At 41.8% G+C, this 143,566-nt stretch overlaps 7 protein-coding genes and 1 pseudogene across 14 annotated transcripts; 6 read left to right on the top strand and 2 right to left on the bottom strand.

Annotated features, from left to right (window-relative positions):
• Positions 1-508: 508 nt before the first annotated feature.
• Positions 509-14,278, top strand: LOC139542290 (tubulin alpha-1B chain). Its single transcript, XM_071347535.1, has 4 exons — positions 509-622; positions 12,115-12,337; positions 12,867-13,015; positions 13,109-14,278. The coding sequence occupies exons 1-4, from the start codon at positions 620-622 to the stop codon at positions 14,087-14,089; spliced, it is 1,356 nt and encodes a 451-aa protein (XP_071203636.1). The 5' UTR covers positions 509-619; the 3' UTR covers positions 14,090-14,278.
• A 1,516-nt stretch (positions 14,279-15,794) lies between these two features.
• Positions 15,795-18,723, top strand: LOC139542292 (tubulin alpha-1C chain-like; annotated as a pseudogene).
• A 2,584-nt stretch (positions 18,724-21,307) lies between these two features.
• LOC139542291 (junctophilin-2-like) lies at positions 21,308-43,695 on the bottom strand. Its single transcript, XM_071347537.1, has 6 exons — positions 42,408-43,695; positions 37,660-38,491; positions 28,371-28,489; positions 23,523-24,424; positions 22,430-22,526; positions 21,308-22,133 (listed from the first exon to the last, which is right to left on the bottom strand). Exons 1-5 carry the CDS (start codon positions 42,784-42,786, stop codon positions 22,446-22,448), a joined length of 2,313 nt encoding a protein of 770 aa, XP_071203638.1. The 5' UTR covers positions 42,787-43,695; the 3' UTR covers positions 21,308-22,133; positions 22,430-22,445.
• A 561-nt stretch (positions 43,696-44,256) lies between these two features.
• On the top strand, positions 44,257-62,910 carry LOC139542293 (ganglioside-induced differentiation-associated protein 1-like 1). The gene is made up of 6 exons (XM_071347538.1): positions 44,257-44,795; positions 49,786-49,978; positions 54,140-54,313; positions 56,824-56,918; positions 57,978-58,092; positions 59,209-62,910. Exons 1-6 carry the CDS (start codon positions 44,361-44,363, stop codon positions 59,550-59,552), a joined length of 1,356 nt encoding a protein of 451 aa, XP_071203639.1. The 5' UTR covers positions 44,257-44,360; the 3' UTR covers positions 59,553-62,910.
• On the bottom strand, positions 62,776-65,464 carry LOC139542294 (acyl-coenzyme A diphosphatase FITM2-like). Its single transcript, XM_071347539.1, has 2 exons — positions 64,988-65,464; positions 62,776-64,347 (listed from the first exon to the last, which is right to left on the bottom strand). Exons 1-2 carry the CDS (start codon positions 65,230-65,232, stop codon positions 63,783-63,785), a joined length of 810 nt encoding a protein of 269 aa, XP_071203640.1. The 5' UTR covers positions 65,233-65,464; the 3' UTR covers positions 62,776-63,782.
• A 33,120-nt stretch (positions 65,465-98,584) lies between these two features.
• On the top strand, positions 98,585-101,306 carry LOC139542297 (peptidase inhibitor R3HDML-like). The gene is made up of 6 exons (XM_071347546.1): positions 98,585-98,697; positions 99,396-99,731; positions 100,100-100,218; positions 100,370-100,472; positions 100,697-100,812; positions 101,051-101,306. Exons 2-6 carry the CDS (start codon positions 99,411-99,413, stop codon positions 101,190-101,192), a joined length of 801 nt encoding a protein of 266 aa, XP_071203647.1. The 5' UTR covers positions 98,585-98,697; positions 99,396-99,410; the 3' UTR covers positions 101,193-101,306.
• A 2,213-nt stretch (positions 101,307-103,519) lies between these two features.
• On the top strand, positions 103,520-133,576 carry LOC139542296 (hepatocyte nuclear factor 4-alpha-like). 5 transcript variants are annotated; one of them, XM_071347542.1, is made up of 10 exons: positions 103,520-103,620; positions 127,444-127,618; positions 127,861-127,985; positions 128,638-128,744; positions 129,049-129,204; positions 130,952-131,039; positions 131,215-131,367; positions 131,531-131,767; positions 132,007-132,129; positions 132,616-132,894. In XM_071347542.1, the coding sequence occupies exons 1-10, from the start codon at positions 103,566-103,568 to the stop codon at positions 132,756-132,758; spliced, it is 1,362 nt and encodes a 453-aa protein (XP_071203643.1). In that variant the 5' UTR covers positions 103,520-103,565; the 3' UTR covers positions 132,759-132,894. The 5 variants fall into 5 exon arrangements, with proteins under 5 accessions (XP_071203643.1, XP_071203644.1, XP_071203642.1 ...); XM_071347543.1 differs by lacking the exon at positions 103,520-103,620 and adding an exon at positions 125,531-125,714 and having other exon boundaries at positions 132,652-133,576; XM_071347541.1 differs by lacking the exon at positions 103,520-103,620 and adding an exon at positions 125,531-125,714 and having other exon boundaries at positions 127,861-127,955; positions 132,616-133,576.
• A 1,457-nt stretch (positions 133,577-135,033) lies between these two features.
• On the top strand, positions 135,034-140,594 carry LOC139542318 (alpha-tocopherol transfer protein-like). 4 transcript variants are annotated; one of them, XM_071347592.1, is made up of 6 exons: positions 135,035-135,398; positions 135,698-135,986; positions 136,253-136,434; positions 137,037-137,230; positions 137,412-137,522; positions 138,066-140,594. In XM_071347592.1, the coding sequence occupies exons 2-6, from the start codon at positions 135,706-135,708 to the stop codon at positions 138,348-138,350; spliced, it is 1,053 nt and encodes a 350-aa protein (XP_071203693.1). In that variant the 5' UTR covers positions 135,035-135,398; positions 135,698-135,705; the 3' UTR covers positions 138,351-140,594. The 4 variants fall into 4 exon arrangements, with proteins under 4 accessions (XP_071203694.1, XP_071203693.1, XP_071203692.1 ...); XM_071347591.1 differs by having other exon boundaries at positions 135,035-135,231; XM_071347590.1 differs by having other exon boundaries at positions 135,036-135,329.
• Positions 140,595-143,566: the final 2,972 nt, after the last annotated feature.

The following is a 143,566-nucleotide window of genomic DNA, read 5'->3' on the forward strand; positions in this document are numbered from 1 at the left end:
GATTTTCTTTGTCATGAATCTTGTTCTGGAGGCAGCTCTGCAGTGTGGTCACTAGCTGGCACAGCCACAAATTCGTGAAATCTAATTTAAACCTAAACCAAACCCTAATCTTAAACCTAGCCGTAAGCACACCGCTAACCCTACTGCCTAACCCTAATCTTAAATTAAGACAAAAAGCTATATATATTTTTTTAAATAAATGTTTACAATAAAGCCATTTTTTTAAACGTTGCAGCTTGCATATCTAGTCTAAAGAGGAAATCGCTCAGGTTTGCCTCCAGGACAAGACTCATGACAATAAACGTCAACCTGTGAACGAATGGCAGCTGACCTGTTTTCCTGAAGTTTCAGGCTCGATACAGTTTAGGCTACAGCTTCAAAGGAGCATATACTGTTTAGTAAAAATAACCTATTCAAATAATAAATTACACTAGGAAAGAAAATGTGTGCATGAAGGCTAGAAGCTTTCCCCCAGACATAGCCTAATACTGAATAGTATTACGGTTGCGTCACTCATGGGATTATCTTCAGATATCGCACACCTCAAGTTGCAGGCTTCTGAAACGAGCTCATCGTTATTTGACTTTTTTCTCCTCATCCCCCGCACAAAAAAGCTATCATGGTGAGCATAGTCGACATATTTTCGGTGACATATTATGTAATGTGTAATTTCAACAATTTCAACCATTTTGTGAAGATGTTTTTTAGTAATTTATGTGTGGGACAGTCCTGATTTGAACCCATGGGCTCTATGACATTTGTCAAATAGAAACGATCGAAATAGCCTTAATTGATTTTTTTTTTTTAAACAAATATTGTGTAAATTTATGTCAAATTTTCTGAACTCAAAGCAGGTAAATATAATGGGGTTAATAGAGATGTAAACTTTGTGGGGACCGGTAATGAATGGATCTGCGCGGTAGCCTACTTCTCCAAAATCCTTTGGTCAGAGCAAACAGTAGGCTAAATCAGATTAGGCATGTTCAGCGCTGGTCAACGTGGACAGTAGTCTCACTGCCATTTGATTGACGAATCTATTTACTTTATTAGACTGTATGGCATGTATATTTTCCACCGTATTGTAGTAGGCTATCTATATTTTTGCCACTTGCTATGAGAGATTGCAAACCCAAAAAATGCTACCTGTATGTGTGTGGCTATATTTGCACATTTGGTTTCTCCTATTCACCTGCTGCAGCGGTTATTGAAATATATTTATTCAAGGGGGGAAAAAACTTATTATAACACTGGGAATGAATTTCAGTATAAATCTGGATGTGGTTTGACTAATCTCATAACGTTTTAAAGAGACAGCAGCACTAAAACTTGCTGACCTAGATAATCCCCTCCATATGCTGCGCAGTCAGAGGAAAACACAACAAGAAAACACATCCGTAGAACAGTAGGCTAGATCAAATCAGAACCTGTAGAATCTTAAAGAATATTTGATTATTCTAGGTTATACCATAGCATTGTTGAATACTTATTTCTGATTGAAGGGCATTTTAGAGTGTGTATAATTTCCCTATAATGAAGAGTATATTTTCACGGTAGAATTCAATGGCTATAGTTCATTCTTACATCTTCTATGTTTGAGCTGCTTTTGAAGCAAAAGTCAAATTGAAAACATTATTGGCATTGTTGAATTGGCTTTTCATAATGGCAAGCTAGGACTAATGGTTCGGGTTAGCTAAACTACCACTGCAACTACTGTAGCTGTCTAGTAAACTTATTAGCTACTTCAGTGGATGTTGAACACATTTCTACTGGCAAATGAACACATTTCTAGTGGTAAATGTGTTAAATTATAGCCATGGTATAAATGTGATAATCAACTCGGCGCTCTATGCGTTCTCTGGAAAATAATGCAAGTCCGTGGAAGGTCAGTTCCACTCCGCTAGCACGTCGTGTAACACACCTTCTACGTTTTTTCATAATTTTCAATAAAATGCATAGCCCCTCGTTGATTATCCCTTAGAATAAAATAATAGAATATAGAACAGCAATAAAGAAAGTTCCATATAAGAGCAATCTAACGTTTGGCTGAGATATCATCTTTGTTACTCCACACAGCAAATTCTCCAGTGTTAAATTTAACATTGAGTTTTTTTCTTTTTTTTCTTAGAGGTAGATCCGCTTAATATTGTAGAAAGATTTTTACTTCCACCGCTTAATATTGTAGAAAGATTTTTACTTCCACCAATGTAATTGTCTGCATCATTTCCAATCCCCCATATCTTTTTTTGGTAAATATATATATCCATATACATACACGTACATACTTTTTTTGTTGTTGAATATATTATATATTTATATTATATATTTAGAATATATAATATATTTTAATAGAATGAATACAAAATACAAAAAGAACAAGATAATCAAAATAAACCGAAACAGTCCCGAATGGTGAAAACACTGAAACGGAAACAACCACCCACAACACACAATGGAAAACAGGATACCTAAATATGGCTCCCAATCAGAGACAACGATAAACAGCTGCCTCTGATTGGGAACCACACCAGGCCAAACACATAGAAAACAAACAACATAGAAAAAAGAACATAGACTGCCCACCCCAACTCACGCCCTGACCAACCTAACACAAAGACATAAAAAAGAAACTAAGGTCAGAACGTGACATCTACCTTCAGTTTATACATCTTATACACATTTTACAGACACAATCTATTTTACAATAGTTATATTTTGTTTGTTTTAAGTACTTCCTCTATTTCTGATGTCCATCCAGTTGGATTTCTATTTGTAACTGTGCTCTTTCACAAATGTTCTGAACCCAAATACATTTTACAGACCCCGTATGTTTTACATTGGTTATCTTGTTATTCGTCCCACCCTTCAGCTCAATTCAACCCCTCCCATCTATCTCTTAACACCATCCATTTTGGATTTCTATTTGCCATATATTTTTCAACTGTGCTGTGATGCTTCATAAAAGTACTCAACCTTTCTATTCTCATAGCATCTACAGATTGTAAATGAAAACTTTTTTTTTGCTAAAATAATTATTATATTATTGATTGATTATGGATTTTCAAATCACCCAGTATTGCTATCTGCAGTGTTAGTTCTAGGAAAATGTTGCAATTCTTTAGCCATTCCTGGACCTGTGACCAAAAACTAGCTACATATGGACAATACCAAAATAAATGATCTAGTGACTCTGCCTCCTCACAGCAAAATCTGCAGAGCTGGGAAGATTGTATCCCCCATATACAGTTGAAGTCGGAAGTTTACATACACATAGGTTGGAGTCATTAAAACTTGTTTTTCAACCACTCCACAAATTTCTTGTTAACAAACTAAAGTTTTGGAAAGTCGGTTAGGACATCTATTTTGTGCATGACACAAGTAATTTTTCCAACAATTGTTTACAGACAGATTATTTAATTTATTATTCACTGTATCACAATTCCAGTGGGTCAGAGGTGTACATACACTAAGTTGACTGTGCCTTTAAACAGCTTGGAAAATCCTAGAAAATGATGTCATGTCTTTAGAAGCTTCTGGTAGGCTTATTGACATAATTTGAGTCAATTGGAGGTGTACCTGTGGATGTATTTCAAGGCCTACCTTCAAACTCAGTGCCTCTTTGCTTGACATCATGGGAAAATCAAAAGAAGTCAGCAGAGACCTCAGAAAGAAAATTGTGGACTTCCACAAGTCTGGTTCATCCTTGGGAGCAATTTCCAAATGCCTGAAGGTGTCACGTTCATCTGTATAAACAATAGTACACAAGTATAAACACAATGGGACCACGCAGCCATCATACCGCTCAGGAAGGAGACGCGTTTTTTCTCCTAGAGATGAACGTACTTTGGTGCGAAAAGTGCAAATCAATCCCAGAACAACAGCAAAGGACCTTGTGGAGATGCTGGAGGAAACAGGTACAAAAGCATCTATATCCACAGTAAAATGAGTCCTATATCGACATAACCTGAAAAGCCGCTCAGCAAGGAAGAAGCCACTTCTCCAAAACCGCCATAAAAAAGCCAGACTATGGTTTGCAACTGCACATGGGGACAAAGATCGTACTTTTTGGAGAAATGTCCTCTGGTCTGATGAAACAAAAATAGAACTGTTTGGCCATAATGACCATCGTTATGTTTGGAGGAAAAAGAGGGAGGCTTGCAAGCCAAAGAACACCATCCCAACCGTGAAGCACGGGGGTGGCAGCATCATGTTGTGGGGGTGCTTTGCTGCAGGAGTGACTGGTGCACTTCACATAATAGATGACATCATGAGGATGGAAAATTATGTGGATATATTGAAGCAACATCTCAAGACATCAGTCAGGAAGTTAAAGCTTGGTCGCAAATGGGTCTTCCAAATGGACAATGACCCCAAGCATGCTTCAAAGGTGTGGCAAAATGCCTTAAGGACAGGAAGCTTGTGGAAGGCTACCCTAAACGTTTGACCCAAGTTAAACAATTTAAAGGCAATGCTACCAAATACTAATTGAGTGCATGGAAACCTCTGACCGACTGGGAATGTGATGAAAGACATAAAAGCTGAAATAAATCATTCTCTCTGCTATTATTCTGACATTTCACATTCTTAAAATAAAGTGGTGATCTTAACTGACCTAAGACAGGGAATTTTTACTAGGATTAAATGTCAGGAATTGTGAAAAACTGAGTTTAATTGTATTTGGCCAAGGTGTATGTAAACTTCCGACTTCAACTGTATATGTCACGCCCTGACCTGAGATATCTCTGTTTTCTTTATATTTTGGTTAGGTCAGGGTGTGACTAGGGTGGGTACGTTAGTTTTTGTATTGTCTAGGGGTTTTTGTATGTCTAGGATTTTTGTAGGTCTAGGTGATTTGTATGTCTATGGTGGCCTGATATGGTTCCCAATCAGAGGCAGCTGTTTATCGTTGTCTCTGATTGGGGATCATATTTAGGTAGCCATTTTCCCTTTGGTGTTTGTGGGTTCTTGTCTGTGTAGTTGCCTGTCAGCACTCATTTGTATAGCTTCACGTTTCGTTTTGTTATTAAGTTCTTTTAATAAATAAGAATGTACGCATACCACGCTGCGCCTTGGTCCGATCCTTATAACGAACGTGACAGAAGAACCCACCACAAAAGGACCAAGCATCGTGTTCAGGAGGAATGGACCCTGGACGCAGGCAGGGGAGTATCGCCTTCCGAAGGAAAAAATAGAGGCAGCGAAAGCGGAACCGCGATATTACGAGGAGAAATACAAACGATGCAAGCACGAGAGGCAGCCCCAATAATGTTTTTTTTGGGGGGGGGGCACATGGAGCAGTCGGCGGAGCCAAGGAGCGAGTGAGTCGGATGAGGAGTTCGACGCAAGATTCCGGAGAGAGGTGCTAGCATTGAGAGCGCTGCAGAGCGGGCGTGCTGGGGAGCGTGTGACTGGTCAGACACCGTGTTACGCAGTGATGCGCACGGTGTCTCCAGTTCGCATTCATAGCCCAGTGCGCTCTATTCCAGCTCTTCGCACTTGCCGGGCTCAAGTGAGCATCCAGCCAGGACGCAGTGTGCCAGCTCTACGCTCCAGATCTCCAGTACGTCCTGTTTCTCCTCTCCGCACTCGCCCTGAGGTGCGTGTCCCCAGCCCGGTACCTCCAGTTCCGGCACCACGCATCAGGCCTCCAGTGCGCTTCCACAGTCCAGTACGGCCTGTGCCTCTTCCCCGCACTCGCCCTGAGGTGCGTGTCCTCAGCCCGGTACCACCAGTTCCGGCACCACGCATCAGGCTTCCAGTGCGCTTCCAGTCCGGAGCCTCCGGCGACGGTCCCCAGTCCGGGGCTGCCGGCGACGGTCCCCAGTCCGGGGCTGCCGGCGACGGTCCCCAGTCCGGGGCTGCCGGCGACGGTCCCCAGTCCGGGGCTGCCGGCGACGGTCCCCAGTCCGGGGCTGCCGGCGACGGTCCCCAGTCCGGGGCTGCCGGCGACGGTCCCCATTCCGGGGTCTCCGGCGACGGTCCCCATTCCGGGGTCTCCGGCGACGGTCCCCAGTCCGGGGTCTCCGGCGATGATCCACGGTCCGGTTCTACAAAGGCGGAGAGATCAGCGTAAAGAGGGGGGGCTGCGTCCAGAACCAGAGCCGCCACCGAGGGTAGATGCTCACCCGGACCCTCCCCTATAGGTTCAGGTTTGCGGCCGGGAGTCCGCACCTTGGGGGGGGGGGGGGGGGGGGTATGTTCGTTTTTGTATTGTCTAGGGTTTTTGTAGGTCTAGGTGATTTGTATGTCTATGGTGGCCTGATATGGTTCCCAATCAGAGGCAGCTGTTTATCGTTGTCTCTGATTGGGGATCATATTTAGGTAGCCATTTTCCCTTTGGTGTTTGTGGGTTCTTGTCTATGTGTAGCTGCCTGTCAGCACTCATTTGTATAGCTTCACGGTTCGTTTTGTTAGTTTGTTCAGTGTTTCATTCTTTTAATAAATAAGAATGTACGCATACCACGCTGGGCCTTGGTCCGATCCTTATAACGAACGTGACAGTATATAACATTCTATTGGTTGCAAGGATTTTGTATAATAATTTAAATTGAAAAATTCGAAGTTTTGAATCCGGCGTTGTTTTGCGTGTCAATTCATAAACCATGTGCCATGGAATCGATACATCGAAAATCTCTTCACAACTATTTTGCCATTTAAATGGCACAGCTGTCAGTTTTTCGGTCCTTAAATGAAATTGGTTTGTTTTTATTTATCACACTTTTCTTTAACCATTTATGTTCTTTAATACAGGGCCGACATACAAGTTCCTTACTTTTTTCCCCTTCTACTTGCCTCTTCCATTTTTGTGGTAATGCTTCAATTAGTTGGTTGTAATTTTGGGTAGAGCAGACATTTCCATATGTCTGTGTTAGCTGCATGTGTGACATAACTCCACCAGTCCTATTCATGATATCATTCACTAAAATTATACCTTTAAACATTTCTTTGAAAAATACGTTTAAAAAAAATCAATTAGTATATTTAAGTTTAACCACAATATTTGTTGTATTATTGGTTCTGTCTTTTCAGGTGGATTAAACTGAAATTGCAACCAACTTTCTAAGGCTTGTTTAAAAAAATAACGATATTTTGGAGATTATTTTCTTTTCAAACAACCGAAAGTGAGCAGTTGTGATTTGAATAAAGGGAAAAAGGCCATTCTTGAACATAAATTGGTAGCAATGTCTCATCCTAACAGAGAACCAGTTTGGATGTAAGTATAACTTTTGTATGACTGATGCCTTTAGTGAGAGGTCTAATGTTTTAATACTTAATCATTTCTGCCCTCTGAATTCATATTCGTTATATAAATAGGCCATTTTAGTTTTGTCTGGCTTGCCATTTTAAATCAAATTTAAAAAAAATGTTTACATATAATTTAAAAAGCAGGTCACTAGGTGTAGGCAAAACCATAGCAAATAGGTAAACTGTGATATGACTAAAGAGTTAAATCGGGGGATTTTTCCACAAATAGACAGGTATTTTCCTTTCCATGGTAGCAAGATCTTATCTATTTCTATAAAAATTGATTGGAGTGAGATCATTTCTTTCTTTTGGGATACCGAGTATGTCCACATCTCCGTCAGACCATTTAATTGGTAAACTACACGGTAATGTAAATGTTTTTTTTTTTTTGTGATCCAATACGTATGTATCATAATTTAGTTTTAATCCAGAGAGGATAGCAAAAGTATTTAGATCCTCTGTGATGCCGTGGAGAGATTCTAATTGTGGTTTTAAAAGAAAACATGAATCATCAGCGTACAATGACACGTTAGTTTTTAAGTCACGGATTTCTAATCCCTTAATTTTTATTGTTGGATCTAATTTTAACAGCTAACATTTCAATGGCAATAATTAATAGATATGCCGATAGTGGACAACCTTGTTTTACTCCTCTAGATAGTTTTAAACTTTCTGAGATGTAGCCATTATTCACTATTTTACACCTAGGGTTACTATACATAACATTAACCCATTGTATAAGAGATTGAAATATTCTAGGTATCTATATACAGTGGGGAGAACAAGTATTTGATACACTGCTGATTTTGCAGGTTTTCCTACTTACAAAGCATGTAGAGGTCTGTAATTTTTATCATAGGTACACTTCAGAGACGGAATCTAAAACAAAAATCCAGAAAATCACATTGTATGATTAAGTAATTCATTTGCATTTTATTGCATGACATAAGTATTTGATACATCAGAAAAGCAGAACTTAATATTTGGTACAGAAACCTTTGTTTGCAATTACAGAGATTATATTTTTCCTGTAGTTCTTGACCAGGTTTGCACACACTGCAGCAGGGATTTTGGCCCACTCCTCCATACAGACCTTCTCCAGATCCTTCAGGTTTCGGGGCTGTCGCTGGGCAATACGGACTTTCAGCTCCCTCCAAAGATTTTCTATTGGGTTCAGGTCTGGAGACTGGCTAGGCCACTCCAGGACCTTGAGATGCTTCTTACGGAGCCACTCCTTAGTTGCCCTGGCTGTGTGTTTCGGGTCGTTGTCATGCTGGAAGACCCAGCCACGACCCATCTTCAATGCTCTTACTGAGGGAAGGAGGTTGTTGGCCAAGATCTCGCGATACATGGCCCCATCCATCCTCCCCTCAATACGGTGCAGTCGTCCTGTCCCCTTTGCAGAAAAGCATCCCCAAAGAATAATGTTTCCACCTCCATGCTTCACAGTTGGGATGGTGTTCTTGGGGTTGTACTCATCCTTCTTCTTCCTCCAAACACGGCGAGTGGAGTTTAGACCAAAAAGCTCTATTTTTGTCTCATCAGACCACATGACCTTCTCCCATTCCTCCTCTGGATCATCCAGATGGTCATTGGCAAACTTCAGACGGACCTGGACATGCGCTGGCTTGAGCAGGGGGACCTTGCGTGCGCTGCAGGATTTTAATCCATGACGGTGTAGTGTGTTACTGATGGTTTTCTTTGAGACTGTGGTCCCAGCTCTCTTCAGGTCATTGACCAGGTCCTGCCGTGTAGTTCTGGGCTGATCCCTCACCTTCCTCATGATCATTGATGCCCCACTAGGTGAGATCTTGCATGGAGCCCCAGACCGAGAGTGATTGACTGTCATCTTGAACTTCTTCCATTTTCTAATAATTGCGTCAACAGTTGTTGCCTTCTCACCAAGCTGCTTGCCTATTGTCCTGTAGCCCATCCCAGCCTTGTGCAGGTCTACAATTTTATCCCTGATGTCCTTACACAGCTCTCTGGTCTTGGCCATTGTGGAGATGTTGGAGTCTGTTTGATTGAGTGTGTGGACAGGTGTCTTTTATACAGGTAACGAGTTCAAACAGGTGCAGTTAATACAGGTAATGAGTGGAGAACAGGAGGGCTTCTTAAAGAAAAACTAACAGGTCTGTAAGAGCCGGAATTCTTACTGGTTGGTAGGTGATCAAATACTTATGTCATACAATAAAATGCAAATGAATTACTTAAAAATCATACAATGTGATTTTCTGGATTTTTGTTTTAGATTCCGTCTCTCACAGTTGAAGTGTACCTATGATAAAAATGACAGACCTCTACATGCTTTGTAAGTAGGAAAACCTGCAAAATCGGCAGTGTATCAAATACTTGTTCTCCCCACGTGCTTTATCAAAAGCCTTTTCAAAATCAGCTATGAAAACCAGGCCTGGTGTCCCCGATATTTCATAGTATTCTATTGTTTCCTGTACTTGTCTTATTTTATCTCCAATGTATCATCCATTTAAAAAACCTGTCTGATTAGGATGAATAATATCAGACTTTTTTAATTCTATGAGCCAAGCATTTTGCTAGGATTTTTGCATCACAACACTGAAGTGTAAGAGGCCTCCAATTTTTTTAATGGACTGGATCTTTATATATACCATTTGGGTCCTGTTTCAGTAGTAATTATATCAGACCTTCTTGTTGTGTGTCCGATAATCTACCATTTATATAGGAGTGGTTAAAACATGCTAATAATGGTCCTCTGAGTATATAAAAAAAAGCTTGGTATACTTCCACTGGTATGCCATCCAGCCCTGGAGTCTTCCCAGCCTTAAAAGCTTTAATTGCATCAAGAAGTTCCTCCTCTGTAATTTGGCCTTCACATGAGTCTTTCTGTACAGATGTTAATTTTACATTATTATTAGGAAACAAAATCCATACAATTAGCTTTGGTTAGTGGAGATGGAGGAGACTGAAACAAAAACATATTCTTAAAGTACTTTACTTCCTCTTTCAAAATATAATTCGGTGAATCATACGTAACTCCATTATTTGTAACAAGTTTCAAAACATTTTGTTTGGTAGCATTTCTGTATTGAAGATTGAAAAATTATTTGGTGCATTTTCCCCCATATTCCATCCAGTTCGCTTTTATTTTTTATAATATATTACACTGGATCTTTCTTGAAATTGTTCAGCCATTACTGTTCGTTTTTCCTAGAACTTATTCTGTGCCTCTATGGTACAGTTGAGTGTGTTAAATGAACACTGAAAGTGTTGCCCAGTATAGACACTGGAACAGTGTTAAATTATCACACTGCTGTATTGCAGGTTGATTTGAATAATTCCTTGTTTCAATATCAATGTTTTTGAATTGGGGTTATCACTTTAGAATTTGCATAGGCTTTTAAGAAACTCATAAATTTCTGTAAGATTAATTAAAGTTACAAAAGAGTCCGTGTTCAACTGTAACATGTGATGACAATTAGAACAGAATAGATTAACCGGAATGACATTTACTCTCACGGGTGGCCAGAAATAACTTGACAAAGCCACAACCCTACTAAACCAAGCCTCCAGTCTTCTAATCTGACTTGCTGTGTCATATCTCAATAACCCAGCATCATCAAACCTTGCTCTAAAAAAAATAACTAAGGCCTAGATTCATTCAGATTAAGCGTTTAACCAGCAAGAGCAGACACCTGCAAAGTGGATGTTTTGGCGGAACTGCGTTGGAGCCGTCAAATCGGTGAGCAGCTGCTCTTGCAATCACGAAGCCACACCCACCCCACTCGCGTTAGAAGTTCAGAACGAGAACTTGTAGACTTTAAAGAAGTAATTACGCTCAAATAGAAAAATCATTACAGTAAATAATCATTAAACTAATCAAGATGTCGATTACATCTCACATTCCAGTATTCAAACTTGTAAACAAAGCTGCACAGGATTTCTGTTTTTGCAACTCGGTACAGGCAATGGTAATGTCCATTTCAGGTACAGTATAATGCCAGGAGCCGCATGTGGATTTGACATCTCTAACGCAGTTCCACCTCTGACATCGCCAAAACAACCGCTATGTGAATGTCAGCTAAAGCAGATCTGATTGAATAGAGCCCTATGTGACCCAATACCTGCAACCCAGCAGTTGGGTCATCCGAACAACTCAGTATGTTTTAGTGTATGCCCTCAAAATAAGGCCTTATGAAATACATAATGTATTAAATAATTACATTTTAATGATAAGATATTCACTTAGGATCTCACTTGGTGAAGTCCATGGGATTGAAAATTGATGAATGCAACAAGTATGTCACTGTGATTAACAAATTCAGTCATGGGTGGTAACCAAAGATTAGGGATATACTGACAAAGTACATATCTCTTCGCCCTGACAATGGGAAACAAAGAGGGAGACAGAATTTCTGCCAAGTGGAGCATCTCTCGTCCTCGTCCTCTCTGGTGGTAATTCTACAATTCATTTGAAAGGCAAGGCACTCTGGGAAATATGCAAATAAAGCATTACAATAAGCAGTGTGTTAATTCAACACTGTTCAGTGTCTATACAGGTCCACATTTTCAGTGTTAATTTAACACTGAGGAATTTGCTGTGTATTTTCACATGACATCTTTTATATTTTGACCGTATATTATGGTCTAGACACCTCCAACTTAACTCTGGACTACAAAGCCAGTTCCACTGCTTTTTTTCATTGTTCCCCTCTAATCACTGACTGAATTAGACCTGGGACACCAGGTGGGTGCAATTAAGTATCAGGTAGAACAGAAAACTAGCAGGCTCCGGACCTCGAAGGGTAAGAGTTGAATACCACTGCGCTAGACTATTTTATTTTGGGTTATTGCGGACCTCCTTTCAAATAAAAAATTTCTCCCTCTTCACCCTAGCGCGAGTGCATCTCTATCCACGTGGGTCAGGCTGGTGTCCAGATTGGCAATGCGTGCTGGGAGCTCTACTGTCTGGAGCATGGGATCCAGCCGGATGGACAGATGCCATCCGACAAAGCCATCGGAGGTGGAGACGACTCCTTCAACACCTTCTTCAGTGAGACTGGGGCTGGAAAGCATGTTCCCAGGGCTGTGTTTGTAGACCTGGAACCCACAGTCATAGGTAAGCTTTCCCTCTTAAGAAAAAAAGGTTATACATAGAACCATAAAGGGTTCTTTGGCTTGTCCCTGTAGAACAGGGGTATTGAAATCTTATACGAGGTCCAGAGTACTGCTGGTTAACTGTTACCTGATAATTAATTGCACCCATTTGGTGTCCCAGGTCTACATCTTCATTGCTTGCTGTCTGGGGTTTTAGGCTGGATTTCTGTATAGCACTTTGTGACATCTGCTGGTGTAAAAAGGGCTTCATAAATAAATGTGATTGATTGATATCAGTCCCTGATTAGAGGGGGAAGAAATAAAAAAAACTGTAGAACTGACTTCGAGGTTCGGATTTGAATTTGAGGGCTGTTAAAAAACCCTGGTTCCAGAACGTTTTCCAACAACAAAGAACCATTCTAGAACCCTGTCTTCCATAGTGAAGGTTGTCAGATGAAAAAGGTTTGATGCAGAACCGCTGTCCCTGTAGGAGAACCCTTTTAGAACTTCCCGTTCTGTTTTTCATAAGCTGCTGATTTTTTTCTCCTCAGATGAGGTGCGCACTGGGACCTACCGCCAGTTATTCCATCCTGAACAGCTCATCACTGGCAAAGAGGATGCTGCCAATAATTACGCCCGTGGACACTACACTATTGGCAAAGAGATCATTGACCTGGTGCTGGACAGGGTCCGCAAACTGGTGGGTACCACAGAATTAATCGATAAAATATTTGATCAACAATCTGATCAGAATGTAGACTCCTTTTATTGACATGTTCCTCTTTCTCCTCAGTCTGACCAGTGCACAGGCCTTCAGGGCTTCCTGGTTTTTCACAGCTTTGGAGGTGGCACCGGCTCTGGTTTCACCTCTCTGCTGATGGAGCGCCTGTCTGTTGACTACGGCAAGAAGTCCAAGCTGGAGTTCTCCATCTACCCAGCTCCCCAGGTGTCCACAGCTGTGGTGGAACCTTACAACTCCATCCTGACCACCCACACCACCCTAGAGCACTCTGACTGTGCTTTCATGGTGGATAATGAGGCTATATATGACATCTGCCGTAGGAACCTCGACATTGAGCGTCCCACCTACACCAACCTCAACAGGCTCATTAGCCAGATTGTTTCCTCCATTACTGCTTCCCTTCGATTTGATGGTGCTCTCAATGTTGATTTGACAGAGTTCCAGACCAACTTGGTGCCCTATCCCCGAATTCATTTTCCTCTGGCCACCTATGCCCCAGTTATCTCTGCAGAGAAGGCTTACCATGAGCAGCTCTCTGTGGCTGAAATCACCAATGCCTGCTTTGAGCCGGCCAATCAGATGGTGAAATGTGACCCTCGCCACGGCAAGTACATGGCATGTTGTCTTCTTTACCGTGGTGATGTGGTGCCAAAAGATGTCAATGCTGCTATTGCCACCATCAAGACCAAACGTTCTATTCAGTTTGTTGACTGGTGCCCAACTGGTTTCAAGGTTGGCATCAACTATCAGCCTCCCACTGTGGTCCCTGGTGGCGACCTGGCCAAAGTCCAGAGGGCTGTGTGCATGCTAAGCAACACCACTGCTATTGCAGAGGCCTGGGCTCGGCTTGATCACAAGTTTGATTTGATGTATGCTAAACGTGCCTTTGTGCACTGGTATGTGGGTGAGGGCATGGAGGAGGGAGAGTTCTCTGAAGCCAGAGAGGACATGGCAGCCCTGGAGAAGGATTACGAAGAGGTGGGGGTTGACACCGTCGAGGGTGATGGACAGGAGGAGGGAGAGGAGTACTGAGTGTTCATGCAAGGACGCCCTTGTCTCCCGTATCTTATAATAGCAGAATTTCAAAACAAATGCATTTCTTCTTACAGTTTGATATTTTCTTGCTTAGGTTGAAGCACAACTGGTTTGTTGTAGTGACAATCACAGATTTGTTTGTGTTTCATTAAAGATTCACCATTAAAAGTGTGTGTTTAAATTGAATCCCAAATGTTTTGTTGTATACTTTTCATCAATTACTTACCAATGTTTTTAAAACTCCAACATATTCATCAGAAGTAGAGGAATCTATATCTGGTAGACCTAGATTAAATAAATATTTGTAACGTTCGTCGTCTGAAGATGAGGAATCATCGGACCAAAGCGCAGCGTCGTAAGTGTTCATGTTAATTTATTAAAACAGACCACTAAACAAAATAACAAAAGAGAATGAACGAAAACATTCTGTCAGGTGCAGCAACAGAAAACAACTACCCACAAAACACAGGTGGGAAAAGGCTACTTAAGTATGGTTCTCAATCAGAGACAACGATAGACAGCTGCCTCTGATTGAGAACCACACCCGGCCAAACACACAGAAATAGAAAACATAGAATGCCCACCCCAACTCACGCCCTGACCAAACCAAAATAGAGACATAAAAAAGGAACTAAGGTCAGGGCGTGACAATACTGCAGTTACAATGTAGTGACATTTTTCTAATTTGTAAACATACTAACTGTAATTGTAATACTGCAGTTTTGGAAATGTAACTGCAGTTATACAGTGTTACTTCAACTTCCAAAAGTAGGTTCTGAAGATGCTTACTTAAACCACACACATATGGAAGAGATACTTTGACCTATTCTACTCTGATAACCAATTGGGAAAGGCATATAAGATCTTCCAATCAGTTTCGACAAAGTCTGTGTGGTAGAAATGTAATATTCGTTACATACTACTGTATACTGTTTAATTAGTTTAACTATGCTGTTTTTACTTCGAGAATTTTCCATTGTTATATGTTAGTATTTTTGCTGATACAGGCATGTCTTATGTGACTTAGTCATAAGTCTGGGCGTACAGATAAGAGCCATTTGGGTGCGACCGCAGTATGTGACATCCTGTTTTCACAATCTACAGGAACTTAGATGTGTGGAAACATGCAGGAAGGAACAGACAATGGTGGCAACGTCAACTATCTTAATCTGAACAGATAAGCTAAATCAGCTTTTACACACCATGTTCCGTCCCTGTATCCACCCATCTGCTAAACTGCCACATAGACAAAATAGGTTGTACTTTTTCTATAAGAGGAGAGAGACAACTCTGTTCGTTGGGCTTTCCTAACAATGCACTGATCGAGTGGTTGTTATTGATTGCTTCGTTTTTTCAAATCTTATAAAAATGTTGTTTGAAAGAATCTGCAGTCTCTCTTCCTGTAGAATTTCTCTGACATCTGTCCACTGTATCGTAGAAGTATAAATTGCTGCACCTTTCAAATTTTCTATCAGACTTCTTACTACAGTCTCCCAAAGATAAGCCTGTGAGAGTTAAAATTAAATAAAATAAAATTTCTCCGGAACCACATCTTGAAATTTCTCAACTTAAACATGGTGTCACGCCCTGACCTTAGCGATCCTTTTTATGTCTCTATTTTGTTTTGGTCAGGGTGTGATTTGGGTGGGCATTCTATGTTCTGTATTTCTAGGTTTTGTATTTCTTTGTTTCTGGCGGAGTGTGGTTCCCAATCAGAGGCAGCTGTCTATCGTTGTCTCTGATTGGGGATCATACTTAGGCTGCCCTTTTCCCTTTTTCTGTGTGGGATCTTGTTTATGTGTTTGTGTGCAGGGAGTTTGCACATCGAAGCTGTTCGGGCGGTGTAGTCGTTATTGTTTTATCTTGTTATAGTTTCACTTCGTGATTAAATTATGTGGAACTCTAAGAACGCTGCCCCTTGGTCTCTACCTTCCGATGACACCCGTTACACATGGTGAGTACACACAAATCATATTGTTAGTTTCAATAACTTCATATCTTCTTACAATAGTTAAATCAAAGCTGTTTCTATTCAATTTTTCAACACAATTTGTCAATTTGACTAAAACGTTTTAGTCGTCTTACAGATGTCGTTTTGTAACCCAAACGCAAATCAATCTCAATCATTTTGTTAACTTCAGCCAACTACTCTAACAACTTGACTTTGAACTGATGTCTCTTCTTAATGACATCTCTCTCCTGCTTTGCTGTCTGCATTGGAAGTGACCCAGGGATAATGACTCACTGTAGTAGCAAATGTAAACTTAGTCATTGGCACTCATAAGATATTCAAATAAATTGCCTTATTTATGAAGTAGACAAAGTAACAAGTAACCTGTAAAGTTTTTATTCATTTTGAACTTAAATATTTCATGAGATATTTCAGAATGTCTGACAATAACAAAGTTCAAACTGCTTTGCTGATATGCTATTAAATGTAAAAAACAATTGAGTGCCATAGTAAAAATACATTGATTTAACATTTCATATCAAAATAGATGTGGTTAACAGGTCTACTAAATTAGTTTGAAGTCAAATGCATTTGTTATTTGGAATGTGTTGATCAGATTATAATTGATTTGTCAAATTAGTCCCCCATGGTAGGCTATGATTGACATTTGGTCTAAAAAACACTGCCTGTTTGTCTGGTCAATAGCTGATCACTTGTTTCTTCAGTCAGGTGATGTGATGTGTACCGGTACCCTATCTTCTACAATGAAAGCACTTTCTGTCATGCCCCAAGCCCCCTCTCCTCTCCTACAGAGTTGCTAAGAATGAAACAAAACAAACTCTAGGCCATTTCTGTTTTGAAACTAATTAAATATTATTGTTACTATTGCATGTTTTAGATGAATGTTTTGGTCCAAGAATATATTTTGGCATAATAAACTAACTTTTTTCTTTCTGAAGATTGTAAAGTAGAATTTGAAGGTGATAATTTCCTCTGGATTATGATTTGTCCTATGTGTATTTACAGTTAATACTTGATTGATTTTCAAATTAAGTGTTTCTCTGAGAAAGTTGTATACAACTCTTTCCGCAGTGTGAGTGCATCTCCATCCACATGGGTCAGGCTGGAGTCCAGATTGGCAATGCCTGCTGCAAGCTGTACTGCCTGGAACATGGGATCCAGCCTGATGGACTGGACAGATGCCCAGTGACAAGAACATTGGCGGAGGAGATGACTCCTTTAACACCTTCTTCAGTGGGGCTGGAAAGCATGTCCCCAGGGCTGTGTTTTCTGGACCTGGAGCCCACAGTCATAGGTAAGCTTCCTGTTTACTACATTGGTATTGAGCTCCTCCTTGAGCTACTGATTTCTCCTCAGATGAGGTGTGCACTGGGACTTACCGCCAGTTATCCATGCTGAACAACTCATCACTGGCAAAGAGGATGCTACCAACAACTACGCCCGTGGACACTCCACTATTAGCAAAGAGATCATTGACCTGGTGCTGGACAGGATCCGCAAACTGGTGGCTCTCAAAATGAATGAATAAAATATTTGATCAACTATCTGATTAGAATGTGGACGTCTGTCCTCCTTTTATTGATGTGTTTCTCTTTCTCTGACCAGTGTTCAGGCCTTCCTGGTTTTCCACAGCTTTGGAGGTGGCACCGGCTCTGGTTTCACCTCTCTGCTGATGGAGCGCCTGTCTGTTGACTACGGCAAGAAGTCCAAGCTGGAGTTCTCCATCTACCCAGCTCCCCAGGTGTCCACAGCTGTGGTGGAACCTTACAACTCCATCCTGACCACCTACACCACCCTAGAATACTCTGACTGTGCTTTCATGGTGGATAATGAGGCTATATATGACATCTGTCGTAGGAACCCCGACATTGAGCGTCCCACCTACACCAACTTTCCTCCATTACTGCTTCCCTTCGATTCGATGGTGGCCTTAATGTTGATCTGACAGAGTTCCAGACCAACTTGGTGCCCTATCCACGTATTCATTTTCCTCTGGCTACCTATGCCCCAGTCACCTCTGCAGAGAAGGCTTACCATGAGCAGTTAACTGTCTCGGAAATCACCAATGCCTGCTTTGAGCCAGCCAACCAGATGGTGAAATGTGATCCTCGCCACGGCAAGTACATTTCATGCTGCCTTCTGTACCGTGGTGATGTGATGCCCAAAGATGTCAAGACCAAACGTTCTATTCAGTTTGTTGACTGGTGCCCAACTGGTTTTAAGGTTGGCATCAACCATCAGCCTCCCACTGTGGTCCCTGGTGGCGACCTGGCCAAAGTCCAGAGGGCTGTGTGCATGCTGAGCAACACCACTGCTGTGGCAGAGGCCTGGGCTCGTCTTGACCACAAGTTTGACCTGATGTACGCCAAACGTGCCCTTGTGCACTGGTATGTGGGTGAGGGCATGGAGGGAGTTCTCTGAGGACATGGCAGCCCTGGAGAATGATTATGAAGAGGTTGGACATGACAGAAGTAGAGGACAGAACAGTATTAGAAATGTCTGTCTTTCAAATTCTTTATCATAGATCCACCCTTTTCTTTTCACTCCCCCTTTCCATAGATCCACCCTTTCCTTTTCAGCCAGTATGCTCTTTCAACTCCTAACCTCAAACAAAATCACTTTCATGTTGACAATAAATTGACATTGTATGGAAAACAAATTTCAGTTTCCCATTTAGAGGTCTTTGTACCATTAGTTGCATAGACCTGTACATGAAGTCATACTGGTGGATTAGACAGATTCACTGGGTTCTAGGAACACTGAAGTTCCTAGAATCACACAATTTCGAAGTATGTGCTATTACGTTTATTACATATTTATACTAACCTGTAAACAAATAATTAGGTTTAAAAATGACTTAAACTACTTGAAGCTTAAATAATTGAAATATGAGAGCTTTTCTTTGAAAGAGCAGCTATGGTGGGGCTTGTGTGTTGGTTTTTCAAGACTAACTAGGATGAGCCTCTGCTCTGATACCTAAAAAATGTCTTGTCTAGAGGGCAGTGTTGTGCAATAAATTCTTGTCCTTGTCCTGCCGTGAACATGCAGAAACTACCAATAGACACTTACTGTAGTTGGTCGGTCAAATTCAATACTGAAAACTACAACATATCACAAGGGTAATATTAAATCAACACACTTAAAGTCCCTAAAAAATGTATCTGAAAAAATAACAGCCATAAGTGCATACAGGGTAGAGCTACACCAAATACACTTAATTTGTTCACCCTCAGAATGCAAACAAATAATACATGCTACAATACTACATTCTATGGTATCTACATTCATTGGGAAAAGTGATATGTACTCCAATTTACAAAAGTGAAAGCCAACTAGGCCTGAGAAGAGCCCAGTCCCAGTTCATAGCCCTGATCTAAAATAGGTCCTGGAATTCATATCTTGCCCAGTCATGGGGGGGGTCTGTCAAGCTGGCAGAGGACAGCTGGGGTTTAAAAATACTGTCTTTGTTCCCACTGCGTTTAGACTCAGCATGATATAGGCTCCTTTACAATTATCCAGCTCATTAAATGTATGGATTAGACATGGTTGCAATGGTATGACAAAAATATAAGCAACCATGTGCTGTATCTATGGAAAATTGATATACGAGCAAGGGGTTTGGCGTTGGTATGATGCCATGAGATCAGAAAGAATGCAAACAGTATATAGATTATTATGAGTCAATGTGTATGGGTCAGGTATTTACATGTGCCCAAGAAGCTTGGTTTACTCATTTACAAGGCCTTTGTACTCCTTGCAGCCTGGTTTGCATGTGTTTATTGTGCAAGTATCTTCCCCGTGAAGAAAATGACATATAACACAACATTGGAAGATATTTTTTATTTTAATTTTACAATTTAGAAGAGGACCAGCAATATTTCTGAATACAATGGGATCCATCCAGGATTGTCTTAAATAATCAGCTCCTGGATTAAACCAAAGTCACTTCTGATTTGAGGGTCTCTTGAGTGTTTTGTTGCAATGAAAATATGTTATAGAAAGTTTCGATGTTTTATGAAATAACGTCGAGAGTAAGGAGACTGTTAAAGAGTCTCATATCGCTATGAGCATGAGAAAAACATTACACATGCATTGTCCATAGGGGGGAGTTGGAGTAGTAAGGAAGTAGATCTGAGGCCTCTTTTACATAATGTACAAGAGTACCTTATCTTGAATATCTTTTCCCACTTATTTATCAATCGTCTTTGAGGGGAAGACAACTGTTTGGGACATAGGGAAAATAAAGTTATAAATAAGGATTTATACAGTGCAGAATCTCATACTGTAGTGCTCTCTAGTAAAGTAAGACCTGGAGTTTGTTTTAAATACACTACATTGGAGATGTGTACTTCAAAAAGGTACAAAAACACACCCAAACAGTGCCCACGTGCATACAAAAGTTGGGAGAAAAATCTTGATTGATTATGAAGCACAAACTGTTTGTTCTGAATGCAATGCATTTTAAATTGTGGGACCTATTCTGAAGCAGACAGACCAACAAAATTCCAAAACAACTGCTCACAATTACATCCTAACAATGCAAGCCCATTTGTTCAAATAAATACCCTCTCGAAATCTACGTTAAATGTTCCCTAATGGTTTTTGACAAAACTGACCCCCCACCGCCCACCCAAATGTATCATTATTTTCATGTCATGTTTTTATTCAAATGAAACCATTCAATAGGCTGCTTTACGTTTCTTTTGATCAGACAACCAGAAAACAACATATACGCATTACTCCAGAAATCCAATACCACATACACTGGTTGAAGTCCTAGAATTCCTCCTCGATTCTGTGTCATTTGAAAGCCTCTTACTAAATTATACAATGTACAATGCATGTCAGTACTACTGTACCACTCCTTTTACAGATATTGTTTTGAATACCATTCCAGTGTGACTCACTCAAAATTGCCTTGGAGAGAGAATAGGTTATGTGCAAACATAACTGTCCATTACATTGCATTGCTGTGGTGGGTTGCATTGCCATTGCAGATAAGAAAATCACTGATTCTCAGGCGTTGCCGAATAAAGAATCAGCATTTCATGTCTTAAAGCCCTGTGACGTCAAAGAGACCGTAAAATGTCTTTATTGATAACTACTGAAGAAAGTTGAGAATACGGCAACAAAGGAAGAAGGCAGATAAACTAATAGGAGCATAACATGGATTTCTGTCAATAAATAGGAACACTGATATTAGCCCCAAACCACTAATTATTATTGGCAAAAATAGGCAGAAATGAGAGAATATTCAGTTTATTTGAGATTTTCCCAGAGATTACATTCCTATAGACAAGACATCAGCTAAATAAATATCTAATTACAAAGCTAACTAATCCTTTCCTGACACTCTTTCCTGACACTCTTTCCACAACCACTCTAATCTGTCGGTGATCTGAGGCGACAGTGTTTGCCAATATGAAGGGTTTAGCCCTTTGTTAAAACATAACACACAGTGCTTTAGTTGACTCAAACTTCACCAGTGAATAACATTCAACAACATCTCCAGGGTAGACACCAAAACTCACCGAAACGCACTCACCAACTCTTCTTTACAAACACAGTGTCCATTCAGACCCTCTTCCTGATATTCAGATTCATTGATGTCCTTCAATCCTGAGCCGTAAGGATTCAAATGGATTCATATGCATTGATGTCCTTCAATCCGGATTCATATGGTTTTCTTTAACCCGGCTCCAGATAGTCCAAGCAGAGGAGGCTGGTGGGGGGAGTTATAGGAGGATAGGCTCATTGTAATGGAATAAATGGAACAGAATCAAACGTGGTTTCCATATGGTTGATGTGTTTGATGCCGTTCCATTAACTCCATTACAGACATGAATGAGCCCGCCCTCCTATAGCTCCACCCACCAGCATCCTCTGATTCCAAGCCTCTGAAAAGCAGATTAGCCTTAAAGAGCCTCAACGCAGTCACATCAACAAGAGGCTGTGTGTGGAGGAGCTGTCGTATGCTTCCTTCATATAAGGCTTGTGCTTCTTGGCAGTTTTCTTGTTCTGTATGGTCCTTGCTTAAAAATGACCTCAACACCACTGCAAGGTGGTGACCTGTGGGAAAAAGGTCAAGCAGACAAAACAAATATGAAGACAAGTTAATGTCTCATCATCATCATCAAAATCGTGACCACCTGGAAGTACCTCCGAGTCAAAACATGTAAACAGTAATTGTTGTTGTAATCAAGCACTACTTAGTCATGTGACCAGATCAAACAGACATTGCCTTACAGGTTGCAAGGGTCAGAAGTTCAGTGCCATTGTGTTTTGACTGCTTGAAACAAAAGAAACAGATACCTTTCAGTGTATATCTGTGACTGGCAGGACAGTCAGAGAGCTGTGTTAGTTACCTGGGTCGACAGAGTTTCATGACAAGACGTGTACGAAGAGAATGGCCAGGCCAATGTTGAGAAGAATCACCATGGTTATCATGATGGTGTTCGGACCCTGGAAGAGAGAGGTACAGTAGATACATTTCATGTTTTATTTCACCTTTATACAGGTTTGTCATATTGAGATAAAAATGTCTTCCTCAAGACAGACCTGTTAAAGATCTATGAAACAACAGCAATATGAATGGGATGAATGAAAAATGAAATCACAATTATATTTTTTTACATTTAAGTTGCATCCATTCCTGTGTAGTAATGCTGTAATGACTCTAGTAACAACACTTGTAAAATATGGTGACTGGGAGAGAAGCTGCTGCTGCATGGTAGCTGGCCTGGTGAGCGGTCTGGTAGGTTCTCATATGCTGTATGCCCCTTTCAACACAGGGGGCCTGGGCTATGGAAAAACCTCCCTAGAGTACATGCCATATAGGGCAGACCGCTGAGGTCTCACGTCCAAGACAAACCACTAGTCTGCACGCCATCTACAGCTTCCATAATCATTCAGAACAAACAACTGTTGCCTTTATAAACACTTATGTAACAGACACCTGAAATGCAACGTTCATTTACATACTTTCATAGATCGGAATGGGTTGTCTGGATTACAAAATTGGACATTTCTAGCTAACGATGGTAGCTGTTGGTTGCTAGAGAAATTGTGTCATGTTATCTGTCTGTAAGCTCCCAACAAGAAATGGGAAAATTGCCTTGATTGTGGTTGTCAGAAAGGAAATGCAGCTGAGAATAGGTGCAAACATAACTAATTATTATTACGTCAGAGGAAAAGCGGGGGGGAGGTTAATCAGAAATGGGGTCTGATCAGTGTGGTTTAAAGGACCAGCATCAACCACAGATAACAGTCTCCAGAGTAACATCGGGTTACATATTTGCACCTAGAGGAGAGAGGACCTACTGTATGTTCTGAGTCTGCTTTTAGAACCCAGGTCATGGGAGAGTGTACTACATAACATGTAAGAACAGTCTTCATTTGACTGAATGTGTTCTCATAACATTTCATTAGATGAGATATTGAGTGTTTGATTTGCCTTACCTGCTCAAATTCTACTACTTCTGTAACTTCACTTGGGCTCTTCACCATGTTCTTCATCAGCTTGGCCTCTGCTTTGGGTTCAACCTTAGGGCCTGGCTTGGCAGATTTAGGCACTGGTGTAGGTGCAGGTGTGGCAGGTTTTGAAGCTGGATTGGCCTCCTGTTTCGTCAATGGCCTGAGTGATGGCGAAGGCTTGGGAGACACTTTATTGACAGACTGGGCACTGGACTCTGGTTCGCTCTCAGATATGGTGGACACAGGTCGTTCATTGACCGACTCTGTTCTTTGTTTGGGCTCTGACAATTTAGGCTCGGGGGTGAAGGCAGCTTTGGAAGACACTTTGGAGGCGGGAGGGGGGGGTGGGGCTTCCTTTTCTTCTTCTGAGTAGGCGACACTGGTACTTATCGAGGGAGCAGCTTCGGACACTTTAGCCTCAGATGCCGTCTTCTGCAGGGTTTTGATCTCCAGGTCCGAGCCCTGCTCTACCTTGTTGCTCAAGCGGCTGGAGGCGCGGCTGCTAGGGATGGGGGCAGTAGCGAGGCGCTCTTCAGGGGGAGCAGCGGCAGGGGCGGGAGTGGTGGGCCGGCTGTTGGTTCTGCTATTGGGACGGCTGCTCCCCCGACTTCCATTGCCTTTGTCCCCGTTCCAGCCAGCGGGGCCAAGGAGATGGGGGTCCTCTTTGCTGACGTTGCCCTGCTTGGAGTGCCTGGACGCCGGAGGGGTCACAGCCGGGCTGGGGGAGGGCGTGCGGGCTGGAGAGGAGCCAGGCCTGTCGTGCAGCATTGGGCTTTCAGCGGGTGTCGGTGACTGCCCTGCTAACAGTGGTTCATGCATTATAGGGCCTGTGTTCTCATTGGCATCTGAGATCTCCTGTAGCGCTCTCTTCTTCATGTACTCTGGGCCTGTGGAGCAACATGGAGAAATATATGTTTGATGAGATTCCAATAACAACAAGATAAAGATCAGACTAGATAAAGATTAGACTAATTTATTTATGGATGTTTTATTGTCACGTACACCGTGACTATGGTAGCTAATAAAATATGGTTAGTGCAGGATATTTTGGAGGTTATTAGCTAGGAAGTGTAGACAGTCGTGGATGGATTTGAGGAGTATCACCAAGGTCTCAATTTTTATTTGGAGCCACTCTGTCTGCTTGTAACACAGTCCTGTCACAGTGGGGTGACTACAGTTGGCCTGAGAAAACACAGCAACTGCGGTTCCAGTTGCAGTCTAATGCAAAAACATGCTACTTTAGGCTGTAAATATCACAGAGTAGGCCTTTAAACTAATAGCTGAATTGCAATATGCCAAACCAAACAAGTTGAGTCTGTAATATAGGCCTAATGAAATAAGAACTGCTAGCTGGTTTTTGATGTACAACCTATAAAATCATTTTGCAGGGTAGGATTTGAAATACTGTCCGTGTCCGAATACCTACAGTGGGGCAAAAAAGTATTTAGTCAGCCACCAATTGTGCAAGTTCCCCCACTTAAAAAGATGAGAGAGGCCTGTAATTTTCATCATAGGTACACTTCAACTATGACAGACAAAATGATAATTTTTTTCTCCAGAAAATCACATTGTAGGAGTTTTAATGAATTTATTTGCAAATTATGGTGGAAAATAAGTATTTGGTCACCTACAAACAAGCAAGATTTCTGGCTCTCACAGACCTGTAACTTCTTCTTTAAGAGGCTCCTCTGTCCTCCACTCGTTACCTGTATTAATGGTACCTGTTTGTACTTGTTATCAGTATAAAAGGTACCTGTCCACAACCTCAAACAGTCACACTCCAAACTCCACTATGGCCAAGACCAAAGAGCTGTCAAAGGACACCAGAAACAAAATTGTAGACCTGCACCAGGCTGGGAAGACTGAATCTGCAATAGGTAAGCAGCTTGGTTTGAAGAAATCAACTGTGGGAGCAATTATTAGGAAATGGAAGACATACAAGACCACTGATAATCTCCCTCGATCTGGGGCTCCACGCAAGATCTCACCCCGTGGGGTCAAAATGATCACAAGAACGGTGAGCAAAAATCCCAGAACCACACGGGGGGACCTAGTGAATGACCTGCAGAGAGCTGGGACCAAAGTAACAAAGCCTACCATCAGTAACACACTACGCCGCCAGGGACTCAAATCCTGCAGTGCCAGACGTGTCCCCCTGCTTAAGCCAGTACATGTCCAGGCCCGTCTGAAGTTTGCTAGAGAGCATTTGGATGATCCAGAAGAAGATTGGGAGAATGTCATATGGTCAGATGAAACCAAAATATAACTTTTTGGTAAAAACTCAACTCGTTGTGTTTGGAGGACAAAGAATGCTCAGTTGCATCCAAAGAACACCATACCTACTGTGAAGCATGGGGGTGGAAACATCATGCTTTGGGGCTGTTTTTCTGCAAAGGGACCAGGACGACTGATCCGTGTAAAGGAAAGAATGAATGGGGCCATGTATCGTGAGATTTTGAGTGAAAACCTCCTTCCATCAGCAAGGGCATTGAAGATGAAATGTGGCTGGGTCTTTCAGCATGACAATGATCCCAAACACACCGCCCGGGCAACGAAGGAGTGGCTTCGTAAGAAGCATTTCAAGGTCCTGGAGTGGCCTAGCCAGTCTCCAGATCTCAACCCCATAGAAAATCTTTGGAGGGAGTTGAAAGTCCGTGTTGCCCAGCAACAGCCCCAAAACATCACTGCTCTAGAGGAGATCTGCATGGAGGAATGGGCCAAAATACCAGCAACAGTGTGTGAAAACCTTGAAGACTTACAGAAAACGTTTGACCTCTGTCATTGCCAACAAAGGGTATATAACAAAGTATTGAGATAAACTTTTGTTATTGACCAAATACTTATTTTCCACCATAATTTGCAAATAAATTCATAAAAAATCCTACAATGTGATTTTCTGGATTTTTTGTTCTCATTTTGTCTGTCATAGTTGAAGTGTACCTATGATGAAAATTACAGGCCTCATCTTTTTAAGTGGGATAACTTGCACAATTGGTGGCTGACTAAATACTTTTTTGCCCCACTGTATACTAGCGTTTTAAATAGTATGCAAAAAAGTTTTAGAGTATTTGTCATTTCGAAAATAGTACTCCGAACGCTTCATCTAATGTGTGATTGCGTTGACTCCAGCCATCGTTCATTTTGGTACAGCGCGTCAATTTATCTGATTATCAGCTGTTGTCAAACACTTGAGTCGGAAAAGACGAGTGACTTCTACAAAAAGATTAAGCGTCGAAATGAGTATGCAGTTTAAGTATGTAGTACGCTAGTATGTTTATGACCACTGACTTGACTCAGAGCCTTCTATTAACAGGTTCTGACGTAACCACTTACTATCTGACATAGAGTACAGGCAAGCACAAACAAAGACAAAAAGACTAGTAGACGGAGTGAGACAATCTACTATCAATCACATGCTGTTGTTTAGCATTAGCCCCCAGTTTAAGCCCCAATTTTTCAATCAAGAAGATCAAGGAAAATTCTTGAATGAAGAATTCGGGAAATACTATAGCCTATAGCTGTAACGCCTGCTCCCGCTTCCCCTCTCTTGCACATCATTATGCACACCTGTCACCATCGTTACGCGCATCAGCGCTTCATGGGACTCACCTGGACTATATTACTTTATTGATTGCTTCCCCAAAATCTGTCACTTCCTCAGTTTCTTCCCCGTGTCTGCATTAATGTTGTTTTGTTCCCCCTGTCCAGACGCTGTCCGTGCTATGTTTCATTAAATGTTCACTCCCTGTACTTGCTTCTCGTCTCCCAGCGTCTGTCTTCACAATAGCACTGTTATTCCCCGTCAGCTTCAGTGTGGTTGAGTGACACCCATTTGTACCATTAGACACAGATATTTCATGCTGGCACTTCACAGTCAGTGGCAACTTTTTATCAGTGTCTATTTCTTATTAATTTATTTTTGGTATTTTAAGTTCTCCCCAATTTCAATCTTGTCTCATCGCTCGGGAGGCGAAGGTCGAGTTACGCGTCCTCCGAAACATGACCCACCTAACCGCACTTCTTAACACCCACTCGCTTAACCCGGAAGCCAGCCGCACCAATGTGTCGGAGGATACACCGTCCAACTGATGACCGAGGTCAGCCTGCAGGAGCCCGGCCCACCACAAGGATTCACTAGCCAAGTAAAGCCCCCCCGGCCAAACCCTCCCCTAACCCGGACAACGCTGGTCCAATTGGATGCCGCCCTAAGGGGCTCCCAATCACGACCGGTTGTGATACAACCCAGGATCGAACCTGGCTCTGTAGTGACACCTCTAGCACCGCGATGCAGTGCCTTACACCGCTGTGCCACTCGGGAGGCCCTATCAGTATCTATTTGGATCTGCTAAGTACTCAGCGGGTCCTGGGTGGGTAGTGAGTGACTGAAGGGGGAAAGAAATGCACACTCGACAAGGCATTGGGGCCTGACTGTTTGGGCCTGGGCCCTGACAGACCTGTAAGGAAACTGATATGATTGCTCTACCCAAGTAAGATGGTCCTTTTTTTAGACAGTCAAAGGTGACTACCCTTATGGAGTGCCTGCCCCAGCCATGCAAAGACTAGCTGCAACAGTAGCAAGACAGATCTATCTATCATTGTAAACAGCAATAAGGTAGATGCTTTGAACAGAACTTTACTTTGCTTTTAAAATCTTGTAATTTCGTTAATTTCACTTTGTAACACTTGCTTTTCAATACTGTTCTTGAAAGTCAATTATTACTATATTTCCAAGTCTCATACAGCACTTGGAACGAATGTAAGAAAGCAAGGTTCTTGTATATGTTTTTCTCTTGTCAATATCAATCCCACAGTTGAGAAGTCCAGTCCACATACCTGGCTGATAGAAGGAAGGGGACAGTTCCCTGGCCACCAACCTGGCGAGGCTGGACTCCTGGTTGGAAGCCTGAGAGGCCTGATCGGCAGCATCTGACTTGGCCTTAGCATGGGTCGTCCTGCAGGGAAACAAACAAAGCTTCTTTACTCAACATCAACAAACCCAACCTTACAATTACTTACTGGATTGACTTATTTTAGTTCATAGTGGAGTGTGGAACTTTACAAAGGCATGCTAAATCTGTAGCTACTTATGATATCATCGTGATCAAATATTCAAATGTACAGATCTAAGGCTAAGAGTTGAAACATTGTTCATCAGATTCTGATCTTTGATCATGACAGCATTTGCCTGTGAAAATTATTGGGAAATCCTGCTGCACTTTCGCTAGGTTTTCGGGGACTGCTGTTGCTATTGCAAACCCAATCCATTCCCTTCCTCTTTATTTGGAAAGATACTTTGACACTTTGTCTGGACTATAAAAAGCAATGAGAACATCCCCAACACTTAAGATTCCCATACCACGCCATATACCCAGTTAGCCCTATAGTCCAAGAGATGAATACTGGTACGAACCAAAAGCACAAACCAACTAAGGGGTTGTGCTGTAAAAAACAACGCTACTGTACTAATACAAAACCACACTGAAATGGACAGAAATACTGCAAAATACTACTTGTTTACAATATTCATTCATTTAAAAAGCTATAGGGCTGATGTGTGGAGTTGAGTTGGTCATGTGGTTCACTATTATTATTAGCTGGAGAGGGTGTCCTATTCTCCCGTTGGGCTGGAACAGAAATAAATGACTCTTTTAACACCTCGACCCAGACAACGAGTTAGTGCCAGGGTGTTTGCAGGGTGTTCCCCTGTACTGTGTATGTTATATTCACAGATTTATTCAGGATTAGTCTGTGTATTTATACATACTGTAGAGGAGGCAAATGTAATACATGCAGATTTAGTATACAGTTACCTTTGATTAAAAAAAAGAAGCTTACCTATTTACTGCGCACTACTTTAATCATCCTACTTTTTTGCTAAAATACATGTCCAGAAGTTTGTGAAACTTTTAGAACATACAGTATATTGTGTCTGCACAATGTGTCTGTTTGACATTAAGGCTACATAATATTGCATTAAATAAATGTATTATCAAAAGTTGGAGTTTGACAGCACTTAGAGATGTATACTGTACCTAAACATACTCTACAGACGCCTCCTCTTGCCCAACATTTTCTCTTCTATTTTTCTCTGATTACCTCCCAGGGATTATTACTAAACCTAGTAAAGGAGTGATGGTATTCAGGGTTCAATGCTACTGATATCAGCCCCAGGCTTAAGCTCAGGCTGGGGCTGAGACTGACTGATTGTCATTACTATGTAAATACTTGACATACTGTAATGCTACACTGCTGGGCTCAAAATAGATCCATCCACTTAAAGACTTTGAGGGGTAGGCAGCACTTCCCCAATGGAACAATTAGGCTGAGGTGGCTAGGACTCCCTGTCTTGATATAGTATATCAACACCGGTCTGCTCTTAAGTCAACAATCCCTCTTCTTCCCTGCTTCTTATACAGTAGTCTCAGCCCAGTCTCAGACAGGCTGGTTATCTTAATAAAAGAGCAGAAATAGGGCTGGAGAGTCTATGTTATTGAGGGCTGGAGAGTATGTTATGGAGGGCTGTAGAGTCTGTTCTATGGAGGGCTGTAGAGTCTGTTCTATGGAGGGCTGGAGAGTCTGTTCTATGGAGGGCTGGAGATCTATGGAGGGCTGGAGAGTCTGTTCTATGGAGGGATGTAGAGTCTGTGCTATGGAGGGCTGGAGTCTGTTCTATGGAGGGCTGGAAAGTCTGTTCTATGGAGGGCTGTAGAGTCTGTTCTATGGAGGGCTGGAGTCTGTTCTATGGAGGGATGTAGAGTCTGTGCTATGGAGGGCTGGAGAGTCTGTTCTATGGAGGGCTGGAGTCTGTTCTATGGAGGGCTGGAAAGTCTGTTCTATGGAGGGCTGGAGTCTGTTCTATGGAGGGATGTAGAGTCTGTGCTATGGAGGGCTGGAGAGTCTGTTCTATGGAGGGCTGGAGTCTGTTCTATGGAGGGCTGTAGAGTCTGTTCTATGGAGGGCTGGAGTCTGTTCTATGGAGGGCTGGAGAGTCTGTGCTATGGAGGGCTGGAGAGTCTGTTCTATGGAGGGCTGGAGTCTGTTCTATGGAGGGCTGGAGTCTGTTCTATGGAGGGCTGGAGTCTGTTCTATTGAGGGCTGGAGAGTCTGTGCTATGGAGGGCTGTAGCGTGTGTGCTATGGAGGGCTGGAGAGTCTGCGATATTGAGGGCTGGAGAGTCTGTGCTATTGAGGGCTGGAGAGTCTGTGCTATTGAGGGCTGGAGAGTCTGCTATTGAGGGCTGGAGAGTCTGTGCTATTGAGGGCTGGAGAGTCTGTGCTATTGAGGGCTGGAGAGTCTGTACTATTGAACAGCTGACAAGCCCATCTGCCATTTACAAGCCTATGAACTTCTAACTGGGGTAAGAAGTTGTATAAAACGTACTTTCAAAACTGCACAATATACTACGAGACATTCTGATGAAAATGTGGTCTAGGCTGAGGCTCAAGGTTTGGTCTAGATTCTATCTAGACTATATCTAGACTGACTAGAAACATCCATTTCACATTGTGCAAGTAAGTAGTGAGACAAACATACAGCCTAAAATGTTAACGTTTCACAGATATGACGGGCTACTGGTAACACATAACAACATGATCTTGTGTGTAGTGTTCAGAGGTTCCTAAAATGGCAGGCCGTTCTGTTGGGTTGCCAGGCAGTGCCATTCCGTGGGAGGAGTGTCACAACAGATGGTGCTTTCTGACTACCTGCAGTACTCCTCACATTCCTCAGAGTCCTCTCAGATGGCTCGCTAAGTAAACCATTAGTGTAGACTGGTCTCAGATCTGTTTGTGCTGTATTACCAGATGGTAAAACTGATTGTTGCCTGGTCCTAGATCTGTTTGTGCTGTATTGCCAACTCCTATGCCAACTCCTGTGGTCACTATTGTGCAATAGAAGTTAGCTATACAACACAAACAGATCTAGGACCAGGCAACAATTCGTTTTACAATCAGGTAATACAGCACAAACAGATCTGAGACCAGCACAAACATATCTGTGGCCAGGCTAATATCAATGCTCAGTACTCCAGAACCAAGGCAGTTTTACTACAGTTTAGTTGGTGGCCCTCTACTGATAGGTTTCAAGTTTCAAGTTTTAATGTCACATGCACATGTACCGTGAAATGCCTTTCTTGCAATGCAACGCAGTAATCAATAGTAGCCTAGTGGTTAGAGCATTGGGCCAGTAACCGTAAAGGTTGCAAGTTCGAATCCCTGAGCTGACAAGGTACAGCTCTGTCGTTCTGCCCCTGAACAAGGCATTTAACCCACTGTTCCTAGGCTGTCATTGAAAATAAGAACTTGTTCTTAACTGACTTGCCTAGTTAAATAAAGGTTAAAAAAATTAAAAAAACAGACTTGTTCAACAAAGTCTGATATGAAGCTGTGACCTAAATACCATACGTGGGTTTAAACTCCCCCAAAGGATACCCCCATATTCTAAGGGCAAGAAGCCAGCGAATGCAAGACAGTCAGTCGTCACAAACTTGTCTTCGGCACCAACCGACAGTGAAACATAAAGCCAGCTTGACACTCATTTGAAAAAGAATGGCTAATGTCATTTTCTGCTTAAAAAAACACTTAATTAGCCCTCACTGTCACTGGAAATTCATTTTAGGTCCGTCTGCTTTTCTTCATGCTTCACACGACTGTCACAGGAGACACTCTGTCATCGTGGCCTGTCACTGGCGCTCTGCAGATGAGTGGGGTGCTGAACTTATAACAGGGGGAGGGTTTCATTGTACTAGCAGTATAAATGTGCTACTTGACAGAGCAGTCAGGAAATACATTATTTGCTTGTTCTTCTGGGTGATAGGACACCGACACCAACATTAAACTTCCATTACCTCTTCTGATTTGAAACCATGTGAACGGGAAGATTGACAAAATCCGTACGCGCGTAGTCAGGTACAAGTTTGTCTCACCACAGTTATCTTCGTCATATTGTCATTCTTTCTAACTATACACTGGGGTCAATACCACTATGGCAATAAATAGGTATTGCAAGAGTACATAAAGTACAAAGCTAAGAATAGACAGTGTTATCCAGAACACTCATATTTACAAATCATATGATTGGCTGCATTGAAACAAAATGTACATATCAGCACTACTGTATGTAAGTCTAGACACCCGGCTAATGCAAGGTGTGGTACATGTATACGCCAACCTCTTATCCCCACTTAGTTATGAGCTCGGTCATATTTATATCCATGAAACCATTTGACACCCCTGCTGACGCAAGGAAGGCTGACTGACTGCTGTGGTGTCAATTATGTGTTGCTTGCAGACCTATAGGTTTAAACACTATTTGGAATCGTTGAACCACCTTAACTGTTTGCTTTAGCCTTCCTGGAATGCAAGATAGGCAAGTTTTTTTGTAGTTTTGTGACTATTCTATTGTTTTCGTTGCGCCAGGCAAGATCAATCAAGCCCAGCTACAGTATTTGCAATTATTTCAAATACTATTTGAACCCAGGTCTGGTTCCTTGTCCGCTAGCTATCAGCGAGAAAGTGCTAAAACCTGTTTCAGAGCTTTGTCACTGCATGGGGATTAGCTAAAAAACTGTTCCAACAGACACACAAAGTTGTCTTCAGGCTTAGCTGAGGATACTAACACCATAAACATATTCCATTTTTGGATCTTAGAAAACAAGCCTGCAATCATTCAAGTAAGCAAGCCTTGGTTGTTTTACTTCCATCACGCTTCACTGATGAGTTGTTTTACAGCAGTGCTACTTCCAGTGTAAACTATGATGTGATGTTACTGGTCTACCTTCTCAGGCAGAGTGTAGACTATTTAGACTGGGCAGGAAAGTTGCTGGAAGACGTGATAGCAACAGCAATCAACTGTTGCCTGCATTCCCCTGTGATTGTGATTCAGCAACAGTGTGTGCCTGCCCTTATTTAGTCAGCCAGTCAGTCTAGGCCTCCATTTCGTACTGACTACTGATACTAGGCCTCTCTCTCTCTCTCTCTCTCTCTCTCTCTCTCTCTCTCTCTCTCTCTCTCTCTCTCTCTCAAACTCCTCTGTGTAGTATGTATGAAAGATTAGTTAGTTCCCGTTCGTTTCCATTTCTTGAATCCAAGTGGCAAGCTCAGCCACTTCACTATTTTCAATGTAGGAATAATAGTGAAATAGTAGGGACTAGAACAATGATTTTGTATCGGTTTTGCTTTACTGGAGGTCACCGGTTAGAGGTTCCGGGGTATGGGACAATGTGCGGAATGTATGGAACAAATCAGGTTTGGCCTCTTTCATTGATGAAAACCTCTAGAGACCAGGCAGGTTAAGACCACCGTGGTGTCCTTCATCCACTAACCGTCTGTTTCCACAGTGAGCCCTCAAAAGGCTGCTGGCTGTTTCACATGTCTATGTATGGAGTCTTCATGGCTAGGCCTGTCTGAAGAAGAGGATGCAGCAAAACCGTAAAACAATACAACAGATGTTTGGCCCATAAATCTTGCAATACTGCTGGTATCAGTGGTCAAATATTTAGATTTCCATCTGCCTAGGAGCCAGGACAAGATCTGTAATTCATCAGCCAGAGCCTCGGGATGCGTCCCAAATGGCACCCTATTCCCTATATAGTGCACTACCCAATGGGCCCTGCACTATAAAGGCTATAGGGTGCCATTTGGGGCGCAAACTTACTGTTGTAAACACTGGGCTTATTTCAGGTGCTGTTGTGGCTTCCAGTAGGCATAAACACTGCTGCCTTCTATGGTGAGGCACGGAGGAAACCTGTGTCATCTTGACCGCCAGTGACTGTTTCTCTGTGTCGGTAGCCTGAGCTTGTGAGTAAGAGTGCAAATAAGGTCTGGGCCTACAGTACACAAAGAACAAAATCTAATTCTGATATGCTCGGTCAGATATCAAAGCTTGATTGTAAAGAAATGCCTCAGGGATTTCCCTCACTATCAGCAGAGTCTCAACCAACACCCTCTCTCAAAAGTGTATCAATCTAAACTGAAGTGCACTGCAGCTAGGTTCCCTTACGGTCAAGTATGCTAGCTCCTCTCAGATTAGTGGTGGCTCATAGTGGAAGGCGATAGAATTCAGCAATAAGGCACGAGGGGGTGTGGTATATGGCCAATATACCACGTTTCAGCACTTTTCTTATGCACAACCATTAGCCGTGGTATACTGGCCATATGACACAAACCCCCCGAGGTGCCTTATTGCTATTATAAACTGTAATCAAAACAGTAAAACATTTTTTGTTGTTGTTGTCATACCCATGGAATACAACAGTTTTCAGACATTTAGCATTCAGGACTCAAACCACCCAGTTTTTATTAGAAACTAACACCCTCCTCTCTCCTTCTCTCCCCCCCTCATTAACACCCTCCTCTCTCCTTCCCCTCATTAACACCCTCCTCTCTCTCCTTCCCCTCATTAACACCCTCCTCTCTCTCCTTCTCTCACCCCCCTCATTAACACCCTCCTCTCTCCTTCTCTCACCCCTCATTAACACCCTCCTCTCTCTCCTTCTCTCACCCCCCTCATTAACACCCTCCTCTCTCCTTCTCTCACCCCCTCATTAACACCCTCCTCTCTCCTTCTCTCTCCTTCCCCTCATTAACACCCTCCTCTCTCCTCCTCTTCTCCTCTCCTCTCCTTCTCTCCTCTCCTCCCCTCTCATCCTTTCCTCTCCTCCCTACTTTTACTGTCCATTTTACAACTGGAATTGAATAATTTGCTGTCACAATACCCAGTCACACACATGACGCAAACAGCAAAGGTAAGAGGGTTGTCAGGGAATCCAACAGAAAACTTTTTAGAGAAAGGCCCACATCACCATTATGCCAAGGGACTGCACAGTAAACTGAAACCATGGCATTGCCTCTTCCCCTTTTGAACTTAACAGTAATTTCTGATTGACATAGCTGACTTTGCTCTTCACCTGGATCCCCATACACTGCAGGAGGAGAATGGCTTTCATTTTCATTGTTTGAGGCACCGTGCTGTCAACGAACAGTGGTGTCAATAAACAGCCTTCTTCTACTGTACCAGGGTTCTCCTCTAAGCACATGAGAGTAGCAAGGGAAAATGGATGCAAGATTTCAAGCATGATCTCCGATCTAAGGCTAATTCAAACATGGCAGAGGCAGAACGACACTGCATGTTCAGCTACCAACTGTCTATGAAGCCTGGTAACTCCACATAGAGAAGTATTGTCTTCCTCTGTGTCCTCCATGGTCCCTATTGTGACCACAGCCAGAGAAGTCATGAGAGCAACACCTGCAACTGCTGATTCTGATCTGACTCAAGAGTTTCTTTATTTGTCAAGATCACCCTCTTCTGATCATTCAGCGCCAAACAGTAGCTCTCCTGTCCATGCACTGCTACGCAGAAATAAGCATCAGTGACTAAAACATTTAACATAGACATTGAAGCAGAGCCTTGATCTTCTTGGCAAATTGGTAAAGGGAATACTGGGAGAGGGGAGGTGAGGCATAGTGGGAGTTGTTTTAGAGAGAAATGTGGTGTACTTGAAGGATTTGTAATGTTTGTTTTAAAGAAGGTAAGTAATAGTTTATTCATAGGACATAAGTAATAAACAGTTATACCACAATGGGTTGAAATAGTGTGCTTGTTATTTTGGTGCTATTGAAGTGTTACTGAAAATGTGTCTGATCATAATCACCTAGTCTATCAAAAGTTTGGACACACCTACTCATTCAAGGGTTTTTATTAATTTGGACTATTTTCTACATTGTAGAATAATAGTGAAGACATCAAAACTATGAAATAGCACATATGGAATCATGTAGTAACCAAAAAAGTGTTAAACAAATCAAAATACACTTTACACACACACACACACACACACACACACACACACACACACATAAATATATATATATATATATATAGCTGTCTGTCTCAGTTATATTTGCAGTGTCTTGGACATCTGTCTTAGTCCTCCTTAGTTTGATCAAAATCCCTATATGGATCATGTGAATTGTGCAAGGACATAAATGGATGTACTTTTTATGGCATACTCAAATATAAAACACATTTGCCTGTTTGATGGCCACATACTGTATATTGGTGCTGAGAGGACAGAGGAAGCAGGGTATCCTAACATTCCCTGTTCATTATCTCAAGTCCATTGCCGCCTAACCATCATTGACAGCAACCTCAAGTTGTACAAAGTACACTTTGCTTAATGACATGTTAATGTTTTAGGCTACTGTATTAAGATGTAGCACTGTCTAACGTAAAGGAATGCAACCTCTCTAAGTGGAACCCTCGACAATGACGTTTGCATTATGTTTACTGTTACTGTTGAGTGACAACAGGAACAGATCAGCAGTAGCTCCCAGAGTGATTTGGAGCCAATAGCCTAATGGTTTGGAGTGGAGCAAAGCTAGCTGAGCACAATACAAACAGATGTGTAGAGCGGATGTCTAACCAGGTGCATAGCAACACTGGCCCACATGTTGTCTTCATTGCATGATGTTTCTATATGTCATATTGATGCTAAATGTTGATCCTGCCTTCACTATATGTGCATTTGGGAAAATCTAAATAATTCTGTCTCTTTATTCAAAATGCGTAATATACACAGAGTTTGTAAAACACTAAGAACTCTTTCCATGACATAGACAGACCAGGTGAATCCAGATGAAAGCTATGATCCCTTATTGATGTCACTTGTTAAATCCACTTCAATCAGTGTAGATGAAGGGGAGAAAACAGGTTAAAGAAGTATTTTTAACCATTGAGACAATTGAGACATGGATTGTGTATGTGTGCCATTCAGAGTGGACGGGCAAGACAAAATATTGAAATGCCTTTGAATGGAGTATGGTAGTAGGTGACAGGTTCACCGGTTTGTGTCAAAGAACTGCAACGCTGCTGGGTTTTTCACACGTGTATCCCATGTAGCTCAGTTGGTAGAGCATGGCGCTTGCAACGCAGGGTTGTGGGTTTGATTCCCACGGGGGACAAGTATGAAAAAAGCATGAACATGTATGCAATCACTACTGTCACTTGCTCTGGATAAGATGCCCCAATGAACTGAGGCTGTTCTGAGGGCCTAAGGGGGTGCAACTCAATATTAGGAATGTCTTCCTAATGTTTAGTACACTCAGAGTATGTTTATTGTCTATACCTGGACGCAGCAATCTCTGCTTTCTGTTTGGCGATGGCAGAGGCACGCTTAGCTCCCTCCACACCGCGCTCCACCTTCTGCCTGATCTTGGTGCCCTTCAGTTGGATCACCCTCTTCTTCATGGCCTTCACCAGCATATTGTTCATATACTTTCCCTCCTCCTTGCCCCCCTCCGCAAAGGTAGTGCATCCATAGCCGTGTCGCTGGTTGTCCAACCACTCACCCTCATACTTCAGACCACTGGACCGTTCGCTTATTCCATAGCCCGAGCGCTTGTCGTTCTTCCACTCCCCCATGTAGACCTCTGTGGTGGTGGCATCGATGTCGGCCTCCACAGGGGGGAAATCATCCGGCCCGGCTAGGCTCTCGTCTCCCAGACTGATGGTGGAGTTGGCATCGCTGGCCACATCGCTGGCAGCAGAACTTAACGCAGATTCGCTCCTCGATCCCAGGAAGCTTAACTTGCTCCTCACGCTGGATAAGGACGTACGGGAGTCTGACTTCTTCAGTTTCCCCAGGAGAGACCCCCTTCGGAACAGGCCCTTCTTGGGTTTAACGGCATCCGGGTCCACCTGGAGGGTCAGGGCGAAGCCGCCCCGGGAGGGCCCCAGCTTGGTGGGCGTGGTGACCCGGGTCTCCTGGCCGGCGACGTTGGTGGTGGTGATGGCGGGGACATCCTGTTGGAGCAAGGTGCCGTTGCTGTGCTCGCTGCGGAGGGAGGTGAGGGAGGTGCGGAGAGGGGAGCGAACCACCGCTGCCATACCGTAGGGCACGCTCTGACGGACTCCGTACCCGTGTCGCATACCGCCAGTAAACTGGCCCTGAAATGTGCCTGAAAAGATACAGAGGGCATTGATCGATATGTTAACATCTACAGAAATAGACAAGATATAGTCTAAACCGTCTTCACTAGCCTCACACGTCACACACAATTTCATTGAAGATGTGTGGGTTGGTTATTTATCATTATCATCACCCTTATGCCATTGCAAGGTAAATCAACAGTGTGAGATGAATGGTTTTGTTTTGAAAGTAGAATAAATTGCATTATTGAAATGTTGAGGTAACTTAGACTATGGGGAATCAATGCAGGTCAGAAACCATAACATGATAGAGAACATTGACACATATTTTTATACTTTGTCCTACACTATGAAGTACATCAACACAGTAACATATGATTTGATAGGTGGGCATATGGTTTGCGTGAAAGACTACAGTGCAAGTTATTAATGTTATCCAAACTAATCATGGGTCTAGTCTGTCATGCAAAATCTGTGTCTGGATGCCATTGGCTGTAGCTATAGCTGGACCGTGAGTCCAAGAGGACACAGCAGTCTGCTGGGCTATTATTACTTCCTGACACATGGTGTCAGAATCTCCCAATCAACCAATCAAATGGGCCCAAGTCTGATGAGTCAGCTACTGAAGGGACCAGGGGCTTTAAACAGACAGCACCGCCACCAATATTATTGGTGTGATCTCTCAGCAGGTTCAAGTGTACAGTTACAGTATGAGAAGATAAAGCCCAGTCCTAGATCTCTACTGCATGTGCTTTTGCCAGCTCCTCTGCCTAAGCTACTGTTCATTCATTCAACATCAGTGTTGTTTCTCCTGTTAATGTTCCTCCACTCTCTCACCAGTTCTTTAGGGCATCTCAGAGTAGGAGTGCTGATCTAGGATCCGTTTTATCAAGATTATATAGACAGGGGCGACCGATCAGCACCGGGCCCATGAGTTCTTGTGTGTGTGACAACAATGAAACTAGAACAGCTAAGACAGCTTAGTTTAGCATCCCACATCATAGGACACACTTTGTATTGACACACACCACTAATGTGCCTTCCACTGCCACTATACTTTGGCAAGAGGTCCTTAGCAATGGGCAAGATCCCAATGGACCATCTGGAGCAACACTTGGGTTCCTCTCCTTGGTCCGCTGCTGCAAGCTTTAGTCACTCATTCTCTCATAAAACACTGAAATGGGACATTAGGATTGTACTGGAAAGCCTACTGTACTGTAGATAATCACTCATATCCCTGATGCTACATCTTCAGCTGCACTTGAATATATCAACGCTACAGAGAATAAATACCACTCCTATGCAATTGCCTCTACCCGTCTTCAAACGTTAAATGTCAAGTAAGACAAATGTCAAGTGAGGCAAATGGATGTGCAGCAATGGTACAATATTATTAGGGGTGGAGATACTGATAATCTATTATTGAGAATAGAATTGTATTGGATTCCCCGTTTGTGTACCATGTCTCCTAGAGGTCTGAATCAAAGGTTTGATATCAGACCATTTCTTACCTGAATATGTTACTTTACTTTGATTTGTCTTGCCTTCCAGGTTACCCACTTGGTCATTTTGTAAATATATATTATGTTCTGGAACCATAACATGCACCCATCTCATTGTTATTTAATTATTAGAGATATACAAATGTTTTTTGCACCAACCATGCGTCATGTCTGCAATGGTCATGTGAGGTGAAATGTGTATATTTTGGGATGTGAACACTCAGTGTGTTTGACCTGACGAAGATCCGTTTTGGATGGAAACGCTGTCAATAAAGCGGTGAATTGGGATCTTTAACAGTGTGCGGGCCTTCTTGTTCTATTCAATATTATTCCACATTACTGCATTGCTATTACATATGATAAATTCCAGATTCCCTTACATACACTACCGGTCAAAAGTTTTAGAACACCTACTCATTCAAGGGTTTTTCTTATTTTTTTACTGTTTTCTACATTGTAGAATAATAGTGAAGACATCAAAACTAGGAAATAACACATATGGAATCACATAGTAAGCAATTTTTATTTTTTATTTATTCTTTTTTTACCCCCTTTTTCTCCCCAATTTTGTGGTATCCAATTGTTAGTAGTTACTGTCTTGTCTCATCGTTACAACTCCCGCACGGACTCGGGAGAGGCGAAAGTCGAGAGCCATGCGTTCTCCGAAACACAACCCAACCAAGCCGCACTGCTTCTTAACACAGCGCGCATCCAACCCGGAAGCCAGCCGCACCAATGTGTTGGAGGAAACACCGTACACCTAGCGACCTGGTCAGCGTGCACTGCGCCCGGCCCGCCACAGGAGTCAATAGTGCGCGATGAGACAAGGATATCCCTGCCGGCCAAACCCTCCCTAACCCGGACAACGCTAGGCAAATTGTGCGCCGCCCCATGGGCCTCCCGATCGCGGCCGGCTGCGACAGAGCCCGGAAGCAATTTTTTTTAAACAAATATTCTTCAAATAGCCACCCTTTGCCTTGATGACAGCCTTGGCATTCTCTCAACCAGCTTCACCTGGAAACATTTTCCAACAGTCTAGAATGAGTTCCCACATATGCTGAGCACTTGTTGGCTGCTTTTCCTTCACTCTGCGGTCCGACTCATCCCAAACCATCTCAATTTGGTTGAGGTCAGCAGATTGTAGAGGCCAGGTCATCTGATGCAGCACTCCATCACTCTAATTCTTGGTAAAATAGCCCTTACACAGCCTGGAGGCGTGTTGGGTCTTTGTCCTGTTGAAAAACAAATGATAGTCCCACTAAGCCCAAACCAGATGGGATGGCGTATCGCTGCAGAATGCTGTGGTAGCCATGCTGGTTAAGTGTACCTGGAATTCTAAATAAATCATAGACAGTGTCACCAGCAAAGTACCCTCACACCATAACACCTCCTCCTCCATGCTTCACGATGGGAAATACACATGCGGAGGTCATCTGTTCACCCACACCGCATCTCACAAAGACACAATGGTTGGAACTTAACATCTCAAATTTGGACTCCAGACCAAAGGACACATTTCCACCGGTCTAATGTCCATTGTTCTTGTTTCTTGGCCAAAGCTAGTCTCTTCTTCTTATTGGTGTCCTTAAGTAGTGGTTTCTTTGCAGCAATTCGACCATGAAGGCCTGATTCACACAGTCTCCTCTGAACAGTTGATGTTGCGATGTGTCTGTTACTTGAACTCTTTGAAGCATTTATTTTTGCTGCAATTTCTGAGGCTTGTAACTCTAATGAACTTATCCTCTGCAGCAGAGGTAACTCTGGGTCTTCCTTTCCTGCGGCGGTCCTCATGAGAGCCAGTTTCATCATAGCGCTTGATGGTTTTTGCGACTGCACAGTTCTTGAAATGTTCCGTATTGACTGACCTTCATGTCATAAAGTCTCGATGGACTGTCCATTCTCCTTGTTTATTTGAGCTGTTCTTGCCATAATATGGACTTTTGCTCTTTTAACAAATAGGGATATCTTCTGTATACCTACCTTGTCACAACACAACTGATTGGCTCAAACGCATTAAGAAGGAAAGAAATTCCACAAATGAACTTTTAAGAAGGCACACCTGTTAATTTAAATGCATTCCAGGTGACTACCTCATGAAGCTGGTTGAGAGAATGCCAAGAGTGTGCAAAGCTGTCATCAAGACAAAGGGTGGCTATTTGAAGAATCTGAAATATAAAATATATTTTGATTTGTTTCACACTTTTTTTGTTACTACATGATTCCATGTGTTATTTCATAGTTTTGATGTCTTCACTATTATTCTACAATGTAGAAAATAGTCAAAATAAAGAAAAACCCTGGAATGAGTAGGTGTTCTAAAACGTTTGACCGGTAGTGTATACTTGATTTAATTAAATGCCATTATATGGCTGGTACATGGTTAAGTGTCAAGCCCACCTCCAAACACTGGACAACATAATACAACAAAAAAACAATCACATACCTCCATCAGCATATGTCTCTGTGCCATATCCATCTTGTAATCCGTTATTCCATGTTCCTTCATATTTTGCTCCACTACCCACACTCAGACGCAAGCCATATCTCCCCTTGAAGCCATGAGTCCATTCTCCCTTGTAAACCCACTGTCCCTTATTCTCAACTCCTAGACCGTGGCGCTTCCCTTGCGACCAGAAACCTTCATAGGTATTTCCGCTTGGCCAGGTGTACACTCCAACTACTTCAAACCCGTAATTCCAGGAGCCGGAGAACTCGCCCTGTCCTTTAGGTCCGGTGCAGATCCCATGCCCATGGGCTTTGCCACCTTCCCAACCACCACAATAAGCTCCGCCATCATCAAATTCAAAACGACCTCCACTCATACCTTCCCTTCTGTGACTCCAAACAAAAATGTGGTTCAAAGGTAAAGTCAAATCAATGACAACAAATAAATCTTGGTCAAGATAAAATCTCTTCCTTCAGACTGCATCCACCTTCTCCTGTCATTAAAAACAATGTAGGATATCCTTGGTACTGTGCTTAGAATTAATTTGTATTTTTCGGTATTTTTCACGTAGCCTTCGCACGAGACACTGCAAATTTGATTTAGGCGCGCATTTTCTTATTCCCTCATGGATGACTTCTGTTGATCCCCGGTCGATTTTAGAGTCGTGAACTTAATGCAGCCTTTGTGCTGACTGAGTAAGATTTGTTACGGTTGTTCCCCCCGAGAGATACAACTTATATGCCCTTATTTAGTTGAACTGTCTTTTGATGTATTATCTTTCTGGTTGAGCCATGGATCTTGCATGGCTTTCCAAGGTGGCCATAGAAAAGCCCCTTTCCCCTGTCCCTGCTTCCCCTCACTCTGCCGCTGCTATCTCAAAACACTTGGTGCGGTTGTAAATATTTAAGCAGACCTAACAAGGCGACCAGATCCACACACACTGTTCCAAAAATACAACCCAATCCTTACTCTGCTGCAAGGAGTCATCCCAGATCACTCGCCACTTCAGAGTTGGGCATGCGTAGGGTATATCCACAGTCACACACTGAAGACAGAGCGTTTAAACAGGCCTTGTCTTCTATTTTATGTCGATCAACTGTGCACCATCAACAACATGTGGTTAAAACAAACATTTCAAATCCAAAATAAAAGGATGACTTTAAATCTTAGTCATGGAAAAATAGTACGACTGCATGAATACTGCCAGTATTTCCTTCATGGAATCCAATAGGCTATGGATGCGAAAGTAAACTTTCATATATGCCTATATAGTCCTAATACACTAAATTGACTCTGAACTCGTATTGCTTCAATCCATATGATGCAACTCAAAACTTGAACTGCTGCCATTTACAGCCGCCAAATTTATCTTAGAACATTTCATATTCAGCACGACCCTTCATCTTTATTTGTGCACTTAGCTGAACGCCACCTTGAGGCTTGCTTGGTATGCCTTTTGGCATTATGGCCCAGTGACTAGGATCCTGATTGCTCAGCCCTAGCATGTAAAAGTCGCACCATCTACTGGCACAGATCAATCATTGCAATATTTGTGGATAAAAAACCCACAACAAAAACACCTAAATTGCTCTATAAACGTGGAGTAATTCAGTTTTTTATGAGTAAAATGAGAAGGGTTAATGCAATTAATTCAATGCAGCTAAATTGCACAATCATTAGTAGGATTGGGGACCCTATACTGTAACCTGTTAAGACCTACAAATAAAATAAAATGCTTTGAATGCTTTTTAATCCAACTACCAATATTGGCCACCATCCTTTTTAAAACAAAGACCTAGCAATAACAGCTCTCCTACACTACTTCCTCATAGAGAGCACTTTGACCTTCTCGTAAAATGCACCCTCTCTTCACTGGCGCATGTTTGTGCGCGTGTGATGTAATAGTTTACACAATGATAGAATTGTAAACGTATTCCCATGCTCGAGTAAATGGTTAACGTTGTGTGGATTACGCTATACCATTTTTGCCAACGCAAGCGTTCTAGAAAGATATCTAGAATTCAGTACCGGGCGCTGTCCAAAATTTATGCTGCCGCGTCGCGTCGAATCTATGATGCTCTGTTCGTGGTGCTGAAATCCTTTGCGCTCTTGTTCTCTCTCCTTTTCTCTCTGTCCCTCCCTCCTTCCATCTCTCCTCTCTCCCTCCCTTGGTCCTCTCTCACATTCACAAAACCCTCTGTCATGGCGTCTTCCAACAATGTTACCCCCACCAACTGTAGCTGGTGGCCCATCTCAGCCATGGATGAAGACGGTGAAATAACAGATATGGAGAAAAGCGAAGAGACAGCTATAGAGTCGAAACCTAATTTCTCTAAAGACAAGCTTGTTTTGTATCACTGGACGCAGTCTTTCACCTCTCAAAAGGTAACACACCGACAGCATGAAAATGAAATGGAGGTGTTCCCGCTCTGTCTCTTACATATCATATCTGCTATAGCTCTATATTTTTAATTCAATATATTAGATGTTTTATATATATAATGTTGTAGGCCTACACGCTTGTGTTCAAAATTATTTAATTTGGGCAATATTTCTCATACGAGACGTTATGAAACCTCTGCATCATCAGGTGTGGACATTTTCCTCGACATTGGTTTATACGAGATGGATAGGCTATAACTGTATTGGTGATCAATATCTGTTATATTCCAATGGATTCGGTGATTAGAAGACGGTGTCTAATTCTAACAAGGCATATGCTATGTTGGACAATCTTCGCTTCATTCATGAGAAATCAGGCTACACCTCCTGTGGTCCGACATATACAATCTAAATAATTGATTGAAAGTGAGGTATCTCTGTGAAAAACAAACAAAAGGCAACCTTCCCTGTGCCTTTCTCTCAATGTAGTGCATATGTTGTTCAAAAATCTATTCCTAGGCTTGGCCATTTTTATTCCAATAGTATATAGGGCCCATCGCGAGCCTTTTTGATACAGATACCTTTCTCTACTGAGGGGTATACTACAGGATCAAGAGTTAGCCAGCTAACTAGCCTAAATATTCTTGATATAACTTTTTATATACACTGAGTGTAGAGTAGGAACACCTAATTTATCTGGCATGGACTCTACAAGGTATTGAAAGCGTTCCACAGGGATGCTGGCCCATGTTGATTCCAATGCTTCCCACAGTTGTGTCAAGTTAGCTGGATGTCTTTTGGGTGGTGGACCATTCTTGATACACACAGGAAACTGTTGAGCGTGAAAACCCAGCAGCGTTGCAATTCTTGACTCAAACCAGTGCACCTGGCAACTACTACCATACCGCGTTCAAAGGCACATAAATATTTTGTCTTGCCCATTCACTCTCTGAATGGCACACATACACAATCCATGTCTCAATTGTCTCAATGGTTAAAAATACTTCTTTAACCTGTTTTCTCCCCTTCATCTACACTGATTGAAGTGGATTTAACAAGTGACATCAATAAGGGATCATAGCTTTCATCTGGATTCACCTGGTCTGTCTATGTCATGGAAAGAGTTCTTAGTGTTTTACAAACTCTGTGTATATTACGCATTTTGAATATAGAGACATAATTATTTAGATTTTCCCAAATGCACATATAGTGAAGGTAGGATCAACATTTAACATCAATATGACATATAGAAACATCATGCAATGAAGACAACATGTGGGCCAGTGTTGCTATGCACCTGGTTAGACATCCGCTCTACACATCTGTTTGTATTGTGCTCAGCTAGCTTTGCTCCACTCCAAACCATTAGGCTATTGGCTCCAAACCACCCTGGGAGCTACTGCTGATCTGTTCCTGTTGTCACTCAACAGTAACAGTAAACATAATGTAAACGTCATTGTCGAGGGTTCCACTTAGAGAGGTTGCATTCCTTTACGTTAGACAGTGCTACATCTTAATACAGTAGCCTAAAACTGTCATTAAGCAAAGTGTACTTTGTACAACTTGAGGTTGCTGTCAATGATGGTTAGGCGGCATTGGACTTGAGATAATGAACAGGGAATGTTAGGATACCCTGCTTCCTCTGTCCTCTCAGCACCAATATACAGTATGTGGCCAACAAACAGGCAAATGTGTTTTATATTTGAGTATGCCATAAAAAGTACATCCATTTATGTCCTTGCACAATTCACATGATCCATATAGGGATTTTGAGCAAACTAAGGAGGACTAAGACAGATGTCCAAGACTGCAAATATAGCTGAGACAGACAAAAAACTGCTCTGTCATTGCATTAACCTGTACAAACCTGTCTTTCTTGATATCTTTAGAAAATCATCAATGTATGTAAACTATATCTCATAATGTAGTTCATTTAATCATTGATCCACCTGACATACAGTAAATGATGGATTGTGCACAAGAGGAATGCTATAGCATGAGTTTGATACCTTAAGGTTACAGCATCATTTGAAGCAGTTGAAGAGAAATACTTCACTGTCTGTCAGTCTTAACTGCTGCAGAAGGTTGGAGATTTACACCTTTGTCACTACAGTATACCCCAGAGCCTGTAAGTCTCTACTGCTAGATCTTATACAGTAGTCAACACTCAGATGTCAGTGAGTCCAACTCAGGTGTCAGTGGTTCCCTGGGTCAGATATAGAGATCTTTATCGCTATCTATGGTTCTGGTGGTTCCAACTCAGATGTCAGTGGTTATCAGTGGATCCATGTCAGTGATAGGGCCGATTGCATAGCATATGAACACATCAGTTGAGGGCCCCCTGGAGGTCGGGGCACCGACATGTAGCATATTATGAGCACGTTGGTTGGGGACCCCCTGCATATGGCGCTGCTGATTATTATCTATCCTGTTGCCCTACCTACAGTGCATTTGGAAAGTATTCAGACCCCATGACTCTGCAGCACTCCACTATTCAGTCCTAGACGGATGCCACTCGTCAGTAAAAGGCACAAGACAGCCCGCTTGGAGTTTGCCAAAAGGCACCCGAAGGACTCTCAGATCATGAGAAACAAGATTCTCTGGTCTGATGAAAACAAGATTGAACGCTTTGGCCTGAATGCCAAGCGTCACGTCTGGAGGAAACCTGGCACCATCCCTAAGGTGAAGCATGGTGGTGGCAGGGACTGTGTCAGGGACTGGGAGACTAGTCAGGATAAAGGGAAAGATTAATAGAGCAAAGTACAGAGAGATCCTTGATGAAAACCGTCTCTAGAGCGCTCAGGACCTCAGACTGGGGCGAAGGTTCACCTTCCAACAGGACAACGACCCTAAGCACACAGCCAAGACAGTGCAGAAGTGGCCCAGCAAGAGCCCGGAATTGAACCTGATCGAACATCTCTGGAGAGACTTGAAAATAGCTGTACAGTGACGCTCCCCATCCAACCTGACAGAGCTGCAGAGAAGAATGGGAGAAACTCCCCAAATACAGCTTGTAGCATCATACCCAAGTGACTCAAGGCTGTAATCACTGCCAAAGGTGCTTCAACAGAGTTTCTATTTTATTTAAAAAATAACTGAACTGCCTTGTTCAGGGGCAGAACGACAGATTTGTACCTTATCAGCTTGGGGATTTGATCTTGCAACCTTTTGGTTACAAGTCCAATGCTCTAACTACTAGGCTACCTGCCGCCCCTCAGAGTACTGAGTAAAGGGTCTGAATACTTACTGTATGTAAATGTGATATTTAAGTTTTTTATTTTCAATACATTTGCAAAAATGTCTAAAAACCTGTTTTGCTTGGTCATTATGGGGTATTGTGTGTAGATTTTTTAAAATGCATTTTAGAATAAGGCTGTAACGTAACCAAATGTGGAAAAAGTCAAGGGGTCTGAATACTTTCCGATGCACTGTATATATATACACATATCTACCTCAATTACCTCATCAACTCGGTACTGGTACTCTGTGTATATAGCCAAGTTATTGTTACTCATTGTGTATTTATTCCTTGTGTTATTATTTTTCTATGATTTCAATGTTTTCTCTCTCTGCATTGTTGGTAAGGGCCCGAAAGTGAGCATTTGACTGTTAGTTTACACCTGTTGATTACGAAGCATGTGACAAATAAAATGTGATTTGAGCACATGAGTTGAGGGGCCATCTGGAGGTTGGGGAATTTAGGAATTTAGCTTTAAAACTGCAAAAAAAACTTTTATGCCCCATGTCAAAATGTGTAGAATTGCAGGAAATTAGCTTTAAATGAGCACATTTTTCTCTCAGCCTCATGGCAAGTGTGTAGAATTGCAGGAAGTTAGCTGTGCTAGTATGGCCCTGGTCAGTGAGTTTATGATGAGGAGTTAATGTTAAGGTGCAATTAATAATCTGGTTAGAAGAGTTAGATTGGTACATTTGCTGCACCCAAATGATTGAGGAATATTTGTCATATTTGAATCGTTGTTCTGGTTGAGTATATACCCTAATAATTCTCTACAGTCATCTACTTCAGCTACTGTTTAAGTTTCATGCTGTTACATAGGTAATCAGTGATGGGAATTGTTGCAGTAAGTTGAGCAAGCTACAAGGTCTTCCTGTTCTGTCTCACGCACTAGACTTCCTCCCTCTGTGCACAATAGCCTTGGGACAAGGTTATCCTGTACTAGACAGGGGTTGTAATAATTCCTAGGCTTGAACTTTTTAATAATTTGATGCACTCACACTTTGTGATGTTTTGTTATAATTTGTCAATCCATGGCCCCCTCAACCTCCACAGTGTAATTCATATTCTTTCTACAATATCCGTCTACGGAGCTTGGCATGGCTTTTAATAGACACTGTAAATGGATACTGTCTGCCTCACAGAAGCCCTTTTAGTTCGTATTGAGCACAACAAAACATCATTATTTTGCTTGGGATTATGAACCCAAAAGATAAAGGGGCCTACATCTGGCAGTGATGCATGAACGGTACTTTTTCCTAAGGACTTCTAACATCCTGTTTCATGCCTGTCTGTACTTGTGTAGAGCAGGCTTCTCTGCTCTGGGGCGTGCAGTTGGTTAGAAAGAAACAGATAATTGTTTTCTTTTAAAATTGTTCTTCAACAAAACATTGTACAAGTAGCAACAATAAGCTGAATTGCGAATGCAACTTACAATTTCTATTTTTAATGTTAACCCTTGTAGACCTGAAGGGATTTCCCTCTTGGATTCACTTCACTAGCACATATTTGTAATAAGATTGTAATAACAAGGACCATCAAGAGTACTGATTGTACAAAGCCACAAAAAAACAGAATTGAGCTAAGAGATGAAGATGTAACTTGTGTCTCTGAAGATGAAATGTAGATGTAACGTGTGCCTTTTGCTATGATACAAAGATGTAACTTGTGTTTCAGGAAGATGAAATGCAGATGTAACTTGTGCCTTTTGCTATGAGACGAAGATGTAACTTGAGTGTTTCTCTGTGTTTCCTCCAGGTGCGTCTGGTGATCAATGAGAAGGGTCTGCTGTGTGAAGAGAGGGACGTAAGTCTCCCTATAGCCGAGCACAAGGAGCCCTGGTTCATGAGGCTCAACCTGGGGGAGGAGGTGGCCGTCTTCATCCATGGAGACACCATCGTCTCAGACTACAACCAGATTATAGAGTACCTAGAGGCTCATTTTGGGGGAGGTATTGCCTTTCAGACTACTTGATATTTTTCCATTATGTTAGTGAATGCAGTGGGATGTGAGTGACTGCAAATGCTCTCTGTAAGGTTACTTTAGGGTCTCTTTTCATCCATGATGTTACAGTAGTGACTGCATAGCAAACAGTATACAACCAGGTCATAGCGATGGCCTACCTAGAGACTAACTTGGGGATGTACTGCTTTTCAGGGCTACTCATGTCTTTATTAGTGACTATAAACAGTATTTACCAGGTTATTGAATACTTACAGACTGAATTGTGAACAGTTGTGAACAGAGATACATCTAATTGGCCAATCTTATGGTTCACTGCAGCTCAAGGATCAATGATCGTCCATGACATGAAGTTAGTGACTGGCTGGCGGCTGCATAGCAAATAGTATAGACGTTTTGAGGTTTCTATTAAGGCTTAAGGTTGCTATTTTAATGTTTGTAAACCGTGTTAAGCTATTTTTCATCAGGGAAGTGTAATTCAACCCAGATACTAACTGTATTCTGTGCACCATGTTTTTCTCAATATATCGCGTGTCCTATCATGGTCCTATGGGTCATTTGCGGTGGTGGTTGTGGGTCGTTATGTAATGTCCCGAGAGAATGGCTCCAGTAAGGCCTGCAGGGATACAGAATTTACCATGGCCAATGGATGAAGGACTTCCTCTTACTTCAGATCGAGATACTTCATACTCACCCATCCATGACAGAGAGGCTTGATGCTATAGAAGCCAACTATACTGATTTCAGATTTCAGTTGCAACAGATGTGCTCCAATGATTTCTCTCATGTCATTAACGTCCATTTGTTACTTTCAAGCTCTTATTTTATTTTAAACAGATGTAGCTATTTTTTTAATGACATTTTGATTATTTTCAGTTTATATTAATGTTCAATATGGCTGTTGAGTAGCAGATTTGTGTTCAGCAGGGACCAGTGTAGCAAAGCATTTAGCATAGTATATGTCAGAGTAGTTTATCTGCCTGCTTCACTTTGTTGGAAAACTTTTTAGCCCTACTGAACACGACCCAGACCTCATGCTTATTTTAAAGAGGATGTGTCATTCAGCTGCTTGATTTACAGATATTGTCTCCAATTCTGTGTACTTTCTAATGCACCCGGCCAAAGGGGACTGGAGTTGGCCTAGGAAGTGTAGATGAAGCAGCAGAGAAAATCCTGTCATAGTAAAGGACAGGAAATCTAGTGCCAAGTCAACTCAAGTTAGCCTATAGGTGAAATCCTACCTCTAGCAAGGTGAAATCCACTGCCATATCACTTACTATTTTATGGTAGCTAAGCACTAGCTTGACGCCTCACACTGCGTTCTTACGCTGTTCTGTCATTCACTACAGACTTTAGTGTGAATCTGCCATCATTGAAAGTCGTTTGAGTGACGTCGTTTATGGTGAAAACAAAGTCATCAGCAATTGGATCGCCTCTAACCAATCACAGTATTAAAGCCAATTATGTACTTCGAAAACACAGCTTCAACCACGTGTTCTGGCTCTGACCCAACCCATTCGTTTTCTGGGACCAATCAGACGCCATGAATGTGTTCGCATTCGGTGAAGGGTTGGGGAGAAATGCCGCATTCAAAACAACTGGGAACTCTCCAACTTCCAACTTCACTGCGTTCAAGACAACTGCCAACTCTGAAAAAAACTAGCTCAGACCGGGATTTATTTTTTTGAACAGTCATCCAACTCAGAATTCCAAGTTGGAAACTCTGGAATCTTTCTATAGCTCCGACTTTCCGACTTGAAGATAACTGATGTCATGATTTGACCTTTTTTTCAGAGTTCCCAATTGTCTTGAAAGCACCATATGGTCATATCCAGACTCCTTGCGGAGAGAAAAAAAAAGGTTTGTGGGCGTAGCATTTTACTAGAGCAAGGTGTCTGGGTAGCCAGGCAAACTGAACCTTAATCTCTCTTTATGCTCTCCTTATGCTTTCTCTGGGAGGATCTTGTTTTGGTATTTTGTCAGCAGTATCCCATTTGCTTGCCATGTATCAGAGTGAGATGTGACTGGGCAGTAAAACATAGTGAGTTCAGTGGGTTCTCTCCAGTGCGACATTTTATTGTGCACCATCATCATGTTGGCACGAGGTGCAGCAGTGCTGTGGCTGTGTCCAAGCCAAGGCCATGCCCCTGTTTGTGTTCTGTCTGAGGATGGGTGGGGGTTGTTTTAACAAGGAGCCTGCTCTGATATTCACAACCCTTTACTGCTTAGTGCTGCAGCAGAGCGCACCAGCAGCAGACCTCCAGAGCCAAGCCACGTACGGCCACAGCCATGCCCAAGTCGACCTGTTGGGCCTGGACTGATTAGTCAGCAGTCTGCCGGGTGCAGCTCCAGGCCTCCGGCTCCACCTTAAAGACACACGACCAGATTAACAGCACAAACTGGAATATCCCCGGGCACGTCCCCACTCCCCGTCATCAGTCACAGCTTTCTGGCCAGCCCTAAGCAGCTCATAGCCTACCTAAACTAGCTAGTATCTTAATCTAAAGTAAAAACACATAGCTATTTGTTGATCTTGCGGAACGTTTTCTTCTGGTTCTGCATATTGGCCTATGTTTCCCATTGTCAGAAACAGGGTTGTAGTTGAGCTTACTCCATTCACTGTAAAATCCCCCTTACACACCATTGTTAGGCTTTGTAAGTGGACTATTGCACATAAAGTAAAGGCTGAAGTTGGTATACAGTGTTATCTATTTAAGTTACAGGCCTATATGTTAGAATGCTATATGGTCCTATGTGTTACAATGCATTCGGAGAGTATTCAGACCCCTTGACTTTTCCCACATTTTGTTAGGTTACAGCCTTATTTTATTAAAATAGAGTCTTCTTGGGTATGATGCTACAAGCTTGGCACACCTGTATTTGGGGAGTTTCTCCCATTTTTCTCCTCAGCTCTTCTCAAGCTCTGTCAGGTTGGATGGGGAGCGTCACTGCACAGCTATTTTCAGGTCTCTCCAGAGATGATCGATATGGTTCTGGCCCTGGCTGGGCCACTCAAGGACATTCAGAGACTTGTCCCGAAAGCCACACCTGCGTTGTCTTGGCTGTGTGCTTAGAGTCGTTGTCCTGTTGGAAGGTGAACCTTCACACCAGTCTGAGGTCCTGAGCGCTCTGGAGCAGGTTTTAATCAAGGATCTCTCTGTACTTTGCTCCGTTCATCTTTCCCTCGATCCTGACTAGTCTCTCGGTCCCTGCCACTGAAAAACATCCGAAACAGCATAATGCTGCAACCACCATGCTTCACCGTAGGGATGGTGCCAGGTTTCCTCCATCTTGGTTTCATCAGACCAGAGAATCTTGTTTCTCATGGTCTGAGACTCCAAGCGGGCTGTCATGTGCCTTTTACTGAGGAGTGGCTTCCGTCTGGCAACTCTACCATAAAGGCCTGATTGGTGGAGTACTGCAGAGATGGTTGTCCTTCTGGAAGATTCTCCCGTCTCCACAGAGGAACTCTGGAGCTCTGTCAGAGTGAGCATCGGATTCTTGGTCACCTCCCTGACCAAGAACCTTCTCCCCCAATTGCTCAGTTTGGCAGGGAGGCCAGCTCTAGGAAGAGTCTTGGTGGTTCCAAACTTCTTAATTTAAGAATGATGGAGGCCACTGTGTTCTTGGGGACCTTCAATGCTGCAGAAATGTTTTGGTACCCTTCCCCAGATCTGTGCATTGACACGTGCATTGACACAATCCTGTATCAGAGCTCTACGGACAATTCCTTTGACCTCATGGCTTGGGTTTTGCTGCTCTGACACGCACTGTCAACTGTGGGACCTTATATAGACAGGTGTGTCCCTTTCCAAATCATGTCCAATCAATTGAATTTACCACAGGTGGACTCCAATCAAGTTGTAGAAACATCTCAAGGATGATCAATGGAAACAGGATGTACTTGAGCTCAATTTCAAGTCTCATAGCAAGGGGTCTGAATACTTGTGTAAAAAAAGTACATTTGCAAAAATGTCATTATGGGGTATTGTGTGTAGATTGATGAGGGGAAAATATATTTTAATCAATTTTAGAATAAGGTTGTAATGTAACAAAATGTGGAAAAAGTTAAGGGGTCTCAATACTTTCCGAATGCACTGTATGTTTGGCTGTAAATACCTCTGTCTGTGTGTACCTGGTTTCTTTTTAGAAACGGTGGCCCAGCTAATTCCCGATGCTGGCTCTCCACTCCACGAGCGTGTGCAGCAGTACCGTGAGCTGCTGGACGGCCTGCCCATGGATGCTTACACACACGGCTGTATCCTGCACCCAGAGCTCACCACCGACTCCATGATCCCAAAGTATGCCACAGCTGAAATACGTAGTAAGTCAAGTCAAGTTCAGTGTAACCATTTACAATTAATTGTAAAATATTCACATACAGTTGAAGTCGGAAGTTTACATACACCCTAGCCAAATACATTTGAACTCTGTTTTTCACAAATCCTGACATTTAATCCTGGAATAATTCCCTGTCTTAGGTCAGTTAGGATCACCACTTTATTTTAAGAATGTGAAATGTCAGAATAATAATAGAGAGAATGATTTATTTGAGCTTTTATTTCTTTCATCACATTCCCAGTGGGTCAGAAGTTTACATTAACTCAATTAGTATTTGGTAGCATTGCCTTTAAATTGTTTAACTTGGGTCAAACATTTCGGGTAGCCTTCCACAAGCTTCCAAAAATAAGTTGGGTGAATTTTGTCCCATTCCTCCTGACAAGAGCTGTTGTAACTGAGTCAGGTTTGTAGGCCTCCTTGCTGGCACACACTTTTTCAAGTCTGCCCACACATTTTCAATAGGATTGAGGTCAGGGCTTTGTGATGGCCACTCCAATACCTTGACTTTGTTGTCCTTAAGCCATTTTGCCACAACTTTGGAAGTATGCTTGGGGTCATTGTCCATTTGGAAGACCCATTTGCGACCAAGCTTTAACTCCTGACTGATGTCTTGAGATGTTGCTTCAATATATCCACATAATTTTCCATCCTCATGATGCCATCTATTTTGTGAAGTGCACCAGTCCCTCCTGTAGCAAAGCACCCCCACAACATGATGCTGCCACCCCCGTGCTTCACGATTGGGATGGTGTTCTTCAGCTTGCAAGCCTCCCCCTTTTTCCTCCAAACATAACAATGGCCAAACAGCTCTATTTTTGTTTCATCAGACCAGAAGACATTTCTCCAAAAAGTACGATCTTTGTCCCCATGTGCAGTTGCAAACCGTAGTCTGGCTTTTTTATGGCTGTTTTGGAGCAGTGGCTTCTTCCTTGCTGAGTGGCTTTTCAGGTTATGTCGATATAGGACTCGTTTTACTGTGGATATAGATACTTTTGTACGTGTTTCCTCCAGCATCTTCACAAGGTCCTTGTACTGTTGTTCTGGTATTGATTTGCACTTTTCGCACCAAAGTACGTTCATCTCTAGGAGACAGAACGCGTCTCCTTCCTGAGCGGTATGACGGCTGCGTGGTCCAATGGTGTTTATACTTGCGTACTATTGTTTGTACAGATGAGCGTGGTACCTTCAGGCATTTGGAAATTGCTCCCAAGGATGAACCAGACAAAAAAATTCAGAGATCATGGCTGATTTCTTTTGATTTTCTCATGATGTCAAGCAAAGAGGCACTGCGTTTGAAGGTAGGCCTTGAAATACATCCACAGGTACACCTCCAATTGACTCAAATTATGTCAATTAGCCTATCAGAAGCTTCTAAAGCCATGACATCATTTTCTGGAATTTCCCAAGCTGTTTAAAGGCACAGTCAACTTAGTGTATGTAAACTTCTGACCCACTGGAATTGTGATACAGTGAATTATAAATGTAATAATCTGTCTGTTAACAATTGTTGGAAAAATGACATGTGTCATGCACAAAGTAGATGTCCTAACCGACTTGCCAAAACTATAGTTTGTTAACAAGAAATGTGTGGAGTGGTTGAAAAAATGAGTTTTAATGACTCCAACCGAAGTGTATGTAAACGTCCGACTTCAACTGTAGTATGAACTAAATTATTTTGAGATGTTTATTAGTAGACATAAAAAATGCATACATGTAAGTCACGTGCACATTGTAATAATATCATATTGAATATAAACAGAGTTCGTGATCCGCAATATCCCAAAACAAAATGAAAACTGATATAATAATCCATTACCATTCAGCGTTCTCACAACATTTTTATGTTAACAGGTTGTCATCAACCAAAGTACGCTGTCCAATTTCACCTTGTTTATAGTTAAAATCCATCAAATTGAATTGAAGCAATGTCATTCATTCTCTGTATGCGATATTAGGTAATTGAGTCTGCACTCAGTACATTAACCCTTACTTCATGGACGTGTTGTGTAAATCAAGAAAAAGGCTAGTCCAGCCAAAAGCCTGCAGTGGAATAAATTAACGAGGAAACCCCATGCCCTGTGTTGATGTCTGTTAAATAAACTTGATGCTTTATTTGTTGTTTAAGGCGGTACACCAATGTTTATATTTAATCAGAGTCATTCATGTGTTTTATGAACAACATGTTATTGATTTATATCTCACACTTTATAACTGAAATGGGTTGTCCTTGGGAAATGCAGATTTAATGGGATCTCTGCGTATTTGTAAGTTGTGTATTTCTAACGAATTATACTCTTGTCAACTAGGAACGTATACACTTGATCATTTGCTGTTATTGAACATCAACTCTCTGCCTTTGGTACTGTTTTAGACCGCCAGTTGTGGTGACAGAAGGGTTTATCAGAGGTATTTACTCCAATAGTCACCGACTATTGTCTCTTATCTCACTATTTCATCCAGGAGTCAGTGATGTCTCTGTCTCTCTGTCCTTAGGACACTTGACCAACGCTGCGTCTGAGCTGATGAAGCTGGACCATGAGGAGCCCACTCTGACAGAGCCATACCTCTCCAAGCAGAAAAAACTCATGGTAAGACTGGCAGCATGGTACCACCAGACCACAGGAGAAGCCTTAAAAGAGAGAAACATTACAGATGATTGTCACAGTACAAACAATTGACCTTTCCGTTCGCTCTAAATACCGTGTGTGTGTGTGTATCTGTGTTTAAGAGGCATATAACAATTTCTTTAAATGAGCATGGCCTTACAAGATTGTTAAGATGAGGTGATGCTGTTCTTACTCAAATGAACTGGTCACATTGACAACTGTAAGCAATATGAGCTGTTGGGTACATTTTTACTACACAGAGCATCTCCAACGTGGTTGTTTTTGACAATGTTTCAGTGTGATGTAGGATAGATATTGTGCAATTACCCCAAGTGATTGTGCCAGGTTCTGTGTTAGTTCTTTGTTGACCCATAATATATCAACATGAATAGCTGCTACTGCCAGGGCCAACCTGCTGGCTAAAGCAAATGGTTTCCCTTTAACGGCTTGGCTCTGCCTATCTTTAGTCAGTACCTATATGAAAATATGTTCATTTACCACTGTTAGTTACACTGTTACAAATAGGTTTATTTTCCTCTGTTATTGTATTCCAAGGGGACACAGATATGATTAGTTACTTGCTTGTGCCAGACAATGACATAGCACATGATAACTGGTAGGTCTTCTGTTGAGACCAGTGTCTCGGCAGATGTTGCCCATGTATGTTTCATGTGATCTTCCAAGAGGTATTGGCCCGTGAGAGGCTATCCATGGTGTGAGACTGAATATAGGCATAGAGATGGAGATGGGTTTCACATACACTACACTATATATACAAAAGTATGTGGACACCCTTTCAAAAGAGTGGATTTGGCTATTTATGCCACACCCGTTGCTGACAGGTGTATAAAATGGAGCAAATTTTGGCCCTGCTAGAACTGCCCTGGTCAACGGTAAGTGCTGTTATTGTGAAGTGGAAACGTCTAGGAACAACAACAGCTCAGCCGCAAAGTAGTAGGCCACACAAGCTCACAGAATGGAACCGCCGAGAGCTGAAGCGCATATACTGTATGTGATATGGGATTACTCTTGTGCTCACAGGCAAAAATATTGGACCACGACAATGTCAGCTACCTGAAGAAGATCCTTGGCGAGTTGGCGATGGTACTAGATCAGGTGGAGGCCGAGCTAGAAAAGAGGAAAATCGAGTATAAAGGTAAGGGGAGATTATTGTCCCTCTCAATGAAATCGGGGAGGGGACTGTGGACCTGCCTCTGTCCATATGATTGTCAGACGCAATATCTCAGACAGCACTGGCCTGATTTTGACAAAACTTGGGTGAATGATGTGTCTTGTCATAGAGATCCGGTATTTACAAAATTACACTGATTGGCCCAAGGCGGAAGATATAGTAATTAACTGAAATTTGTTAGTCACACGGGGTGGGGCCCATTTGTGGGGGACAACATGTTTACTGTTGCCATGTTATTTATGTTTATGCCCTTCAGTTCAGACATTACCAAATATATTCTATTTTATCTTCCTAGCCTGGTCCCAGATTTGTTCTATCTTGCCAACTGCAAATACAGTGGCAAGAAAAAGTATGTGAACTCTTTGAAAATACCTGGATTTCTGCATAAATTGGTCATAACATTTGATCTGATCTTCACCTAGGTCACAACAATAGACAAACACAGTCTGCTTAAACTAATAACACACAAACAATTATACATTTTCATGTCTTTATTGAACACACCGTGTAAACATTCACAGTGCAGGGTGGGAAAAGTATGTGAACCCTTGGATTTAATAACTGGTTGACCCTCCTTTGGCAGCAATAACCTCAACCAAACGTTTTCTGTAGTTGCGGATCAGACCTGCACAACGGTCAGGAGGAATTTTGGACCATTCCTCTTTACAAAACAATTTCATTTCAGCAATATTCTTTGAATGTCGGGTGTGAACTGGTCTCTTGAGGTCATGCCACAGCATCTCAATCAGGTTGAGGTCAGGACTCTGACTGGGCCACTCCAGAAGGTGTATTTTCTTCTGAGTGTTTTACGTATCGTAGTCTCGTCAACAGAGATGTTAGCATGTTCCAGAGATTTCTTTAAGTCTTTAGCTGGCATAACCTCACACTATGTTTGTCTATTGTTGTGACTTAGATGAGGATCAGATCAAATTTGAAGACCAATTCATGCAGAAATCCACATACTTTTTCTTGCCACTGTACTATGGTCATATAAGAGTTGACAAGACAGCACACATATCTGGGACAAGGCTACTTCATACCACTCTGCTACAGTATCATGTTTTCTTTTCCCTTTGGCAGGTCAAAAGTGTGAGTTGTGGCTATGTGGACCTGAATTTACACTAGCTGATGTCTGCCTGGGAGCCTTGTTGCACAGGCTTAAGTTCTTGGGACTCTCAAAGAAATACTGGGAGGACGGCAGCCGACCCAACCTCCAGTCCTTTTTCGAGCGGGTGCAAAAACGCTACGCTTTCCGCAAGGTTTTGGGCGACATCCACACAACCCTCCTGTCAGCAGTTCTACCTAACGCATTCCGAATGGTAAAAAAGAAGCCACCATCTTTTTTCGGGGCCTCTTTCCTCATGGGTTCTCTGGGAGGGATGGGATACTTTGCCTATTGGTTTTTAAAAAAGAAATATGTGTAGTGAACGCCCCCACCTCCTTGTGTTAAATGTCTGTGTATTTGTGTGATGTTTAAACTTTTCTGTAATGTTTTACGACAGCAGGAAAATATGAATCTATATAGAGAACACTATTACTTACCTGGGTGAACAAAGAATATACAAACATTCCATACACAAAGGAATTCTTAACAGCAAATTTTTCTGGTATTCAATGCCTTCATCTATTTAATTTCTGGTCTATCGATCAACATGTTACTTTCTCATTAGCTCATTTTGGAGACATGCTTTAGGTTCAGTTATATTGAATTATCATTATGGTCATATTCCCTACACATGAGAGAGCCAGACAGAATGTTTTGACATTGCATCACCATACCCAAAGTGGGGCTCATCCACACCCTGCATGTACTAGAGTTTTATTAAAGGGATATTTCTGGATTTTGACAATGTGGTCCTTTATCTACTTCCCAAGAGTCAGATGAACTTGTGGATACCATTTTTATGTCAACGTGTCCAGTATAAAGGAAGCTTGAGGTAGTTTCGCGAGCCAATGCTAACTAGCGTTAGCACAATGACTGGGAGCTAACAGATACCATTAGACTTCCAGTCATTACGCTAACGCAAGTAAGCAATTGCGCTCACGCTAGTTAGCAACTTCATTCAAACTGCACGCAGCGACATAAAAATGGTATCTACGAGTTCATCTGACTCTGGGGAGATGATAAAGGGCCTTATTGGTAACATCCAGAAATATCCCCTTTAATACAATTTTCCATCATTGTTTTGGCGTTCACCTATTGCCCTTCACTCCTCTGTTGGCCTGGGGTTTCCGTTATTAAAGCCCAGTCAATTGACATGATGAACACTGATACTGCACTTCTGATACTTCCTGTGCTGCCAAAAACTGCCAGATGAGACGTTAGGATAGCAAGACTTCCAGTCGGTCCCAATTAGCTCGCTATCCCTTGGCCATAACTCTTGTTTGCAGATCTGTGAGCTCCACAACTACACTGCTTATACCTACCCAGACCCTTCAGATATGCAAACATTGGGCCAGAGGGAATGGTTCGGGAGTGATTTGGGATCGGCTGAACCAACCAAATACAGACACTACCTTTAGAGCACCATGAAAACATATGCGCTCCATCCATTCATTCATTAATAAAAGGTGATTCTCATTTCTCACACCACAGCTTTGAACTGAGCATAAACTGATCCTTGAAAGTCAGTGGTATGATGGAGAAATACTAAAAGGGTAAATTGAGCCCTCTGCAATATTGAGCGGGGAATCAGTCAGTGGCCTTTAACAGTGCCCCTATAGAGTGATTATGAAATTCTACGTTCAGTTAAATACTCACCTGAATAGCTGATATTTTTTGGATTCCAGGAGTTTTAGTTCAGCTAACTAACCTTTTTGTTTATTTTGTTATATGACTGGTATAACTAGGCATTTAACCTAAACTTCTACAACCTAAACCTCTTATAAGAAATCCCTCTGGAGTCTGACTGAACTATACAATGTTCCCCTCTATTCAGGAGTGCTAGCATGTACACAGACGAATGTGGAACGTTAGCAGGGTTTGCATTGTATGGTTACAATGATTTATTTATATTTAAATGAGGTCTGGGTAAAAAAGAAACAGGACAAGATGCAATACAGGAAGCTCCAGTTCTGTTTTTCCACAGAGCCAGAATCTCTTTCTCAAGTCTTTCCTCACGTCCTCTCCCTCCCTCGAGGAGGGACAGGAGAACATTAAACGAGAAGAGCAGAGGAATCTAGGATCTTCAGCTCTATTTCAATTGCTTAAACATCCGTCCACTCCTTGTCAAGGCATGGGAGACAACTGAGAAATATACTTTTTCTTTTCAAGGTGTTTTGAGGAAGAGGAAAGACGTGAGATTCATTCACTTTGAGTGAACAGAGTAACTGTGCAGATGGTTGTTAACAGACTGCATGGCTGATTACTACTGAGATGGGGCGTTGGAAGAGGATTCTGAACCGAAGACAATGACCAATGTTTCATTAGCAATGTGTCAGCTGTGTGGGATATCTATGTCCTAAATTGCAACCTGTTCCCTATGTAGTGCACTCATGTTGACAAGGGCCCATATGGCTCTGGTCAAAAGTAGTGCACTAGGTAAGGAATAGGGTGCAATTTTTGGATTCGGCCCTACCTAATGGTTTCACTTGTATTACTTCTCCTTGTCAAGACACACTTGGGGCCGGTTTCCTAGACACAGATAAAGCCTAGTCCTGAACTAAAAAGCATACTCAATGGAGAATCTTCATTGAAATAACTGTTTAGTTCAGTACTAGGTTTAGGCTTAATCTTTGTCTGGGAAACCAGACCTACAAGTTTGTCTGAAAACCGGAAGTTGAGAAGTTACAGTTCATCACCTTTTTTGTTTGTTGGTGACAAAAAAAAATATTCGGTGCAGAAGAACTGTAAAAACAAAATGATTCACAATATGTTGAGCTTTGGAGATCTATATAATGGAAAGAACATTTGACTCCAGCAGTCACCTGTATAAGAACAATAACATAAAATGGCACAGGTTTGAATATCTTAAGTTGAAGCTGTTTTTAAAGTTGGAAGTAAGCAAGGTAACACATTTGACAGTTTGCCTAGTACTCAACTAATACATACATTGTCTTTCATTATTAGCCATACGGTAGTTTAACACAAGTGTCTACAATCCACTTCATTTTGTTTTTTCTTCTTGCACTATTGTGGCTCCTCCTGGGACTTTCACTGATACATAAACTGTAACACTGTCTGGGTGAAATGTCAGAGACCAATTGAGAAATCACCTTTCCATAACCAGCCGTTCATTGTCAAGGCTTGCATATGTTTCATTATAACAAGCACCATTGTCACCGATAATGATCTGCTTCTTACAAATGAAAAATGAATCCCTGCAAATAAGGTCTGTAATTCATATGGCTCACAGAACTCTCGAGACAATGAATTCATCAAGTTGAGTACTCTTAGTCATTATTTGTGGGCATATTACACAATAGTATCTCTTATTTTTATAAACATGCATTTATTTAGAGTGCAATGTGTTTGTTCATAAGCCTTAATTTATTCAGTTGCCATCAACAAAAAATGTATTATGAAATTGAAAAATAGAAACTGGAGAATATAAACTGTTATTTCAACACTTATAATTGAATGTAATGTATTTTCTCTATTCTTTTATACTCTTTTTTTCTCACATACAAACAAAACAGACAATATCCTCATTGTTAAAGAAGTTTATTTGAGTGCACAGTCATGCAATCTACTTAAAATACAATTAATTTCACAATAACTGTACATCATACTCAATATTCCATGTCCCTAGGTAGTGCTAAGAATAAACAGATGCACCTACAGCTAGTAGTAGCATTGATATGATTAGAATCCTTTGGTTCTGGAAAGAATTGTGTGTTGTCCTTAATGATTTGTAAAACAAAATTAAATAGTTAGGCTACAATTTTGGCTGACTATTTCAGCCTTATGAATAAAGCAATGCTGATTGAGAGCTGCTGGACATTTGAGACATCTGGCAATCTGTACAACTAGCTCCATAACTGATCTCATTTTTATTTGAGGGTTGTGTGTTACAATAAAAACTGTACGCAAACCACAATACCTTGAAAATACCTTACAGATAAGCCTTACAGTATCTCGTTGTAAATGTAGTGAACACTACATTTGCCATTGATAAACAAATTAATTAGGCTACTTTATACATTTCTCTACAATAAATATTTCCACACAAATAAAACATTTGAAGCCAAAAACGTAAAACAAAAAATTACACCGTGACCACCAGAGTGGGGTGAATTATTATTATTTATTTTTTTCAGGTTTGGGTGAATTCCTTATTCAATTCAGGAAGTAATGGTATGGACCTCAACCCTGGAGAAGACTAGCTAGCTGATAAGCCTAGGCCTGGACCTAGACGTCAACGCCATGCACTGCAATGATCTCGGATTACTTCAGAGTCATTTTAAGAACACCAGCTGCCTACGGCCACATAGGGAGTCGGGACTGCATGCAAACCAACCCCGGACCCCTGTCCAAAATGACCTTTCTGAAGGAAAGACAACTTTAAATAGCAACAACGGTCAACAGTGACCCTCAGAAGAATGTCAATGTTTTTAAATGTAATGTTTTGACGGTGCCAAACGTTGCAGAGCCACACAGCAGTGCGAGAGTAGGATGTTTAGCCTAGTACTAAGTAGTGCTGATTTTAAGCAAGTCAACTCTGCTTTGTGGGCTTAAGTGGAAGACCAGGCGATAAGGGCTTTGGATACCATACCCGATATGTGACAAACCATGCCAGAATTCCAAAAACAGTCCCGAGACCGTTCTGCCAGAAATTATGAAAATACACAGAGGTACACATAAACATCCATATCCAGATGAATACTATTCCATTAAGGGACACATATAACAGATCAAGGACAATGTTCCGATTCCTCTCCATGGTAGCCATAGGTGCCATTTCTTCAGCAATGATGAGTGCAGAGTACGAGAGAATGAACGAGTGTCCTGAGATGTCATAGCCGTCCCATTGACCCCCAGCACTCCTGCATCTCCACTTTGTGGTGAATTCTTTATGAGGGACTTGATCCCTGTGGCATGTACCTGTGGCATCTTCAATGTAGAAGAAGGTCTCGGTGAAGGTGTACCAAATGGCTGTGGCCACCACCAATGAGCTCATTCGCCGGAGGGCAAAGGTCAAGCTGTCGTTGTAGTGTATGAGGAAGATGAATGGGGTCAACAGCAGTAAAGTCCAGCCCCAGGACACTTTGACAAAATACCTGAAAGAGATATAGGAAGTGGTCATGTAAGATGCAGCACAGACCGTTGATAATCAGACTACACAGGTAAACTTGCTTGCTGACAAGTGTTTAGCCGTATGTAGGGTTTTCGGCCATTACATTCGCCCACATTTGGCTTCGTGTAAACTCCAATGTGGTGTTGTAACGTTTAGAAACGTCAATAATCATTGCTTTCTAAACCTGTGTTGATATGCCCCTTATTATTCATATAATCCAGAAATAATATTTCAAATAAAAAAGCCAGTTACTGTTAAGCGTAGGCATCGGGACTATTAACAAAATTCCCCATGTCAGTAGATACTATCGTCAATAGGCGCTAAAGTATTTAACGTTAGTGTTTATGAATTTGGTAAGCGGTTGTTGCTAGCTAACCTCTATGTTGCTCCTCCTTGTATTTTAACGTTAAATAAATACGAAAGAAGAACTGGGGATATAGTTAGCTAGCTAACTTGCCTGTTTAACTGAATAACACTGACGTTTGGCCCTAGTCGTTGCTGTGCTCGCAAGGGTTTGCCACTTCGCAAGCTAACGTTACCTAGCTAGCGAACTTTCTACTAGCTAAATCAAGTTGTCATTGTGGATAGTTTGCTAACCGGTAACGTTAGCTGACTCTACTTACATATTGAGAACATTTCTGCTGTTGCTAAAATATGTCTCCGGGACGAGCTGTGTCGACTTGACAAGGGATCCCACCATTGAAAGACCCAAGAAAATCCACGGCAATTTAAGACGGACAAATGGTATCCTCCAAAGTGCCACAAACTTGTTCACGATGATATCCACGTCTGCCATGTTACCACTTGGAACGAGAATGGCTGATGGCGGTCCAATGAATGAGGGGATTGGTATAGTACACCGTGACATCAGCCCTCTCTACACAATGAACTCTATGAGCGTTGCGTTTCAGCATTTCAGACATTTGTCCAAAAATATACATTGATTTGAATGAGTAGATCATTTGATTAATATCTTGGCAATTGGCAAGCAACGACATTAAATACGCTTAATTGTTTTCACTATGGTACATGTGACGTTTAATGACTAATGGAGAATGGTGGGAGGGGGAAAAAGTTACTTTTTGTAATTTTTCATAAATCGCATGTTCAGAGAACGGTTTCAAAGTTACGAAGACAAGGGCAAAAGCTTCTTCTTCTATGAGGTTTAACGGCAGTTGGCATCCAATTTGTTGCATTACCACCACCTACTGGGCTGCAGTATAACTCCCTTAATCTTTGCTTGAAAAATAAAAATGTACTAAATAAATACCCTTCTAACACTACACTCACTAATCTCAAAATTATATAAATACAAATAACACCACCCTCAAATCAAATGTTATTGGTCACATAAACATGGTTAGCAGATGTTCATGCGAGTGTAGCAAAATGCTTGTGCTTCTAGTTCCAACAATGCAGTAATATCAAACAAGTAATGTAACAAATTCACAACAACTACCTTATACACACAAATGTAAAGGATGAATAAGAATATGTACATATACATATATGGATGAGTGATGGCTGTGCAGCATAGGCAAGATGCTGTAGATGATATAGAACAGTATATACATATGAGAAGAGTAATGTAGGATATGTAAACATTATTAAAGTGCCGTTATTTAAAGTGACTAATGATAGGTTTAGGCAAGATGCAGTAGATGGTATAGAACAGTATATACATATGAGAAGAGTAATGTAGGATATGTAAATATTTTTAAAGTGGCGTTATTTAAGGTGACTAGTGATACCTTTATTAAGTCCATTTATTAAAGTGGCAAGCGATTTGAGTCTGTATGTTGACAGCAGCCTCTCTATGTTAGTGATGGCTGTTTAACAGTCGGATGGCCTTGAGATAGAAGCTGTTTTTCAGTCTCTTGGTCACAGCTTTGATGCACCTGTACTGACCTCACCTTCTGGATGACCGCGGGGTGAACAGGCAGTGGCTTGGGTGGTTGTTGTCCTTGATGATCTTTTTGGCCTTCCTGTGACATCGGGTAATGTAGGTGTCCTGGAGAGCAGGTAGCTTGCCAACTGTGATGCATTCTGCAGACCGCACTATCCTCTGGAGAGCCTTGCGGTTGTGGGCGGAGCAGTTGCCGTACCAGGCGGTGATACAGCCCGACAGAATGCTCTCGATTGTGCATCTGTAAAAGTTTGTGAGTATTTTCGGTGACAAGCCAAATTTCTTCAGCCTCCTGAAGTGCCTTCTTCACCACACTGTCTGTGGGGGTGGACCATTTCAGTTTGTCCATGATGTGTACGCCGAGGAACTTAAAACTTTTCACCTTCTCCACTACTGTTCCGTCGATGTGGATGGGGGGGTGCTCCCTCTGCTGTTTCCTGAAGTCCACGATCATCTCCTTTGTTTTGTTGAAGTTGAGTGTGAGGTTATTTTCCTGACACCATACTCCGAGGGCCCTCACCTCCTCCCTGTAGGCCATCTCGTCGTTGTTGGTAATCAAGCCTACCACTGTAGTGTCGTCTGCAAACTTGATGATTGAGTTGGAAGCGTGCATGGCCACGCAGTCATGGGTGAACAGGGAGTACAGGAGAGGGCTGAGAACGCACCCTTGTGAGGCCCCAGTGTTGAGGATCAGCGGGGTGGAGATGTTGTTTCCTACCTTCACCACCTGGGAGCAGCCCATCAGAAAGTCCAGGACCCAGTTGCACAGGGCGGGTTTGAGACCCAGGGTCTCGAGCTTAATGACGAGTTTGGAGGGTACTATGGTATTAAATGCTGAGCTGTAGTCAATGAACAGCATTCTTACATAGGTATTCCTCTTGTCCAGATGGGATAGGGCGGTGTGCAGTGTGATGGCGATTGCATCGTCAGTGGACCTATTGGGGCGGTAAGCAAATTGGAGTGGGTCTAGTGTGTCAGGTAGGGTGGAGGTGATATGCTCCTTGACTAGTCTCTCAAGGCATTCGGCACACACGCTCGTACAGGATAACTTATATATCCTAACTTCACTTTGTCGGGCAAAGACTCATCTTCAAAACTCTATAGAGCAGATAATAATTATTTCCCCACTATCGCCTCCCTGTCTGCGGCGCAATCAAACGACGAGCATCAAATACACCTGGAATCTTTCCCCTCAGCTGGTCAACTTTTATATTTTGGTCAACTTTTATATTTACTGCTACCCCAGTTATGACTTTTTTCATTGGTGCCCTTTTCTTGGGAGTGAAACAATTCACTTTTCTTGCTCCCATTTGTTTTATTCCGAGCACATTCTCCCTCTGACCAACAGAAACACAAACAATTATCAATAGACCACTTCTGGTTACCCTCACCAATTCCACATTACCCAACTCTTTTTTCACCCACTGTGAAACCACAAATGGATCAGCCAAAGGGCAAGAGTCCACTTTTTCCATAAACTTCACTCCTACTGTCATAGACTCCGATAACTTCACCACACCTACCACCTCTGATACTTCACCCTCATTCACTTCCATTTCTCCTCCTGTCTTCAGCTCCCTCTGCTTACACTTTCTACCATTCGTCTTTAACAAACCATCTTCCTTTTCCCCACCATTTTTATCCGACTCAAACTCACCCTCTTCTTCACTCTTTCTCTTAGACCTCCTCTCCCTCGTTTTCCCTCCATTCCTCCTTCGTTTTCCAAGTATACGTCTCCTTGTGATAATACTGCACTACTCCTGACAACCACCTTGTTCTTGCTTTCTCTAGGGACTCCATTTCCGCCGAGGGGTCCACCCTCTCTAATCTATCAGGGCAAAAGCTAATCACCCCTGAGCTCATTATGGCTTCTGTGGTTTTATCGACCATCATTTACAGAGCATCCCATGGCCTCTAGGTGGCAGTCTAAGCATGAGGGATATTCAGTTTGGAACAGTTAGAAATAATATCAATGTATTTCTCTGAGTAGTCACCATTTCCAATTCATTGATATTGGTTTAACAATAGGAGCAGTTCACACACCCATATGATGGAACAATCAATGCTGTACATCTTTCATTTCATGAATCTGCTGATATCAATCAAATATATTTATCAATCAATCAAATGTATTTATAAAGCCCTTTTTACATCAGCCGATGTCACAAAGTGCTATACAGAAACCCAGCCTAAAACCACAAACAGCAAGCAATGCTGAAGTAGAAGCAGTTACGGAAGTAGCAGCACGTTTATCAATTAATCAAAACAGTGACATGTCAAATATATATACAGATAAAAATAGCATGCAGGTAAAAGACAAGTGGATTTTATAGGCTAGAGCACAAACATCAAACGTTATTTATACAAATAACACATTCAAGTGTAACAGAACAGGAGCTCTGGAAGCAAGTCAAGTAGTGCAAGGTTCAAATGATTGCAATTTCCCAATATATTGCATCCAACTTGAGGCGAGCAAATTAAACATTTTTTTGACACCAATTTAACATTCGTCCTTGTGTATCTGTAAAATAGGCAATAACATCACGCAGATTAATTAAATGTTTTTACCGCGCTACAGATGGCTATATCGGGCTGCTAATACAGGACTAATACAGGCCCAGTGCACTATTTTTGTGAGATTTCTTTTCTTCAAAAATATATACAGTACCAGTCAAAAGTTTGGACACACCTACTCAGTCAAGGGTTTTTCTTTATTTTTTACTATTTTCTACAAAAATAGTAGAATAACAATGAATACATCAAAACTATGAAATAACACATATGGAATCATGTAGTAACCAAAAAAGTGTTAAACAAACCAAAATATATTTTAGATTTGAGATTCTTCAAAGTAGCCACCCTTTGGCTTGAATACAGCTTTGCACACTCTTGTCATTCTCTTGGTGCCCAACACATATTCTGTAAGGTCCCTCAGTCGAGCAGTGAATTTTAAACACAGATTCAACCACAAAGACGAGAGAGGTTTTCCAATGCATCGCAAACAGCACCTTCAGAAAGTATTCCCACCGCTTTACTTTCCCCCATTTTGTTGTTACAAAGTGAGATTAAAATGGATTTAATTGTAATTGTTCTGTCAATGATCTACTCAAAATACTCTTTAATGTCAAAGTGGAAGAATTTTAAAATTTGTAAAAAAATATATACTTTTTTTTATAAGATAAATATTTGACCCCCTGAGTCAATACAGAATCACTTTTGACAGTGATTACAGCTAGAGCTTTGCACACCTGGATTGTAAAATATTTGCACATTACTCTTTCAAGTTCTTTCAAGTTGGTTGTTGATCATTGCTAAACAGCCATTTTCAAGTCTTTTTTTCCACATTTTCCAAATTTTCCACATATTTTCTAGCCCTTTTAAATCCAAACTGTAACTAGGACACTCAGGAATATTCAATGTCATCTTGGTATGCAATTCCAGGGTATATTTGGCCATGTGTTTTAGGTTATTGTCCTGCTGAAAGGTGATTTGTCTCCCAGTGTCTGTTGGAAAGGAGACAACCAGATTTTCCTCTAGGATTTTGTCGGTGCTTAGCGCTATTCTGTTTTTTTTTTATCATAAAAAGACTCCCTAGTCCTTGCCGATGGCAAGCACACCCATAACATGATGCAGCCACCACCATGCTAGAAAATATGAAGAGTAGTACTCAGTGATGTGTTGGATTTGCTCCAAACATAAAGCTTTGTATTCAGGACATAAAATATATTTCTTTGCCACTATTTTTGCAGGATGCATGTTTTGGAATATTTTTATTATGTACAGGATTCCTTAGTTTGTATTGTGGAGTAACTACAATGTTGTTTATCACAGCCATTGAACTATAACTGTTTTAAAGTCATCATAGGTCTCATAGTGAAATCCCCGAGCCATTTCCTTCCTCTCCGGCAACTGAGTTTGGAAGAACGCCTGTATCTTAGTAGTGACTGGGTGTATTGATGCACCATCCAAAGTGTAATTAATAACTTCACCATGCTCAAAGGGATATTAACTATCTGCTTTTTATTTTTCCCCATCTAAATCAAGTTAATCAATTTGAAATTCAGGCTGTAACAGCAAAATGTGGAATAAGTCAAGGGTTATGAATAGCCTACTTTCTGAAGGCACTATATATAGTGAATATGGGTATTTGAACTATACAATTCGATCTGCCCAAAATTTGAGGTAAGCAACTAGAATGTTACTAGGGCATCGTTAAGACTTCCAGCATTTCATCTTTGATGGTAGTTACTGGAAGTTTAGTGTACCACTTCTCAAAACAGTTCCTGTCAGGAATAACGTTTTGTCGAGGCAATATTTACAACTTCTGCATTCTAGACTAGCCCTCTTGCTTTTGCATACTGGCGGTTTGCAAGGCACAGGAATGTGGTCTGTTTGCCTCTCAACGGTTGGACCGTGCACGTTCACCCCACAAAGTGAGGCTGCGAGCTCTTCCATGTACCGTTGCTGTGCCATTCGCGTCTAGTTCTTATTTTTGCATAGATCCTTGTGGAGGATTTAGCTGTTCATAGCAGCGATGTTAAGGAAGTGGTGGAAGAGAAGGCGGTACAACCTGCCGCCTAATGAGTAGTGATGGAGATGCATGTCGGACAGGTTCACACCTATGTTCTTAGTGTAGTCCACAAAGAGCTCTGGGATAGGCACGAGCACAGTGGTCCAGCTCCCGTCCTTCAAACTCTTCCTCCTCTTCAGTGTTGTGTCCTTCTCGTATGCTTTGTGTATGCTGGAACAGATCGACACCATGCTTCCGTCATTCCACTTCACATACAGCAGGTTGCCCTCCTTCCTCCACCTTATGGATCCACTCGGGGATTTCATTGGAGGGGCGTTTGTCTCGACGCAAGCAAGGTCTTCTCTATCCTCATGCAGGGTTCCACAAGCACCAATTTTCCGGGAAAATAAATCCTGGAACAGTTTTGAACGTGTGTAGAAATTGTCACAGTAGAGATAGTAACCAGTGCCCAAGTTGGATGGTTGAATGAGGCGCATGACAGCGTCGTAGGCATTGTCTGTTGCCAGAGGAGAAGTTGGACTTTCCAGTGTACACACTGAAGGCAATGGTGTAGCCATTGCTGGAGTCAGCCAATTGACCGGCTTAGCCTTTATGCACTGAGGCTTTTGAGATATAGCCTTAGATGCCACCATTCGCTCATCGACAGACAGATTTCTGTGAGGATGGTAATACGCTCGACTTGCAATCCGCATGGCACCCATCAATGGCTTAATATGGCAAAGGCTGTCGTACTCAGGCGTTCTCCTTTTTTGCATCGTTGATGCAGTCTTTCTTAGGGTCACTCATGTGAATGTTCACTAGCAACATTTGGAATCTATTCCTGGACATGACTGTCCCTGGAAAGGACAGGGAGAAAATGCTGTTCACTTTCCAGTAGTCTCTCATCCGTTTCAACTTGACCATAGACATGTAGAACAGAAGCCCTATGAGTTTATACATCTCTGGAAAAGAAATGTCCGTCCAGGCATATTTTCTCCCTCTCGCTATGTTTATCGCTGCTTGTTTGTTGGTGTTGTCACACAGGACCCTCATGCTCTGTTCACTGAAGAACTGCTTGAATAAGTCCAGTTGGGTGTAAGTGACGCTAGGGTCCAGCTGCACCCCAGGCTGCCTGGCTGAAAGAACCTCAATTGTTTGGGAACCACATCAATGTCCTTTTCTGTCTTCCACACATGCTGCAACTACACTGTTCGCAGTGTAGCCTTGCCTCTGCTGGAGCTAAGGGAGACTCGGCGGGAACTCTTTTCCTTTTCGCACGCGAGTCTAGCCTGTGTGATAAAGAATTATTATAATTAGAATTTGTTTTTTAGTATCAAAGAGAGAATGCCTTCTATTTGGCATATAAAGAAGATATTCAGAATCATTCTAGTTCTCCACATGCAACTCCCCTCCCCCCTAACACTATCATGAGCTGCATGCAGGCAATCCCCAGCACAAAAAAACACAAAGCTATTAGCCTGGTTCCAGATCCGTTTGTGTTGTCTTGCCAACTCCTATAGTCATTGTCATACCAAACGTGGCATGGCAACAACCATAGGAGTTGGCTATACAGCACAAACATAAACAGGACCAGGCTTATGTTATATCCTCAAAAACAGAAAATGTATTACGAGATGATCGAGTCCAGTTCATCTGACTCCTCATCATCAGAGTACACACAATAATCTGAATCGTCATCAAGACATCCAGGGTTTGATTCGCTCCCGTCATAGTCATGGTCCCAAACGACAACATCCATCTCAGGGGTCTTGTGTCGTGCCTAGTTGGCTGGTATTATGGGGAGAACAGGAATGTATTCTGCTTTTCTATGGAGAGAGAGACCTGGCCTGAGAGGAGTCCTTGGGTTCCGGGACAACATGCCTGGTCTGTGTGGTGGTGAGGTTTGTGTGTTATGCGCGTGTGAGGAGCATTTCCAGTTCGCTGACATTGTAGAGGAGCGGGACTGGGCCTCAGTATCCTGGACTTCATTCTCGGACTATATCACTGGAAAAATATCAAAAGTTTGCCTATCTGCAATGAGAAGAATAGTTACATTTTTCCCTCTGAATAACCCCTTACCCAGTTCCATTCACTGCCATGGTAGAGGAGCCAGGCTGGGCCTCAGGATCCTCGTCTTCACAATCCCATCACTGAAATAAGTGCACAATTAGACCATCACAAACCTAATGACAAGAATAGTTCAATTTTCACTCTGAATGACCCCATATTGAGTTCCATTCACAGAATAGTGTATTCTTACGTGTTAGTGCGATGTCACTTACATTTTCAATCTCAACCTCTAAGAGATATGCAGGTGCTCAGATTTGTATGCCAACCAAAGAGGTACCTACCCAGTTCGATCACTTTTCTCTTGTGGAATGTTGCCGTCCAAATAGATACTCTCGGGTTCTGACAGATCACTCTTGAATTCAACATTGACGTCCAAAAGGGTACTCTCAGGTTTTGACAAATCACCGTTGACTTCAAATCAAATCCAATTTTATTGGTCACATACACATGGTTAGCAGATGTTATTACGAGTGTCGTGAAATGCTTGTGCTTCTAGTTCGACAGTGCAGCAATATCGAACATGTAATCTAACAATTCCACAACAACTACCTAATCCACACAAATCTATGTAAAGTAATGGAATAAGAATATATACTTTTAAATATATGGATGAGCAATGACAGAGCGGCATAGGCAAGATGCAATAGATGGTATAAAATACAGTATATACATATTTAGATGAGTAATGCAAGATATGTAAACATTATTAAAGTGGCATTATTAAAGTGACTAGTGATCCATTTATTAAAGTGGACAATGATTTCAAGTCTGTATGTAGGCAGCAGCCTCTCTGTGTTAGTGATGGCTGTTTAACAGTCAGATGGCCTTGAGATAGAAGCTGTTTTTCAGTCTCTCGGTCCCAGCTTTGATGCACCTGTACTGACCTCGCCTTCTGGATGGTGGGCCGGGGTGAACAGGCAGTGGCTCGGGTGGCTATTGTCCTTGATGATCTTCAATGTTCCGATCCGTTCCTTTATCATGATGATTGTTGTCATCCAACAAGATTACCTCAGGTTCTGACCAATCACTGTCAACGTCTGTGAGGTTGCAAAGTCTGTAAGGGTAGAGGTCGGTATGGTAAGGGTTAGTTATTCTACCATGTTAGTAGTTCTCAATGTTGACTGTAGCCTACTCATTGTCATTCCATAAGGAGTTGGCATGAGAGCAGAGACAGACTGGCAACCTGGCTATGACTGTTGTGATAATCAATCACTATCTGTATTCTGGCTCTGTATCACTTTATATTACCAGGCCACATTGTGAAAGAACGTGGACTTTGTAAGTACAGGCCTAATATTTCATAGATGATGTTTGTCATATTATCCAGCAGTAAAGTAAAACATAATATAGGGTTATAACTGGGCCAAGTTGAAGTTAGTAGAACTACTGTAGGTAGTTCTACATTTGTTTGTGTGCATTGAAATGGAATGGACTGTTCCACGTGTAAAATCCTTACTACACACACCATGCCTAAGCCTGACCTCCTGCACAGCCAGTGTTACTATCATGGGGTGGCAGGTAGCCTAGTGGTTTGAGCGTTGGACTAGTAACCGAAAGGTTGCAAGATCGAATCCCCAAGCTGACAAGGTGAAAATCTGTTGTTCTGCCTCTGAACAAGGCAGTTAACCCACTGTTCCTAGGCCATCATTGAAAATAAGATTTTTTTCTTAAATAAAAGTTGTAATTTTAGAAATTATTTTTTTAAATCACCAACAGCAGAAAACGTATAGGTATTCGTCGGATTCCCCGTACATTGCCGTGCACTCATCGGATCTCTTCGGTTTCCTTTCCCCTGGTGTTCATCTCCTCCTTTACTACATTAGTAACCTTCCTTGCCCTCACAATCTTAAATGATCTATGGAGACATCTATCAATTTGACAAACAATGTTTTATAAGCATCATACCATCCTTTGAAATAAATATTGAATCATAAAACTGTAGCCAAAATCTTAGAAAACCACTGCTTGACAGAACGCCTAGTCAACGCCATTGTTGTGGTCTTAGCTTCAAATCAAATCAAATCAAATTTTATTTGTCACATTATTTTTTATTTTTTATTTTATTTAACCTTTATTTAACTAGGCAAGTCAGTTAAGAACAAATTCTTATTTACAATGACGGCCTACCAAAAGGCCTGCTGCGGTAACGGGGGATTAAAAATAAAAATAAATTGAATAAAAATATGGGACAAAACATACATTACAACAAGAGAGACAACACAACACTACATAAAGAGAGACCTAAGACAACAACATAGCATGGCAGCAACACATGACAACACAGCATGGTAGCAACACAACATGACAACAACATGGTACCAAAACAACACGGCAGCAGCACAACATGGTAGCAGCACAAAACAGGGTACAAACATTGGGCACAGTCAACAGCACAAAGGGCAAGAAGGTAGAGACAACAATACATCACGCAAAGCAGCCACAACTGTCAGTAAGTGTCCATGATTGAGTCTTTGAATGAAGAGATTGAGATAAAATTGTCCAGCTTAAGTGTTTGTTGCAGCTAGTGTTAAACACAAAATCCGGGGAGGGGCCAACTGAGTATAAGACTGCATCATCTGCATATAAATGGATGAGAGAGCTTCCTACTGCCTGCGCTATGTTGTTGATGTAAATTGAGCAGAGCGTGGGGCCTAGGATCGAGCCTTGGGGTACATCCTTGGTGACAGGCAGTGGCGGAGACAGTAGATGTTCTGATTTTATGCACTACACTCTTTGCGAGAGGTAGTTAGCAAACCAGGCCAAAGACCCCTCAGAGACACCAATACTCCTTAGCCGGCCCACAAGAATGGAATGGTCTACCGTATTAAAAGCTTTGGCCAAATCAATAAAAATAGCAGCACAACATTGCTTAGAATCAAGGACGCCGAATTAAACAGGTGAGACATTTTTTTTAAATATCCTATATAAAGCCCAAAGGGTAGGCTACCATTGTCAGATTGTGAAATGCGCGGTCAAATACATTTTTACAAGGCCAAATTATTAGATGGCCTGAAAAAAAGCACTTAAAAAAATCTCTCACCACTATTTATTTCTGCAGTGTGGAGTCACCCTCTTTAAATAATTATTTTTTAACTTATCTGCAGAAAATCTGTTGTTTTGAGCTCAAACAGCAGTAGTAGCAGTATGCAAATCAGGGAGCCAAATGAATGACTCATTCACCGATGCGATTCAGCTCTCTACTTTCACCAAAAAGATCTGTTCAAAAAGAGCTGTTCATTCACGAACAACCAATCACAACCAATCACAACCAATCACTAATCTACAAACAATACCCCATAATGACAAAGCAAAAACAGGTTTTTAGACATGTTTACAAATTTATTAAAAATTAAAAACAGATATACCTTATTTACATAAGTATTCAGACCCTTTGCTATGAGACTCGAAATTGAGCTCAGGTGCATCCTGTTTCCATTGATCATCTTTGAGATGTTTCTACAACTTGATTGGAGTCCACCTGTGGTAAATTAAATTGATTGGACATGATTTGAAAAGCCATTAACCTGTCTTTATAGGGTCCCACAGTTACCAGTGCATGTCAGAGCAAAAACCAAGCCATGAGGTTGAAGGAATTGTCCGTAGAGCTCCGAGACAGAATTGTGTCGAGGCACAGATCTGGGGAAGGGTACTAAAACATTTCTGCACCATTGAAGGTCCCCCAAGAACACACTGGCCTCCATCATCCTTAAATGGAAGAAGTTTGAAACCACCAAGACTCTTCCTAGAGCCCGGCTAAACTGAGAAATCGGGGGAGAAGGGCCTTGAGCAAGAACCCATGCTCACTCTGACAGAGCTCCAGAGTTCCTCTGTGGAGATGGGAGAACCTTCCAGAAGGACAAGATTGAACTCTTTGACCTGAATGCCAAGCGTCATGTCTGGAGGAAACCTGGCACCATCCCTACGGTGAAGCATGCATCATGCTGTGGGGATGTTTGTCAGCGGCAGGGAGTGGGAGACTAGTCAGGATTGTGGGAAAGATGAACAGAGCAAAGTACAGAGAGATCCTTGATGAAAACCTGCTCCAGAGCGCTCAGGACCTCAGACCAGGGCGAAGGTTCACCTTCCAACAGGACAACGACCCTAAGCCCACAGCCAAGACAACACAGGAGTGGCTTCGGGACAAGTCTCTGAATGTCCTTGAGAGGCCCAGCCAGAGCCCTGACTTGAACCCGATCGAACATCTCTGGACAGACCTGAAAATAGCTGTGCAGCGACACTCTCCATCCAACCTGACAGAGATTGAGAGGATCTGCACAGAAGATTGGGAGAAACTTCCCAAATACAGTTGTGCCAAGCTTGCAGCATCATACCCACAAAGACTCAAGGCTGTAATCGCTGCCAAAGGTGCTTCAACAAAGTACTGAGTAAAGGGTCTGAATACTTATGTGAATGTGATATTTAAGTTGTTTTATTTTTTATAAATTAGCAAAAATGTATTTAAAAAAACAGTTTTTGTGTTGTCATTATGGGGTATTGTGTGTAGATTAATGAGGGGGGAAAAAACTGTAATCCATTTTAGAATAAGGTTGTAACGTAACAAAATGTGGAAAAAGTCAAGGGGTCTGAATACTTTCAGAATGCTCTGTATATTACAACAATTTACTATAACATTTAGGTCCTTGAAAATAATAATTAAGTACTTGAAAAATGATTTTAAAGCCCTTGAATTTGACTGTCCAATGTCTATATGAACCCTAAAGTCACTGCAGAAGCCACCAGTGAGCACATCTGACCACTTTGCAATTCAGTTGCTTCCAAAATACTAACATAATCTAAATCAGGATAAAATTAACAAGGAAAGAGCAGTTCAGATATGATCAGAGGAAGCGTCAGAAAACATGCAAGGATGTTTTTCCTGTACCAAATGGTCCTTATGTCACGCCCTGGCCTTAGAGATCCTATTTATGTCTCTATTTTGGTTTGGTCAGGGCGTGAGTTGGGGTGGGCATTCTATGTTTTGTATTTCTATGATTTTCTATTTCTATATTTTGGCCGGGTATGGTTCTCAATCAGGGACAGCTGTCTATCGTTGTCTCTGATTGGGAACCATACTTAGGTAGTTCTTTTTTACACCTGTGTTTGTGGGAAGTTGCCTTTTGTTTAGGGCACATAGCCTGTAGCTTCACGGTTTGTTTTTGTAGTGTTTGTTGTTTTTGTTCGGCGTAATTTTTATTCAATAAAGAAAATGTACGCTCACCACGCTGCACCTTGGTCCTCTGCTTTCAACAGCCGTGACACATTATTTATTAATTCATGCAATAGTGGATCAACCTGTTTACATCAAAGATGTGAAAAAGATCAAAATAACATCAAGTTCTTGTCTATAATGTGTAGCTCCAAAAATACTAGATATTAAGATAATTTTATAAAGGTTCTTCCTCTCATTGGGGTTGCCGACCCCTGGTTTAGAAGATAGAACAGGGAACATTGGGGGCTGAGGGAACATGGGGTGAGGGAACATAGGGCTAAGGGAATATAGGGCTGAGTGAACATGGAGTGAGGGAACATAGGGCTGAAGGAATTTAGGGCTGTGGGATTTGAAGGAACATAGGACTGAGGGAACATAGGGCTGTGGGAACTGAGGGAACATAGGGCTGTGGGAACTGAGGGAACATAGGGCTGAGGGAACTGAGGGAACATAGGGCTGAGGGAACATAGATATAGTCCCATATATGGCTTTAGAGCTAACGGTTTAGTCACTTGTAGTTGTTGCCAGTATAATGCAGTAGAATTTTTAAGTAAAATTATCTGAACAAAATTTAGGCATGCATTTTGTTTTTTTTGTTTGCTAATGTAATAAATCTGCTTCATTTGTTACAGCATAATAAGTAGTTTATTTTGTAATATTGGTATATTGGGTTGATTGGGGAACATAACAGTATGGGATACAGTATGGGACCAGGCAGGCTACATAATCACATGGCCCATAGATGACAGTCTAAGCATGAGGGATATTCAACTTTAGGGTTCAGAAGTAGGCTATACTTCAATGTAGCTTGATGCACTTTGACTTGGCGAGCAAGCTTCTCTTAGAAATTCCCCCATCATGTCTTGTGTTTGGCTGTTGTTCTTGAAATCACTTTCAAGTCTCAAGAATCCATGCCAGACTATACAGGCTGGGCTGGGATGAGTTGAAATATTGGTGTTTTAAATTAAATGGTTACAGATTTCAATCATGTCTGGCAGAGGCAAGCACAGTTTGGAGGAAATATGCTAGTTACATTTGGACGTCCAATTGTAATCTTGAGTCAAATTTCACTGGACTCTACCAGCACACTAACACATATTACAATGACACTCCAACACACAAAACACACACGGATATTGACGCCACACACACACACACACACACTTTCACACTCTTTAAATGCGCTGCTGCTACTCTGTTTATTATCTATCCTGATTGCCTAGTCACTTTTACCCCAACCTACATGTACAAATTACCTCAATTACATCGTTCCCCTGCACATTGAGTCGGTACCGGAAGTCTCGTTATTGTATATTTTATTGTGTTACAGTACTATTTCCTTTTTTATTGTTTCAAAACTTTCTTACTTTTTAACTCTGTATTCTTGGGAAAGGGTTCATAAGTAAACATTTCACTTTAAAATCTACACCTGTTGTATTTGGCGCATGTAAGATTTTAAAAATGTTTTCACAAGCGCTACGGAATATTTTTTAATGTGTTACACATTACAGCAGACACCAAATTTCTGTTTAACAGTGATATTAATCTACTTTACATTTAGCAGAAGCTTTTATCCAGAACGACTTACAGGAGAAATTAGGGTTAAGTGTCTTGCATCAACAGATTTTTCACCTAGTCAGTTCATGGATTCGAACCAGCAACCTTCCGGTTACTGGCTCAATGCTCTTAACTGCTAGGCTACCTGCTACCTTTACTACGCCTACTTTGCAGTTGTTCAGATGCCATTGTAGTCTAAACTTTCCAGCCAAACCCTGTGTCCTTAGCAGAATGATAAAGGTGGTACTGATACCTGGCTTGGGTTTTGTTAAGTAATTTCGGATCATTTGTCAATGTAACATTTTCTGGATTGGCGAGCAGCCAGAGTTAACACATGTTGGAAGGATTCATATCTTTGCCAAGCAAGAGCAGGCGGATTCTACAGTATCGTTAGTATCACACCCTGATCTGTTTCACCTGTCTTTGTGCTTGTCTCCACCACCCCTCCAGGTGTCACCCATCTTCCCCATTATCCCCAGTGTATTTATACCTGTGTTCTCTGTTTGTCTGTTGCCAGTTTATTTTGTTCATCAAGCCTACCAGCATTTCCCCCTTGCTCCTGTCTTTTTCTAATTCCTGTTTTCTAGATTTCACAGTTTTGACTATTCTGCCTGCCCTGACCCTAAGCATGCCTGCTGTTCTGTACCATTGTCACAACACTCTGGATTATTGACCTCTGCCTGTCCTGACCCCAAGACTCCCTGCCAACACCTTATGGACTAACCTCTGCCTGCCCTTGACCTGTCGTTTTGCCTGCCCCCTGTTCTAGTAATAAACTTTTGTTACTTCGACTTTGTTACTTCGACTTGTCTGCATCTGGGTCTTCTCCTGAAACGTGATAGTATGAACTGGCCATGACTGACCCAGAAGGCTTGGACCAGCTCTGCAACACCATCTCCTCCCAAGGAGCCACCATTGGAAGGCACAAGGAGTTGCTTCGTGGACTTATGGAAGGGTTCCAGACCTTGGCCGAACACCATGACCGAGCGTTGAACACATTGCTGGAGCAATTCCGCGGGTTGTCTGTTAGGCAGCCTACCACAACGGTAACTTCCCAGCCCCTCAGTAACCCGGCTGTTAGCAGCACCGCCTCCCCGGCCACCCCGATTTCCCGGGAACCCCGCTTCCCTCCCCCAGAACGCTTCGAGGGAGAGTCAAGCACCTGTCGGATGTTTCTCGCTCAGTGTTCCCTCATCATCGTGTTGCAGCCTTCCTCCTTCCCTTGCTCGGACCACTCTAAGTTAGCATACCTCATCACGTTGATGTCCGGGAGGGCTCTCGGCTGGGCTACGGCAGAATGGGAACAATAGTTGGCCGTATGCTTCAGTCTGGAGGAGTTCGTGGCGGAGGTGAAGAAAGTTTTCGATGCTCCATTGTCCGGGAGAGAGGCTGCCCGGAAATGACTCCAGCGTCGGCAAGACTCCTGCAAGACTCATTTCCCGCACGTTGGCAGCTGAGTGCCTGGAACACGGAAGCGCTGTTCGACACGTTCCTGCACAGAGTATTGGAGGAAGTAAAAGACGAGCTTGCAGCCCGGGAACTACCAACGGATCTCGACTTGCTCATTGCCTCGACCATTTGGATTTATGGGCGACTATGGGAGCGAAGGAAGGAGAGGAGGTTTGATTTCACTCGCTCGCCCAGGGCTTCCACCTCGCCTCCGAGACATCCCGTAAGTCCCCGACGGCTTCGTTGCCGAGAGAACGCGAGGCTACCCGAGTTCCCCCGAGAGTCTCCGAAGTCTGCCAATTCACCTCTTCCTAAGCCGATGCAACTAGGCAGAGCGAGGCTGTCCCCAGCAAAACGGCTATATAGGCTTCACACGAAGAGTTGCCTGTATTGCGGGACTACTGGTAATTTCGTGGCCACCTGTCCACTAAAAGACCAGGCTCACCGATAGGAGCGAATAATCTGGTGGGCCATTCAGAGAACTTCTCCCCTTACTTATACCCCTTTTAATGCCATCTTGCTCTGGGTGAACCAGTCAAAAACTCTAACAGGAACTCATCAACACTAGGGCCGATGAGAGCTTAATGGATGCTACCCTGGCGTCCGAGCTGGTCATCCCCACTCAGCCCCTCTCCATTCCCATGGACGTTAGAGCGCTGGACGGGCGCACTATAGGCTGGGTCACCCACAATACCACCCCCATCAACCTACGTGTATCAGGGAACCACAGCGAGATGATCCAATTCCTGCTTATTAAGTCTCCTCAGGTTCCCATGGTATTCTCTTGGCTCCAGCGACACAATCCCCTTATTGACTGGTCTGCTGGTGCCATCATGGGCTGGAGCCCGTTCTGCCACGCTCATTGCCTAAAGTCAGCGCAGCCTGCCCCGAGATGTCTTCCTGGGGGCCCGGAAGTGCCAGGACTTCCGGGAGGTGTTCAGTAAGGCCCGGGCCACTTCGTTTCCGCCGCACCAACCCTATGACTGCGGGATCGACCTTATCCCAGGCACCAGTCCGCCCCGGGGACGACTGTACTCTCTGTCGGGTCCAGAGACCAAGGCTATGGAGACCTACATTGAGGAATCCCTAGCTGCAGGGTTCATCCATCCTTCTGTCCACCCCGCCAGCGCAGAGTTCTTATTTGTGCAGAAGAAGGACAAAACCCTGCACCGTGCATCGACTACCGAGGCCTCAACGACATCACGGTGAAGAACCGCTACCCACTACCACTCATCTCCCCGGCCTTCGAGCCTCTCCAGGTGACCACCGTGTTCTCCAAGCTGGACCTACGGAACGCCTACCACCTGGTGCGGATACGAGTGGTAGACTGCTTTCAACATGGCCAGTGGTCACTACGAGTATCTGGTCATGCCATTTGGCCTTACCAACGCTGCTGGTTTTCAGGCTCTGGTGAATGACGTACCTCGACAACATCCTCGTTTTCTCCTGTTCCACCAAGAACACGTGCTCCACGTCCGACAGGTTCTCCAATGCCTCCCGGAGAACCAGCTTTTTGTGATGCAGAGAAGTGTGAATTCCATCGCTCCACCATCCCCTTCTTGGGTTACACCATCACTGCAGGGAGTGTACAGGTGGATCCCGGGAAGGTGAGAGCAGTGGTGGATTGGAGTTACAGCACCCTGGCTTCCCCCCTGTCTGCACTCACCTCTCCCAAGGTTACGCTCACGTGGTCCCCAAATGCTGACCAGGCGTTCCGGGATCTCAAACACGTTTCACCACAGCTCCCATCTTGGTTCATCCTGACCCGTCCTGCCAGTTTGTGGTGGAGGCCGATGCTTCGGATGTCGGAATGGGGGCTGTCCTGTCCAAGCGTTTTGCCCTTGACCTCAAATTACATACCTGCGCCTTCTTATCCCATCGCCACAATGCCACGGAGAGGAACTACAATATGGGGAATTGTGAGCTTCTCACGGTGAAGATGGCATTGGAAGAGTGGAGGCACTGGCTGGAGGGGGCGGAACATCCGTTCATTGTGTGGACAGACCACAAGAACCTGGAATATCTCCGCACTGCCAAGCATCTCAATTCCAGGCAAGCTAGGTGGGCCCTGCTTTTCACCCTGTTCAACTTCTCCCTCTCATTCCGACCGGGATCCAAGAATGTCAAGCCGGGACCATCCTTGCGACGGCACTCAGCAGGGAAATAGAGAAGCATGTCAGCATTCCCAGCCGAACCCCAGGGGGAGGCTCAGATAACCAGATGTTTGTTCCTGACACTGTCCGCTCCTCGGTCCTGGAGTGGGCCCACTCCTCCAAGCTGGCCTGCCACCCGGGCTTCCGTCGGACCCTGGCCTTTGTGCGACCACACTTTTGATGGCCTACCATGGTCCCTGATGTCTCTGCATTCGTCGCCGCATGCATGATCTGTGTGCAGAACAAGACTCCACGGCAAGCTCCGGCTGGTCTCCTTCAACCTCTGCCTGTTCTTCACTGTCCCTGGTCTCACATATCCCTGGACTTTGTCACGGGCCTTCCCCCGTCTGATGGCAACACTGGCATCCTGACAGTAGTGGAACGGTTTTCCAAAGCCACCCACTTCATTCCTCTCCCCAAGCTTCCCTCTGCCAAAGAGACAGCCCAGCTCATGGTACATCACGTCTTCCGGATCCATGGACTCCCAGTGGACATGGTCTCCGACCGGGGTCCTCAGTTCTCGTCCCGGTTCTGGAAGGCATTCTGCACATTCATTGGGTCCTCGGCCAGCCTGTCTTCCGGGTTCCAATTCCAGTCCAACGGCCAGTCGGAGTGAGCCAACCAAGACCTGGAGATAACGACTCGCTGCCTGGTCTGCGCCAAACCCCACCACCTGGAGCCAGTAACTAGTGTGGGTTGAATATGCCCGCAACACCCTTCCTTGCTCTGGTCTCTCTAGGGTCTCTCGCCCTTTGTGTTCCCTGGGTTATCAGCCCCCTCTCTTCCCTGAGCAAGAGGAAGAGGTCGGCATACCCTCGGCTCAGATGTTTGTTCGCCGCTGTCATCGTACCTGAAAGAAGGTCTGGTCGGCTCTTCTCAAGACCACCTCCAGGTATCGACGACAGGCGGACTGCCACCGGACCCCGGCTCCCCGGTATCGTCTCAGGCAGAGGGTATGGCTATCCGAGATCTGCCCCTCTGGGTGGAGTCCTGCAAAATTTCCCCCTGATTTATTGGCCCTTGCCCCCATCTCCAAGATCATTAAACCCTCTGCTGTTCGTATTCTGTTGCCCCGTACCCTCCGTATACATCCCACTTTTCATGTGTCTAGGATTAACCTCTCTAGGCTAGATGGGACACTACCGTCCCACCTGACCAACATCCAGTGAAAGTGCAGGGCGCCAAATTCAAACTACAGATTTGTAAATATTTAACATTCTTGAAAATACACATGCAATATGTCAAAATAAATCTTAACTTCTTGTTAATCCAGCCACGTCAGATTTCAAAAAGGCTTTACGGCGAAAGAAAACCATGCGATTATCTGAGGACAGCACCCCATCAAACAAACACAGACAATCATATTTCATCCCGCCATCATATTTCATCCCGCCTACTTCTTCATTTCTCAAAGGAAAAACGTCAACCAATTTCTAAAGACTATTGACATCCAGTGGAAGCAACAGGAACTGCAAGCAAGTGCCTTAGAAATCTAGATCCACATTGAAAACCATAAGAGAGTGACCTCAATTTTTTCCCCCTGGATGGTTTGTCCTCTGGGTTTCGCCTGCCAAATAAGTTTCTGTTATACTCACAGACATCATTCAAACAGTTTTAGAAACTTCTGAGTGTTTTCTATCCAAATCTACTATAATATGCATATCCTAGCTTCTGGGCCTGAGTAGCAGGCAGTTTACTTTGGCCACACTTTTCATCCGGACGTGAAAATACCGCCCCCTAGCCTAGAGAGGTTAAAACCATGTCTCACAGCACTTTGTCTCCTGTTTCCAAATCCAGTGCAGGAAGTGAAACATTTGATGCTATCCTGCAGACAACTTGGACCAATGATTTTAATTTGTTTTATTTATTTAACCTTTATTTAACTAGGCAAGTTAGTTAAGAACAAATTCTTATTTACAATGACGGCCTACCAAAAGGCAAAAGGCCTCCTGCAGGGAAGGGAGCTGGGATTAAAAATAAAATAAATAAAATAAAACTATAGGACAAAACACACATCACGACAAGAGAGACAACACTACATAAAGAGAGACCTAAGACAACATAGCATGGCAGAAACACATGACAACACAGCATGGTAGCAACACAACATGACAACATCATGGTAGCAACACCAATGATCAAGAGAGTCTGTACGTTACAAAACTTAGACAGTCAATTTTTTAAACAAACTCACCTGACTTGACCTCATAGGGTGCCAACTCTACAGGCATTCCCCCACAGGCATGATGGTTACCATCTATTTTACTGTCCATGTGTTTATTGACTTTTAAAAAAAGCATACCACTCTTTGCCTCAGTCTCCCCTGATTTATTTTGTTAAGCAGCAACATGTGTACCCAGTACTACTACCAAGTTTGTTTCTTTATTTGTGCACCTTGCTTGGAATATATATTATGCTGTAGCCTACATTCTAGAGACTGTTGAGTGTCTGCTGTGACAGGGGTGGAGCCTTCCCTGAAGGCACCAGCTGCTGATGTAGCCAGGGTGAAGAGGAGAGAGCTGGCTAACAATTGAATGCTGTGGCTAAGGGACCTCAAATACAGTTTTTGTAAGGTTTATTTTATGTTCCCTAAAGGTAAATACGGGGGCCATTCAGTGAGCAGTGATTTTCTGTTCCGTGCCTTTGGCACTACCTAGACACTACGAGGTCACAGTGTGCTTTTGTATGCAAGGCCACAGTCAGCTCTGTCTAGACCCAGACAGATGATGTCATATTGCAAGCCCAGGGGGTGGGATTGTCTCTGGCCTGATTGTTTGGTCTAGGGTTCATCCTCCCAGGCTTCAGGCCGACCCACTTCAAGCTTTCCTGAAGAAAGGTCTGGTCAGATTTATTGGACAGTTAGCCATGCTTCAGCAGAGTTCCAAACCATAAATCACCAGTTCAGACTTGGGTTCAAATAGTATTCAAAATAATTTCAAATACTTGAGCTGTACTCGATTGAGCTTGTCAGTTGCAATGGAACAAATGGAGAACACCCGAAAGTGCAAACCTCGCCCACCTGCCACTCCAGACAGGCTAAAGTAAACTCTCAAAGTATTTTAAATATTTCTAATAATTTGGGCCAAGGTCTACCAGATTTAGTGTCTGGCATTATTCATTTGTTTTTCAGGTGATCTCCTATTTGACTACTAAATGACACAATCTTTTAAAAGAGTGGCCATTTTAGCCTTAGGGATTGTGTAGTTATATACACAATATATATATATATATATATATATATATATATATCTTTATATATATATTGTCATTTACATCTGATAGGTGCAGTTTCACAGTGTCAGCTATAGAAGTACTGCGCCTGTGAAGCTAATTAGGGTTGAGTGTCTTGCTCAAGGGCACATTGACAGATTTTTCAACAGATTTTTCACCTTGTCAGCTTAGGTACTCGAACCAGCAAACTCACGGTTAATGGCCCAAAGCTCCAACCACTAGGGTACCTGCCGCTCTAGAAGTATTATGCGAGGGGGGCTCGAAACCGCTTTAGCAGTATGTGCCACATAGAACCGATGATAAATTAATTTAACACAGTTTGAACTTTTGGGACTATTCTGTTGGTTCCATTGTACGAGGCCAACTAAATCAAGCACAGCTCAATTATTTGAAGTATTTGACATAATGTATTTGACCCAGGTCTGGTACACATTATAGCCTAAAATTATGCTGATTATTTCAAGTCCATTACAAATGTAGCCTTTAACATAGTTTACTCTCTACAATGCTTGTAACATCCATTTACATATTTGAGGTCAGTTTTAACACACACACTACCACACTGTTTCCTACTTGCGGTGTTGGGAATAACAGTGTCTTGTCTTTCTAAAGGTTACTGACGTAGGTAAAACGTAGACAAACGTTCCAGAGGTAGGCCTCATTGTGTGCAAAGGATTATGTTCTATAACATTGTCATTTTTGGACCTTCTTAACACCTGTTAAACCATTCATTGTGGCTAAATGCCTTGCTGAAAGTTTATGCTAGAAAGCAGGGTTTTCAATTCTTTCAATTCCTGTAAATTCCGTCAGGAATGACGTTCCAATTGTCACTGTCTCCCTCAGTCCCTCTATGTATCACCGGTCGGTCCGGGAAAAGCTCACTGCTACATCACTGGGTAAATTTGTTTTCTGGCTGCCAAAACAAAGTTTGGACAAAGTTTGCTGACATGAAAAACCAAACGGCTCATTACATGGCAGCAGCAGGAGTAGCGAGAGCAGGCCTTTCTTGTATTTATGCTAAATGACGTGCTTCACGCAGAGACTGCTCATATGTACTGACTGAGGGAATAAGTTTATTGTCTGAGAAGGACTTTTTCCCACAAGCTTGTAGCCTACATTATACACAAACACACCAATAACATCATCACCCAACATTTCCACTTCCATAGGCTACTACTGTGCAGGTTTGAAGGATCCACTTTATATTGCCTCTCAACATTTTTCCTCTCCTTTGATGTGTGATGACAGAACTGGTAACTAAACTTAGCAAAAAAATAAACGTCCCTTTTTCAGGACCCTGTCTTTCAAAGATAATTCGTAAAAATCCAAATAACTTCACAGATCTTCATTGTAAAGGGTTTAAACACTGTTTCCCATGCTTGTTCAATGAACCATAAACTATTAATGAACACGCACCTGAAGAACGGTCGTTAAGACACTACCAGCTTACACACGGTAGGCAATTAAGGTCACAATTATGAAAACCTAGGACATGAAAGAGGCCTTTCTACTGACTCTGAAAAACACCAAAAGAAAGATGCACAGGGTCCCTGCTCATCTGCGTGAACGTGCCTTAGGCATGCTGCAAGGAGGCATGAGGACTGCAGATGTGGCCAGGGCAATAAATTGCAATGTCTGTACTGTGAGACGCCTAAGACAGTGCTACAGGGAGACAGGACGGACAGCTGATCGTCCTCGCAGTGGCAGACCACGTGTAACAACACCTGCACAGGATCGGTACATCCGAACATCACACCTGCAGGACAGGTACAGGATGGCAACAATAACTGCCCGAGTTACACCAGGAACGTACAATCCCTCCATCATTGCTCAGACTGTGCGCAATAGGCTGAGAGAGGCTGGACTGAGGGCTTGTAGGCCTGTTGTAAGGCAGGTCCTCACCAGACATCACTGGCAACAACGTCGCCTATGGGCACAAACCCACCGTCGCTGAACCAGACAGGACTGGCAAAAAGTGCTCTTCACTGACGAGTCGCGGTTTTGTCTCAACAGGGGTGATGGTCAGATTCGCGTTTATCGTCAAAAGAATGAGCGTTACACTGAGGCCTGTACTCTGGAGCGGGATCGATTTGGAGGTGGAGGGTTCGTCATGGTCTGGGGCGGTGTGTCACAGCATCATCGGACTGAGCTTGTTGTCATTGCAGGCAATCTCAACGCTGTGCGTTACAGGGAAGACATCCTCCTCCCTCATGTGGTACCCTTCCTACAGGCTCATCCTGACATGACCCTCCAGCATGACAACGCCACCAGCCATACTGCTCGTTCTGTGCGTGATTTCCTGCAAGACAGGAATGTCAGTGTTCTGCCATGGCCAGCGAAGAGCCCGGATCTCAATCCCATTGAGCACATCTGGGACCTGTTGGATCGGAGGGTGAGGGCTAGGGCCATTCCCCCCAGAAATGTCCGGGAACTTGCAGGTGCCTTGGTGGAAGAGTAGGGTAACATCTCACAGCAAGAACTGGCAAATCTGGTGCAGTCCATGAGGAGGAGATGCACTGCAGTACTTAATGCAGCTGGTGGCCACACCAGATACTGACTGTTACTTTTGAACCCCCCTTTGTTCAGGGACACATTATTCAATTTCTGTTAGTCACATGTCTGTGGAACTTGTTCAGTTTATGTCTCAGTTGTTGAATCTTGTTATGTTCATACAAATATTTAAACATGTTAAGTTTACTGAAAATAAATGCAGTTGACAGTGAGAGGATGTTTCTTTTTCTGCTGAGTTTATGTGGTATAACTGACATGGATGTGCTTGTTGCGATATATAAATGTATGTTGTCAATTGTAGACCTGGCACTCCTGTGTACTCATGGTTATCCATCATTCTACCATAACCAACACAAAAAAAATGCCATTGATGGAACTCTAAATATAATCAAACTGTTATCAGGCTGTGTAAATGGAAAAAGCCAATAGTGTAAAAATGGTGTGCAACAGTAACTGTATCTTTGTTACACAGCACTAAGTGACCAATAGGTCAATGTCTGTTATTTAATCATGCTGCTGTTTGGAACTAAATGAAATTTAGTTTTTCATTGCAAGCCATTCAAACAAGCAAGGACGTTTTGTAACCACAAAACCACACACACAAAAAAAAGACATGACTAGAAAAGAAAAATGTATAACCACAAATAGGTGCTAAGTGGCATTAAAACATCTAAGTCCAAGCACTCCTGTGAGTTTGCAAGTTACAAAAAGCCTTTAATGTGTGGGCTAAGTCATAATTAAAATACACCAACGCGTATTGGCTAACGCCTTCATCAGAGTGTCAGACACAATGTGAAGAAGAAGGCGATGTCATGGCGACATTGGCTATAAACTCATGCATGTCATCGGGTCTAACGGTCATCTCGCTCCAAACTGCGCATGTATAGGCCGTCAAATGAAAAGGCACTCCTTCGATATAAAGTAGTTTTTGACGAAAATGAAAAAGTGTCAATCATTTCTATCTGCAAATATATATAATAGATGAGGGGCTATGTGTTCTATGGAAAATAATGAACGACGTGGAATGTGTGTTCCACAACGTGCTAGCGGACTGGAACTAACCTTCCGAGGAGTTGCATTCTTTTCCAGAGAAAAGAGCCCGTAGTCGCTTATCCATTTTTTATACAATCGGTGGGTCTAATCCTGAATGCTGATTGGTTAAAACCGCATTCCATCCGCCGTGTCTATTCCACAAATTACCACCCGCTAAATCCATTATGTTAAATGGCTATTTACTCTGTTCATTCTGACTGCGCAATCCACTGTCTCACCAGAACAGCCAGGAACTTTATAAACTCCACTATAAAAAGCATCTAGACATTATCTCACTTTTATTTTAGACTAACATTTAGGATGCGTTCGTAAATTTCCTCTGGCGATCTACTCCGATTTCAGAGCACTCTCGCCTGAGTGTGCCAGAGCGCAGAATAAAGCTCAACAACCCTTGAATATGGCCGGTGTCAGTAAACGTCGGCAAAAAAGGCCTAATTCAATTGATGCCAGCAGCACAGTTACAGTCAAAGCTCTGGATAACATGAAAACAGCCTAACCAGCTCTGCTAGGGCGAGTAAATGGCCAGAGAGGTGTTCTCTCATTTGTGTCTGGAAGTAGCTAGCAAGCTAGCCAACGTTAGCCAGTTAGCTTGGGTGCTTGACTGCCGTTGTGAAGTCAGAACGCTCGGATCAACCCTACTCCTCGGCCAGAGCATTCAGTAGTCCTTAGTTTTCAACAGTGGAGATTTGTATAAATCTTGCTGTCTGTCTCCGACATTTTCCACATTGAAACAATGTTCAAATTAGATCTCCAGCTGTCCCATAGTAATAAACATGTAGGGACGAGACAGACAGCACTTCTCAGCCAGTTGAAATCATGAATCAACTGGCATAATTTTTATGAATATATACAAAGAAATGTCAATTGAAAAAAGGTAAAATGAAGTGCAGCTAGCTTGCAGTCTTTCCAGCTTCAGTTTGAAGTGATTATGTTAGCTATGTTGTTGGCTAGCTCCTCTGTACAACTGTTCTGAGGAGAGAGCACATTTAGTTCGTAACCAATTGGTAACCCAGGATGTTGAACACATTTCTCCCTGTAAATGAAAAAATGTCATGGCGGCAAACGTGTTAAATTATAGCCATGGTAATTAAGTGGTAATGCCGGTGTTGTGCCAGAATCCCCCCCCCCCCCCCCCCCCCCCCCTGCGTTCTTCATTGCTGCGACTTGCTTGCTAGTTGAGATTTCTGCTCTTCGTGTAACCGATGTGAAATGGCTAGCTAGTTAGCGGTGGTGCGCGCTAATAGCCTTTCAATTGGTGACGTCACTTGCTCTGAGACCTTGAAGTAGTGGTTCCCCTTGCTCTGCAAGGGCCGCGGCCTTGGGTGGGTATCAGTTGTTGATGTGTGCAGAGGCTCCCTGGTTCGCGCGAGGGGACGGATTAAAGTTATACTGTTACATTGATGCTGTTGACCCGGATCACTGGTTGCTGCAGAAAAGGAGGAGGTCGAAAGGGGGGGGAATGTAACCGATGTGAAATGGCTAGCTAGTTAGCGGTGGTGCGCTCTAATAGCCTTTCAATCGGTGACGTCACTTGCTCTGAGACCTTGAAGTAGTGGTTCCCCTTGCTCTGCAAGGGCCGCGGCTTTTTTGGAGCGATGGGTAACGATGCTTCGTGGGTGTCAGTTGTTGATGTGTGCAGAGGGTCCCTGGTTCACGCCCGGGTCGGGGCGAGGGGACGGACTAAAGTTCAACTGTTACATTCGCTCAATTGTCAGTTTAGCCTACATTTCACTGATCTTAGTAGCAGCAAGCATTTTTGTCAGCAGTTTTCGGTTTGGCTATTTGTTTCAAGTGTATGTGGCGGTTCTAACTTGTATGGCGTTCCCCTTCAGCGCCCGCACCCGGGGGCGGCATGATACCCTTACCTAAATCCGCTATTGATTTTTGTGTTAGTCTATAAATAAATATCTTTGCCAAAATTCATAATCTCTCCCATGTCTTATTCTACTAGTATTTTTGAAAGTGTAAGGAAAATAATTCAGCCATAGTTGTTCTAAAATGTTTATTGCTTGCCAACATTTTACTCTCTCCTCTATGTTTAATATAACACACATACATTAATTATTAATTTCGGTTGCCTATCCTGACGTGAAGTTTGTTCTATAGAAAGTATTTGACTCTGATGTGTGTCACAGAAAGTATTTGACTCTAGCCACAAAATTAAGGAAATTAGAGGGGGAGGGGGGATTCTGGCAGGGGGGGAGATTTTCGGCACAACACCTGTTCTCCACTTCATCTCGGGCCTAACAACAACGTGCCAATATATCCTCCAAACACTGGCTTCTCGGGCATTATTACTTAAATACCATGGATATAACTTAACACGTTTGCCGCTATGAAATGTGTTAATTTACAGGGTTCAGAAATGTGTTTAACATCATCTGAAGTAGTTACAGTAGTTGCCTTGGTAAACAAACAAACAGACTTGCTAGTTAGCTAACCAAACCACCAGTCCTAGCTTGCTTTATGAAAATCTAATTCAACAATGCCAATAATGATTTCAGTGTTAGTTCAAACTGAGCTCCGTACCGAATTACTGTGCACCTCCGAAATGTAACAATGTGGAGGGCTCCATATAGCTCCACATTGACATGAGTGGTTGACGGTACGTGGGGGCGGGTGGTCCTGTATAAATACAAACTCACTTCCTTGACAACTTCCTTCACAACAGCGCTGCTCAACAGCTATGCTCTGCTATGCAAAGCGCAAGACGTATGAATGCCCTGCCTTCTGCAGAGGCCGTATTGCAGTAAATGCTGTATTCTGTAGGTCACTACAGACGTCAGATTAACCATGTAGAACCTTTTACTTGACTCACAGGTAGTTCATATATTGGCCACTAGGGGCCGGCACAATAGCAACACATAAATCACATATTTTATAAGAAAAAAAGAGAGTAGAAAATAAACTATTTACAATGCTTACACAGGACAAATACATTTTAACATAGGAAAATGGAATAGTGGAAATTCTCATTAAACAACCTATCTATTTTGAAACATCCTGACAATATACTAAACATTTCTTCACACGCATTATCCAAAATTAGAGACATCTATAGTGCTTCAAAAGGAGAAACACTTATTTTGGGACTAGGGTTTGAGGTGAACCTTGACCCAGATGCGGGCCAATAGTTTCTGGTGACCTCCTATTCCTTCTTGAGTTTACACTGACTCTTCAAAGAAGCACACTGAACAAGAGTCTGACAACACTTTACTAGACCGTGTTGAGGTATTTCTGAAGGCTTTGAAATTGGGACGTAGGTTATATCAGAGTGATCCGGTTCTAAAAACATGAAATTAGCTTTGGTTCAAGGATGTTTGTTTTGCATGTATTTGACCATGGCTGGAATAAAAAAAAGAGTAAAATGTAATAAATCAACAGGGAGGGAAATGAATGCACCTTGCTTTCATAACCTACATACTAACATAAAGGTAAATATAAAAATAAAGGAATCAACAACATAAAGGGTCTTATTAGGGCCGACACCATTCTTCCAGTAGAAATTCCATAATTTGGTGTTTTGTTGATGGTGGTGGAAAATGTTGTCTCAGGAGCTGCTCCAGAATCTCCCATAAGTGTTCAATTGGGTTGAGATCTGGTGACTGTGAGACACACACACACACACACACACTTTAAACCCCTCTTTCAAAGTCACTGAGATCTCTTCTAGCCATGGTAACCAAAATAATGGGCAACTGGGCATTTTTATACATGACCCTCAGCATGATGGTATGTTAATTAATTGCTTAATTAACTCAGGAATCACACCTGTTCGGAAGCACCTACTTTCAGTATACTTTGTATGCCTCATTTACTCAAGTGTTTCCTTTATTTTGGCGGTTACAGTACCTACAGATTACAAAAGCATGTAAGATGTAACTCAAAAAAGCAAAAATGCTTGTGTTTCCACTCAGGTGCACACAGAGCAGAGTTCTGGAAATCTCTGCAACCTTATCCAGAACCTAATCAGTCACCATGCTGATCCAACTGGTCTATATCAACCTGGAGTTAAGTCTTGATTTACAGAATAAAAAATGTAAAAACCTCTGAAGTCAATTGGACACACATCAAGTCAATATATGATGAGAACACTGAATCCAGAATGCTGATTCTGCTTTATACCCTGTGTTTTCATCATCTCACATCTACTATTAACGCCAAAGTTAACAGACATTTAAACTGTCACTTAATTATATTATCATGACTTCCGCCGAAGTCGGCTCTTCTCCTTGTTCGGGCGGCGTTTGGCGGTCGACGTCACCGGTCTTCTAGCCATCGCCGCTCCACTTTTCATTGTTCCATTTGTTTTGTCTTGTTTCCCCGCACACCTGGTTTACATTCCCTAATCACACTACTTATATATTCCCTCTGTTCCCCCCATGTCTTTGTGTGGGATTGTTTTGTTACGTGTTTTGTGTGACACGCCAGGCTGGTTTTTCCCCGGGTACCGTGTTTAACCCGAAGTATGTTTAATTGTTAAACATTTGCATTATTGTGACTGTTGTCGCGCTTATCACTTTTGCCATTTGGCTGGAGGTTTTTGACGCAGCTGCGTCCGTCTGTTGTTGCTTCTGCCAAATAAAGTGTGCGCCTCATCACAACTCTCTGCTTTCCTGCACCTGTCTTCTATACCAGTAGCGCACAACCTGACATATATAAGGTTTTCATGAGTGACGGCTGTACAATTTAGTGTTTAGATAGTGACCTCAAGTATCTGAAACTTCACCTTACAGGTTCCAAACATCTTATGCACATCTGAGGTAGAGAGGTCACAGATGTTCCACAACAGCTTTTCTAAACACCATAGCTTTGTTTAATAGAAAGGAAAAGAGGGATTACATGCATACAGCGCATTTGGAAAGTATTCAGACACCTTCACTTTTTCCACATTTTGTTACGTTACAGTCTTATTCTAAAATGTATTAAATGAAAAATAAATGTGATATTTCAGTTTACATTTTTTAAAATTAAATTGCTAACATTTCTAAAAACCTGTTTTTGCTTTGTCATTATGGGGTATTGTGTGTAGATGGATGAGGGGAAAAAACGATTTAATGCATTTTAGAATAAGGCTGTAATGCAACAGAATGTGGAAAAAGTGAAGGGGTCTGCATGCTTTCTGAATGCACTGTATATTCGCAGTCTATGCTGTTGTGCTCCTGTATAGACGGAGTACCTATTTTTATAATACCAAGAATCTTCTTTCTCAAGCTTGCTTTATTGAATTTGACGTCCCATGTACACACACTACTCTCACACTGTCTGGCCTATTCTTTTTGCCAGGATTATTAATTGGGAAAGTATATATCTTGACGTATATATCTTCTCATTGACTCTGGGGCCGACGAGAGTTTTTTGGACGCTACCCTGGCGTCCGAGCTGAACATCCCCACTCAGCCCCTCTCCATTCCCATGGACGTTAGAGCGCTGGACGGGTGCTCTACAGGCCGAGTCACCCACAACACTACTCTCATCCACCTACGGGTGTCAGGGAACCCCAACCAGACGATCCAGTTTCTGCCTATCAAGTCCTCTCTGATTCCTGTGGTATTGGGATTCTCCTGGCTCCAACGACACAATCCCCTCATTAACTGGTCTACTGATGCCATCATGGGCTGGAGCCCGTTCTGCCACGCCCATTGCCTGAAGTCAGCACAACCTGCCCCGGGACGTCTTCCTGGGGAATTGTAAGGTGTCCCGGACCTCTCCGCCATTCCCACGGAGTACCATAACCTCCGGGAGGTATTCAACAAGGCCTGGGCCACATCGTTTCCGCTGCACCGTTTCCGCTGCACCGACCCTATGACTGCGGGATTGACTTTCTCCCTAGCACTACGCCGCCCCGGGGACGTCTGTACTCTCCTTCGGGACCAGAGACCAAGGCTATGGTACCTACATTGGGGACTCCCTAGCTGCTGGATTTATCCATCCCTCTTCCTCTCCCGCCGGAGCAGGCGTCTTCTTCGTGGAGAAAAAGGACAAGACCCTGCGCCCATGCATTGACTACCGGGGACTCAACGACATTACGGTTAAAAACCGTTACCCTCTACCACTCATCTCCTCGGCCTTCGAGCCGCAGTCCTGGAGTGGGCCAACTCCTCCAGGCTGGCCCGCCACCCAGGCGCACGTCAGACCTTGGCCTTTGTGCGACAGCGCTTTTGGTGGCCTACCATGGTCCCGGACATGTCCACATTCGTCACAGCTTGCACAGTTTGTGCACAGAATAAGACTCCTCGGCAAGCTCCTGCTGGTCTCCTCCAACCTCTGCCTGTCCCCCACCGTCCCTGATCTCACAACTCCCTGGACTTTGTCACAGGTCTTCCCCCATCTGATGGCAACACCGCCATCCTGACTGTGGTGGATTGGTTCTCCAAAGCCGCCCACTTCGTTCCTCTCCCCAAACTACCCTCTGCCAAAAAGACGGTCCAGCTCATGGTGCAGCACGTCTTCCGGATCCATGGACTACCGGTTGACATGGTCTCCAACCGGGGTCCTCAGTTCTCGTCCCAGTTCTGGAAGGCATTCTGCACCCTCATTGGGTCATCAGCCAGCCTGTCCTCCAGGTTCCACCCCCAGTCCAACGGCCTGTCGGAGCGAGCCAACCAGGACCTCGAGACCCCCCTGTGTTGCCTGGTCTCTGCCAACCCCACCACCTGGAGCCAGCAGTTTGTGTGGGTCGAATATGCTCGCAACATCCTTACCTGCTCTGCCACGGGCCTATCTCCCTTCGAGTGTTCCCTGGGATATCAGCCCCTGCTCTTCCCTGAGCAGGAAGAGGAGGTCGGCATACCTTATGTCCAGATGTTTGTCCGCCTGCCGTCCTGTACCTTTGCCGCTGTTGCTGTAATAAACATTGTTACTTCGACATGGTCTGCATCTTGGTCTTACCTTATCCTGATAAATATGATGTCAAGATGAGCCAATGGAGCCAAAGTTTAGGGAGAGTCAATAATGTCACCACACAGTTCACTGGCATAGGTCTGGTTATAGTACCTATAGCAGGCATCAGTATGGTTGTACCTGAATGATTTTGTCGAAAGGGGATGTTTATGATACTATAGTGAGTATATAAGCTTTTCAGGAAGTATATTATATTTGCTTGAGATAATTGGGTGACTGACAAAATGATGGGTTTTTATTTGGATTAAAAATCTAAACATATTTCAGTTTGCATTTAGGCCAATTTGACTGAAATCCTGTGCTTTCCCCATCCACTGAAAGTGAGAGAAAGACTCATTGGAATGCCTAAGTTAAAGAGTGCTGGTCATTCTGTACACAGAACATCTTTTTCGTTGGGCATGGCATGGGGTTAGAGGGTGGATGAATCTCCCACAAAGTAAAGACTTTTCCATAGGATTCCATGGCATACATCCAAGGTATTTCCCAGCTGTGACATTCATTATTCATCGCATAGAGGTTTGGGTGGTCAATGGTTAGACTATGATGGTGTTTGAAACTGAAGTATTGAAACTAAAGTTATTGAAACTAAAGTACAGTATAGTGATTCTTGAAAGCAAGCCATTCCATCACACACAATACAGTACTTAATGTACCATATACTGTAGACAGTCTCTTAGAAAGAAATGTAATATGCAAGCGTAACCATTTGACATGCCAGCTGTATGTGTAACTATATATGGTATCAAAACCTTTTGATTTAATGCCTAAATGCCACTGATTTAATCAGAGTTCTCCCACTGGACAGTTACTGTACCTCTCTTTTGCCATTATATATTTGCTCCAATGAGGAGGCAAGTGTCTTGGCGATCTCTTTGACCCCACACTGCTGGTAGAGTTTTGACAGTTGGTGCTGTGTACCTTGGCAGTGCCATGGTAGTCGAGAGGTACAGTATATTACAAATGGCAGAGGTTCTAGGAACCTTCATGCCTGGAATCCACTAGGACAGCTGGACATGAACGCTGACTCCACAGTGTCAGGCACTTTCAAAATGGGACCTTTTAATGCTTAATATGCATTCTTCTCTCCTTTCATTCCCTGGAGGCATGCTTCTTATTTATTTAAATGTTTTATTGTGTTTTATTTAATCAACTTGGGGATAACTGTGGAGATAGAGGGGCAGCCAAAGCATGTGCTCTACGATTACAAACAGCTCTTTAGGCAGACCTAAGCACTCAAATGAAATATCACTCAAATGTCCCAACCCCCAAATTCTTTTGATGGAAAACTCTCATTGTATAGTTGATTTAAAAAAAATCTTTATTATTCAGGGATAAAAAAAATCCAAGTAATATTAGCCATTAAGAAAATACAAGAGAACAAGAGATATTCATGTGCAATGAATTCTATAGAAACAGAATATATAAATATTTATACAGTATTTCAATGATTACTAGAAAATCTTTCTTGTGTTTGTTACAGGGCTTGGAAGCCAGTGCAGTGAGTTTTCATAATGAGTGTATTAACATATATCAAATTGTTTTCTGGCCCCTGGGTAGAAACCCTCTGTGAGAGAAAAAAAAGAAGAGGGAGAAGACAGGAGGGCTTGTGAGTGCGTCAGATACCCTGTGAGAGAGTTGGCCCAGTTAAACTTCCCTGCCACATATGTCAAACGGTCTTGTTTGCAAAGGCTAGTGTTTAAGTGTGGATCTGCTGAGCTTCTCATCTCCTAGCTGGCTGCTTTACTCTGCTCTACTCTGCTGGGCTTGAATAACTGATAAAGGTATGTACTGTCTGGGTCAGGGGCATTGCTGCTTTGTGTGCATGGGATTTGTATTTATTAAATATAATAGAGACCGTGATAAATGTGAGATTAATTAAGCAATAAGAATGGTAATTGTACATTTTCATTGATGCTAGTAGAGAATATTACATTTATAACTTTCCATTGTGAATTAGAATGTCAAATTAAATAATTATATTGATTACAGATACTTGTGTAAAAATATTGTTTCAGCTATAGGCTTCCTATAATTTGTCACAGTTTAGGTATGACTATGTGTGTTAAAATTAATAAGTTTCATGATAACATTCTGACTGTACAATTTACATATTAATTAAATATTGATATTTATTTGGATATATTATATTGTCACTGTATAAGGTTTTTGCTATCAGTATCTACTGTATATTTTTTGCCTAACTACAAACAAACTACAGTTAAGAATGTAACATTTGTATTCTCTTGACCTCCTCTGTAAACTTGATTCTGACTTATAATCATGAATTAATTAATTATACATTGATAAGTATGTTCATAGAGTTCAGACAGCACCTTGCACAGGAATTAGAAACATGACTTAATAGAAGCTTTCTCGCCAATAATTGTTGCTCTTTTGACTCCTAATATAGTAGCTTATGACAGTTTCTAAAAAATATATATTTATTCAACATGCTTTCCCTCCTCTCCCCACTCAACAGAAGTCTACTAGAACCATGTGCTGTCAGAACCCCATCCAGAGGGTAGAGATGGGTGCTGCTCAGCTCCTCTTCGCTGCCATCTTCTGGTCAATGCCTTACACTGGAGCTGCTGCTGTGCTGTCTCTGTCCAAATCCAACCAGACAGACATTCTCCAACTAACTAGGCCTGCCTTCGAGGCAGAGTCTGACTGGAGTAATCTGAATCTTACTAGCATCCACGTGCCTCGTAGCCGAAGGAGGAGAGCCATCTCCTCCAGAGAAATGAATGCCTTGTTGGATTATCACAACCGTGTCCGCTCCCAGGTCTCCCCTCAAGCTGCCAACATGGAGATCATGGTGAGGCCCCTACATCTACTGTACCAGGGCAGGAAAACAAGGGACTGACGCATGACTGACTGACACATGCTAAGGCAGGGCTTACTAACACTCAATCAAATCTGAAACATAACTTTGGTGTTTTTGCTCTACACTAGAGTTAGATTTGACATTTTTGAAATATTTTTTGTCGATGTTTAATCACGTATATTTATTGAATAACTCAAGTGTCGCGTAAGTATGTACACACAAGTAAAACAATGTGGTGAAGAGACGCTAGATAGATAGGACCAGCGGACATCTGTAAAGCCTTCCTCATGCTAGGGGCAGGGTTAATGAGTTTTTATATTTGAGAGGTGTTGAACTGCTGCTCTCTCTCCATGATTTAGGTGTGGGATGGGAAACTGGCAAAATCAGCAGATTCCTGGGCCTCCCGCTGCATATGGGATCATGGACCCTCACAGACCATGAGATATATGGGCCAAAACCTGTCCATCAACTCTGGCAGGTACTTTTGAACTGTCCCTCTTCTTTCCATGTTGCTTATGTGAATGTTTGGTTCAACAATGACTGCCTAAAGAACACTTACTGTATATCTGGTCAAATATGAAGTAGGTTGGTATTTTATGAAAATCCAAAATGTCTCTTTCTTCTCCTAGATACCGATCAGTCATTGAGCTGGTGAGGTCCTGGCAGGATGAGAAAAACTCCTTCTCCTACCCCAACACATGCAGTGGACCAGTTTGTTCCCACTATACACAGGTGTGTGGCTTAGATATTGTACTAAATGTGAATGTATTGACTGGGATGTGTTCTATCCATAGTCTTCTATTTACAGAAGATAAGTACTGTACTGGTATAGTTGATATTTGTATTGGTAAGAAATTGGGTGACTGTGTGTGAGAACTTGTCTGCAATTAATCATGTTGACCATGAGATCTACAGATTGCATCAACAAATTGATACATTGCATCTTTCTGTTTCAGATGGTATGGGCCAATACCAACAGGATGGGATGTGCCATCAACAAGTGCTCAAACATGAACGTGTATGGGAGCTCTTGGAGAACAGCAGTGTTCCTGGTTTGCAACTACTCTATCAAGTAAGTCATGTACACACAAATCCTTCTCTGTTCATAGAAAGAGCAAGCTGTCTTGTTATAATGAACACAAAAAAAGCCAAATCTATAGTATATACCCACTATAGATTAATACGTTTCTTTTTCAATGTACAAGCTATATTCATCAGAACCTTATATTGAAGTGAATATTCTTTAATAATAAAAGGAAACAAACAAACACACAAGATCAGTAGTTAACCACGTTTTATTGCTCTTCCAGAGGGAACTGGGTTGGAGAGGCTCCCTACAAGAGTGGCAAACCATGCTCTGCTTGTCCATCAAAATATGGAGGTTCGTGTAACAGAAACCAGTGTTCCTCCGCTGGTTCAAAAGCCAAAGCCAAGAAACGGAAAAGATATTAAAACATTTTGGCCGTCAGTCACATTTTCCCTGTTTTAATGGAAGACTTTAAATAATTAACTGTTTCTGTTGAACCATTCCATTGATCTCATAAAATAACAACTGCAAGAGAAGATGTGTGAGAATTTCTAAATAATAATAGTAATTTAAAAAAACAATAACTGGTTTTGCAAAGTTGGAAGTAACTAAAAATTACAAAAAAGTTTCTGTGATTAAATTACAGTACCACTATTTTTGTGTTAATTATTAACAAATGTTTGATGCACCACCCACTGGATGGTTAGGCAAGGTCGTCCCCCCCCGTTCCCCCCCCCCCCCCCCTTGGTCATGATGATGTCAATTCTCTCCTCTGCATGGAAATAAGCCTAATTATAAGCCTAAGGAACTTAAATCTACATAAACTCTTGGGTTGCAAAGCTCCATTTGGGGCCAGGACATACAGAACCCAACTACCTAAAACCGGAAGGGAATTATGTTGTATTAATTTGATTATGTCCTTTATTGAAAATGTTGAGAAGATGAGTTCAATATATTTGTAGGTCTATGCCAAAGTGTTTGATAAGTCCACAAACTGTTTGCACTGGTTGATTATTTGGCTCGAGTGACATTTTGCGAAGCTATTTGTATTGAAAATTAAGCACTTTTATAGTTCACTGTTTGCTATTTGTTTTTTATTGTATAATACATATGTTTACTGTAAATTTAGAGACGTAGATCATTTTTGTTATTTGTTCTGTTGTAGACCAATTATCTTTCATAACATTGTAATTCACTTATTACAGGTCATGATTGGCTTGAAAATGACAACACTGTCAAGCGTTCTTTGAATAAAAAAGAAAGGAGTTTAACTCAGTAGTGGGTGTTTTAATAAACCTTACAATTCCAAGGTGCTATTTCACCTATGTCTGTCTTAAAAGGAGGACTTCAAGAGACAACTACTTTTAATAGATTTTCTTCTAATTATCTTTGGGTGGGCGTTTGTTACTAGCAACAGCCAATCAATCCCATCTTACATTTACAGTTGTAAGATGTCAATTCATGTACAGTCTATTAATGTACGCATTAGAGCGTAGATATTATCAAATGGACACAGTGACAGGCTATATTGTGCATATTCTCTCAAATGGCTCCAGGCCTGCATCTGTGCTTATTTAACTAGGAGGCCAAGGGAGGCTAGGGGGATCTGCTCTGCTGTCATGTTTTTCCACCTCATTGATTCTCCATATTCATCCGGAGAGAGAGTCCATCTATGCTATAAAACTGGACTAATGAGGCTTTTATGGTCAGAATTATTGGGATATCTGCGCAATGGACACTCCCGGAACTATACAATTCAATTTGTTCATATCCATTAACAATGAGAGACTGGGAGGCAAATATAAAGTGATTTGTATATTTTATTTAATGGCCACAATGGTTCATATTAATACAAAATATTCTACCTTGTAGTATGTGTCACAAATGTAAGTTTGATGAAAATGCACTGCATGCCTCATTCCTCTTTACATGTTCATGCTCGTAAAATATTTTTGAGTGAAACTTTATGACACCTAATCAATCAAAAAATATTTCAATGTTTTCAGAGGATATCTGATTCCGTGGGAAAACTCCTTTTCAGGACAGCAACATGGGAAACTCCTTTTCAGGACAGCATCTGACCCATACATGCGACCAAAAGTGAAAGTTCCCACAAGGAAAACAAATGCGCTAATTTGTAATAATATCAGTGTGAGACCTGTATATGTTGTCACCTTGCTGCCATCCACAGGGATATTTGTATCAAACTGTATTTGTCTAGTGTTTGTCTGTGCATTGCATAACCTGGACGGATTATTTGTTTTTTCAACCAAAACATTAACTTCATTCACACTCAGCGTCTGAGGTGGGGAGGTAACACCCTCTGTACATGCTCCAATCCAGCTTTCTCTTTCATGTCCCTCTCTCCGCCTTCCCCCTTTCTCGCCGTGGTTGAACAAATGCAGTCTCCCATTCTTCCTTCCTTCCTTTACTCAATGCACACTAATAAAATGTTTGGATATTGAATATAGAAAGAAATACATAACTTGTCTACAGACCGTATTTGAGCTTCTATCATCTAGTTGCTATAGCGACAGCTGCCTGTCATATAGATCTGGTCTCTATACGAGCCTGGTTACTGTTTAACCTCTCCACCCACATTTGCCCAGATTAGGAAAATCAATAAGATAACAGCTAGGAGTACCTACCTACCTACGGCTGGGGCCTTACCTTGCATCAACACTACCTTTCTCACTATAACGCAGGCGGGCGCTAACTTCCATATTTGAAATCCTAGAACTTTAGGAATACAGGAGAAAAAGAAAGACACATTTGAAAGAAACAGGGGGAGGAGAGAGATGGTCAATGTAAACTCACAAGTCAGTACAAGCATGGAGATTCCATTCGCTGATGGTGAGTACACAGTTTCTTTTATCATCTCACGGTTTCGGTGCGTATGGTGGAGCTCACACCAGCTGTTGACTTTGTTTAAACTGTGGTTGGCAATACACACTGCAGAGGGCTTCTCTTCTGGCAGGCAGGTCCATTCAATGTAGAAAATAGCGTCGTCATTTTTGTCTGTGTTTTTGACACGACTGCAATCAAGGAGGTGTGGAGAAGATATGAAGGTTGTTAAAAAGGGCCCCACAATAAGCTGAGACTGACGGATGAGACTCCATTCAGACTGATATGAACCTGGGAAGTCAAAGCTTTGAAGAGTAGAATAATACGATTTAAGGTCCAATATAGGCAGTGGGTAGTATTTGATGAATGGAAAAGACCGAGTCAGAGTGAATCAGGATGGAATCATAGCCAGGATAGTAGAAAGGTGTGAAGAAGAGCGGCCTGAAACGCTGGGCTTTCACCTGAAAAACACATGGGAACCAACTGGGTAAAACTGGAAAAGCATCCAACCACATCAGCAACCTCTGATCCAATTACACTAAAGTTGCCAAAACATGCCTTTTCAGGAGTGTACTGTGTAAATAGCTTGGGGTTGGTTTTCATTATGTCATTCACCACACATGGTATGATTTACATATGAGTCTGGGAGATGTAAAACTCCCCAACCAAACTAGGGATATTAGTCGTCCTAAGAAGGGCACACTAGAGTAGCGTCATTGTTTAATTCAAAACTGTTGGGTTCTTTCTGGTTTTATTATACTGTATATCTTTATACTATGTTTCTTTGTGCAGACATAAAAATGCTGCAAATCACAATGTCACAAGGTCACTCCTCCTAATTTGAGATAGTGCTGACATAATGTCTCATGCATCAGGAGACTTAATAATACTGACATTAGTACGTCACAGCCATGACCTGCAGTTATGAGGTTTTGTCCCTGGACATTACCTGGGCTGCACCATATTCCCTTACAGCAGTGTCATCAACCTTTTCTTGCCCAGGGACCCCCGCCCAGGCAAACCTGCGACCCAGGGACTCCCATCTTGTTTGCAAAGCATGTTTTTTTTCTTCAAATCTTGTCTTATCACCGGGTGAATTATAATGGCATGGAAAAGTAATCAACATTTCAAAATTAATAGATTTGGTAGATAGTTTTTCATGATTTTGACCTCCCCACATTCTAATTGGAAGAAGTGTAAACTCTAAGATCGCCTATACTAGAAAGGTAACGTGAAACTAGGGCTGTGACAATAATGGAATTTTGGGTAATGATGAATTGTCATGCAAATGAACAGTTTTTGGCATAATTGTCTTCTTTAAAAAAATATTTTGAGCTTGTAATGCATCATAATGCATATTTGAAAGACATACCTACTGAATACAACAACGACATACAGTACTTAATTAATACAACACAGCTTTGGTTACACCCGTCTCAAAAGGTTTTGACCGCTTAGAACTTTTGGAAAGGAGGCTTCTCCTCCCAACCGTGCCGTTCTGCTCGTAAAATGATTACCAACTTCATGTAAAAATGAAAAACTGCTATAAATACTTGAATATAAAGTTTAAACCCCCCTTCTCCTAAAATGAATGTATTAAGATGATTATGATGACTATTATACAATAATTGTGCCAGCCCTACTACAAACACATTCGCATATAGCAGCTGTTAAGCTTGTTTTAAACAATGGTTAGCAATGTGTTGGCAAAAATGTACTGCATCATGAAGGGGCCTCGGCCTACAGTCTGGATTCAGACCTACAGTACCAGTCAAACGTTTGGACACACCCACTCATTCAAGGGTTTTTCTTAATTTTTACAATTTCTACATTGTAGAATATTAGTGAAGACATCAAAACTATGAAATAACACATATGGAATCATGTAGTAACCAAAAAAAAGTGTTCAATGAATGAAAATACACTAACATTCAAAAGTTTGGGGCCACTTAGAAATGTCCTTGTTTTTGAAAGAAAAGCAAAAACAATTGTCCAATAAAATAAAATAAAACTGATCAGAAATACAGTGTAGACATTGTTAATGTTGTAAATGACTATTATAGCTGGAAACGGCAGATTTTTAATGGAATATCTACATAGGCGTACAGAGGCCCATTATCAGCAACCATCACTCCTGTGTTCCAATGGCACGTTGTGTTAGCTAATCCAAGTTTATAATTTTAAAAGGCTAATTAATCATTAGAAAACCCTTTTGCAATTATGTTAGCACAGCTGAAAACGGTTGTGTTAATTAAAGAAGCAATAAAACTGGCCTTCTTTAGACTAGGTGAGTATCTGGAGCATCATCATTTGTGGGTTTGATTACAGGCTCAAAATGGCCAGAAACAAAGATATTTCTTCTGAAACTTGTCAGTCTATTCTTGTTCTGGGAAATGAAGGCTATTCCATGGGAGAAATTTCCAAGAAACTGAAGATCTCATACAACGCTGTGTACTACTCCCTTCACAGAACAGGGCAAATTGGCTCTAATCAGAATAGAAAGAGGAGTGGGAGGCCCCGGTGCACAACTGAGCAAGAGGACAAATAAATACATTAGAGTGTCTAGTTTGAGAAACAGACGCCTCACAAGTCCTCAACTGGCAGCTTCATTAAATAGTACCCGCAAAACACCAGCCTCAACGTCAACAGTGAAGAGGTGACTCCGGGATGCTGGCCTTCTAGTCAGAGTTGCAAAGAAGTAGTCATATCTCAGACTGGCCAATGAAAAGAAAAGATTAAGATGGGCAAAATAACACAGACACTGGACAGAGGAAGATTCGGAAAAAAAGTGTTATGGACAAACAAACCTACTGTAAGTTTGAGATGTTCGGATCAGAAAGAAGAACATTCGTGAGATGCAGAAAAAATGAAAAGATGCTGGAGGAGTGCTTGACGCCATCTGTCAAGCGTGATGGAGGCAATGTGATGGTCTGGGGGTACTTTGGTGGTGGTAAAGTGGGAGATTTGTACAGGGTAAAAGGGATCTTGAAGAAGGAAGGCTATCACTCCAGTTTACAAAGCCATGCCATACCCTGTGGACGGCGCTTAATTGGAGCCAATTTCCTCCTACAACAGGACAATTACCCAAAGCACAGCTCCAAACGATGCAAGAACTATTTAGGGAAGAAGCAGTCAGCTGGTATTCTGTCTATAATGGAGTGGCGAGCACAGTCACCGGATCTCAACCCTATTGAGCTGTTGTGGGAGCAGCTTGACCGTATGGTACGTAAGAAGTGCCCATCAAGCCAATCCAACTTGTGGGAGGTGCTTCAGGAAGCATGGGGTGAAATCTCTTCAGATTACGTCAACAAATTGACAACTTGAATGCCAAAGGTCTGCAAGGCTGTAATTGCTGCAAATGGAGGATTCTTTGACGAAAGCAAAGTTTGAGGGACACAATTATTATTTCAATTAAAAATCATTATTTCTAACCTTGTCAACGTCTTGACTATATTTCCTATTCATTTTGCAACTCATTTCATGTATGTTTTCATGGAAAACAAGGACATTTATAAGTGACCCCAAACTTTTGAACGGTAGTGTATATTCTAAATAAATCACTGACAGTGTCACCAGCAAAGCACCCCCACACCATCACACCTCCTCCTCCATGCTTCACGGTGGGAACCACACATGCGGCGATCATCTGTTCACCTACTCTGCATCTCACAAAGACAAGGAGGTCGGAATAATTTTTTTATTTAAATTTGGACTCATCAGACCAAAGGACAGATTTCCACTGGTCTAATGTCCATTGCTCATGTTTACTGGCCCAAGCAAGTCTCTTCTAATTATTATTGGTGTCCTTTAATAGTGTTTCTTTGCAGCAATTTGACCTGATTCACAGTCTTCTCTGAATAGTTGATGTTGAGATGCATCTGTTACTTGAACTCTCTACTTATTTGGGCTTCAATTTCTAAGGCTGTTACTTCTAATGAACTTATCCTCCCTTAGTTAACTAAGCAAGTCAGTTAAGAACAAATTTCTATTTACAATGACGGCCTACCCCGGCCAAACCCAGACGACACTGAGCCAATGGTGCGCCGCCCTATGGGACTCCCAAGCCCGGCCAGATGTGATTCAGCCTGGATTTGAACCAGGGACTGTAGTGATGCCTTTTGCACTGAGATAGACTGCTGCGCCACTCGGGAGTCCAGTTGTTACAACTGCACTTGAAGAGTGCACTTGAAGAAACTTTCAAATTTCTTGAACTGTTCCACATTGACTGAACTTCATGTCTTACGGTAATGATGAACTGTCGTTTCTCTTTACTTATTTGAGCTAATCTTGCCATAATATGGACTTGGTCTTTTACCAAATAGGGCTATCTTCTGTATACCACCCGTACTTTGTCACAACACAACTGATTGGCTCAAACGCATTAAGAAGGAAATTACACAAATTCACTTTTATCAAGGCACACCTGTTAATTGTAATGCACTCCAGGTGACTACCTCATGAAGCTGGTTGAGAGAATGCCAAGAGTGTGCAAAGGTGTCATTAAGGCAAAGAGTGGCTACGTTTAAGAATTTGTTTAACACTTTTCTGGTTTCTACATGATTCCATGTGTGTTATTTCATAGTTTTGATGTCTTCACTATTATTTTACAATGTAGAAAATAGTAAAAATAAATAAAAACCCTTGAATGAGTAGGTGTGTCCAAACTTTTGACTGGTACTGTATATATACAGTGCCATCAGAAAGTATTCATACCCCTTGACTTATTTCACATTTTGCTACAGCCTGAATTCCAAATGGATTCAATATATTTATTTTGTGACCCATCAACACACAATACCCTATAATGACAAGTTGAACATTTCAATTGGACCTTTATTTAACTAGGCAAGTCAGTTAAGAACAAATTCTTATTTACAATGACAGCCTACCAGGGAACAGTGGGTTAACTGCCTTGCTCAGGAGCAGAACGACAGATTTTTACCTTGTCAGCTTGGGGATTCAATCCAGCAACCTTTTGGTTACTGGCCCAACACTCTAACCACTAGGCCACCTGCCTCCCCTAACATGTTTATAGAAACATTCGCATTTTTTTTTTTTATGAAATACCAAAATATCTCATTAACATAAGTATTCAAACCCCTGAGTCAATACATGTGAGAATAACCTTTGGCAGCGATTATAGCTTTGAGTCTTTCTGGACGAGTCTCTAAAAGCTTTGCATACCTGGACTGTAAAATATTTAGGAACATTTACTGTCATCTTGGTAAGCAACTCCAGTGTATATTTGGTGTTGTCTTTTAGGTTATTGTCCTGCTGAAAGGTGAATTTGTCTCCCAGTGTCTGTTGGAAAGCAGACTGAACCATGTTTCCCTCTAGAATTTTGCCTGTGCTTAGCTCTATTCCATTTATTTTTATCATAAAAAAAACTTCCTAGTCCTTGCCAATGACAAGTATACTCATAATATGACGCAGTCACCACCATGCTTGAAACTATGAAGAGTAGTACTCGGTGATGCGTTGTGTTGGATTTGCCCCAAACATAACGCTTTGTATTCAGGACATAAAGTATATTTCTTTGCCACATTTTTTGCAGTTTTACTTTAGTGCCTTATTGTAAACAGGATGCATGTTTTGTAATATTTTTATTCTGTGCAGACTTCCTTCTTTTCACTCTGTCATTTATGTTAGTATTATTGAGTACCTACAATGTTGTTGATCCATCCTCAGTTTTCTCCTATCACAGCCATTAAACTCTGTAACTGTTTTAAAGTCACCAATGGCCTCATGTTGAAATCCCTGAGTGGTTTCCTTCTTCTCCAGCAACTGAGTTAGGAAGGACGCCTGTATCTTTGTAGTGACTGGGTGTATTGATACACCATCCAAAGTGTAATTAATAACTTCACCACGCTCAAAGTGTCAGATTTTTTAAAAATGTACCCATATACCAATAGGTACCCTTCTTTACAAGGCTTTTGAAAACCTCCCTGGTCTTTGTGGTTGAATCTGTGTTTGAAATTCACTGCTCGACTGAGGTACGTTACAGATAAGCGTATGTGTGGGGTACAGAGATGAGGTAGTCATTCAAAAATCAAGGTAAGGCACAGTGGTCTAAGTGGCACAGTGGTCTAAGGCACTGAATTTCAGTGCTATCTGTGCCACTAGAGATCCTGGTTCAAGTCCAGGCTCTATCGCAGCCGGCCCTGACTGGGAGACCCACGGGGCGGTGCACAATTGGCCCAGCGTCGTCTGGGTTAGGGGAGGGTTTGGCTGGCAGGGATGTTCTGTTCCATTGCGCTCTAGCGACTCCTGTGGCAGACTGGGTGCAATGCATGCTGACACGGTCGCCAGGTGTACAGTGTTTCCTCCGACACATTGGTGCTTCTGAGTTAAGTGGGTATCATGTCAAGAAGCTGTGCGGCTTGGCTGGGTTGTGTTTTGCAGGACGCATGGCTCTCAACCATCGCCTCTCCTGAGTCTGTACGGGAGTTGCAGCAATGAGACAAGACTTTAACTACCAATTGGATCCCACTAAATTGGGGCAAAAAAATATTTTAATAAAATAAAAAAAATCAAGGTAAACCCTATAATGGCACAAAGAGTGAGTCCATACAACTTATTATGTGACTTGTTAAGCAAATGTTTCATGCAGCGCGATACATCTCCTTCGCATAGAGTTGATCAAGCTGTTGATTGTGGCCTGTGGAATGTTGTCCCTCTCCTCTTCAATGGCTGTGCGAAGTTGCTGGATATTGGCAGGAACTGGAACACACTGTCATAAACGTCGATCCAGAGCATCCCAAACGTGCTCAATTGGTGACATGTCTGGTGAGTATGCAAGCCATGGAAGAACTAGGATATTTTCAGCTTCCAGGAATTGTGTACATATCCTTGCGACATGGGGTTGTGCATGATCACGCCGAAACATGAGTTGATGGTGGTGGATGAATGGCACAACAATGGGCCTCAGGATCTTGTCATGTTATCTCTGTGCATTCAAATTGCCATCGATAAAAATGCAATTGTGTTCATTGTCCGTAACTTATGCCTGCTCATACCATAACCCCACTTCCACCATGGGGCACTCTGTTCACAATGTTGACATCAGCAAAACGTTCGCCCATATGCCTGCCATCTGCCTGATACAGTTGAAACCGGTTCATCTGTGAAGAGCACACTTCTCTAGCGTGACAGTGGCCATCGAAGGTGAGCATTTGCCCACTTAAGTAGGTTACGACGCCAAACTGCAGTCAGCTCAAGACCCTGGTCAGAATGATGAGCATGCAGATGAGCTTCCCTGAGACAGTTTCTGACTATTTGTGCAGACATTTTTCGGTTGTGCAAACCCACAGTTTCATCAGCTGTCCGGCTGGCTGGTCTCAGACGATCCCACAGGTGAAGAAGCCAGATGTGGAGGTCCTGGGCTGGCATGGTTACACGTGGTCTGCGGTTGTGATGCCGGTTGGATGTACTGTTAAATTATCTAAAATGACATTGGAGGCGGCTTATGGTAGAGAAATGAACATCCAATTATCTGGAAAGAGCTCTGGTGGACATTCCTGCAGTCAGCATGCCAATTGCACGCCTCAAAACTTGAGACATCTGTGGCATTGTGTTGTGTAATAAAACTGCACATTTATAGTGGCCTTTTATTTCCCCCAGCACAAGGCTCACCTGTGTAATGATCATGCTGTTTAATCAACTTCTTGATATGCCACACCTGTCAGGTGGAAGGGTTATCTTGGCAATGGAGAAATGCTCACTAACAAGGATGTAAACAAATTTGTGCACCACATTTGAGAGAAATAAGCTTTTTGTGCGTATGGAACAATTCTGGGATCTTTTATTTCAGCACATGAAACATGGGACCAACACTTTACATGTTGCGTTTATATTTTTGTTCAGTATATTTAGGCTTGCCATAACAAAGGGGTTGAATTCTTATTGACTCAAGACATTTCAGATTTTCATTTTTAATTAATTTGTAATAATTTCGACAAACAATTCTACTTTGACATTATGGGGTATTGTGTGTAGGCCAATGATACAAAATCTACATTTAATCCATTTTAAATTCAGGCTGTAACACAACAAAATGTGGAAAAAGTCAATAATAATATATACTGTATATATTCACGGACCCCCAGCAGTACCTCGACCCCTGGTTGAATACCCCTACCTTACAGTATACAGTTCATTACTTTTGACCAGAGTTAGTGCACTATATAGGGAATAGGGTGCCAAATCAGAAGCACTATCAGCCATCCTGGGATGTGACTTTTGACAATAACATCTGTTTTCCTGGACTTGGACAGGAGTGATCTGCCATTTGAGATGGAAGGCTATGCCATTATTTATTAACAGTTTATTACACACATAGAGTAAATACAACAATGCTAAAAGCAGTGCAATGATCAAACCGAGAAGTGAATCTACATAGATGTTCCTGTTATTGAACTGAGTTAAGGAGATACGTCTATAATAAATCTGTGATACGTCTGCGTCTCTATGGGGTTGGACAGAACTAGTCCCTCCTCAACAGTAATATCAACACTATAAACAATTATCAACAGCCACATAACAATAATAAACAGCTAAAATTGAGGGTTTTCTTGTAATTTACGATCCCTCCTCTTAAACCGATTGTACTGCTGCCTGATGCAACAAGCCACCATACGTTCAGTGTAAAATTCAAATGTATATTTCACTTAGCTTCAGGTCATATATTGAGATGAATCGCTCAACCGTCACAACTTGGACAAACTACTACTGGCGCTCTGATGCTTGCAGAATCAGTTGGCAAATGTAAACACAACAAAAGCCATAGAACAGCCCTTCAGCGAACGGATCTGTTTACCCAAAATGCTGAATGACTTTGTGGTGGGCTCTGATTGGCTGAACCAGTCAACTCTCTGCCCTATCAGTGACAGGACAAGAATGAACTAAAGCAACTCAAGTAACCCCAAACAGGCCAGCCCTCCCATTTGTTAACATATAAATAAAGTTAGTGGAATGCAATATAATTCACCTTTCTATTGCTTAGGACTGGGTGCAATCTGCAATTTCTGTATGTTTACTGTCAGTCAGAATGTAATTTAAAAAAATATGTATTTAACCTTTATTTAATAAGGTTTGGCGTACGGGCCATATATACAGTACGACCCATATACACCTTGTTGTCTGCTAGGAGGCAGTGCTTGTGAATGCTGATAGTGTCAATCACTTCAGTTTACAGTAGTACATACTGTCATCAATCAAAATGAAAAGAAATCTCTCTAACGAGAATGACAGGATGTGAATGAAGGGCTTTTGGAAAGAGACACTGGGCACAACACAGTTCTAAAGTGGAGAGTTTTCTAATCTGGAGCAGTAGACGTATGCTTTAGTTCACAGACAGACAAATCCTGTTTCTCTCTAATCATCATCTCAAAACCATCTCATTCGGCATTCTTCTGCTATTTCATGACAGCTCTCTTTGCTTGGATAGGCTACATGCTTGAACTTTTCCTCCTCATATACACTACCGTTCAAAAGTTCGGGGTCACTTTGAAATGTCCTTGTTTTTGAAAGAAAAGCACATTTTTTGTCCATTAAAATAACATCAAACTGATCAGAAATACAGTGTAGACATGATTAATGTTGTAAATGACTATCGTAGCTGGAATTGGCAGATTTTGTATGGAATATCTACATTGGCCTATAGAGGCCCATCATCAGCAACCATCACTCCTGTGTTCTAATGGCACGTTGTGTTAGCTAATCCAATTTTATAATTTTAAAAGGCTAATTGATCATTAGAAAACTCTTTTGCAATTATGTTAGCACAGCTGTAAACTGTTGTGCTGTTAATGAATTAATACAACTGGCCTTCTTTAGACTATTTGAGTATCTGAAGCATCAGCAGTTGTGGGTTCGATTACAGGCTCAAAATGGCCAGAAGCAAAGATCTTTCTTCTGAATCTCGTCAGTCTATTCTTGTTCTGAGAAATGAAGGCTATTATGAGAGAAGTTGCCAAGAAACTGAAGATCTCGTACAACGCTGTGTACTACTCCCTTCACAGAACAGCGCAAACTGGCTCTAACCAGAATAGAAAGAGGAGTGGGAGGCCCCGGTGCACAACTGAGCAAGAGGACAAGTACATTAGAGTGTATAGTTTGAGAAACAGACGCCTCACAAGTCCTCAACTGGCAGCTTCATTAAATAGTAGCCGCAAAACACCAGTCTCAACGTCAACAGTGAAGAGGTGACTCCGGGATGCTGTCCTTCTAGACAAGAGTTACAAAGAAAAAGTCATATCTCAGACTGGCCAATAAAAATAAAAGATTAAGATGGGCAAAAGAACAGAGACACTGGACAGAGGAACTCTGACCAGAAGGCCAGCATCCCAGTCACCTCTTCACTGTTGACGTTGAGACTGATGTTATTTTAATGGACCAAAAATGTGCTTTTCTTTCAAATACAAGGACATTTCTAAGTTACCCCAAACTTTTGAACAGTGGTGCATATGTTTTATTTATCCTTTATTTTTAACCATAGAAGTCAAATTGAGACTGGCATTTCTTTTTAAGACCTGGGCTCAACTCATATAATAAGTTAACACGGTCTAGATGTTTTTATTTATTTCTGTTATTTTACCTATATTTTACAAAATGAGTCTCATTGAGATTAACAATCTCTTTCACAAGAGAGACCTAGCCAAAATAGCAGCACACAAAATTACAGATACATTTACATTTAGATGTGTGTTAGTGTTAAAGCCAGGTAAGCAGATCTCCCCATTAGCAGTGTGCGTGGATGGGGGTATTACACTCCAATCAAATCTCATTGTGCCAGGCATTATAGGATTATCCCCCCCCCACACGCACACACACACGCACACGCACACACACACACACACGCACACGCACAGACTTTTCAAAAAAGTTTTCAAAAACGTTTTCCTTCCTTGTCAGGAAATTTGGGTGAATTGTTAGGACACTGGGGTCCTGATAAGGTAGAAAAACAAGTACACACACACACACACACACACACACACACACACACACACACACACACACACACACACACACACACACACACACACACACACACACACACACACACACACACACACACACACACTGGGTAAGTGGCTTAGCTTATGGCCCTACATCCCCACTGGCTACAGCCCCATAGCTTCCGTCCCTTACACACAAACTCCCACACACACTCGTGTACGGCCGGGCAGGGCCTGGGTGAGCACTGTAGTGTGCTCCCAGTGAGAGGGGAGAGAGAGGCTGATTGGTCTACGGTCTCGTCACTGGGCCTGGTCACTGTCAGGGCTCAGCTATCCACAGTCAGGAGGATGTATGGAGAGAAGCATGGAACACTGCACGGTCACCTCACCACTCCAGGTACAGTCAGGAACACATGTAACAGACAAGTATTCTGTAGTTCTACAACTGTTGTGCTATGACTGTAGTACTGTAGCACCATAACTTTCCGAATACAACCGTTCAACAGATATTGACCATATGACCTGTTACACATACTTTTACATAGCTGATGGATACAGAGAGAGGAATTTCATCAGTGCGTATGGTAGATTAACTCCACCACACAACAAGCAACTTGGCTGTTTGTTTACGTTTCAAACCATGGGACTGTGTTCCAAGAGCAGTCGAAGTAAAGCTGTGGACGGATTGCTCACAGAACGAAGATTCGTGTCGTTCGTTAGTTGAATTAACACATTCTGACTTGATCATTTTTTGCTGTGTATGAAAATGGACACATTATTGTAGGTCTGTAGTTATTGATGTGGTGATACCATATTGGTCATGTAAAAGGTAAAGTTATACAGTGTATTATTGTTGTTGTGTATCATTTTACCTTCTATGTTGAGATTATTCAAACAAAATTGGGAAAACTGCCGATTAATTAATTTGCTCTGAAAGTTGAACGTCACCCGCAAAGTTGTCTTCTTGGGCAACTATCACCTACAAAAATAATGGGATACTGCATCTTTTGTCCACAAGGTGGCACTGCAACCCAGTGATTCCCTTCTCTATTATACGGGTCAGTCTGTGACATCTACCTCATCATTAGGCCTACATTAGGCCTTCTCATCAATTACGCCTCATCTTTCAACTCCCAATAGAGTTGAACTGTTCATCAAGCTCAGTCAGTAGAATATAGGTGAAAGGGTGATGAACTGTCATAATGGGGCCAATGAGTTTGTTTGAATGTTGAGTTTATGAAAGAGGCACCAATGTCAGTTGCTGTCTAGCTTCTGATGCTACTTAGGTATTTGTTCATTTTAAAACCATTCTTGTGAAGATGAAGGATAAGGTTGAAATCCTTCTCTTATAGTATCTTGTGTTTTCTTCCTGATCATGAGGTCAAATGACTATTGATTGGTTGATGACAGAAGAAAGAACCTATTACAGCAGACAGAGATAACCGGTCACGGCAGCCGTGTGCTGACAGATAGGATTGGGCTAGGAAGAGGCAAAATGAATTCTCAGCAAAACAGCGGTTAATGATTAAAGGGCTTTATCAAGACACTGTAATTGATTTACGTGGAGCATCGCGCTAAATGTTTATTGATGCAATTGTTTACTTATTTAGTGTACAGACATGGGGCTACTTGAGTTTTCCTCTCGCATGGTGGAAAAAACAACTAGGGGTGGATGTATAAGAATATATTCCAATGGTAGTCTGTTTTAGTTTAGAAGGTTTTGCATGTAGACGGTAGTCTACATTTTATATGTAAAATCCTTGACTGTTGAAAGTTATCTACAAACAGAGTGAAGAAGTTTTCTTACTTCAACTGTTTTTAATGTTTTATTTTTGTAGAGAATCTTGCTTTAACAAATGATTTATGATTACCTAGTGGAAGTCTAAACCTTACTTTTACAAGAATATGAGTCTCTTTTATTTTTTTTAGATTTCCAGTGACAAACAAATAGGATTTCTCTGTGGTAAATTGGAGTGTGGGACTGTGAGCAAGGAATAATCTTCCTCGATTTCTAGCTAATTTTAAGCTCTATTTGCAAATGTGTTTATTGCCCAATAACATTGGGGTTATGGGGGCTGAGCAAAATTAGATCCTAGTAGTTTATCATTACCCTAAGAACAAACAGCCATGGGTCAGGACTATGATAACTTTTCAGTTGATTCAGAGAACTATTTGAACAATCTCAGTTCTTTTTCATATGAAGATGCATACATTTTCACATTTTCTTGCTGTAAATCCCACAAGGAGACTTTGAGTACTTCCAAGTTTGTGGATTTGATGAGAGTAATTGAAAGGTCAATCATGTGGATAGCACAAGGCCTACATAGCATTATTTTCATTTTGGTTTCCTCCTCTGTACTTGAATCAATGATAAAGCTCTGGACCAAATTATACACGTTCAAATCTCTGAAGTTGACTATTGGTGCCACAATCATAACTCTCTGTGGTTCTCTGCTCCAACCTGAGGTGGCAGACTAAAAGCTGTCTAAAAAATAAAGGCACATTGAAAAGAGTAACATGTTCCTACTGTGTAGGCCTCTGGGAGTCTACTACCACTGCAAGTTTTAGCTTCAATGTTGTTTCAGACATTTGCACAAAATTGTTTTGAGTCAAAACAATGTGTTTCACCTCAGCTTATCTGGAAAAATGAACTTTTTCTTTTCTGATGTACGTTTTAACAAACAAGACACAAGAGGTATAAGTCTTGGTCAGTGCTAGCTAAAACAGAGGGGAGGACAATCAAGTCAAGTCACTTGTAAACATAACATTTCAATTGTATCATCAACACTAAAGCAACCACTAAAACACTAAATATAAGAATCATTTCAACCAATGTCAACACGAAGACAGGCAGTCAACAATTTTCCAACAGTACAGACACAGTGATAATCCCACTGGTCAACCGAAGGGGCTTGTAGTTGCACAAGATGTGTGATTTGCAGATAGTTATCATCTGTTGACAAGGTCTTCGCCTGCCATGACACTACTACTACTCACATGGTATCTCCTACATCTAACACACAGACAGACAGAGCAGCGCAGGCTCAACACCGGCCTAAAATATGCTGCAACGAGCACATTGCCTCCTTGTTCTCGCTTCCACTCTTCTTATCAATATCTACAGCACTGTATCGTACACACATCAAAAACACTTACATTTTCCCTGCGCTGAAGCTCTCCTAAAAAGAATATGTTCTCATATATAGTATATTCCAAATATCATTGACTCTTGGTTTCCCCCCAGCTGTTACCTCCAGTTATTTGTTTTTATCCTCACTAGCTCTTTCCATTGGGATCGGACGTGTGGAGTGAATAAGAGTCATTCAGTGGAAGGTACAAATAGGCAGTGGTTAACAAATGGAGTTTGGTCAGTGGTCGGACTATTCAGATTCCTATTCAGAAGACAGACAGGACTTTGTTCACAACTGGAGTTTGAAGTTAGTTTCAAAGGGGAGAATCACACTAGTGTTACATCAGGTCTCATCAGCATTCAGTCCTTTGACTTTTAGCCTCGGGCTGTTTGGGTGACTGATTATAAGACTGACAGGACAGGACTTCCATACACACGTCATACACAGATGAACATGGCTACTTCATATGTGTGTGACGAGGACTGCCTGTGTCAAAAGGGAGCGTGAGGGAACACGTTACATCATGTTAAAAAAATGGAATAACTTTGTTGAAAAACAAATGTCTGTGTATTTCACAGAAATAAACGATTTGTCTGGAAGAAATTTCACTTTGAGCGTTTATATGGACTGCATGTTACTGCTAAAGATCTAGTCTTCTGACTGTTGTGTTAGGGTCTGTGCCCGGTGCAGGTTAAAACAGGTTAAAGTGAACTAGTTAAATCAGCAGGCTTCTCTGATTACTCTGTGATAAGATACTCAGGAGGCTACTTTGGCTGCTCTATGATAACCCCCTGCTCTGCCCATCCCATCGTTGCCGTTTCTGTGCCGTGGGAATGTACGACATACAGGTTAACAGGAACTAATGTTAAACATACGACCTCATATAATAGCACTCTCCATATTTGAAAAAGCATGACAGATCATATAGTTACTAAGATGACAAATGATCATTGACGATTATATTTAGCATACTATGACATGGAATCGTGTTAGCAGCATGTATATGACATGGAAGTCATGCAAATAATCAATATTATCCAGAACTCCCACATTTAGTTAAAAATCTCCCATTTGCACAACATGAGATAAATGATCATTAGTAAAATACTGAAAGTTACTAAAACGTAGACAAGGTATGTCAGTTTAAGGTGAGGATCCAAAAAGTAGCTATCAGTATCTTTCTATACCCGAACAGTCTGTCACTGCCTGAGTGTGAATAAGAAAACATTAACCTTGCAGATTACACTTTATAGAGCAGTATATGACTGTTCTTGGACGAGTTCACAGAAAATGAAGATGGGAGCTTGCGATAATAAAGACGTTTAATGGCTAAGGAGATAAGATTTCTTCTAAGTGACTCATTCCCCTCATTCCGTCACACAGATTTCCCTCTCGCTACCTTCTGGTTCTTCACGATCATTACCGCCGTGGTGATTGAGCAAATATGGCCACTTGAGGGGCGTTCCAACAGTCTTTTGTATGTGGCCCAAACCCTATTCCCTTGTGCACTACTTTTGACTAGAGCTCTATGGGCCCTGGCCAAGAGTACTGCACTGTATAGGGAATAGAGTGCTGTTTGGAACTCAACCGAAGTGCTTCATGATCATTACTGCCGTGGTGCTCAAGCAAACATGAACAAATATGGGCACTTGAGGGGTGTTCCACTAGAGTCTGTGTCTACCAAAGATGTGGAGAAGTAATCAATTGTAATGACCTCTGTTCAGACTTACTTGTATGATATACACCTAGAAGCTCTGGCGAGGCCCTAGATTAGTCGCATGTTCTATTTGACCACCTCGTGTCATCCATTGATAAAACAATTTGTGGCAGGCTACACATCTTCCTATCTCAAGCTCAAAGAAGTGTGAAGATTCTTCAGTGACATTTTCTTTGTGATTCTAAATCGGTGTTCATCCATTTGACTGGTTGTAGTGGACAATCAAATTCTAACATTTTCACTTGATCTTCTCTACACTCTCAGGCGGATCACTGTGACTTAACCACAGGAATGTTTTGATTCGGAAGAAGATTTTATTTGCTGAATCCTATATATGCTCTGGGTGGGTAGTTATCAACTCCACCAGCCTGCGTTTTACTGCTCTGAGGTCTCGGTGAACCCAAGATCATTGACCTATCGCTTTGTACTGGCACCTTCCTTCAAATACAAGACTGCTGTTTACCATGTCATATTTACTTACACAGTGGGGCCAGCATATTTGCGTATTCTGCAACATTTATTCTTTCTAAAATCAGTTGCTTTATATAAGTGTTGACTGTATTAGACCTTTAAAGATGATGTCATCTTACGAACTTATGATACACTTTCGAGTATTATAATACTTTTCTCGCAGCGCGTTCTGTTCTCACATTCTTGTTAAGCCACTTTAATTTGGTAAATCCTGCTGAAAGCTTTCTAATACGGTGCCTGCTTTCCCCAAAATGAACTCGTTAGGGCTTGAGACTCGTATCCCAATCCCAATGTGGTCCTAAAAACATAGGCTCCTGCCAAATCAAATCAAATTCTATTGGTCGCATACACATGTTTAGCAGATGTTAGTCCGGAGTGTAATATTCACGTATTCTTCAGGTATACTATATATTCTATCCACATACTGTCCATAATTTCTATACAACCCATCACACACATATAGTGCATTCAGAAAGTATTCAGACCCTTTGACTTTTTCCACATTTTGTTATGCTACAGCCTTATTCAAAAATGTTTTAAATACATTTTTTTCCTTATCAATCTACACACAATACCCCATAATGACAAAGCAAAAACAGGTTTTAGAAATGTTTGCAAATGTATTAAAAATAAAAACAGAAATACCTTATTTACGTACAGTACCAGTCAAAAGTTTGGACACACTTATTCATTCCAGGGTTTTTCTTTACTTTTACTATTTTCTACATTGTAGAATAATAGTGAAGACATCAAAACTATGAAATAACACATATGGAATCATGTAGTAACCAAAAAAGTGTTTGTCACGATCTTCATAATAACTGGACCAAAGCGCAGCGTGATCTGGGTTCCACATCTTTATTTACTATGTGAATCTCAAAGCAAAACAAAACAATAAATGAACAAACGAAACGTGAAGAAAATGCAGTGCTCACAGACACTACACAAAAACAAGATCCCACAAAGCACAAAGGGGAAATGGCTGCCTAAATATGATCCCCAATCAGAGACAACGATAAACAGCTGCCTCTGATTGGGAACCATACCAGGCCAACATAGAAATATAATTACCTAGATGACCCACCCTAGTTACACCCCGACCTAACCAACATAGAGACTAAAAAGCTCTCTATGGTCAGGGCGTGACAGTGTTAAACAAATCAAAATATATTTAACATTTGAGATTCTTCAAAGTAGCCACTCTTTGCCATGATGACAGCTTTGCACACTCTTGGCATTCTCTCAACCAGCTTCATGATATAGTCACCTGGAATGATCAAGAAGGAGAGTGATGGATTGCGGCATCAGATGACCTGGCCTCCACAATCACCCGACCTCTACCCAATTAAGATGGTTTGGGATGAGTTGGACCGCAGAAAGAAGGAAAATCAGCCAATAAGTGCTCAGCATGTGTGGGAACTGCTTCAAGACTGTTGGAAAAGCATTCCAGGTGAAGCTGGTTGAGAGAATGTCAAGTGTGTGCAAAGCTGTCATCAAGGCAAAGGGTGGCTACTTTGAAGAATCTCAAATCTCAAATATATTTTGATTTGTTTAACACATTTTTGGTAACTACATGATTCTATATGTGTTATTTCATAGTTTTGATGTCTTCACTATTATTTTACAATGTACAAAATAGTAAAAAAAAAAAAAAGGAAAAATAAAGAAAAACAATTGAATGAGTAGGTGTGTCCAAATTTTTGACTTTCGAAATTGAGCTCAGGTGCATCCTGTTTCCATTGATCATTCTTGATATGTTTCCACAACTTGATTGGAGTCCACCTGTGGTAAATTCAATTGATTGGACATGATTTGGAAAGGCACACACCTGTCCATATACGTTCTCACAGTTGACAGTGCAGGTCAGAGCAAAAAGCAAGCCATGAGGTCGAAGAATTTGTCCGTAGAGCTCCGAGACAGGATTGTGTCGAGGCACAGATCTGGGGAAAGTTACATGGAAGAAGTTTGGAACCACCAAGACTCTTCCTAGAGCTGGCCGCCCTGCCAAACTCAGCAATCGGGGGAGAAGGGCCTAGGTCAGGGAGGTGATCAGGAACCCATGGTCACTCTGACAGAGCTCCAGAGCTCCCCTGTGGGGATGGGAGAACCTTCCAGAAGGACAACCATCTCTGCAGCACTTCACAAATCAGGCCTTTATGGTATAGTGGTCAGACCAAAGCCACTCCTCAGTAAATGCACATGACAGCCCGCTTGGAGTTTGCCAAGAGGCACCTAAAGGACTCTCAGACCATGAGAAACAAGATTCTCTGGTCTGACTGAACTCTCTGGCCTGAATGCCAAGTGTCACGTCTGGAGGAAACCTGGCACCATCCCTACGGTGAAGCATGTTGGTGGCAGTATCATGCTGTGGGGATGTTTTTCAGCGGCAGGGACTGGGAGACTAGTCAGGATCGAGGGAAAGATGAATGGAGCAAAGTACAGAGAGATCCTTGATGAAAACCTGCTCCAGAGCGCTCTGGACCTCAGACTGGGGTGACGATTCACTTTCCAACAGGACAACGACCCTAAGCACACAGCCAAGACAACGCAGGAGTGGCTTCGGTACAAGTCTCTGAATGTCCTTGAGTGGTCCAGCTAGAGCCCAAGGACCAGCTAGAGGCCAGGGTTGAACCCGATCGAACATCTCTGGAGAGACCTGAAAATAGCTGTGCGGCAACGCTCCCAATCAAACCTGACAGAGCTTGATAGGATCTGCAGAGAATAATGGGAGAAACTGCCCAAATACAGGTGTGCCAAGCTTGTAGCGTCATACCCAAGAAGACTCGAGGCTGTAATCGCTGCCAAAGGTGCTTCAACAATGTACTGAGTAAAGGGTCTGAATACTTATGTAAATGTGTTATTTCAGTTTTATATTTAGAATACATTTGACATTTTTTATTAAAAAAACAGTTTTTGCTTTTTCATTATGGGATATTGTGTGTAGATTGTTGAGGGGGAAAAAATTATTTATTCCATTTTAGAATTAGGCTGTAACATAACAAAATGTGGAAAAAGTCAAGGGGTATGAATACTTTCCGAATGCACTGTATATATATATATATGTGTGTGTGTGTGTGTGTGTGTGTGTGTGTGTGTGTGTGTGTGTGTGTGTGTGTGTGTGTGTGTGTGTGTGTGTGTGCGTGCGTGCGTGCGTGCGTGCGTGCGTGTGTGTGATGGGATGGGATGTGTAGACATTATGGACAGAATGTGGATAGAATATGTAGTATATCTGAAGAATACGTGGATAGAATACTATATGTACAGCAATAGTTGGATAGGATGGCCTTGACTAGAATACAGTATATACACATGAAATGGGTACAACAGTATGTAAACATTATTAAAGTGACCAGTGTTCTATTATTAAAGTGACCAGAGTTCCAAGTCTATGTACATAGGCAGCAGCCTCTAAGGCGCAGGGTTGAGTAACCGGGTGGTAGCCGGCTAGTGACCGTGACTGAAGTTCAGGGCAGGGTACTGGGCGGATGCCGGATAGTGGTGACAAACCAATGACATTAGTGACCAAACAGCGCTCTAAAAAGCTTTACATTTGACTAAGGAGCAATTTCTTTTAACAAAAAAGTTTCTGAAGAGTTTGGTCACATTACTTTGTTATGTGCGTACAGAATTTTGTGAAACAATTAACTCTTTTACATAAAGGCAACCATTTTTTCCCCCAGCAATAGTTATTTATCTGGTTTAATATGCAAGAATTAACTGAGACATTTTACATGTGGATGTACAGTGGCAGTCAAAAGTTTGGACACACCAACTCATTCAAGGGGTTTTCTTTATTTTTTACTATTTTCTACATTGTAGAAGAAAAACTAAGTGTTAAACAAATCAAAATATATTTGAGATTTGAGATTCTTCAAATAGCCACCCTTTGCCTTGATGACAGCTTTGCACACTCTTGCCATTCTCTCAACCAGCTTCATGAGGCAGTCACCTGGAATGCATTTCAATTAACAGGTGTGATTTTTAAAAGTTAATTTGTGGAATTTCTTTCCTTCTTAATGCGTTTGAGCCAATCAGTTGTGTTGTGACAAGGTAGGGGTGGTATACAGAAGATAGCCGTATTTGGTAAAAGACCAAGTCCATATTATGGAAAGAACAGCTCAATTAAGCAAAGATAAACGACAGTCCATCATTACTTTAAGACATGAAGGTCAGTCAATAAGGAACATTTCAGGAACTTTGAATGTTTCTTCAAGTGCAGTTACAAAAACCATCAAGCGCGATGATGAAACTGGCATTCATGAGGAACGACACAGGAAAGGAAGACCCAGAGTTACCTCTGCTGCAGAGGATATGTTCATTAGAGTTACCAGCCTCAGAAATTGCAGCCCAAATAAATGCTTCACAGAGTTCAAGTAACAGACATATCTCAACATCAACTGTTCAGAGGACACTGCATGAATCAGGCCTTCATGGTAGAATTGCTGCAAAGAAACGACTACTAAAGGACACCAATAATAAGAAGAGACTTGCTTGGGCCAAGAAACACGAGCAATGAACATTAGACCGGTGGACATCTGTCCTTTGGTCTGATGAGTCCAAATTTTAGATTTTTGGTTCCAACCGCCATGTCTTTGTGAGACGCAGAGTAGGTGAACGGATGATCTCTGCATGTGTGGTTCCCACCGTGAAGCATGGAGGAGGTGTGATGGTGTTGGGGTGCTTTGCTGGTGACACTGTTGGTGATTTATTTAGAATTCAAGGCACACTTAACCAGCATGGCTACCACAGCATTCTGCAGCGATACGCCATCCCATCTGGTTTGCGCTTAGTGGGACTATCATTTGTTTTTCAACAGGACAATGACCCAACACACCCAACACTCCAAGCTGTGTAAGGGTTATTTGACCAAGAAGGAGAGTGATGGAGTGCTGCATCAGATGACCTGGCCTCCACAATCCACTGACCTCTACCCAATTGAGATGGTTTGGGATGAGTTGGACCGCAGAGTGAAGGAAAAGCAGACAACAAGTACTCAGCATATATGGGAACTGCTTCAAGACTGTTGGAAACATATTCCAGGTGAAGCTGGTTGAGAGCGTTGGTTGAGAGCGTTGATGAAGGCGTTGGCTAAGAGTGCCTTGGCCTACAAGTTGAGCTTCCAATTCTTTGGTCAAAGACATTTAGTTATTTTATGGTTTTAAAATGGCAGGAAACAACAAGAGGTGATTTCAAGCAAGTAAAGCACAATGATTTGGCTGAGATTCAACATTCATTTTATGTCTCTCATGATATAATTGTTGATCCATTACTGACAGCAAGGTGGAAAGAGAAAGAGGGAAAGAGAGAGAGAGAGAGAGAGAGAGAGAGAGAGAGAGAGAGAGAGCGAGAGAGAGAGAGAGAGAGAGAGAGAGAGATGTGGAAAAGAGTGAGAGATCCGAGTTATGTTTGAGAGAAAAACAACCATGATTCTCCAATAGAGAAGGAGTCTAGTTAAACATCAACCAGACTTCCACCCCACCCCTCCTGGGAGCCTGGGAGGAAGCTCCTCCTGTCAGTCTGACCCAGGCTTCTCATGGCCTCGTCCTCCAGAGCTCTGGAGGAGAGACTGTCCCCATCGCATAGGGGTATCTCTTTTTACTTTTTGGAGGAGGAGCCTGGCCAAATATGGGGGGGGGGGGGGGGGGGGTGAGAAGGGAAGGCACTTAGCTTCATGGACAAGTCTTTTTGATCAACTGTCAGGTAGCTGAGAGGGAATTTGTTTGTCCAAAGCACTGGTAGACATGGACATGGCAGACTATAGTGACGCCCTGGACCCAGCCTACACCACATTGGAATTTGAAAACATGCAAGTGCTCTCCATGGGCACAGGTGAGTCAGAGTCATACGTTGCCTGGTTGAACTTTGAGACTTTTGGCTACTGAAGTTTTAGTTGATGTCATCAAAAGTAGCTGTCATTTGTCCAATCTTGTATTGGATGCAAAAGGATGAGAATGTGCTTTTCTGATAATATGATCACCTTTTGTTGCAATAGTAAAACATTCAGGGGTTTTGCACAATACACACAATGCATCTGGATGATTTGGTGGTGAAACAACTGTTTGGTAGAGAATGACCTTATCCTGTTGTAACTTGTAGACTGTATATTTGACCTAAGATAGAGTTACAACAAATAGATATTCACTATATGATTTAAGTGACATGGACATCACTCTCTTGTTACATGCATCTATGTTCCCACGCATTTCGAGGTCCATACAATGAGAAAAGCATTTCTCAGAGTTCTTTGACAGCATGATAGTTTTTTTGAAAGTGAAACATTGGCCTTTCTAGTCTCCCATGACATTCAGCTGTGAACTTGATTCTGAAATTAAACAATTTCCTCTGAGGAAGAAAAGGCAATGACCCTTGAAAGACAATCGAATTGCATGGCCAATATCATCTGTGTTATTCCTTACTCATTGTACAGGCTTATACACATACATATTCAGATTGTTTATGATACGTAAACAGCATACAGTACATTGTATATGTGTAGTTTATTTCAACAATAAATGTTTTTACCAGTATAATTACAGCTTTACTACACAGGTATAACTGTGAGTAACTCAATGTAAAGTGTTGGCAGAAACCTTCCATACTGTATGATTGATTGAACCAGTCATCTCATTGATGACTTTGAGGGAGGGTGAGACTGCCTGTCTCCAGTGATTGCGTTTTCAGAGGTAATCAAATCCTGGATCAGTTACTGTTTACCTTGACTGGGATTTCAGCTACTACTCAGATAGACAGTAAATACTACTGTAATAGACCATAGCCTGATCATAGCCGTATTAGCCCATTTGATCAATCAGCAATGACACTGACCGACTTTAATGTAATCACTTGATGCCGGTTGTTCTCAACTTTTAAACTAAACTAATCAAAGTGTCTGCCCATTTGATCAATCAGCAATGACACTGACCGACTTTAATGTAATCACTTGATGCCGGTTGTTCTCAACTTTTAAACTAAACTAATCAAAGTGTCTGCCCATTTGATCAATCAGCAATGACACTGACCGACTTTAATGTAATCACTTGATGCCGGTTGTTCTCAACTTTTAAACTAAACTAATCAAAGTGTCTGTTTGCTTCGAAAATATGTTAAGTTAATGACTGAATATAATATTCAGTCATTATATTGACCAATTAGTCAATAAATATGAGGACTGAGAGAGCTACGAGTCGAAACATGACTTTTTCACGTTTTATAGCAAACATTCTGCTAAAAGTAACAAATATTTCAGCATCACATAACATTTCCTCCAGCTCAAGCCTTTCTAACTCTTTTCAACTAGTCACTCCACACCATCCATCCCTATACTCACAGGCTAACTTCCAAAAAGTTCCAAGCTGTGAATTATTTCATTGTCATCAAAAATGTCTAGTAACTACTTATCCCACTGCACACATACACATCCTCTTCCCTAAGTCAAACATTGATGACCCAAAGACCTCCTGACCTGAAGAGGAAGACTGGATTGATATAGCATTTTTCCACAGCTCAAAATGCTTTACATAGTGTAGCACCCACAATATCTCTCTGTCTGTTGTTTCAGACTCCTCACCGACTGAGAGTGCCAACATGAACACAGCCAACCACCTCGGGGCGGTCGCCCTGTGTGCCATCTGTGGGGACAGGGCCACGGGCAAGCACTACGGGGCCTCTAGCTGTGACGGCTGCAAAGGCTTTTTCCGCCGGAGTGTTCGCAAAAACCACATGTACTCATGCAGGTGCGTATATACAGTACATTATACGCAAGGGCAAACAACAGAACCACCATATTCCGGTCCATTTGGCAAGAATAATGACAGTGAAGTTGCAATTGCTGATTTATGCCTCTAGAGCCAGAGATAACAATGAAAGAATGACTTATACAGACGGTTGCAATAATGACACTGGCATATTCAACAACAGTTTTCTCTCTACTGCAACACAATTCATCTAAAGCATTCTTTCTAACTTCCTTCTCCAGGTTCAACAGACAGTGCATTGTGGACAAAGACAAAAGGAATCAATGCAGATACTGTCGATTGAAGAAATGTTTTCGAGCTGGCATGAAAAAAGAAGGTATACAATTCATTCAACTTCATTCAAATGGTAATTTACAAGAGTGAAAGAGTGAAAAAATGATTGAGATGATTGAGGCCTATGTGGTCATATTGTGGTAGTACGTATTATGCTCAGTCTCTACTTTTTGTACAAGAACGTGATGACACTAGCAGTTATTTCATAATCTCTGGTAAAGGATATCCTAGAACTAGAACGTCCCATTTTTATCAGCCAGTCCCTATCGTAGCATTGTAGAGCCGAGCAGAGCCATTGGGACTGCTCATGAGGTATGTTGCAAGAGCCAGGAGGCCAGCACTTTGTTAATGTTGACTCCATGATGCACTAAAGTCTATGACCAGCTTATGCTGAGCAAACAGTACTGTGGGGGAATTGTGGGGGAATTATAGCCACACATACTGATAAACACATCAACCTTGGGAGACTTTTGTCTCCCTCGAAGTCAATGCTAATATGAGTCAATGATAATATCCCCATAATAATTGTTAATGAGTGTCAGATAATATTGTATGCACCGTTTATTATGAAAAGAATGGCATATTTGAGTTGTATGACTTTGTAGGTTTGTCAAGTTGAGTCAGAATGGCAGTATGGGGAGTGCTTTGACTGAACAGTTTCTGGTGAACAATAGATAATAAAGGATCTATTCTATTCTGATAGCTACGGTTTATTTGTTTCTCAGCTGTACAGAACGAAAGAGATAGAATCAGCACCAGAAGATCTAGCTATGAAGACAGCAGTTTACCATCTATCAATGCACTCATCCAGGCAGATGTACTCTCAAGACAGGTAAGGCCCATGGATATGGCTATTTCGATCGAAATCATTGTAAGTCATTTTAAAGTCATTTTAAATTGCCCCAGAATGGGTAAAAAGTTGTATTGAAATAGAATTTATTTTGGTTAAATAAGTGGTGTTGATAATTTGTCTATGAATAGAACACACATGTATTTATTATTGTGTGTGTGTGTGTGTGTGTGTGTGTGTGTGTGTGTGTGTGTGTGTGTGTGTGTGTGTGTGTGTGTGTGTGTGTGTGTGTGTGTGTGTGTGTGTGTGTGTGTGTGTGTGTGTGTGTGTGTGTGTGTGTGTGTAGATATCCTCACCTGGGCCCATACTGAATGGTGACGTCAGGACGAAAAAGATAGCGACCGTCACAGATGTGTGTGAATCAATGAAACAGCAGCTGCTGGTGCTGGTAGAATGGGCCAAGTACATCCCTGCCTTCTGTGATCTGCCTCTGGATGACCAGGTAAGACGTTGCACTAGACTTTACAGTGATATACTTGGACTGGACTGGACTAAACTAGGTTGGACTAAACCATACTACTCTTATTCTGGGGTATTGCACTTTATGGGCCATTTTGACTTGGACTAAAAAGCCTGCAATATAGGGCAGGAAACCAGTCTGATAGATAATTCAAGTATTTTATTAAACCTATATTTAACCAGGCAAGTCAATTAAGCACAACAGTTATATTTACAATGGAGGCTTAGCAAGAAGCAAAAGGCCTCCTGTGGGGTCGGGGGCTGGGATTTAAAAAAATAATGTTGGAGTTAAGTATTATTGTCATTCCTAAAAAGAACAACTTAAAGCTATGTGTCCATGGAATATACATCTCTCCAATCAGCATTTTGAGTAGGGAGTGCTGCTGCTGTAAAGACCTCCGAATCCAAAGAAGGGGTTAATGTATTTGAATCACCAGTTACAATATGATGAGCTGGTTTGAAAGTTCTATCTGTGCTCAGAACCATTCCAGAATCATTAACACTGTGATGACCAGGGCTTGGTAACTGATTTGCTGAAATTGAATTAGTGAGGGATCCAACATTTGTATCTTCACACACTTACTTGACTCTGGTCAGCTCTTCAGTGACCTAAAAGGTGGTGGGAAAGCTTCCTTGTTTAATGGTTAGGTATAAGTGGCATAAGAGGTATAATATTTCCAGGGTTGGGTAGGTTACTTTCTAAATGTAATCCTTTACATGTACTAGTTATGTGTCCAAAATTGTAATCAGTAACGTCATCTGATTACTTTTAGTTACTTTTTGGTTAAGGGGAACCTTAAGAGGCATTAGAAAAAGACAAAAAGAATCCATCAAACTGTGAAAATATTCCTAAACATAATTACAGGGCTCTTCTGTAAAAGAGACCTTGTTCTCAGCATGACTCCCTGCTGGTAAAGGTTCAATAAAAACTCTCAAATAAATCAAATGCATTTGGTGTGTCATCATAGTGGACTCGCTCAGGTGGAACAAACTAAAACTTTTTTCAATGCTGAATTCAATCTAATTGAGAAAACAGAAAGGAGTCATAATGTATCTTTTCCACAAACATCCTTTCTGAATTTAAAAGTAATCCAAGAAGTAATCATCTAGTTTTTCAAAAGTATTTGTCTTTCTGATTACAATATTTTTGCTGGTAACAGTAAGCTATTTTGTAATCAGATGACATGTAACTTACTACATGTAATAAGTTACTCCCTGTCACGCCCTGACCTTAGAGAGCCTTTTATTGTCTCTATTTGGTTTGGTCAGGGTGTGATTTGGGGTGGGCATTCTATGTTTTGTTTTCTATGATTTTGGTATTTCTATGTTTTGGCCGGGTATGGTTCTCAATCAGGGACAGCTGTCTATCGTTGTCTCTGATTGGGGACCATACTTAGGTAGCCCTTTTCCCTCCTTTCAGTGTGGGAAGTTAACTTTGTTTGTGGCATTAGCCCTTAAGCTTCACGGTTGTTTTGTATTGTTAATTGTTATTGTCGGCGTCATTTCTAATAAAAAGGAATATGTAAGCTCACCACGCTGCACCTTGGTCCGCTACTTACGACGGCCGTGACACACCCCAACCCTGAATATTTCCCATGTCTTATCAAATAAATGGTTTCATAGAAGAAACAGTTAACATGGAGACTAGCATGTATGCTGGTAAGAGGTGTTTTGCTGCAAGACAGTTTCAAGGTTAAAGCTAATAATGAAATGACTTTACTTTATTTCAGGTGGCATTGCTGCGAGCTCATGCTGGAGAGCATCTTCTGCTTGGAGTTGCAAAGAGGTCTATGTTGTACAAGGACCTCCTGCTATTAGGTGAAGTCAAGATAACATCTTAGCTACAGTACATCACATATGTCATATAATAGACTAGTTATAATTGTCAGAATAGTTTATGATAGCAATATGATACTTGTTTGGGGGGGGGGTTCATCAAACACAGAGTGATCCTACCCTACAAGACAGTTCTTTTTTTCTGTTTTTTTTATAGGAAATGACCACATTATTCCCCGGAACTGCCCCGAGTTGGAAGTGATCCGGGTAGCAGTTAGGATTCTGGACGAGCTAGTGCTGTCCTTCCAGGAGCACCAGATAGACGACAATGAATACGCTTGTTTGAAAGCCATTGTTTTCTTCGATCCAGGTACTACATGAAACACATCACTTTTAAAATAAACAGACTATCACTCACTGATGTTACCAGTGAGTAACACAACTATTGACTAGAAATGGTTGTTCTACGAGCAATATGACCAGGCAGTGAGTGACCAAGCTATTGACCAAACACCTACTCTCTCCTGCTCCAGATGCCAAAGGTCTGAGTGACGCCAGTAAGATCAAGCGGATGCGTTACCAGATTCAGGTCAGCCTAGAGGACTACATCAACGACCGGCAGTATGACTCCCGGGGACGCTTCGGAGAGCTGCTCCTGCTGCTGCCCACACTACAGAGCATCACCTGGCAGATGATCGAACAGATACAGTTTGTCAAGCTATTTGGGATGGCCAAGATTGACAACCTGCTCCAAGAGATGCTCTTAGGAGGTTAGACTTCTTGATATTGTTACTGAGAAACAACAATTCTAAATCTATGGCCAAAAGTAATGCCAAAAGAATTGAGTACAAACAAGTTTCCATTAGTTCTATTGTCTAAAGAAGTGTACACTCTTCAATAGGATAAAATGCTAGTTAGTTATCATACTGTATTACCAATGGACAGTGTCACAGTGAATGAGGAAACTAACTGTTTGTGTGATTTTTGCATGTTTTGTGGTTTCCCTCAGGTTCTGCTAATGAGACAACTCACACACCTCACTCTCTGCAGCCACATCTGGTTCAGGAACACCTCAGCAACAATGTCATTGTGGCCAGCAACATGGCTACTCCCATCCATAACGTCCAAATCTGTGAGTATCAATAACTACATATGCCCGACTTTAAATGTCCAACTCTGAGGGCAGGTTCCCCAAAAACAGTTTAAGCCTAGTCCTGGATTCAAAAGCACTGAAAGTTGTGTACGGGACACCGACCATAAAATGTACCTAAAAATGCCTGAGATTCTCAACCAACGATGGGCTCAGTGGCATCAATCCACTCCCATTTGCAACAGTCAGGTAGTTGGAAGGACAAACAAGCTTGGCAGAATAATCCACTAAATTCTTCAGAGAGACTAATCAGGCTTACTTTGTCAAAGAAAACGTCTGTTATTTTTTTCTTAACATTTTTAATTCCCTCAGAAATTTCACAAAAGTGCTTATTCCTTGTCTGGAAGAAAAAAAAGTTTTCTTTCCAAGTAATGTCATGCCACAAGGTAAATATGCTGCTTTGCTGTGTACCTGACTGTGTAGTTTAGTGAATTCCTTCACTAACTGATTCTTTCTGGTTTGTTGCAGCCACTCCTGAAACTCCAATTCCCTCTCCTCCCACAGCCTCCAGTTCAGAACACTATAAGATGGCTCAAGGGGTTATAGCCACCGTGCCCAAGCAAACTAGCTCCATCCCGCAGCCAACCATCACCAAACAAGAAGCCATCTAACATAGAACTGGACCCCACAAACCCCGTCCAACAAAGCATTCACAATTTCATAATCTTCACTAGTATCTCTATTTATTTATACATACTCAGTATAAAGATGAAAAACAATTCATATGTGAGAAACACTTATTCTCAACAAATCTCAGGAGTGTACTGTACAGTTGGGATACATTAGTCAACTGACCCCCACCAGAGGTACATAGGCCTAATAATATTATTACATGTACAATGTAGTATCAAGCAGACAAGAGATGAGAACGACATTGTCATGGTTTTAAATAATGTAATAATGTGACAGACATAGCTATACAATAGGTAGTCAATTGGTTCAGATTTTTTTTTTTTTACTTTTTCAAGTTCTATTCAACTTGCTGTATGACAGTTGTGTTTCATTGAAATATGTCCCTGTCTAATATGGTTTAATATGTCCCTGTCTATATGTTCTAAAAATCGTTATTTAGTTCTGTAGTAACGTGCTTAAATGTTTGAATTAAAACAGCGCAGTCCATTTAATACTGTATACTTTCTATGGAGCCACTTCATAAAAGCTTAAGGCATTCACAGGTTGAGGAACTCACAATGTTTTCCAATTTGAAATAAATGCATTGCATTGGTGTTTAGATATAACAAATATTTGCAGTTTTACTGTAAAGACATGTTAGTGTATTTTGTTTGACTATAGAATCCTTTTGTGTCATGGTATTATAACTACTAAATTACAGAATAAACTGGCCTTTCATTCAATACACTGGAAAGATGGGCAATATGTTTCACCTTACAATGTGAAGATGAATAAAATGTCGATGTTTATTTTTAAATCACTTTGCACTGCCCCTTATTTAATTACACAATACAAGTACTTAATGGAACCTTAACTTATATGGTATGAGACCAATAACATCTAAATTAAAAATGTAGAAGGCATAGCCTATCCACTGTTAATAAACCCTGATTTTATGTCAGAAGGAAAACATATAATTTGCTACATTATTTCAGAGGTCTCCTCCTGTCACCCTATATCTATCACACATTTGTCTGGAAAAGTCAATATTGTACAACAAGTTAAGTGAATGAGAACTAGATGATTTGTTATCTTCATTTTACTGTTCTTAGTTATTACTAAGCTATGGTATTGAAGATGAAGATAGCCTACAATCATCAAGATGTGTATTTCTCAATTATTATTAGCATGGTATTATGATATGGATAATGGTCAATGACCATAATGATATTCAATGTTTATTTATCGAGGACAGGTTAACGCTGGCTAAAGAATTAAAGTGACATTTCAAAACCAGTTTGAATTGCTTGTCGGCTGTTTTCGTCTCTGACGAATGAAAAGCCGTGGCCTACGTGGCAGTGCATGGTCAGGATAAATAGTACAAGGGGTGTTTCTTCAGGCTGATAACATGTCATAAAGTAATTGCAGATAGCTGTGAAATAAAGCTTCTCATAGATTATTTTTCTACTTGAGTAAGCTAAAGAAAAAGTCAGTAATATATTCATCGATAGGTTCAAGACAAGGCATTTACATTTTTGTGTTTGTTTCATTTCTAGCAGGTTGTATTGGTTATCTCTGTCACCTCCCCTCCATTTCTCGTTACAGTAATAGGCCAACTTCGAGTTTTGTTAACAAGTGTAGTGAAATAAAATATTTTACCAGTTCATTGCGGTCCAGTGTGTGGAGTAGTGTGGTCTTACATGCATGTTTAGGAGCGTGTAGCAGCGACAGTGCAATAGAAAAGGCTATTGTCTATTTAGAATTTCTATGACCTGTCCCATTGAAGCCAAAAGGGGACAGCTGTAACGCAAGCGTTCAATCCAATTTGCTCAATCTCTAGGCCTATCAACCGACGTTTGTGGTGCAATTGCGCCATCTATCGGATCCAATGACCGCAGAAAACCTGTCTATTATCAGGTGCATATCACGCGCATGGACTTTACTTCACATTATAGAAGGCCTAGGTTAACCATTTTCTTCTGAAGATGATTAAATATAAAGTGTGTATCATAAATTACATTTTAATTTCATCTGTATAAATATGTATCCGAATAAAAAAAACTAAAGCCAACACAATTCATAATAGCCTATTTAGGGGTTGATGTATAATTTTGATCATGATTTGTTGTTACAATGTACTGTAAGCAAGTACTGAATGACGCAGCTCATCACATGCTTCGGAGTAACCAAAGAGAGAAAGAATCTCGCGCCACCCGGAACTGGCCGCGGATTGCTCCAGAAAGCTAGTCGTCACTAGTTATTACAGCCACAAAGTTATAAACCCCGCCCATTTCTACAATTTATATTTTCAAAATGTGATTTTAAACCTAACCCAAACCTTAACCACACCGATAACGTTATGCCTAACCCTGACCTTAAGTTAAGACCAAAGTGCTCATTTTGTTCTAATACATTTTTTACGATACAGCCAGTTTTGTCTGTGGCTGTGGTAACTAGTGGAAACCCAGAAAGGTTGGTTTGTTGTTGGCAGCTCCTGTTTTGATTTACTAAGCATTCGTCTGGAGAACACTTTTGACCCTGGAAATACAAAAAAAACTATCGTCATTCTGGTTGGTATTCAGAATCAGCAGTGGCTTGCAAGCACAGCTTCTTGAGTGCAGCGCGGTCAAAAGCAGAATGTATGGGAAATACAGGATAGTGTTTACAATACAGTGTTTTCAAGATATTGTCGTGACATTTATGTTGTTTAGGTCACTGCTGTTGCTGTAGGCTAGACTAGAGAATACACACCATTTTGTGGCTACAGTGTATGACTAATTGCTGATAACAACCTTAGAGATGTTCTGTGGTAATTGTGGTATTTCTCATGTGGTTCTACTGTCTTGTAATGCTCTCCAGTCCAGGTTTTCTTGTACCACGACTATTTCTGCTGTGTTGTTTTATCCAGACATGTATGTGGTATTTGTTTATATTTTAGTGGCCAAAATGATGTCTGAAGAAAGCGCGCCTATGAGGCACATTGATCTTGGGTCTCCTCCTCCTCTGGAACCACCAGCGGCTGGTTACAGGTTCCCCGGCCCTCCGCCACCCATCTACGCCTGCACTCTGACCCCAGAGCTGGTAGCCAAAGCCCGGGAGGAGCTACAGGAGAAGCCAGAGTGGAGGCTGAGAGACGTGCAGGCCCTGAGGGACATGGTGCTGAAGGAGCAGCCTAACCTCCGAACCAGGCTGGACGATGCCTTCCTCCTGCGCTTCCTACGGGCCAGGTATATCATGATGTATTACAGTACCTACCCATAATGCTCTGGGAAACTGTCACTAAGCGTCTCAGAGTAGGAGTTCTGATCTAGGTTCAGTCCCCCCGTCCATATAAATTATATAATTATGATTTGAAAGTCAAAACTGATCCTAGATCAGCACTCCTACTCTAATACTGTTTATGAATATGAGCCCTGGTTTCTTCTTATTCAAGATGTTCTATCTTGACGCTAACATAATGGTGTCCTGTCCCATGTCCTTATCCAACCACCAGGAAGTTTGACTATGACCGTGCCATGCAGCTTCTCCTTAACTACCATACCAGTCGGCGGGCCTGGCCTGAGGTCTTCCAGGACCTGAAACCTTCCACTATCAAACATGTGTTAGACCTGGGCTTCCTCACTGTCCTGCCCCATCCAGACCCTAATGGACGCTACATCCTCTGTCTCAGACCTGGTCAGTGTGTTAGCTCGCACTATCTAATGTATTTCCATGTCCAAGAAGGGCTCTAACTCTTTTTTTTCATCTTTATTTGGTAACAATTCATATGAACATACTCATCGTAGAAGAATAGAACAATAGAATAACATTTTATTTAATCTATAGGAGACGGAAATTGATAATTTACAATGCCCTATGAGCTATGTATAATTAAACAATAAGGCACGAGGGGGTGTGGTATATGGCCAATATACCACGGCTAAGGGCTGTTCTTAGGCATGATGCAAAGCGATGCAAAACCCCTGAGGTGCCTTATTGCTATTATAAACTGGTTACCAACGTAATTAGTAGTAAAAATAAATGTTTTGTAATACCATTGGTATACCGTCTGATATACGACGGCTGTCAGCCCATCAGCATTCAGGGCTCGAACCACCCAGTTTATAATACACTATAATGCATGACATAGGAGCTAATAGCTGCTCATAAACATATACAGCAAAAACTAAAATTGGAATCTTGAAAACATGTCTGCCAATAGCCTTGATATAACAGATTAAAGTTGTCCTATGCTTGACCTTTTTCGGTGTTACTAAATACAAATTATTTTACAACAGGAAAATGGAAAGCGAATGATTATCCATTTGAGGACAACATCCGGGCAATTTACCTGACTCTGGAGAAGCTGATTCAGCCAGAGGAGACTCAGGTGAATGGGATCGTCATCTTAGCAGACTACACTGGGGTGGGCTTGTCCCAGGCGTCCAATCCGGGCCCATTCCTGGCCAAGAAGGTTGTCAGCATCCTTCAGGTAACCTTATTACTGTTCTGATATTTAAGTTTTGATATTATCAACCATAACATCATGATCAAAGTACACTCGAATCAGATCTCAAATATTTATCTTATCAAACACCCTTAAGAAAGATACTCTTGGCTTGTGTATTTTGTAAATAATATAAATAGATTTGAATTTCAATGTTGCATTTCAGGATAGCTTCCCAATAAGAATCAAGGCTGTTAACATCATAAATGAGCCCCGGATTTTCAAAGGGATCTTTGCGATAATTAAGCCTTTTTTGAAGGAGAAGATGGCAGAGAGGGTGAGTCTTTCTTCTTATCCTCCTTTTTCTGTACACATTAGCCTGTTGAATTTTGATCACTGCATTCAGATTTAATTTAATCTAATTTTATTTTATTTTATTTGTCACATGCGCCGAATACAACAGGTGTAAACCTTACCGTGAAATGCTTACTTCAAGCCCTTAACCATCATTGCAGTTTTAAGAAAATAGAGATAAGAAAATATTTACTAAATAAACTAAAGTAAAAAATAAAATAAATATTAACAAGTAACACAATAAAATAACAATAACGAGGCTATATACAGGGGTTATACCCTGATGAAGACAGCTTGTCTGTCGAAACGTTGGACATAACATTTTTTGCATCTGAGCTCCTAGCTGCTCTCCTTTATTTTTTTTATATGTAGGGGTTACCAGTGATATGATTATTAGTGAATTAAAATGTATTTAGCCATTATGAATTAACTTAATCAAATGAACAGGAGTACTTGAAGTACTGTATGCTCCTTTGTGATTCTGTGACACATCAGCCTAACATAATTCCCTTTATTTTTCATACAGTACGTTCTCCATGGGTCAGACCTGCGCTCTCTGCACCGCAACATCCCTCGATCCGTCCTGCCAGAGGAGTATGGTGGGGTAGCCGGCCACCTCGACATGTCAGCCTGGTCGAAGACATTACTGGACTCTGAGGAGGAGTTTATAGTGGAGTTCTGCCAGCCAGATCCTCTAGAGGGCGTAGTTCTCCCAGACTCCATGCTGTTTGAAGGGCAGCAGTCTGGTGGTGCTGCCCAGGATGATGACACCTTCAGGGGGCTACGCTCTCAGCTCTACTACTGTTACTGATACTGACCATCACCTCTCTCTCGTTAAACTACAGTGAGGATACTAGCCTGGTCCCAGATGTATTTGTGCTGTCTTGCCAACGCCTATAGTCATTTATGTGACAATGGCCATAGAAGTTGGTTAAACAGCACAACTAGATCTGGGACTAGGCTATGAGAACACTACTGTTTCTTTTGAAACATTTATCTATGTTTTATCATGTTCCCATGGGGCAAGTTTTCAATGTTATTTAGTAGAAATGTTATTCACTACAGGAGGAACTAAATAGTCGTCTGGGCCCATATTCAAAAAGCGTCTCAGAGTAGGAGTGCTGATATAGGATTGGTTTTTACCTTTGAGATCATCATTTTATACAATTATATGGAGATGGGAGACGCTTTACGAGTTCAGGGCCTACTACATGGCCAAGCATAAGGCAGCTTCAGTTTCTGGCAAAGAGGCTTAATAGGAGCTGCCTCTCGGTTTCAAACAATTTCCAGTGTTACATTTATTTCCTATAGAGGAAGACGATCAACTGTGCCCATTTGAAATGCCACTCACTTCCGCTTTCTCCTTCATTTCTCAGAATACATGTACTGAGGCTGTTCCTGTTAGACTTCCTCTGCATGGTCATATTCAAACACCATGTTGTAGCCTTACCGGATCCATACTTTGCCTTTAATCTATTTTCGATAATGATAGATGTGCAAGGGGTTATGAATGGGGTTTAATTTGTAACCATACAAGTTGCCACTTTTATCCAAAGCAACTTACAGTGCAATGAGTGGATAGCCTACAATTTTAGCATGTGTATGTGATCCCTGCAGGAATTGAAACCAGTGATGAACTTGCCATCGGTGGTGCCACGCTCTTACTAACTGAGCCACTCAAGACCTGTAATGTCTGAGTTACTGAGAGCCCTAGCCTACAGTATGACATGTGCATTCGTTCTTATTAAGACACATTTTACTAGTCCTGATCAGTTAATACAGCCTGGCTTCAAGGACGTAACATAGTAAACATAAATCTGTAACACTCAAATTACAGTAGTATGATATGTTACATTTGGTATGGTAACATAAGACCAAAGGTTACTTAAGCCAAAAACTAAAGTGGGGAGGATGGGTGGGCGTATAATGCAAACGTCTAGCAACCCAAAGGTCACGTGTATCGAACCACATCACAGACAACTACTGCAACTACTTAGCATGTTAGCTAGCTAACCCTTCCCCTAAACTTAACCTCTAGCCTAGCTAACATTAGCCACAACAAATTGGAATTCGTAACATATCAGACGTGTCGCCAATTTGTAAGACATTGCACGAATTGCAATTCGTGCAATTTTACAATGATGGCCAAACCCTCCACTAACCCGGACGACGTTGGGACAATTGTGCGCCGCCCTATGGAACTCCCGATCACGGCCGGTTGTGCTACAGCCCAGGATTGAACCAGGGTCTGTAGTGACACCTGAGATGCAGTGCCTTAGACCACTGCACCACTTGGGAGCCAATATATTAAATGGAGGGAGACAGATTTGTGTTTACTATGTTACATCTACCCCGGAGTCCAGGTTGGTTATTTCACGTTCATCATGATTTGATTTCACCCACTAGCATTGTAGATAGTGGATAGTTCTAAAATAGTAACGACAGTATTACATATTAACGTCACCATAACTGACATTTAGCTACATGAAATGGCCTTGTTAATGCATTGTTCTAGACAAGTTTCAATCCACAGACAGATAATTATTTTCATATTTACAGACAGATACCTGCTTTATGTTTTCTTTGCATTATACCAATAGTGACAACACTTCGGGCTGGTTTCCTGGACACAGATTAAGCCTAGTCCTAGACTAAAAAGGATGTTCAATGGAAATTCTCCATTAGTACAGAACTAGGCCTAATCTGTGATTTGAAAACCAGCCCATAATGTTCTGTTTTAATCTCAACCCAGGGTACAGAAGCCAGTTCTATGGGGGACCCCACCCAGCAACACGAGCTATATTTCAGTTTTTGCCAAATATTATTACCACAGGTCATTTAGAGATTAGGTTATATTGCCACCAAGAATGTGCAAAGCTGTCATCAAGGCAAAGGATGGCTACTTTGAAGAATCTCAAATATAAAATATATTTTGTTTTGTTTAACACTTTTTTGGTTACTACATGATTCCATATGTTATTTCATAGTTTTGATGTATTCACTATTATTCTACAATGTAGAAAATAGTACAAATAAAGGAAAACCCTTGAATGAGTAGGTGTGTCCAAACTTTTGACTGGTAATGGTTATTCATTATTTTATGAAAGACCAAAGTGTTTTTTATTGTTTGATTGATTGTCATTGTTACATTGCACAATGTTATATTGTAATTAGCTAAAACATGTATTTTTCTAAGCATGTCTGCAATCAATCAAGTGTATTTATAAAACCCTTTTTACATCAGCAGATGTCATAAAGTGCTATACAGAAACCCAGCCTAAAACCACAAACAGCAAGCAATGCAGATGTCCTCCCTCATATTGCAGAGTAAACCTAAATCGATCAAGAGATTAATAAACTAATTTCAAATGCAGATGTTGTGTATTCTGCAAAACCCTTACATGTCCATTAGGCCTAGAGGATGCTTTGCACATAGAGATCTTAGGGCAGTGTTCCCCAACTAGTGGCCCACAGGATGAATTTGGCCTGCGGGTGATTTTATTTGGCCCCCCAAGTTTTCTGAGCAACAAAAGTGTTTATTTTGTTGGACATAAAAGACTAAAAACACCAGCAAATTGGCTCCAAGTGATTTTAATTTTGGAAATCGGTTCCAAGGTATTCCCACACATAATAGAGATATATGTGATCATATACAAACGTAAGCAAGGTTTGAAATGATTATGTTTTTGTCAAATGTTATATATGCTTGGGCTTCTTGCGGTCAATTTGCAGTCTACCAATTATTTGTAATTATGTTCTGGCCATCCACTTATTAAGTAAAAATTGTCCTGCGGCTGAATTTAGTTGATGATCCATGTCCTAGGGTATGCATGGGTAGAATAGAACATGGACCGGCTTCCCAAAAGCATATTAACCTCTATGGGATCGGTGTCCCCCCACGGGATGGTTGAGCTAACATAGGCTAATGTGATTCACATGAGGTTGTAAGTAACTACAACATTTTCCAGGACATAGACATATCTGAAATGGGCAGAAAGCTTAGCGTCTTGTTAATCTAACTGCACCGCCCAGTTTACAGTAGCTATTACAGCGAAAGAATACCATGCTATTGTTTGAGAGTGCACAGTTAACTTGAAAATGTATAAATAAACCAATTAGGCACATTTGGGAAGTCTTGATACAAGATTTTGAACAGAAACGCAATGGTTTAATGAATCAGCCTAAAACTTTGCACATACACTGCTGCTATCTAGTGGCCAAAATCTAAATTGCGCCTAACCTGGAAAAGTACATTATGGCCTTTCTCTCATCAAAGATGATGAAGAAGAAAAAAACACAAAAAAACAGTATTTTCTTTGTATTATCTTTTACCAGATCTAATGTGTTATATTCTCCTACATTAACTTAACATGAACTTTTCCACAAACTTCAAAGTGTTTCCTTTCAAATGGCATCAAGAATATGCACACCCTTGCTTCAGGTCCTGAGCTACATGCAGTTAGATTTGGGTATGTCATTTTCGGCCTCCATAGTCCCCTCATTAAATCCCTGAGATGTTTCCCAAAACCATTATTAACATTGCACTTGAAAACGTTCATAATCTAAGGAAAACTGAGATGACTGTGTTAAAATATAAACAGTAGACAATAGGCACATTTCAATCCTATTGAAATACATTGCATTTTGAATTGACTTCTATTTGAAGTTTCTCGTTTTAATGTCAGGTGCACAAGTAGGACACACTGAAATGTCTTTCTTTCTACTTGTAGGTTACTGTCTGTCACTTGTCTCAATAGATTGCTTGATGTGTAGCCTAACATGCGCAATGATGTGCCAAATTGGTAATTTAGTGCATTTGTATTGGGTAAGCATTAGAATAAGACACCTCAATATTTGCAGCCGTAGATGGTAATATCTCTAGGAGCTGATCCGTCGTAAGTATTGTGAAATAATTATAATGTTAAGGTAAGATTTGAATGGAGAACGCTGATCCGAGAGCAGCACTCCCTTTCTTTCGATCATATCAGTAGGGTAACGTGGGGGAAACTGTTCCCCTTAATTTAAAACTTCTTAAGGATCGGCGTCCCTTCAATGGGACAGTTGTAAATCATGCAGCGCGTTATGTCAAGATCACAGAATTTAGAGAAACAACAAATTTCAGTAAGCTGAAAGCTTAAATTATTGTTAATATAACTGCACTATCCAATTTACAGTAGCTATTACTGCGAAAAAATGCCATGCTATTGTTTGAGGAGAGCTCCTAACAACAAAACAGTTTTTTCACCTCGATAGGTTTGATAAATTCACCTCCGAAGGTGAAATGTGTACTTACATTCTGAAATCTTGCTCTGATCTATCATCCAAAGGGTCCCAGAGATAACATGAAGTGTCGTTTGTTAGATAAAATCAGTTTTCATATCCTAAAAAGGTCCATATAACATGCACAATCGATTTTGTATTTCTACTCGTTCAATTTGCAATGAAAGGAATCTGAAAATCTCACCCTAAACATTGTTTTAATAAGTAAAATCACATTCACATCTATTACTCAGAGATCGTAGAAGGTAACAAGACTTCACTATTTCATCAGGGGTGTAGTATATCCTATAGGACACCATATTTGGTCAGAGAGCGACGCCTTCATGGCACGCCGATGACGCAGGCGGCCATCACTTGAACGACTGTATCTTTGTCAAATAAGCACCAATCGGGGCCAAGCAAAGCTAGCTAGATAGTCAATGAGCTGGGCTTTACGGGAGTATCCGGAAACAATGTATATGTCGTAAAATGTAGCTACTAACATTGTACAACAGCATGCCTTTTCATTTTGGATAAAAATTATAAGGATTTTCAGAATTATGAAAACTGGTTGTTTTGCAAATACTAACACTTGGAAAGCTAAATCAAAGTCCAAGTATACAGATTTGATGATATTCTTGCAGAACATTTTAATATTAATGTGAATATCTCCTTCACGATTTGTCCAAATGTACCTGGGGACTTCACACTAAAAGTCTTGAGGTTCAGTCACACTTCAAGTTATCCATTTGAAACCTTGCACATACA

Source organism: Salvelinus alpinus, chromosome 17 (assembly GCF_045679555.1).
Source record: "Salvelinus alpinus chromosome 17, SLU_Salpinus.1, whole genome shotgun sequence".
In the NCBI taxonomy this organism is placed as follows: domain Eukaryota; kingdom Metazoa; phylum Chordata; class Actinopteri; order Salmoniformes; family Salmonidae; genus Salvelinus; species Salvelinus alpinus.

What these genes read in the sequence shown, in the direction of transcription:
- LOC139542290 (XM_071347535.1), top strand. An exon ending in CCTGGAACCCACAGTCATAG is followed by an intron (nt 12,338 to 12,866) that starts GTAAGCTTTCCC and finishes TTTTCTCCTCAG; the next exon opens with ATGAGGTGCGCACTGGGACC. An exon ending in TGGACAGGGTCCGCAAACTG is followed by an intron (nt 13,016 to 13,108) that starts GTGGGTACCACA and finishes CTTTCTCCTCAG; the next exon opens with TCTGACCAGTGCACAGGCCT.
- LOC139542291 (XM_071347537.1), bottom strand. Translation starts at nt 42,786, where the DNA reads ATGAGTGGAGGTCGTTTTGAATTTGATGATGGCGGAGCTTATTGTGGT. An exon ending in GCAGAGATTGCTGCGTCCAG is followed by an intron (nt 28,490 to 37,659) that starts GTATAGACAATA and finishes GTTTCCCTGCAG; the next exon opens with GACGACCCATGCTAAGGCCA. An exon ending in CCCTTCCTTCTATCAGCCAG is followed by an intron (nt 24,425 to 28,370) that starts GTATGTGGACTG and finishes GTTGCTCCACAG; the next exon opens with GCCCAGAGTACATGAAGAAG.
- LOC139542293 (XM_071347538.1), top strand. Translation starts at nt 44,361, where the DNA reads ATGGTTAACGTTGTGTGGATTACGCTATACCATTTTTGCCAACGCAAG. An exon ending in AGAGGCTCATTTTGGGGGAG is followed by an intron (nt 49,979 to 54,139) that starts GTATTGCCTTTC and finishes GTTTCTTTTTAG; the next exon opens with AAACGGTGGCCCAGCTAATT. An exon ending in GAGGAAAATCGAGTATAAAG is followed by an intron (nt 58,093 to 59,208) that starts GTAAGGGGAGAT and finishes TCCCTTTGGCAG; the next exon opens with GTCAAAAGTGTGAGTTGTGG.
- LOC139542294 (XM_071347539.1), bottom strand. Translation starts at nt 65,232, where the DNA reads ATGTCACGGTGTACTATACCAATCCCCTCATTCATTGGACCGCCATCA. An exon ending in AGCAGAAATGTTCTCAATAT is followed by an intron (nt 64,348 to 64,987) that starts GTAAGTAGAGTC and finishes TATCTCTTTCAG; the next exon opens with GTATTTTGTCAAAGTGTCCT.
- LOC139542297 (XM_071347546.1), top strand. Translation starts at nt 99,411, where the DNA reads ATGTGCTGTCAGAACCCCATCCAGAGGGTAGAGATGGGTGCTGCTCAG. An exon ending in CTGCCAACATGGAGATCATG is followed by an intron (nt 99,732 to 100,099) that starts GTGAGGCCCCTA and finishes TCCATGATTTAG; the next exon opens with GTGTGGGATGGGAAACTGGC. An exon ending in GTTTGCAACTACTCTATCAA is followed by an intron (nt 100,813 to 101,050) that starts GTAAGTCATGTA and finishes TTGCTCTTCCAG; the next exon opens with AGGGAACTGGGTTGGAGAGG.
- LOC139542296 (XM_071347540.1), top strand. Translation starts at nt 125,627, where the DNA reads ATGGACATGGCAGACTATAGTGACGCCCTGGACCCAGCCTACACCACA. An exon ending in CAAGGACCTCCTGCTATTAG is followed by an intron (nt 131,040 to 131,214) that starts GTGAAGTCAAGA and finishes TTTTTTTTATAG; the next exon opens with GAAATGACCACATTATTCCC. An exon ending in CCAAGAGATGCTCTTAGGAG is followed by an intron (nt 131,768 to 132,006) that starts GTTAGACTTCTT and finishes GGTTTCCCTCAG; the next exon opens with GTTCTGCTAATGAGACAACT.
- LOC139542318 (XM_071347592.1), top strand. Translation starts at nt 135,706, where the DNA reads ATGATGTCTGAAGAAAGCGCGCCTATGAGGCACATTGATCTTGGGTCT. An exon ending in CTGCGCTTCCTACGGGCCAG is followed by an intron (nt 135,987 to 136,252) that starts GTATATCATGAT and finishes TCCAACCACCAG; the next exon opens with GAAGTTTGACTATGACCGTG. An exon ending in AGGTTGTCAGCATCCTTCAG is followed by an intron (nt 137,231 to 137,411) that starts GTAACCTTATTA and finishes GTTGCATTTCAG; the next exon opens with GATAGCTTCCCAATAAGAAT.